This window comes from Dasypus novemcinctus, chromosome 21 (genome assembly GCF_030445035.2).
Source record: "Dasypus novemcinctus isolate mDasNov1 chromosome 21, mDasNov1.1.hap2, whole genome shotgun sequence".
Classification (NCBI taxonomy): Eukaryota; Metazoa; Chordata; class Mammalia; order Cingulata; family Dasypodidae; genus Dasypus; species Dasypus novemcinctus.
In genome coordinates this window covers 2,168,422-2,312,600 of record NC_080693.1, presented here as the reverse complement: position 1 = coordinate 2,312,600, position 144,179 = coordinate 2,168,422, and the positions used below count along the sequence as shown (strand labels likewise).

General features: G+C 39.8%; 1 long non-coding RNA gene across 1 annotated transcript; it reads right to left on the bottom strand.

The window, feature by feature from the left end:
* Window positions 1-71,913: 71,913 nt before the first annotated feature.
* On the bottom strand, window positions 71,914-125,138 carry LOC139437254 (uncharacterized). Its single transcript, XR_011646989.1, has 4 exons — window positions 125,060-125,138; window positions 124,858-124,968; window positions 124,398-124,536; window positions 71,914-72,276 (listed from the first exon to the last, which is right to left on the bottom strand). It is a non-coding gene; the product is annotated as an uncharacterized lncRNA (long non-coding RNA).
* Between the last annotated feature and the right edge of the window lie 19,041 nt (window positions 125,139-144,179).

Genomic DNA, 144,179 nt, shown 5'->3' with positions numbered 1-144,179 from the left:
TGTCCTAAGAAAAATGATCATTAAGAAAGAGTAAAATGTGTGACAAAACCTGAATGAATACTGAAAGTGTAGAAGGTTCACGGAAAATAAATTTTTATGATTAAAGTTAAGCAAGATTTGATGGGTCTGTCTATAAAGTTTTAAAATTTTAGTATCAAGTAGTATACTAATGCAAAGTTAAAATTTTCTTCTTTCTCAAAGTCTCTCAAGTCATTAGCCTGTTTTGGTAAAAGTTGATGAAAAGTTTTCATCTTGAATAATCAGTATACAAAGAAAGTCTGTTTTATCAAAATAGCTTCTTGTGCTTTAACCTCATCATTTCCCCAGTGTTCAAAGGAAAAAAGGTCGCATCTCTTTTAAAGGAAATTAATTTTCAAACCTGCTTTCTCAAAATCAAATCCTGAAAAGTAGCTTTTTATTCCAAACTAATTACAAGAGATTTGTTCTTTTACCTTGAAAGAAAAATTAAAGTAATAGTCGAGTTCATTTAATATGTTATAAATTGAATGGAAGGTGTTTAAAAGTGTTATACAATTAACAGGATTTTAAAACAGTGTTAACTAAAGTATGAATAAAAGTTTCATATGAATGCTTAAGAGTGTATAAATTTACCAATATTTCAACATAATATTAAACAAAAGTACAATATGATTAATTATGGCTTTAATTAATATAAAATGTATGTGTCATAGAAACAACTTCTTATCATAAATTGAAGTAATACCATTGTAGTATGGAGCAGTACCAAATATTGCTAGTTTGTTGCAAAAAATTAATATCCATCTATGCCACTATCACTTTGTTTTAAAATGTGCTAAGACTTTCTTTAGTATTTCCTTAGGCAAGTCAAGCCGCCTGCATTCTCCTACCTATAGAAAAGCCAACAATAGACTTTTGCGGTGCCTCCTCAAGGCTGTGTGTATAACCCAACCATCTGCCCTGGCCTTGTGGTAAAAAATCTGGTTGTGCAGAAGAAATCTGTGACTAAAAAACCCCACTGATGACATTATGTTAATAAGTAATCCTTTTTTCAAAATTAAAAAAAACAGCAGAAACAATGGTATCTCATCTTGAGAGCCTGGGGTGGGCAGACAGTTGGGATGGTCTGTGAGGTCCCTGCTTCTCTAATAAATTCTTCAATGTTGTTTAGTTGGGTAAAACAAAACTATAACCTCTGCTGTAATTGATAAAGTGCAATGTTTTCTCATGTTAATGTAGTTTGTAATATGGTTGGAATACTAAAAATCTTTCATCCCTCACTTAGCTCAAATATTAAAACCATTGTATGTATTAATTAGGAAAAGTCCTTCATGGAAGTAGGAAAACCTCCAGCAACCTGCTTTAAATAATAATAAAAGGAAAGTAAATTGTGAACATTAATTTAGTCTATGAATTGGATGTGGCAAGCACCAATATTGGCTGTAGGTGGAGTTTGTGGCAAAGGCAAAACTCTAAACAAGTATCCCTTGGATTTTAATCACAATTCTAGAAAGAGGCCAAAAGTACAATATAAAAAAGCAATTGTGTGCAGCATAGGAGGTCCTGCTAAAAGTGAAAGATTTAACCAAATAGTGTCTGGTCACTCTAAAGACTGCCATCCTTATCCAGGGGTGGATTGCAAGTACTAAAATCAAGACAGAAATGATGGGCTGTTGTAAATCATCCTCAGATTATGAAAAAACATCTGGGATACCTGCTAGTATTAACAGGTAACTGTCATGTCCCTGCGCACTCCACTCTCACCCCTTATGGGACTGTTGACACAGATGCTTTTGTGAAGATCCAGGGCCCTATCACTGAAATCTGAGAAAAGGAGAAAGTGACTCCAATGTAAAGGTGAACATCAATGAAGAAACAATAGCGATGGCCAGAAGAAGAAAAGGCATCTGGATACCTGTGAGAATGATGTGAATTTGGCAGTCATTTCCTGAAAGTCAGTTACTGCTACATACGGCACAAGAATTCTTGAAATGGATGAGAAGCTTTATTGGACTGCTTATTATAAGCATTTGGGGATGACTGGTATCCTTACAGTTGCTGCTATTGCTGTGATAGCTTTACATGAATGTACAAACACAACAATATACATAATTGGCATAAAAATGCTGGTGATTAGTGCCATAGTCAAGAGCATATAGATTCTGGGCAGTTAAATAATTGAGTTAATGATTCGAAATCAGCTGTGTTACATCTTAGAAATCAATTGTATAATTTGAATTTGTTAAGGGGGTTGAGATGTGATTGGAATGAAAGTAATTTCTGTTTAACTCTGCTTGCATATAATTCATCAGATATAGTATGGAAAAATTAAGAATAATTTATTAGGCCATAAAAGTAATATCTCCCTGGAAATAATTGAATTACAAAGGAAAATATTAGAGATGTCTCAATCAAATTCATATAGCAAATGTTAAGGATATTTTCTCAGATATGATTTCACATAGTACAAAATTTAACCCAGTTAATTGGTGGAAATCACAGCATTTCCTGTCAGCTTTAGGAATAGGGCTAATCATATTTGTTCTGTTGCTCATGATTCTTGCCTGTGCTGGATAGTGCTTTCAAAGAAAATTGCAAAGTGTAACAGCCATGGGACATGCAAATAATCTGGTGCTAGCCAAAGCACTTCAATAATCTCCCCAAGTCCAAGAGCTTGGCTGGTAGTCAATGATGAGTAAACCCTTGAGAGGAGGGCTAAGACAGGCATGGTCACCTCAACTAAAACAAAAAGGGGGGGTGGGGGCTTGGTCCAGTGATTAGGGTGTCCATCTACCACATGGATAGGTCCACGGTTCAAGCTCTGGGCCTCCTTGATCCATGTGGAGCTGGCCCATGCATAGTGCTGATGTGCGCAAGGAGTGCCGTGCCATGCAGGGGTGTCTCCTGCATAGGGTAGCCCCACGTGCAAGGAGTGTGCCCCATAAGGAGAGATGCCCAGTGCAAAAGAAAGTACAGCCTGCCCAGGAATGGTGCCGCACACATGGAGAGCTGACACAACAGGATGATGCAACAAAAAGAAACACAGATTCCCGGTGCCGCTGACAACAACAGAAGCAGACAAAGAAGATGCAGCAAATAGACACAGAGAACAGAGAACAGACAACCGGGGTGGGGGGAAGGGGAGATAAATAAATGAATAAATAAATAAATAAATAAATAAATAAACAAATAAATAATAAAATAGGGAAATTTTGGAAACTGAGGCACAGTGGTCTCACAAGGAGAGACATGCTGTTTCCATAGCTATGCTTGCAACCTAAGGAATGCAGTAATAAAGAGTTCCAAGCAAACAGGAGGAAGCTGTTAAAGGCTGAAAGAAAAGATGAGCACATACCTTTTGTAGTTAATTGAACACTTAGACTTTGTACCTTGAGATAAGATTTTTTTAAATTCCTTAGACTATGAGTAATGCTATAGTTAACTGCATGTTGCTGCTTGTTCTCATGTAGGCTGGGGTATATATAGAGCACTTTGTAAACAATAAAGTTGTCTGATGAGTCTCTACTCACAGACCCCCTGATCCCAACTCTCTCTCTTTATTCCTCTTTCTTTCATTCTTCTTTTTCTCTTTCTTTCATTCCCGATACCCTTCGGGCCCAAATCTCCAACACTCCCCATGTCTCCAGTGAGGGCTTTTATAGTTATATTTTGATTTTCATAAACTTGAAATGATAAGTTTAATTGCAGTTGGGTATAAGGTTAAAGATGGAGGTGGTAGAGATTGTATAAAGTCCATTTAAAGATGTTTAAAGGGTCCTTTTTGCAAGGTATTTGATACCTCTTGAACTTTCAGTTTTACAAATGTTGTGAAGTGGACAGATGGAGCATAGTAAATATGCTAACCTTACTTCTCATTTAAAGTTTATTTATTTATTTATTTATTTATTTGCTGAAGATAAAAAGAGCACCAGAAGAATACAATGTAATTGACCAGGCAACTTGATTATTTTGTGGAATGGAGCATTTTATAAAGAATAACTTGAATGATTAAAAATAATCCTGCACTCTTGTCTAATACCTTACAAATCTGCACCAGTGCCTATCATGAGCAGTAAAGACCTTGACAGCTCTCTAAGAAATTCATATAATTTCTGAAATGTTTATATGAATAACTTTTTCACCCACTCAAATTTACCAACATAAAATTAGAAAATTCTTTTTAATTTGACAACATATCCCATGCAAGTCCCAACATCAACTAATCCTAACAACTTTTAAAATTTCTCTTCTTATAAGGTAAAAAATTAACTTTTTTTGTCAGAGTCACAGACTCTAAGGGTATCAGGAATGATAGACAAAGGGATCAGGGGATCTGAGAGCATTGAAGCCTCAAGTTCATCAGACAAATTTATTAATCTCAGGGGCCTCTTTATATACTCCAAGCAATCATGAGAGCCAGCAACTATCCTAATTATTCCCATTACCTCAACCTGTGTAACACAATGGATCAAATGCTATGATTATAATCCAAAGTACAAAGTACAAAGTACAAAGTACAAAAGTTCTATTATATTGTTGAGAAAATATACCCATAAATCTTGTTGCCCAGGTTGTCCCATTCTACCTAGTCCTTGTTCCACCTGAATGTGCACATCTCCTTGCTAGATTTATGACCTGCGTGTATAGCTATGGAGATAGCATGATTCAGTGGTCAAGGAAGTAACTTGCTTCCATGGAAACAACATGCCTTTGTTTCCCACAACTTTTTATTTTCTGAGACCCCTGCAGAAATCTTTGATTAAGGAGATATACTTAGGATTTGGTTGAGGGAATGCAAGATGTCAAAATTGCCAGGAGGTTTGTAATGTATATGAAATAAGGTCATAGGCCACCATGAACAAGACTCAGCTCCTTATTTCACCAAAGTGACAATTAAAGATTAAAGCAATATTCTGAAGGTAGTATGATCCTTTACAAAAATAGATATTTTAAAAGGGAGATGAGGGGAAGCAGACGTGTCTCAAGTCATAGGGCTTCCACCTACCATATAGGAGGACCTGGGTTTGATCCCTGGGACCTCCTGGTGAAAAAGAAGAAGAGGACACATGCTTCACATGATGAGCCAGTGCCCACATGGTGAGTCAATGTCTATAGAGTGAGCCAGTGCCCTTGCAAGTGAGTACCACAGCAAGATGATGATGCAACAAAAGAATGATGAAGGGGAGAGTTAAAGTGAAGCATAGTGGAGACCAGGAACTGAGGTGGCACAATTGACATCAAACCCCTCTCCACATCAGTGGTCCCCAGGATCAAATATTGTTGAGTCCTAGAGGAGAAAAAAATGAGAAGAGAAAAACAAAAGAGAAATAGATGCAGAAGATCACACAGTAAATGGACATACACAGCAAAAATAGCAGAGTGGGAGGAGAGGAAGAGGATTAAATAAATAAATAAATATTTTTTTAAAGAGGAAGATGACCTGATTCTCTTAAAAAAATGCATTCATGTTAAAGACTACATGCAGGGCAGTGAATTGTTGTGATAAGAAACATAATAAATGCCTTCTAGGTCAATTACTCATAAGGCAAATAAAACTTCTTCCAATCACCTACTAAAAGCGAGCAATGATCCCAGAAAATGCTGTCATTTTAACAGGAAAAACCAAATCTCAAATTTGCATGTATATGTTGTTTATAAAAATCTTATTGGAAAACCCATTATGTCTTATCCAGCAATAACCATGAAAAACAAAATTCTTTTTCTGCAAACCCTTTGCAACTTTCCTATTTTTTCAGATTTTATCCTGTATTTTTCTCTTTAAAAAATTTTTCATCTCTAGCTATCAGGGAAATGCAAATCAAAACTACAATGAGATACCATCTTACTCCCATAAGATTGGCAGCTATGAAAAAAACAGAAGAATACAAATGCTGGAGAGGATGTAAAGAAAGGGGAACACTCATCCACTGCTGGTGGGAATGCAGAAGGATCCAACCATTCTGGAGGACAGTTTGGCGGTTTCTCAAAAAACTAACCATAGATTTGCCATATGACCCAGCAATACCACTGCTGGGTATATACCCAGCAGAACTGAAAACAAGGACACAAACCGATATATGTACACCAATGTTCACAGCAGCATTGTTCACTATCGCCAAAAGTTGGAATCAATCCAAATGTCCATCAACAGACGAGTGGATCAATAAAATGTGGTATATACACACAATGGAATACTACTCGGCTGTAAGAACAAATACACTACAAACACACGTGATAACATGGATGAACCTTGAGAATCTTATGTTGAGTGAAGCAACCCAGGCATTGAAGGACAAATACTACACGACCTCAATGATATGAAATAAGCAAACTGCCTCAGAGAGCTAGAGTCTGGAAAAGAGGCTTACAGGAAATCGGGGGGTGGAGGAAGGATGTGAGTTAACGTCTGCAGGGGTGGAATTTGTGATGAGCTGGCGGTAAGTATGAGCACAAAGAAGGGACAAAATGGGGGCAAGGGGTTGCCTTTGGGTGGGGCTTTGTGGGTTTGAGGGGGGCTGGGGATGGGAAGAGGGGTAATATTGTCCAAAAATTGGGGGGAGGGAAGGGCAACATACGAACATGGGAGAGTGTCAAGTGTTCGTTGAGAACGAAATGTTGAGAAAATCGTATCAAAGTATAAGTAGGAGGGTTACCTGTTTAGGATGCTCAGGGGGTATGGTCTGATGCGGGACGGACTCCGGGGGAATAGCTGAAGGCTCATTTTGCCAAGGTGGGTTGTACCATTGGGAAGAGACCCAAGAAGTGAGAGTTGGGGTGGACCACATCCTGGGGAGGACTAATGCCGTCAAATAGAGAGAACTGTATCTCTCGTGAGAAAGGATGGCTCCCAGGGCATTAGGGCAGTTGAGAAAGTCAGGTCCTGAATACTGCTGCAAGTATCTCTGGACATGGCTTCTCGGGAAATGGAGATTGGCTGGCGTTGTGGGCCCCAAGGGGAGGGGAAAATGGATGTGGAATGGATGGAACCAAGGTAAATACGGGGGCAAGAGAGGAGTTCTGTGAGAGTACACGAGGATGAATATAAAACATGTAATATTACACCAAAAACATATAGGGGATGACAGACTAATAATGTAAACCATAAGGCAAAACATAGGATAACTAAAAAATTTAGAAAACTGTACAACCTAAAGTATGGACCACATAGTAAGCACAGATGTCACCTTGTTTGAAAGCTATTGTCTCGGAATCTGTACATCAGTTTCAGGAAATATGATATGAATAAGCTAAAAGATTATCGCTGTGGAAGGGAAAAGGTTTTATGGTGGATCTGGGGAAGTACTGTATATTGTATATATGAAGTTCGGTGATTTAAGACTCTTGTGAAGCTGACATTATGTTGGGATTCACTTTCAGGAAGTTTTGGATCACAGAGTGGTTCAACAATGGCAGCGGAGGAATACTGATATAGGATGTTATTGACAGGATATATATGGTTGACAGTGAGTTATACAGGGCATATGCCCAGGGTATATAGTAATGTGTAGATATACTCATAGTGGAAACAATTAAAAACAACAGCTGGGGGGGTACTGGGCCCCTGGCCGGGGGGTCACTGTCGTGGACACTGGGGGAGAAGCGGCAGTCCCCCAGGTGCAACGGCAAGAACCAGGAAGGAAGGAGGGCCCAACAGTGGGCTCCTGATACTAATGGCTATGCTTTTGAGCCTATACACCTGCAATAAGAACAAGGCCTAGAGTAGCACTGTACCTGGGAGTTTTCTCCTGACAGCCTTCATGTTACTCAAATGTGGCCACTCTCACAGCCAAACTCAGCATGTAGATGCAGTGCATTCCCCCCAGCATGGGACGTGACACCTGGGGATGAGCCTCCCTGGCACCGAGGGATCACTACCACATACCAGCTGAAGATGCAACTAGAAAATGACCTTGAATTAAAGGTTCAATACGGATCAGCAGAATGTCCCTGTCTACATATAATAACATGACTTCAAAATGCTGTTTGACCTAATGTAAGGGGGAAATGGAAAGGAGAAATGAGATTATAAGGCTATGAGTCTCTCAAAAAGAGTCTGGAGGTTGTCAGAAGGAATGCCCTTATGCACACCTGAGCAGAGTCTAAGAGACAGATAAAGTAGATACAACCCCAGGTATTGGTTCTTTTGAGGGATAAAGAGACCCACGGGTTCTGTGGTCATGGCAGATGGGGTTCACTGCCATGGCAGATGGCCCTTCTTTGGAGCTGGTGTTTCTGTATGATGGAATTGGACTCAGAGGGGATCTCTTCTCACAAGACTTGCATGCTACTTTATTGGAATTGTAGTTGGTGCTGGGGTTTAAGATATATTTAGGGGATTTGAATCTCTGGACTGATAATATGACACCCAGGCCCAGAGCCTCAACAAACTTCAGCTCCTACACTTTGATTTATTGGACTTACCCCACTCAGCTAACATCGAGTTGAAGAAGGTCAACCACCACACCATGGAGCCTAGAGTGTCTACAACTGAAAGCAGGAGGAGTGCATCCAGTATCCATGTGGAATCTAAGCCCCCACTTGACATACATGTGCAATGGACACAACCAATCCAATGTCCACAGAGAAAATTTGGAATGGGTGTGGGAAGGGTAGCCATGGTGGCTGCTGGGTTTGGGGAATGGGAGGAAGAGATGAAATGTGGAGGCATTTTCAGGATGTGGAGTTGTCCTGGGTGGTGCTTCATGGACAATTATGGGACATTGTAGATCCCCCCAGGGCCCACTGGATGGAACGTGGGAGAGTGTGGGCCATGATGTGGACCATTGACTACAGGGTGCAGTGATGTTCAGAGATGTACTTACCAGGTGCAATGGATGTGTCACGATGATGGGAGAGAGTGTTGCTGTGGGGGGATTGGGGGGTGGGGGCAGTGGGGTTGATTGGGACCTCATATTTTTTTAATGTAATTTTTAAAAATAAATAAATAATTTTAATAAAAAAAGAAAAAAATTCAAAATACAAAAACACAGAAAAAGCAATAAAAATTTCAATTTTTGAACTTGAAAAAAAAATTTTTTTTCAATGGCCAATGATTTTGCTTTAAGAAAGAACTATTCTCCTATTTTCTCTACAAAACCATATCCTGCATACCATGTGTATTATTCAGCCAAAGGGGTGCTGATGCAAAATAGCAGAAACTGGTTGGCTTTTATAAAAGGTATTTATTTGGGGTAGGAGCTTGCAGATACCAGGCCATAAGCATAAGTTACTTCCCTCACCAAAGTGCATTTGGAGCAAGATGGCTGCTTGATGGCTTAAGGGTTCAGGCTTCCTGGGCTCCTCCCTTTCAGGGTCTTGCTTCTCTCTGGGTTCAAGGTTCCTTTCTTCCAAGGGCTTGCTTCTTCCTGGGCTCCGCATTCCTCTCTTCCCTGTGCTGGCTTCTCTTTCCTCTGTGAGCTTACTTCCCAGGGCTCCAGCTTAAGGCTTCAGCATCAAACTCCAACATAAAAATGCTCATGAGGGAAACAAAGGCATGTTTCCATGGAAGCAAGTTACTTCCTTGACCACTGAGTCATACTGTCTCCATAGCTATACATTCAGGTCATAAATCTAGCAAGGAGATGTATACATTCAGGTGGAACGAGAACTAGGTAGAATGGAACAACCTGGGCAACAAGATTTATGGGTATGTCTTCTCAACAATATAATAGAACATTGAAATTTTGTACTTTGGATTATAATCACAGCATTTGATCCATTGTGTTACACAGGTTGATATAATGGGAATAGTTAGCATGAATAGTTGCTGGTCCTCATGATTGCTTAGGGTATATAAAGAAGCCCCTGAGATTAATAAATTTGTCTGATGAGCTTGAGGCTTCAATGCTCTCAGATCCCCTGATCCAACCTCTCTTTGTCTTTCATTCTGATACCCTTCGGGTCCATGACTCCAACATCTGGTGCCCAACGTGGGGCCTAAAGCAGTGACTGCAGCAGAGATTCTTCCATGGCAGTATTGGAAACACAGAAACTGAAAACCTTCCTGAAAGTTTGAGGCATCCATTGAAAGGTGACTGGAGTCTGACAATAGAGTGGTAAGAATCTTAATTAATTTTGTTTTCTGCTTGCATCAGGGTATGGGAAACCAACCAGGACATCTGGAAGAATATTCATAGGTACTAAAAACTCTTTTAAATACTGTTGGAGTCTCAGTGAAAACTGCTGATTTACTTGAACTTTTTGCTCTAGTACAAAAACACTGTTATTGGTTTCAGCCACAAGGAAAAAACCTTTTAAATCCTAAAAAGTGGAAACAGATAATGAAGGTGCTATGTAGAGCATACCAAAAAGGAGAGACTATACCACTGTTTGTGTGGGCTTTAGGGCAACAGATTGTAGCAGCCTTAGATCCGCTGCAGTCTGAAGCAGAGGAGGAAGAAATTGCCATCTTTTCCAGGGAGTCCCATGACACGGGCCATCAGAGTAAGGACAGGGAGGAAATAGAGGACAAGGACAAGGATGAGCCCCTCGATGAGAAAGAAACTAACCCCTTTCTGCCCAAGCAGATGTCTAAATTGAATATTTCTAAAGTCAGCATTTACCCTAATTTGTGTAATGTAGCCCCTACGGTCCCACCGGTTACAATGCATACAGCCCTGGGAATATTCACTGATGCCATTGACACCAGGCCATACACTAACAATGTATTTGTACCTAATCCAGTTCCAACTACTCCCTTAATGCATTGTTTGCTGCAAGGATCTTGACAGGAGGATCCTGAAGCAATGTAATCACTAACAGCTTTCCCAGTAAATATTCAACAGGTTTCCCCAGATGCAAATAACTCTCAAGGAGGATATAATTTTCATCATGAACCCCTGCCACTTAAAATTCTGAAAGAACTTAAACAAATTGTGCACAATTTGGAACTAAAAGTCCTTACACTTTTGGCTTAGTGCAGGGACTGGCTCAAGCAGACTGACTTATCCCCTGTGATTGGGACATGCTGGCTAGAACTGTTTTAAGCTCGGCTGAGTTTCTGCAATTTAAAACCTGGTGGACAGATGAAGCCAATATGATCGCATGCTGTAACGCAGTACAGAATCCTCCCGTTCTTATTTCTGCTGAACAATTATTGGGTATTGGTGACTGGCCTGGAATTCAAAGACAGCTCCAATACAATGATCAGGCCATAACACAAGTGTGCAATTCATGTTTGGCAGCTTGGAAATGGGTTTCTGTACCTGGAAAACCTTTTCAATCTTTTGCCAAAGTGATCCAGGGAGTTAATGAACTGTATGTGGAATTTGTAGCCAGATTAACTGACATTTTGATGAAAACAATTGAGATACCAGAAACAAGAGAGTTATTATGTTAACACTTGCTTTTGATCAGGCTAACAGTGAATGTAAAAAGGCGGTCTTGGCGGTAGCCTTTAAAGGTAGCTCGAAGGAGGAGAGAAAGAAAGGAAATTGTTTGGAATGTGGGAAACCTAGTCACTATCAGAAAGAATGCAGATCTTTATAGCCCTAGAACTTTGTCTGTAGAGGCTGAAAAAGAACTGGCATTGATAGAGGATCAAATCTCTCAAGGGCAATTAACACAAATAGAACCTGACAAATCTGTTGATTTGATTATTTTCTCAACCCCTCAATCTCCTACAGATTTATTTTGGCAAGAAGGTATACTGGAATGGTTTTTTTTTGTTTGTTTGTTTGTTTGTTTGTTTGTTTTACCTAATAATAAACAAAAGAGATTGCAGACATATCTCCAAAAAATTATTTCCATCCTAGCAAAAGGCCATGTTACAATTAAAGGGGTCTGATCCATACAGGATTATTTCTGATCTTTGTCATGAGGAAATTCAACACTTATATATAACTAATCCTCAATGGCAAATTGCTATTAGTAATTTTCAAGGCGTTATTGATAATCATTATCCTACTTCCAAATTGTTAACGTTCTTATGAAGAACCACTTGGATTGTACCAAAAATTGTGAAAACTGTTCCTATTGAAAATGCACGTGCAGTATTTACTGATGGTAGTAGTAATGGAAAAGCAGCATACGTTACCTCTCAAAAGGAACAGCTTTGGCAAACTTCTTATTCACCTGCTCAATGCACAGAGCTTTCAGCCATCATTAAGGTTTTACAAAAGTTTCAGGAGCCCTTGAATATTGTCTTATTCTGACTATGTGCATTTAACTGTAGCTCATATTGAAACAGCTCATATTTTTATTACTGATGAATTGTCTCAACTTTTTGCTGACCTTCAAGCCCTCATTCGGCAAAGTCAGCCCATATATATTACTCATATCCAGTTTCATTCTTCCCTTCCTGATCCTCTAGCTACCCAAAGTGACCAAGCTGATCTGTTAGTGGGGTGTTTGCAGGATGCAACTAAATATCATGCATTGACTCATATTAATACTAAGGGACTTAGACATAAATTTTCTCAATTGACAAAACATCAATCTCAAGAGATTATTCAAACCCATCCCACCTGTGGGCCCTTGGCCACAGTGCATTTTCAGGCTGGAACTAATGCCAGATCCTAATCAACTGTGGCAGATGGATGTTATTCACGTATCATCATTTGGTAAGTTGCAATATGTCCATGTCTATATTGACACTTACTCTCATTTTTTCTGGGCTACTGCACAAAGTGGTGAGTGTTTTCATCATGTTCCTTCCCATTTGTGGTCTGCTTTTGCTGTGATGGGATGCTCCTTGAAAATTAAAACTGATAATGGCCCTTCTTACACCAGTAAGCCTTTTGCTTCCTTTTGTTCTATGTATGCTGTTGAGCATGTTACTAGTATTCCTTACAATCCTACAGGTCAAGCCATAGTTGAATACAGCCATCATACCCTAAAAATTATGCTTTTAAAACAAAAAGGGAGAGATGATGGTATTATAACACCAAAAGATCAGTTGGCAAAAGCTTTATTTACTTTAAATTTTCTTAATGTTTATAATTCACTGACACCTGCAGAATGTCACTTTGGAAAATGTCAAACATCTACAGTGGACACTGGAAATGAAGATCAACCAATATTCTGGAAAGATATTTTAAGCAATGAATGGAAAAAAGGCAGGATTAAAGTATGTGGATGAGGCTGTGCTCTTGTATTTCAGAAAATGGAGAGCAAATTCGGCTACTGTGAAGAGGATTAAACCATGGAATGAAAACATGGGGTCTCCTACAACTTCTGATGATGGTGATTGTAAGTAATGAGGAAGCCATGGGTAATTACACCTATTGGGCCTATATACCTAAGCCCCCGTTACTCAGTGTTAACCTGGAAAGATCCATCCTTTCCTATTTATCTGAATAAGACCCATATATTCCCAGGACCAACTGATAATAGGTTACCAATTATGTCCCATGAGGAAGGATGAAGAATCTATAATCTCATATTACCATTTGATTCTCGACCCCTATGCATTGGTAACCATCCTCCATGTATATATGTTAAAAATTGGACTATGATAATCTTCAAAAATAATAATACTAAGTCTTTAGTGATGTTATTTCCTTATAATTATATGGTGACTAAAAAACCTACCTATAACTGTCCACAAAGAGATATTGGGGATAAAGAAGGATGGCAAGAATGCCATATAGGAATAGGATCTGTCATTAATGATTCCTGTGGAATAGTGTGGGAAAGTGCCCCTATGGGGAGTCCCACCAAATATAATGGCAGATCTATTTGGTATGGTTTAAATAGTAAAGGACAGCAAATTAGTAATATGCATTATCTCTTTCATGAATCCCTTGAATTGGGTGAAAAAATAATTTTTACCAAAAAATAATAGTGTTTGGAAATATAAAGGAAAAGGGATCCCTTCTCTATGATGTAATATTACATCTATGCATAGTCAAAAGAATCTGTGGAAAGTTTTTCTGGGAATAGCACCTACTATAGAATGGATTGGGAATAATAGTAAGAATGGTCAATATTTGCATTTAGATCAGACTCATCATTTTCAATCATGTGTAAGAGATCCTTCTGTGTTTGTGGTTGGAAAACTAACTATAACTAAGAATGCTCTATTTTATAAAAGTGGGGCATTGTATACCTGTTTGAGAATATTTTACAGAATGGAAATTTCATTACAATGGCTCGAAGGTGGTGGGGAGTGTGGATTCCAGTGCGACTGAACCGAATTTGGCAATCGTCACCTGAGAGTCAACTGCTGTTTCATATGACTCAAGAAACCCTGAAGTGCTCAAAGTGATTTGTGGGACTGTTAATAGCTGGCATATTGGGACTGATTGGTGTTATTGCAGCTGCTGCTACAGCTACTGTGGCCTTGCATGAGACTGTGTAGACTCAGCAATATGTGCATGATTGGCATAGAATGCTAGTGACTTATGGCATAGTCAAGAACATATAGATGAAGAATTAAACTATAGAGTTAATGATCTAGAATCAGCAGTTTTACATCTTGGAGATCAAGTATATAGCTTAAATTTACTTAGAGTTTTAAAATGTGATTGAAATGAGAGTAATTTTTGTATTACTCTGCTTGCTTATAATAATTCTATGTTTGACTCAGAAAAGATTAAAAATCACTTGATAGGTCATGAGGGTAATATGTCATTAGAAGAATTGCAGAAAAAGATATTGGAAATATCTCATAATCAGATTTATGTAGCTGATGATAAGGATATCTTTAATGATTTGATTTCTCATTTCAATAAATTCAATCCAGTAAATTGGTGGAAGTCTCAACATTTTTTATCAGCATTAGGGATAGGACTTTGTATGTTAATCTTGTTGCTCATTGTTGTAGCCTGCCTGGGACGAGGTGTTTGCTGAACACTGCACCATGTGAATGCTATGGGACAAGCCAATAATTTGGTACTTGCAAGAACCTTGCAATGAGTTCCCCATGGTCATTGTGCTTGGCTGGTAGTCAATGATGGGTAAGACTCTCAGAGGAGGGCAACCTAAGACAAGCACAGCCATCCTGACTAAAACAAAAAGGGGGAAATGTGGGAAACAAAGGCATGTCATTTCCATGGAATCAAGTTACTTCCTTGACCACTGAGTCATGCTGTCTCCACAGCTATACATGCAGGTCATAAATCTAGCAAGGAGATGTGTACATTCAGGTGGAACAAGGATTAGGTAGAATGGAACAACCTGGGCAACAAGATTTATGGATATGTTTTCTCAACAATATAATAGAACATTGAAATTTTGTACTTTGGATTATAATCATAGCATTGAGGTAATGGGAATGGGAATAGTTAGCAAGAATAGTTGCTGTTTCTCATGATTGTTTGGGGTATATAAAGAAGCCCCTGAGATTAATAAGCTTGTCTGATAAGCTTGAGGCATCAATGCTCTCAGATACCCTGATCCCAATCTCTCTTTGTCTTTCATTCCCAATACCCTTCGGGTCCTTGACTCTGACACCCTCATATCAAAATCTCCAACTCTGTCTTTTGCCATGCCATTTCTCTATGAATCCCCACCCACCAAGGGGTGGGGACCCAATGCCCTAATGATGTGGCCCAATCAAAGCCCTAATCATAACTCAATCATGCCCAGGTACAGATCAGATTACAAGCTTAATCTAATATTTCTTTTTTGAGTTCATCAATTAAATGAAACTGCTACACCATGCAAGCTCAATTTAGCATAAGCCTAAGGTTTTAAGGTATCAACAGATCTTAAGCTCTATCTTAAAGTTGACAATTTATACAAAACTCAAGTACTGTTGAAATCAAAATTTGATTCCTTTTCATTAGGTTAAAACTTATTTTTTTCTACCATAAACATCTAGGAGCACACTATAAGGAATCTTTTAAAGATGCTATTTTTGAATCATTAAGCATTTTAGAGCTTCTGAATATCAATCGAATGATGCACTCCCTAATTTGTTGAAGACCAGGAGTTTCTTTTTCAAGTGCACACCTCAAATGGTTGTCCTTGGTTAATTCAAACAGTCCCCAAGTAGCCACTGCAAACTCAAGTCATCCTTGGTGAGATTCACCCATGTATTCAGAAACAAATATGAACTGGTACTACAGTGAGAAAAGAGATATTTTTCAGGAAAGAATTTTTCAGGAAAGAAGAAAAGAGATTTAGATTATGAAGTCCCCATGTTCAAGTAAAGGTTCCAAAAATGAAAATTGTATAGAGGCCTGTATTAGTCAGATTCTCTAGGGAAACAAAACCAACAGAGGATATCTGTAAATAGTTTGAGGTTTTATAAAATTGCCTCATGCAACCATGGCAATGCATAAGTCCAAATTCTTCAGGGCGGGCAGCAAACCAGGGGTTCCAGTGAAGGTCTTTGATAAGTTCCCAGGAGATGTTAAAATAGAGCTAGGACATGCCTTAAACCAGTAACACTTCCTTATATTTTCTAAAGAGTTTTTTCAACGTTATAGTTTCAACCACATACCCTACAATCCCTGTGTTCACCTGCTACACCTTAATCCTTCCCCCAGTTCCATGGACCATCTGACCTATCCTCCCAACCCTAGCCCCCCTGAAGCCTGCAAAGCCCAACCCAATAGTATCCCTATGCCCCTGTCTTATTCCTTCATTGCACAACTACTTACCTCCACTTTATCATAGATTTTGCCTGTGTGGACATTGGCTCACAACATTTCTCTCCCCCCCCATATTTTCTGTAAGCCTATCTTCTAGTCTCTAACTATCCGAGACAGCTTGATTTGCTTAATTCTTATCAGGAAGGTCATGTAGTATTTGTCCTTCAGTGCCTGGCTTTCTTCACTTAACATAAGGTCCTCAGGATTCATCCATGTTATACCATGTGTTAGTACTGTATTCCTCCTTACAGCTGAGTAGTATTACATTGTATGTATATACCACATTTTGTTTATCCATTCATCTGTAGATGGGCATTTGGGTTGATTCCAACTTTTGGTAATAGTGAATAATGCCACTATGAACACTGGTGTGCATGCATCAGTTTGTGCCTTTGTTTTCAATTCTAGGTATATCCACAAGTGGAATTACTGTGTCACATGGCAAATCTATAACTAGTTTTTTGAGTAACTACTAAACTGTCCTCCAGAATGGTTGGATCCTTCTACATTCCTACCAGTAGTGGATGAAGGTTTCCATTCCTCCACATCCTCTCCAGCACTTATAGTCTTCTGTTTTTTTAATAGCTGCCAGTCTAATGAGTGCAAGATGGTATCTCATTGTACTTTTGATTTGCATTTCCCTAACAGCTAGTGATGTTGAGCATCTTTTCATGTGCTTTTTAGCCATTTGTATTTCTTCTTTGGAGAACTGTCTGTTCAAAACTCTTGCCCATTTTTAAAATGGGTTGTCTTTTTATTTTCAAGATACAGGATTTCTTTATATATGCTTGATAGGGACAACTGGCACAGGGTTCACCTGGGGCAGGCTTCTAGGGAGTATGTGAGTGGTTATTTTGCCATACTGTGTTATATCAGTGGGTGGAGACCAGTACAATGAGTGGGAAGGTGTTATACCCCCATTCTGGGTAGGCCTGATATTCTCAGAGGGGAGGGTGTCTCTTGAGAGCACGGGTGGCTCCCAATGGTGGAGGACAGACTAGTTTATCAAGCCCTCAGCATTGGTGCAAGTATATATGAATCTTGTCTTTCAAGCAGTGAAGGTTGGTTGTCACTGTGGGCCCCAATGGAAAGGGAGAGAGGAATAGAATGGATGGAAGAGGGGGTAACTGGTGGCAATGGAAGTATTCTGCATGATCCTGTAATGATGGATACAGGCCATGTTAAATTTCACCAAAAATTTATAAAAGTGTATAATCTAAAACATAAACCATAATGAAACCATGGTTAGTAGCTATGTATCAATATTTGTACATCAGTTGCAGCAAATGTGACATCCATGTGTAAAAAGATCATGGGTGGGGAAGGGGGAAAAGGATTTGATGTTGTGTATATGGGAGTCCTGTATATTCTAAATGTGACTTTACTGTGATCTAAAACTTTTTTGAAAACATAATTTTAAAAAAGGATGCAGACACAGGAATAAATGGAAAAGATTGCCTTGCCACTGTACACAGAGGGCAACACCTAATACAGTGATGAAAGGCAAAAAGTAAAAAAAAAGTTTTGAATCACAGAAGGGTTCAACTATGGCAGAGGAGGAGCACTGATGTAGGATGTCATTTAAGGAGGATGCATGGGTGGGAGGGAGTTTTCCAGGGCATGCATATGTTGTAAACATATGTTTGGATGTTTGTTGGGTATTGACATAGTGAGTAGAGTTTCACATGATAACAGAGGGAGAGCTGCCCATTTTAATTGTTCTAAAGTGACCCTGCTGCTACATACTACTGGTATACAAGATATCAAGAAGTACAAGAATGAAATGAAACTACTGTCTATGATCTGAGCTTCCTGCCACTCTGAAGTAGGTCCATATAGTTTTTTTGTTTATTTCTATTGGTTAAAATAATATATTTTGCATAATTTCAATCACTTATAATTTTTGAAATTTGTCTTATGACTCAGAATATACTCTCTTTTCAAATTTTTCACACACACATGCAAATATTTTATTCTGCAGTTCTTTGGTAGAGTGTTTTATAAATATCTTTGGTTATGCTGTTGATTAGATAGGTCCGGTCTTCCCTATATTTTTAATGACTTTCTGCTTACATTCTATTATTTTTTAGGGTGGGTTTTGAAATAGCCAATAAAATTGTTGATTTTTCTGTTTTTCCATTCAGTAGTAGCAACATTTTTTCATGTAGTTTGAATTAAACAATAAATAGTCGTGATGAATTGAACTCTTTATTATATTGAAATGTTGCTCTTTATCCCTTGCAATTTTCTTTGCTCCAAAATATGATTTTTCTAATGTTAACACAATCATTCCAAATTTCTGTTTATAGATCTTTACATGATAACCTGTGTTTATAAATGTAAAGTGGGTTTCTTATGGAAATAATATAATTGGTTCTGCTCTTTAAAATAAATTCATCCTCTTCCTTTTACCTGAATTGTTTAGACAATTTTTGTTTAATACAAAAATTGGTATGGTTGGGTTTAAATCTATTCTTTTGGTGTTCTATTTTTCCTACCTCTTCTTTGTTCTTTTTTCCTATCATTTTATTTGTAGAATGATCTTTTTTTTTCTTTATTAGAGAAGTTATGGGTACACAGAACAATCCTGCATAAAATGCAGGATTCTCATTTACCACCCCAACATCACCTTGAAATGGCATGCAACATCAGTTACAATTAATGATAGCACACTTTTACAATTGTACTATTAATTAAAGACCATGGTTTAACTTAGGGTTCACTGTATAGTGTAGTTCCTTATGTATTTTTTAAGATTTTTTAAAAAATTTATTTCTCTCCCCTTCCCCCCACCTCAGTTGTCTGTTCTCTGTGTCTATTTGTTGCATTTCCTTCTTTGTCTGCTTCTGTTGTTGTCAGCAGCATGGGAATCTGTGTTTCTTTTTGTTGCATCATCTTGTGCATCAGCTCTCCATGTGTGCAGCACCATTCCTGGGCAGGCTGAACTTTCTTTCACACTGGGTGGCTCTCCTTTACAGGGCGCACTCCTTGTGCATGGGGTTCCCCTACATGGGGACACTCCTGTATGGCAGGGCACTCCTTGCGTGCATCAGCACTGAGTGTGGGCCAGCTCCACATGGGTCAAGGAGGCCTGGGGTTTGATCCTTGGACCTCTCATGTGGTAGATAGATGCCCTATCCACTGGGCCAAATCTGCTTCCCTCAGATTTTTAAAATAAATTTTCTTCTGTTGCCATAGATACAATCTAAAATTTTCCCTTTTAATCATATTCATATACATGTATCAGTGCTGTTAATAGCATTCACATCATTGTGCTACCATCTTCACTATCCATTACCAAAACATTTCCATTATTCCAAATAGGAACCCTGTACAGTTTAAGCCTTAACTTCCCATTCCCTATTACATTCCATCCCCTGGTAAACTATATTCCGGATTCTGACTCTAGGAGCTTTCTTATTCTAGTGATTTCAAATCAGATAGCTCATACAATATTTTGGCCTTTAAGTCTGACTTAATTCATTTAATGTGAGGTCTTCAAGGCTAACCCATGTAGACACATGTATCAAGACTTCATTCTTTTTAGCAGCTGAATTATATTCCATTGTATGTATATACCACATTTTATTTATCCATTCATCAGTTAATGGTAACTTGGGTAGCTTCAGTCTTTTGGCAATTGTGAATAATACCTCTAAGAACATATGTTTGCACATATCTGTTCAAATCCCAGTTTTTTTTTTTTAATTTTTTTATTTTTTATTGACTTTGTAATAATATTACATTAAAAATATATATGTGAGGTCCCATTCAACCCCCCCCCACCCCCCCTCTCCCCCCCCCAACAACACTCGTTCCCATCATCATGACACATCCATTGGATTTGGTAAGTACATCTTTGGGCACCTCTGCACCTCATATACATTGGTTCACATCATGGCCCATACTCTCCTCTATTCCATCAAGTGGGCCCTGTGAGGATTTACAATGTCCGGTGATTACCTCTGAAGCACCATCCAGGGCAGCTCCATGTCCCGAAGACGCCTCCACCTCTCATCTCTTCCTGCCTTTCCCCATACCCTTTGTCCATTATGTCCACTTTTCCCAATCCAATGCCACCTCTTCTATGTGAACATTGGATTGGTTGTGTCCATTGCACCTCTATGTCAAGAGGAGGCTCAGATTCCACATGGATGCTGGATGCAATCCTCCCATTTTCAGTTGTAATCACTCTAGGCTCCATGGTGTGGTGGTTGTCCTTCTTCAACTCCATCTTAGCTGAGTGTGGTAAGTCCAATAAATCAGATTGTAGGTGCTGGAGTCTGTTGAGGCTCAGGATCTGGCTATCACATTGTCAGTCCAGAGATTCAAATCCCCTAAATATATCTTAAACCCCAACATTAACTGCACCTCCAGCACATTAGCATGAAAGTCTTATGAAGGGAGATCCCATCTGAGTCCAGATTCATCACACATAAACACCATTTCCAAAGAGGGGCCATCTGCCCTGGTAGTTAACCCCATCGGCCATGACCATAACTCCCATGGGTCTCTTTAGCCCTCAAAGGAACCAATATCTGGGGGTTGTATCTGCTTTATCTGTCTCTCTGACTCTGCTCAGTTGTGCATGAGGGCAAACCTTCTGCCAGCCTCCAGACTCTTTTTTAGAAACTCGTAGCCATATAATCTCATTTCTCCTTTCCATTTCCCCCTTACTTTAGGTCAAACAGCATTTTAAAGTCATGGTATTTTATGTAGACATGGATATTCTGCTGATCCGCATTGAACCTTCCGTATAAGGTCATTTTCCAGTTGCATCATCAGTTGGTAGTTGATAGTGGTCCCTCGTTGCCAGGGAGGCTCATCCCCGGGTGTCATGTCCTGCGCTGGGGGGAAGGCATTGCATTTACATGCTGAGTTTGGCTTCGAGACTGGCCACATTTGAGTAACATGAAGGCTGACAGAAGGAAATTCCCAGGCACAAAGTTGCTCTAGGCCTTGTTCTTATTTTCAAATCCCAGTTTTTAATTCTTTCAGAAATATATCTAGTAGTGAGATTGCCAGTTCCTGTGGTAGTTCTATATTTAATTTTATGAGGAACTGCCAAATTGCATTCCACAGCGGCTGCACCGTTTTACATTGCTACCAATCATGAATGCCTGTTCCTGTTCCTCCGCATCCTCTTCAATACTTACTCCCATTTTTTTTTTAAAGTAGTCATTCCCATGTTGCTGAAATAGTATCTTATGGGTTTGATTTGCATTTCTCTGAGGGTTAATGATTTTAGCATCTTATATGCTTTCTGATCATTTTTACATCTTCTTTAGAGAGTGTTTAGCCCATTTTTAAATTGTGTTGTTAGTCTTTTTGTTATTAAGTTGAAAGATTTCTTTATACATACTATATATGAATCCTTTATCAAATGTGTGGTTTCAAATATTTTCTACCATTGTGTAGCTTGTCTTCTTTGATGATAAAATTCTTTGAGGACAAAAGGTTTTTATTTTAATGAGTCCCATATATCAATTTGTTTTTCTTTTTGTTGCTTGTGTGTGCTTTGGGTACAAAGTCTAAGAAAACGTTGCCTAACACAAGATCCTAAAGATGCTACCTTACCTTTTCTTGTAGTAGTTTCATAGCTGTAGCTTTTATATTTAGTTCTTTGATCTATTTTAAGTTGATTTTTGTATATGGCATGAGGTAGGGTTTCTCCTCCTCCTTTTAAATTTTTTTTCATCTTTGAAGAGAGTGTTCTTTTCCAATTGAGTGGTTTTCCCCTATCTCAAAAATAAGTTAGCCATAAATATGAGGGTTGATTTCTGAACTCTCAATTCTATTCGATTGGTTTATATGCCTATCCTTATGCCAGTACCAGGATATTTTAATTACTGTGGCTTTGTGATATATTTTAGGTCAGGAAATGGGACTCCTCCAAGTTCATTCTTCTTTTTCAAGATGGCATTATCTATTTAGGACACTTATCCTTCCATATAAATTTGATGATTGGTTTTTCCATTTCTGCAAATAAAGTTATAGGAAGTTTATTGGGATTTCATGGAATCCATAAGTTGCTATGGGTAGTCTTGGCAACATAACTTATTCAGTCTTCAAATCCATGAACAGGAAATACACTTCCATTTATTTAGGTTTTCTTTCATTTCTTTTGGCCTTTATAGTTTTCTGCATGCAAGTCTTTTATATGTTTGTTAAGATTAAATTCCTAGATATTTAATTCTTTTAGTTGCTATTAGGAATGGGGTTTTTTCTTGATTTCTTCTGATTTTTCATTGCTAGTGTATAGAAACACTACTGATTTTGAGTGTTGATGTTGTACCCCACCACTTTGTTGAATTCATTTATTAGCACTAGGAGCTTTACTGTGGATGTTTTCAGGAATTTCTGTATATAGGATCACAGCATTTGCATATAGGAAAAGATTTACTCCTTCCTTTCCAGTTTGGATGAACTTTGTTGCTTTTTCTTGCCTAATTGCTCTGACAAGAACTTCCAGTACAATGTTAAGTAACAACAGTAACAGTGATCATCTTTGTTTTGTTCCTTATCTTAGAGGGAAAGCTATCAGTCTTTTAAACCATTAAGCAGGATGTTGGTTGTCAGCTTTTCATATATGCCCTGTATCATGCTGGGAAGTTTCCTTCTATTCTTATTGTCTTAAATAGTTTTATCAAGAAAAGGGACTGGATTTTTGTCAAATGCCTTTTCTGCATCAATTGAGATAATCATGTGTTTTTCCCTTCATTTTTTAATGTGGTATATTACATTATTTTAATTTCTCATGTTACGCCAACCTTGCATATCAGGCATAAATCCTACTTGATCATGGTGTATAATTCTTTTTAATATGCTGTTGGACTCAGTTTGCTAGTATATTCTTGAGGATTTTTGCATCTATATTCATAAGACACAGTCTTTAGTTTTCTTTTGTGATATCTTTATCTGGCTTCAGTATGAGGGTGAGGTTTGCCTTATAGAATGAGTTAAGAACTGTTCTCTCTTCAATTTCTTGAAAGAATTTGTGCATAATGAGTATCAAATCTTCTCTGAATCTTTGGTAGAATTCCCCCGTGAAGCCATCTGGTTCTGGGCTTCTCTTTGTTGGGAGGTTTACTGTTTCAGTCACTTTACTAATTACTGATTTGTTGAGATCTTCTATTTCTTCTTAAGTCAATGTAGGTAATTTACATATTTCTAAGAATTTTCCATTTCATCTATTGTATTTAATTTATTGGCATACAGTTATTTATAGTATCCACTTATAGTCCTTTTTTTATTTCAATGGGGTTGGAAGTGCTGTTCCCCTTTTCATTTCTGACTTCCATTATTTGTATCCTCTCCCTTTTTTCTTTGTCTACCTAAATGTTTATTATTTTATTGATATTTTCAAATAACCAACTTTTTTTGTTAGTAAAAAGAATTTATTGGGAAATGGGAGAAAAGAACAGAGCTTGCTGAGAAATGGAAAAAAAGGATGAAATACTCATCAAGATTTGATGCAGGGTCTTCTAGGCAGAGAGTGGGCTTTGACATGTGTGGTCACCTTTTAAGCTATTAATTATTCCTCCCTTGCTAATGCTAAGGGGAGGGGCCTCAGATGTTATTGACTACCTCACCAATGGTAGGGGTCAATGGTGTGGCCTGTTTGGAATATCCAGGACCCCTCTCAATTCTCGGACCATAAGGTCAAGGTCAAGGTCTTGGCAGCTTATCACTGTCATGTTGTCTGTCAGCCATGTTGTCTGCTGGGCCTGCTGCCTTTGCCCTTTCACTATACTAACTTGCCTCAACTCCTTCCTCAGAGAGTTCATGCCCTTATTCCTAAGGGAACTCTGAGGAGCATTGGTTATTCTTCTGTAGCTACTTCCTGTTGAAGAACCAGCTTTTGATTTTGTTGACTCTATCTCTTATTGTTTTCTGTTTCACTTATCTCTGTTCTCATATTTACTTCCTTTCTTCTGCTTCCTTTGGGTTTAGTTTGCTTTTTTCCCCCTACTTCTTCTATTTTGAGGTTAGGTCACGGATTTGAAGTATTTTTTTCTTTTTCAATGTAAGCATTTAGATTTAGAGTGTGAGGTTTATGTCACTAAAATTTCTTGAGGCTGATAACTGCACTTAAGGTGATTAAATAAATGAATATCCTTCCTAAGAGATATAAAAGGAAGATTTGTGTTTTAGGATTACATGTACAACCTGCTTTCAAATGGTCAGATGACAGAGAGACAGATAGATAGATAGATAGATAGATGATAGATAGATAATATAATGATATGGCCAAAATGGAAAAAATGTTAAAATTTTTGGATCTGGTTATCTGGGCACTTTGAGTGTGGGATTATGTTGGGGTTCTCTGTATGGGGTTTGCATATTATTATTAATGAGGTTTGTATTATTTCTGCAACTGTCCTGTAGATTTGAAATTATTTCAAAATAAAAAGTTAAAAAAATAGTATGTTGCTAAAGAGTCAGATGACAGCTAGCAATCCTTGTGATCAAAGCATCCCTTGTGTGAACAGTCAAGAGAAAAATGAGATTGAATCCAAAGATGACACAGACAGAATGTACATCCTTGAAATCTAATGACTTTAATATTCCAATATTTCTCAGTTAGTTTTTAAAGATGAAATTAGTAAAGTGAGTTGAATCTCTGTGCAGGGCCTGTCATAACCCCTGTCATACTCATAACACACACATTCAAGGCCAGGCAGACACAAATTAAGGAGGGCACTGACAGTTGGAGTCTCATCTGATCACCATGGGCTGGCTTAGGTGTCCTAGGCCACAAAATGAAAAGTTTATGTGGCCAGCATTGGAGGTCTGCAAGTCCTCTACCATGAGACCTCCCAACAAATAATTCAGATGGTTACAGGTATGGGAAGACACTTACCTCTTTCTTTCCTAAGGCAGTTGGGAAAAATCTAGGGTGGCCATCCCTGCCAGCCTACAGAGCTTAGTCCATATCCCCTGCGTCATGAGATGTTATCACTGATTTGTGGGTCAAGGTGTGGGAAAGATGGAGGAATTGCTTTTCTATACCCCTCCCCCACCTCCACTGAGGTCTGCCTTGGTTGCCAGGCAGTTGGAGGTTCTGGGCAGGATGCTCACCATGGGGTTCTATCTTTTGTTGTGGAAACAGGTTCCTGGTAACCTGAGGTGACTCAGCAGAGGCCTTGGGAGCCTTGTATGGTCTGCTGATAGTCATGATGCTCTGTGCAAGCCTGATCTTGGTGACCTTGTACCTGGTGTTGGCAGCTCTGCTAGAGGATTTTATACAAAGCCTACATGTCCAGGGAATGCTGTGGAAATTGGTGGCTTGGATAGTTATAGTGGGTATTTTTATTATTAAATCTTATTATGATGGGAGGAGAGACAAAAAACTGGCCACTGCCATTTCTGTTCTTCTAGAGGGAACACAACAAATTGTTGATAAGTTTCACCACATTGAAAAGTAATTTGGAGACCTTAACTCAACTATAACAGAAGACAAACTCAAGAATGAAGTATCAGTAATTGTATATGTGAAACCCATGAATAAAGAACTGGAAACCTACAACTCTTTACTTGGACTTAAAGTAGACGAGTCTAGAAAATCATGGAAAGGAGAGAAATCTAAATGTTTACAAGAAGTTCACCTGATGGTTGACATTACAAGCAAAACTCTGACCTTAGAAGACTCAACAAGGCAAATCCAACATCAAGTAGTTCCAACCAAATCATCCTTCAGAATCTCTCAGGCAAATATAGAACAGCTTCCCACATCCATGACAGGAGATTTGGAGGAAAATTCCAGGTTTGAAAGAAGCATAAAATTCTCTTCACAGGACTCTCAAAAACTGAAGGTAAGCTGGGCACATTTACTAAAGAGAGAAAAATCTCAGGAAACTCTAAACTACCTATGAAACCAGTTCTTAGTAATGAAGTGGGTCAAATCAAACCTCCAGATGAGCACTTGCTTAAGATTAGTGATTCAGCTGCTGTTCTTGAGGAAAATAATATAGATCTTGGGAACATGGAATTGGATATCAGAAAATGGAGACCTCATAGTGGGAGAATCCAAAGGAGTGTTGGTTGATGCTGTGGAGTTAAATACTTACTTACAAAGTCTTAAGGAAAAAGAAAAGAAAGGCATACAAAATTAGAAGAAGAAATTATAATAATCAGTGAACTTGAAAATCATGTAGAAAGACTCCAAACTGAAAAAGCTTTGCTCCAGTTAGAACTCTCTTAACTGGAAAGGGAGAGGCAAAAGCTCCAGCAGAAACTTCAAGTCCACCCGCATCAAGAAAAGGAGACAGGTTTTAATCGAATTGTCAAGTTAAAGAGAATTTACCCCATAAAGATGGAGGAATATTTTTCCAAAGCAAATAAAGACATCAGCAATGGATGTGAAAAGCTGAAAACTTATGAAATTCAAGCATAAATCATTGCAGAAAAAAGTTGATAGAATCACTGAGTATTATGAAAGCCTTATTTCCGAGAGGCATAAAGCTCATGATATGGAAATGAGAGCTGTGATACCTGGGAGAAACCTATTTCAACTGAGAAAATAAAACACATCCATGGCACAAAACTAATAACTAATCAAGGAAGAACATAAAGTTTCTGAAAATTATCATTCCACCTCTCATGTTTCAAATGGAGCATTTGGCAGAGTCCTGGAACCATAACCAGGAACCCTCTGGATCAACAGTTCCCCAAGGAAGGAGAAACATCAGGCTGAAATGGTAAAGCCATGCCCTGTGTCAACCAGTTACCACACGCTGGGGTCCCTGAAGTTGGGTCAACCCCATCCAGAGTCAGCAGGTGCCACAGGACATCAAGACAGATCTTGTCTTGTAGCTCCTCTCACAAGCAGAAGCAGCTCAATAGAACCTTCTTCAACCCTCTCACCTGATAGGGGAGCAGCCACCCAGGCTCTGTTCTTCCACATTGCCCTCCTGTCAAATGTCAGAGGTTAAGAAGGAGTCCCAGGAGGAATGTTCTGAGAAGACGATATGCTGTGCTTCCCCCTATTCTGGAAAGTGAGGAGGAAACTCCCCAAGAGTCCATTTACTAAGGGAATTCCTTGGCTCAACACTAATCTCTGCTGGTAACAACAATGTATCAACACCAACCTCTTGACTCCAGCTTCTGTTTATATAACCTGGAAAGAAATGTAGCACCTGCTCTGTGGATCCTGATTCCAATGAGTCATTGTGTTGAAGACCCACAGCAGCAAGACCTTTTGTCTCAACTGATACATTTTATTTTTCTCATTTAGTCTTATTCTATTAAGAGATTATAAAAATGGCTTAATTGGATATTTGATAAGTTATAGCTGTTAGTATATTTCATAACTGTATTATATAATATGAATCTATAAATTTATTTTATTCTATTTAAATATTGTTTATACTATTTATTTATTCTATTTAATTTTAATTATATTTCTAGGTAGGTTTACTTGTCATTTGTAACATCAACTGTAGTAGAGTTTCATATGAGAATGTTTATTTCTGTATATCAGGGGGTCAATACCCTCTGGTTATAACATTAAGTAAATTTACCATTATTAAATTTGTATAATTAATAAAACAAAGTTCATATAGCTTCTGTGTGCTGTTTTGATTAAACATCAGAATGTGGGATGTGTTTATCAATAATATACAACTTAATCCATTTTACTTACAAGAAGACTTATGTTTCCTGAACAGTAGTTTATCATGTGGTGACCTTTATTTGTCATATTTCTGTATGTCTGCATTACTTAAAAGGTATTCTGGAAGAAGTCTATCAGGCACATAAAAAATGTTTCCACATGGACCACATATTTGTCCTGTATTTAGGTCCCATGATTTCAGGGAACCACCTGCCCTATTTATCCCTGTTTACCCAGCATCAAGAGTAGTTCCTGATAGGAGCAAGGACCCATAAATAATTGTTAAGTAAATGACAGGAATCAGTTTTTTAAGTGTGCAATACATTCACTCATCTTTCTGAACCCATTCATTTCCTTTCTCTAAAATATGTATAGCAGCTTTATTGAGGTATGATTCACATATTGTTGTAGATTGAATTATCTACCCCAGAAAAACAGAACCACATTCATAATACCAGTCCTGTTGGCATGAACCTATTGTAAACAGCACCTTTTGAAGATTTTTTTAAAATTAAGGTGTGGCCAACTGAATCAGGATGGGTTTTAATCCTATTTTTGAAGACCGTATAAAGACAAAGTCATGGGGAGAAGCAGGAAGTCAGCGGGAACACCCAGATATGAAAAGACAGGATATACCCTTGGGCTTGGAAAGCCAAGGAACCCAAGAATTTTCAGATTGCCAGCCAGCCAGAATGCTACAAATTCTCAGAGGAGGCAAGCCTTCTAGCCTCTGAAATGTTCAGCCAGTAAATTCCTGTTGTTAAGCCAACCTATTGTGTGGTATTTGTCATAGCAGCTGTGAAAACTAAGACACATATCATACAATTAATTTAAATTGTAAAATTCATTCTTTTTAATACAGTCACAGAGGTGTGATAATGGTATCACTGTCAATTTTAGAACATTCTCATCACTAAAAGAAACTCTATAAATTAGCAGACCCTCCCTATTTCTCTCCAAGTCCCCTAGTCGTATGTAAACTTTATTGCTTTGTATCACCATAACTATACCTCTTTTGGACAATTCATATGAATAAAATATACAACATGAGGTATTTGGTAGAAAATATTGTAGAATTATAGGGCATGCGTTGAATGATTTTAAGACAGCTCTTACAAGGCAGAGGAGTGTGTGGATGTGGGCTGAAATTATTTAGATTGGGGAATGTAGCAAGAACACTTTCTTGAAGAGAGTCTTGAGGGGCAAACTCTTTGTCTTGATTCTTAAGCCATTTAGATCTTTCACAGTTTTAATTTCCAAGAGCAAGTATTCATGGAGCATCCATTTACACTACTTTGGCTTGGTCTCAGTACTGTTTAACATAAGAGAATTATCTTGGCTTTAGTTATTAAGCCCTTTAATTTTTTTCCAGTAAGATATCATTTTTATTTGTGTTATCTATATTAATTAGTGCCTCCTCATAATATATGACAAGGATGTGTTGTTTCTGATTTTAAAACAAATGCTTCCAGTAATTCCCTAATATACTCTTGGATTTATTTAAGGGTGTTATAATTAGTGAGTTTTCTATTATACTTTTTACCTTTATTTTTATTGCATATTTATTTTTATTACTACATGCATATTGTGTTATTTGGAATATTCAATTAAATATTCATTATGGATTGCATCCTTTGCTATTATAAAGTATACGTCATCATTTCTTGGCTTTTTTTTGTTGTTCTTTGGTTTTTCCTTTTTCTATTGCCCTGTATTCATCTTTTGGGAGCACCCCCTCCAACTCTAAGTTGACATGGTTTAAGTCAGTTTATTCCACATGTGGCTCCAGGGTGGTGATACCTTCCAAGGGTGACTGGTCAAAATATGAGTGACTGCAGCAGGGATACAAATAGAAACAAAACCATAAAAGTGAGCAAGAGCACAGGGGAATTTGATCAAAGAGAAATAGACTCTCCAATTTTCTTTTTGCTAAACTGGAAATTGATACTCCTAGAACCGATGATGTTGGGTACATCCTGCCTTAGAAAGAAACCAATATAGATGTAAGCTTCAGAGAGAAGTAGATAGATCCTTACAACATTTCTGAGGAACTAGATCAAGTCACAACTTCAGTTATCAGTACCTTTTGACATTTAATCAATGTGATCCAATAATTACACTGCTTTGGGGTTGATTTGTGTTATTTATCACTAAAATTACCCATTCCAATACAAGAAGCAGTTTTTCTAGGGTCTTATTTTCCCCCTCAGTGTCAAAGATGTCTTCCACAGAACACATATCATTTTAAAATTCATTGAAAGTCTTTGGTTAACTTTCAGAATTCTAAAAATGTTGACTCTGACAACTTTTGCCGGTTTTCTTTTTTTTTTTTTTTTTGGCTGTTATGGTGGGGTAAATTTTCAGAGGCTCTTAATCCACCATTTTGCTGATATCCTATACAAGATTGTTTATCATAGCATTGTTTATAATACAAAAAAGAAGAAACATACAAATGCTAGTCAACTCATTTAACAACATATGAAGCCTTTAAAAATAATCATATATGGAAATATTTGTGATATTTTTATCATGACTCAAGATTTAAGAAAATAACTTAAGCAACATTTATTGCTCACTTTCACATGTCAAACATGTGATACATGCTTTGCATGCATAATTCCATTTTATTTTCACAACAATGCCATGAGGAAGATATTAAGATATCCATTTCACTGGTGATGAGACTGAAGCTTAAGGTTAAGTAGCTTTTCCAAGGTCAGAAAGGGAGCTAATGTCGGATCAAGTATCCAAACTGAGGTATGTATGACTCTAACAATGTCTCAATGACTAAAACCCTAATCCTCTAGATTTCCCCACTCCTTTCTTCCATGCAGCCCTAGAGGCTCTTGCATTTCCTTCAGAAGGTAGATATATCTATTTATCATAACTACTTAACTGTTAGACTTCCCATTAAAATATGGGCTTCCTAAAGAGATGAGCTACTTTGATCATTACAGTGTCTCTCAGATCAAGCACTCAACATGAATATAATTATTTTTGAGTTATCAACATCAAATAAGTAAATGAGTTAATGGGCATATAAAATTTTTATTAGTTTTGTGGTTGGTAGCATCGTCAAAATTGTATTCAATGATAAAATGTACTACTGGCAGATGAGAGGAAAAAGCATTTGAATTGTCTGCATGATATTATTAGCATGAAACATTCTTCAGGATTCCTAATAAAATAGGAGATAGTAGGTGCTGCTCTAGCTAAGGAAGTCTTAAGAAAGACTATTTGAGAGACACATATACATTGTAATAAGTGAGTTGTAACAAACTAGGAGGTGAGTTAATATCTAAGAGACAGAAAATGCCTCTCTGGTGAAAAGATGATGTTTAAATTGTGACCTAAATATAAATCGCCAGGGCAGCAAAAGAGAAAATTACCAACTGAGACAATAGCACATGCGGTGCTACTGGGGTATGAAAAAATGTAATAAACTTGAGGTACAAAAAAGAGAGGGATATAAGAGGTGGAAAAGAAAACTGAAGTCTGAGGAGTAAGAAATGGCTCCCAAGGTTACATGGGGTCTTTATATGTTATTTTAAGTATTTTGGATTTGCTTATAAAGACAGTGGAGGTCACTGAATGGGTTTAAACAGATAATTAACATTCCTAGAATTACATTTTTAAAAGAGCAACCTGGCTGAACTGATCCTGTAGAGATCACAAGAGGATACTATGAATAACTGTACACCAAAAAACTAGATAATGTAGATGAGATGGAAAAATTCCTAGAAACACACAACCTACAATGACCCTAGAAGAAATAGAGTACCTCAATAAACCAGAAGTGAAGAGATTGAAACAGGCATCAAAAACCTCCCAAAATTGGGACCAGATGGCTTCATAGGAGAATTCTACCAATCATTCAATCTAAAACCAATCTTTCACAAGCTCTTCCAAAAAAATTGAACAGGAAAGAATACTACCAAAGTAGTTCTATGAAGCCAACATCACTCTAATACCAAAGCCAGATAAAGATACTACAAGAAAAGAAATTTACAGACCAATATCTTTAATGAATATAGATGGAAAATACTTACAAACAGAATTCAAAGGCACATTAAAATAATTATACACCATGATCAAGAAGGTTTTATCCCAGGTATACAAGAATGGTTCAATACAAGAAAATCAATTAATGTAATAAACCACAATGATAAATTGAAGAAGAAAAATCACATGGCAATCTGAATTGATACATAAAATGCATTAGACAAAATACCACATCCTTTCTTGATAAAAATATTCCACAAGATAGGAATAGGAGGAAGCATTCTCAATATGGTAAAGTACATATATAGAAAAGCTACAGCTAGCATTGTACTCAATGATGGAAGACTGAGGGCTTTCTCACTGATCAGGAGCAAGACAAGGATGCCCAGTGTCACAACTGTTAGTCAATGTCGTGCTAGAAGCTCTAGCTAAAGCAATTAGGCTAGATAAAGAAATTAAAGAATCCCAAATAGAAAAATAAGTTAAACTCTCCCTATTCACTGATGATATGATCCTATATTTAGAAAACCCTTAAAAGTCCACAACAAAGTGACTAGAACTAATAGATGAGTTCAGCAAAGTTGTGGGATACAATATTACTATGCAAAACTTAATAGACTTTCTATGCAATACTGATGAGCAAACTGAGAAGAAAATCAGAAAAAAATTTCTGTTACAACACCAACTAAGAGAACAAATATTGAAGAGTAAACTTAACTGAGGACATAAAGGACCTATATTCAGAAAGTTACAAAACATTGCTTAAAGGTACTGAAGAAAACTTAAATGGAGATTTCCATGTTCATGGACTGGAAGACTAAATATAAAGATGTCAATTCTTCCCAAACATATTTACAGATTCAATACAATCCCAATAAAAATCCTAACAGACTTGTTTGCAGAAATAGAAAAACCAACTATCAAATTTATTTGGAAGGATAAGGGGCCCTGAATAGCCAGAAATGTTTTTTAAAAAAAGAATAATGAAGTTGGAAGATTCTCATTTTCCAACTTTAAAACATTTTACTTACCTACAATAGTAAAAACAGCATGAAACTGGCATAAAGACAGACAGATTGACCAATGGAAACAAACTGAGAACTCAGAGATCACCCTCACATCTACAGTCAAGTGATTTTTGAGTAGGAAGTAAGATGGTGGCTGACTGAGCTTGCCTTTCGGTCTCTCCTGGGAAGAGGCAGCTGGGCGCCACTGGAGGTTCTCCGAGAACAGGCTTTTTTGGGATTTTTGCAGGGCAGGAAGTGTCTGGACATCAATTTGGAGGGAAGGTAACGGAGAGGATTGGTCTATGAGATATAATTTAGGTTCTATTGCCGGGAGGGGAGACCTGCACATGAGCTGCCCCCTCCTTGGGGGTGGGGGGAGCCGCGGCATCACCGCTGCCGCCGTGTTTTTTGGTGGCTCTGCGGTGCTGGGGAATTCGCGAGTCCTGGGTGGGCTGTTGGGCGGATGGGACTGGATGCCTTTGCGGATAGATTTGGGGAGATAGACAGTGTTTTGTGGTGAAGCAGGGGAATTTTTGATTGCGGACACAAGTAATAGTGCTTCCGCCTGGAGCCCCACCCCCACAAGCCCGGCTCCCGATCTGCAACGGAATTAGATTGTAGACAATAAAGGGACATAATTGGGAGCTTGTTATAGGGTGCGGTGAGGGAGGGGGACACATCTGGTAGCCGATTGGGGAATATTTTGTGAAGGTTGGGAACGCAGGTTTTGTCTGAGTTTCCAACTGGAGCCCCACCCACTGGCCGGACTTCTGATCTGCGCCATTAAATTGGCCACGGTGTAGAGGCGCCCTCAGGCGGCTGTTGTGTAGAATCACAGGGTGGGAGCTGTCCAAAAGCTGAACTGACGATATATCCTAATATAATAAACTGAGTAAGTGAAATGCAGGGTTCAGACATAATATAGAATTTGTGGATCTGACTTCCCCCATAGGGCTGGCACCCAGCTGCGGGGATCCCTGAGGGCTGTCTTCCACTGCGGGGCTCCTAGGCTTCCTGTTGACGAGATTTGAGGTGGCCAGGTCTGAATCCCCTAAACCCTGGTGGCCCACACCCCAGAGACTCACACCTCTTGAGTCTTCAATATCTCAGACTTTCCACGCCTGAATCCAACACGCCCTGAGGTTGATCTGAGGTCCCTTCAATGTTTGCATTTTTCCTTATTGTTTCATTTTGTTTTGTTTTTATTTTCAATCTTATTTTTTACTTTTTTTAATGTCCTGATTGCTAATATTGCATTATCCCCTAGTCTTTTCTCCCAGCATATCCCCCAAACTCCTTTTTATTTTAATTCAGTTATTTAGGGTTTTTTTGTTGGTGTAGTTCCTGTTGTAATTGTGGTTTGTGTATATCAATTTTTGTCTTTCCCCTACTTATTCCCGACCCTTTGCTGACCCCCTTTTTTCTTTCTTCCTTTCTTCTCTTCTTTCTTTTTTTTTTCTCTTTCTCTGTTTTCTCTCTCCCTCTTGTCCCTCATTTTCTACTTATTTTATTTTAACTCAATTATATAATAGGTGCAACAGGGAACACCTCACAGTTGCTGGGTTTTCTCATCCTCCACTCCCTCATTTCTGTGTGAACCAATTTAGACTACCTACACTCTCCCCTTTCCCCTACATCTTGATATCCACCATCATCTACTGTCTCTCCTATATTCCACCTCCCACCTCCCTTTCTTTGATCCAAAAAGTGTCTAACTCTTAATTTCTAATACCTTTGTTTTGTCTTCTGTCTGTTATCCACTCTTGAAACTATTAGCTTTCTTTTCTCTTTCCCTCTCTCACAAAAACAATAGCTTTCTAGCTCATACCATATTCCTCCCATATTCACTCATCTACCTCATATTCACTCATCAACCTCATATAGCACTCTACCTACTGCTATAACTCTACACAATTTACATGAATTTAACCTCCATCCTCCCAGATCTCATATTCTTGCTTTGTTAACATATATCACCAATACTACTTTACACTTTTCCCTTGCTTACACAATCCCTTTCCCGGGCACTAATACTTTCCTTTAAAGTGAACTTAACCAGCAACAAGAAATTAGAATAAGAAGAACAAAGGGACAAAGAGAAGATATAACACTTATGCAAAAACAACAGCTAATTAATCTCCAAGACTAGACAAAGAAGCTAAGGCTGATTAAACCCGTCAAGATAAAATGATGATGAGACTGCAACAAAAATCTACAAACCAAACCAGTATTCAGGAAAACATGGCTGAATCCAATCAACAAACTAAAAATCAGGAAGGGGAGCAGAACTTCGCACAAGCAATGAAAGATCTCAGAATATTTATCACCGACAAATTTGATGAAGTAATGAAAGAGGTTAACAACATGAAGACAACACTTGGAAGGGAAATTGCAGACATATGCAAAAACATAATAGATATGATGGGAATGAACTCCACAGGTCAGGAAATAAAAAATACACTTGCAGCAAATATCAGCAGACTAGAAGAGGCAGAGCAGAGAATTAGTGATGTGGAAGACAGTACATCAGAAATCAAACAGATAGTAGAAGGGGTCGATAAAAAGATAGAAAAAAAACAGCTAGGACTTAGGGACCTGAATGACAATGCAAAATGCTCAAACATACGTATTATAGGCATTCCAGAAGGAGAAGAGAAGGGAAAGGGGTCAGAAGGAGTGTTGCAGGAAATAATGGCTGAAAACTTCTCAAATCTACTGAAAGAGACAGATGTACATATCCAAGAAGCACAGCGCACTCCACTAGTCATAAACCCCAACAGGCCCACCCCAAGACATATACTTGTCAAATTATCCAATTCTCAAGACAAAGAGAAAATCTTAAAAGCAGCAAGAGAAAAGAAAACCATCACATACAAGGGAAGCTCCATAAGATTAAGTGCTGATTTCTCATCTGAATCCATGGAGGCAAGAAGGCAGTGGTATGATATAGTCAAGGTACTAAAGGGAAAACATTTCCAACCAAGAATACTCTATCCAGCTAAACTAGCATTCAAACATGATGGAGAGTTCAAAATATTCACAGATAAACAGAAACTGAAAGAGTATGCCAACAAGAAACCTCCCCTTCAAGAAATTCTAAAGGGAGTTCTGCAGGAAGGAAGGAAAAAACTGAACAGGCAAAGTAGGAGGAGAGTATAAGAGCATAAAAAAAGACAAAAATAGAAGGGAAAAAATACAAACAAAATATCACAAACACAAATCCAATCAAAATATGGCTAACACAAATAATTCCTTGAAAGTAATAAAACTGAATGTCAATGGATTAAACTCACCTATCAAAAGATTCAGACTGGGACATTGGATAAGGAAATATGTCCCATCCGTACACTGTCTACAAGAGACACTCTTAGACCCAGAGATGCATGGAGATTGAAAGTGAATGGCTGCAAAACAATCATACAAGCAAACAATAACAAAAAAAAAGGCAGGAATAGCTATATTAATATCAGACAAAATAGACTTTAAATGTGAAACAATTGTGAGAGACAAAGAAGGATACTACATTTTAGTGAAAGGGAAAATCTGTCAAGAAGATCAAACAATCATAAATATTTATGCTTCTAACAAGGGTGCCCCTAAATACGTGAGGCAAATGCTTGAAAAACTAAGTGAAACAATAGATACATCTACAATTATAGTGGGGGATTTTAATACAACACTATCAACTCTGGACAGAAGAGATCTCAAAAGAGAATCACTAAAGAAACAAAACATTTGAACAGTATATTAGAGGAGCTGGATCTAATAGACACATATACATCATTACACCCAAACACAGCAGGATATACATTTTTCTCAAGCGCACATGGATCATTCTCCAAGATAGACCATATGCTAGGCTACAAAGAAAGGCTAAATGAATTCAGAAAGATTGAAATCATACAAAACAATATCTCTGACCACAGTGGAATCAAGCTGGAAATTTGCAAGGGACAGAGGACCAGATTTCACACCACAATTTGGAAATTAAATAGCATACTCTTAGAAAAACAGTGGGTCAAAGAGGAAATCTCAAAAGAAATCAATGACTACCTTGAAACAAATGATAATGATAACACAACATACCAAAATTTATGGGAAGCAGCAAAAGCAGTACTGAGAGGGAAATTTATAGCCATAAATTCATATATCAAAAAAGAAGAAAGAGCAAAAATTGAAGAGCTAACTGCACATTTGAAGGAATTAGAAAAACAACAAAAAAGTAACACAACAGGAAGAAGAAGGAAGGAAACAACAAAGATAAGATCAGAACTAAATGAAATAGAAAATAAGAAAGCACTTGAAAAGATAAACAAGACCAAGAGCTGGTTCTTCGAGAAGATCAACAAAATTGACAAACCTTTAGTGAGACTAACAAAGAAAAAAAGAGAGAAGATGCAAATACACAAAATAAGAAATGAGAAAGGCGATATCACCACTGACCCCACAGAAATAAAGACTATCATAAGAGGATACTTTGAAAAACTATATTCCAACAAAAATGACAATTTAGAGGAAATGGACAAATTCATAGAAACACATAAGCAACCCATATTGACAAAAGAAGAAATTGATTATCTTAACAAACCAATCACAAGCAGAGAGATAGAATCAGTCATTAAAAATCTCCCAACTAAGAAGAGCCCAGGGCCAGACGACTTCACAGGTAAATTCTACAAAACATTCTGGAAAGAACTAACACCAATCCTGCTGAAACTATTGCAAAAAATCGAAACAGAAGGAACATTGCCGAACTCCTTCTATGATGCCAACATTACCCTAGTACCAAAGCCAAACAAAGACACCACAAGAAAGGAAAATTACAGACCAATTCCTCTAATGAACCTAGATGCAAAAATACTTAATAAAATACTTGTTAATCGTATTCAACAACACATTAAACACATTATACACCACGACCAAGTGGGATTTATTCCAGGTATGCAAGGATGGTTCAACATAAGAAAATCAATCAGAGTAATACACTATATAAACAGATTGAAGGGAAAAAATCACATGATAATATCTATAGATGCAGAAAAAGCATTTCACAAAATACAGCACCCTTTCTTGATAAAAACACTCCAAAAGATTGGAATACAAGGAAACTTTTTGAACATGATAAAGAGTATATATGAAAAACCTACAGCCAACATTGTTTACAATGGAGAAATCCTAAAATCCTTCCCTCTAAACTCAGGAACAAGACAAGGAGGCCCATTGTCTCCTCTCCTACTTAACATTGCCTTAGAAGTACTTGCTCGAGCACTGAGGCAAGAACCAGATATAAAAGGCATTCAAATAGGAAAGGAAGAAGTCAAAAATTTCATTATTTGCAGAAAACATGATCCTATACATAGAAAACCCTGAGAGATCTACAACAAAGCTTCTAGAACTCATAAATGTGTTTAGTAAAGTCGCAGGTTATAAGATCAATGCGCAAAAATCAGTAGCATTTCTGTACACCAATAATGAGAAGATCAGGAGGAAATCAAGAAACAAATACCATTCACAATAGTAAATAAAAAAATCAAATAGTTAGGAATAAATTTAACTAAAGAGGTAAAAAACTTACACACCGAGAACTATACAAGACTGTTCAAGGAAATCAAAGAAGACCTAAATAAATGAAAGAATATTCCTTGTTCATGGATAGGAAGACTGAATATTATTAAAATGTCTATCCTACCAAAACTGATCTATACATTCAATGCAATCCCAATAAAAATCAACACAGCCTTCTTTAAGGAACTAGAAAAACTAACTATGAAATTTATTTGGAAAGGAAAGAGGCCCTGAATAGCCAAAGACATATTGAAAAAGAAAAACGAAATTGGAGGAATCACACTACCGGACTTCAAAACATACTGCAAAGCTACAGTAGTGGAAACAGCATGGTATTGGCATAAGGAGAGACACATAGACCAATGGAGTCGAATTGAAAGCTCTGATATAGAACCTCACATATATAGCCATATAATATTCGATAAAGCCACCAAACCCTCTCAACTGGGAGAGAATGGCCTATTCAACAAATGGTGCCTGGAGAACTGGATAGCCATATGTAGAAGAATGAAAGAGGATTACCATCTCACACCTTATACAAAGATCAACTCAAGATGGATCAAAGACCTAAATATAAGAGTCAAGACCATAAAAACCTTGGAAAGAAGTGTAGGGAAACATCTAAAGGACCTTGTAATAGGAAATGGCTTCATGAATATCACACCAAAAGCATGAGCAGCAAAAGAACTGATAGATAAATGGGACTTCCTCAAAATTAAAGCCTTCTGCACCTCAAAGGAGTTTGTCAAGAAAGTAAAAAGGGAGCCCACACAGTGGGAAAAAATATTTGGCAACCATATATCTGATAAGAAACTTATAACTTGCATATAAAAATAACTCCTATTTCTTGAAAATAAAAAGATAAACAACCCATTTAAAAAATGGGAAAAAGATTTAAATAGACACTTCTCTAAAGAAGAAATACAAATGGCTAAAAAGCACATGAAAAAATGCTCCAAATTTCTAGCTATCAGGGAAATGCAAATCAAAAGTACAATGAGATACCATCTTACTCTCATAAGATTGGCAGCTATGAGAAAAACAGAAGAATACAAATGCTGGAGAGGTTGTGAAGAAAGGGGAAGACTCATCCACTGCTGGTGGGAATGCAGAAAGATTCAACCATTCTGGAGGACAGTTTGGCGGTTTCTCAAAAAACTAACCATAGATTTGCCATATGACCCAGTAATATCACTGCTGGGTATATACCCAGCAGAACTGAAAACAAGGACACAAACCGATATATGTACACCAATGTTCATAGCAGCATTGTTCACTATCGCCAAAAGTTGGAATCAACCCAAATGCCCATCAACAGATGAGTGGATCAATAAAATGTGGTATATACACACAATGGAATACTACTCGGCTGTAAGAACAAATACACTACAAACACACGTGATAACATGGATGAGTCTTGAGAATCTTATGCTGAGTGAAGCAACCCAGGCATTGAAGGACAAATACTACATGACCTCAATGATATGAAATAAGAAAGCTGCCTCAGAGAGCTAGAGATCCGGGGGTGGAGGAAGGATGTGAGCCGACGTCTGCAGGGGTGGAATTTATGATGAGCTGGCGGTAAGTATGAACACAAAGAAGAGATAAAATGGGGGCAAGGGCTTGCCTTTGGGTGGGGCTATGTGGGTTTGAGGGGGGCTGGAGATGGGTGGATGGGTAATATTGCCTAAAAAGTGGCGGGAGGGAGGGGTAGCATACGAACATAGGAGAGTGTCAGGTGTTGGTTGAGAGTTAAATGCTGAGAAAATCGTATCAAAATATAATTAAGAGGGTTACTTGTTTAGGATGCTCGGAGGGGATGGTCTGATGTGGGACGGGCTCCTGGGAAATGTCTGAATGCTCTATTTGCCAGAGTGGGTGGTGCCATTGGGTAGAGACCCAAGTAGTGAGAGTGGGGGTGGACCCACATCCTGGGGAGGACTAATGCCATCAAATAGTGGGAACCGTATCTCTCGAGAGAAAGGGTGGCTCCCAGGGCATTGGGTGGGGCAGTTGAGCAATTTAGGACCTGAACACTGTTGCAAGTGTCTCTGGACGTGGCTCCTTGGGAAATGGAGGTTGGCTGTCACTGTGGGCACCAAGGGGATGGGAAAATGGATGTTAAATGTGTGAAAGCAAAGTAAATGTGGGGTAAGAGAGGAACTTCATGATAGTGCACAGGGATGGATATAAAACATGTAATATTACACCATAAACATATAGGGGATGACAGACTAATAATGTAAACCATAATGTAAAACATAGGATAACTAAAAATTTAGAAAACTGTATATCCTAAAGTATGGACCACAATGTAAGCACGGATGTCACCTTGTTTGAAAGCTATTGTCTCAGAGTCTGTACATCACTTTAAGTAAATATGATACGAATAAGTTATAAGAATATCACTGTGGAAGGAAAAGGTTCTATGGTGGATGTGGGAGTACTGTATATTGTATATATGAATTGCTGTGGTCTAGGGCTCTTGTGAAGAGAAGTTCAATAATTAGGAAAAAAAAGAAAAAGAAAAAGATAGGATGTAGAAATTTTTCCAAGTCAACACGTATTCTGTACCTGACCTTTAAACCCATCACCTTATCCCATTTTGCTAGTAAGGGATCCTGACATTATATTGGGCTTCAATTTTCGGGAGGTTTTGGATCACAGAATGGTTTGGCAGTGGTGGTGGAGGAATACTGGTATAGGACACTATTGACAGGTGATATAGGGCTGACAGGGAGCTATACAGGGCATATGTCCAGGGTGCATGGTAATGTTTGGATATACTCATAGTGGCAACAATTAAAACTAAAGCTGGGGGTTACTGGGTTCCTGGCTGGGGGTGCTCTGTCATGGCACCTAGGGGAGCAGTGGCAGTCCCCCAGGTGCAACAGTAAGGACCAGGAAGGAATGAGGGTCCAACATTGACAGCATGATACTAATGACTATGCTTGTGAGCCTATATGCCTGAAATAAGAACAAGGCCTAGAGCAGCACTGTGCCTGGGAATTTCCTCCTGACAGCCTTCATGTTACTCAAATGTGGCCAGTCTCGAAGCCAAACTCAGTATGTAAATGCAATGCCTTCCCCCCAGTGTGGGACATGACACCCGGGGATGAGCCTCCCTGGCACCGAGGGATCACTACCAAGTACCAACTGATGATGCAACTGGAAAATGACCTTGAATTGAAGGTTCAATGTGGATCAGCAGAATATCACTGTCTACATATAATAACATGACTTTAAATTGCTGTTTGACCTAATGTAAGGGGGAAATGGAAAGGAGAAGTAAGTTTATATGGCTACAAGTCTCTAAAAAAGAGTCTGGAGGCTTTCAGAAGGATTGCCCTTAAGCACAACTGAGCAGAGTCTAAGAGACAGATAAAGTAAATATAACCCCATGTATTCTTCCTTTGAGGGCTAAAGAGACCCATGGGTTCTATGGTCATGGCAGATGGGGTTTACTGCCATGGCAGATGGCCCTTCTTTGGAGCCAGTGTTTCTGCATGATGGAGCTGGACTCAGATGGGATCTCTTTGCACAAGACTTTCATGCTACTTTACTGGAATTGTAGTTGGTGTTGGGGTTTAAGATATATTTAGGGGATTTGAATCTCTGGACTGACAATATGATAGCCAGGCCCTGAGCTCCAACAGACTTCAGCTCCTACAATCTGATTTATTGGACTCACCTCACTCAGCTAAGATGGAGTTGAAGAAGGACAACCACCACACCATGGAGTCTAGAGGGCCTACAACTGAAAGCAAGAGGATTGCATCCAGTATCCATGTGGAATCTGAGCCTCCTCTTGACATAGAGGTGCAACAGACACAACCAATCCAAGGTCCACAGAGAAAAGGTGGCATTGGAGTGGGAAAAGTGCACATGGTGGCTGATAGGTATGGGGAATGGCAGGAAGAGATGAGAGGTGGAGGCGCCTTTGGGACTTGGAGTTGCCCTGGATGGTGCTTCAGGGGCAATCACTGGACATTGTAAATCCTCCCAGGGCCCACTGGATGGAATGTGGGAGAGTATGGGCCATGATGTAGACCATTGACCATGGGGTGCAGAGATGCCCAGAGATGTACTTACCAGGTGCAATGGATGAGTCATGATGATGGGAGTGAGGGTTGCTGGGGGTGGGGTGGGAGTGGTGGGGTGGGGGTGGTAGGGTTGAATGGGACCTCATATTTTTCAATGTAATATTTTTACAAAATCAATAAAGAAATAAATAAATAAAGTGATTTTTGAAAAGGCTGTCAAGCCCTCCCAGCTGAGTCAGAACAGTCTATTCAATAAACGGTTCTGGGAGAACTGGCTATCTGTAATCAAAAGAAAGAAAGAAGACCCCTATCACACAGCTTATACAAAAATTAACTCAAAATGGATCATGGACCTAAATATAAAATTGATAACCATAAACTCCTTGATGAAAATGAAGGAAAACATCTTCAAGATTTTGTGGTAGCAACAGTTTCTTAAACCTTACAACCAAAGCATGAGCAACAAAAGAAAAAAAAATAGGTAAATGGGTCCTCTTCAAAATTAAGCAATTTTGCATCTCAAAGAACTTTGCCAAAAGGTTGAAAAAGCAATCTACTTAATGGGAGAAAATATTTGGAAATCACATATCCAATAAGCGTTTAATATCCATGATATACAAAGAGATGCTAAAATTCAGTATTAGAAAGGCAAACTACCCAATTAAAAAAAGACAGAAGACCTGAATAGACAATTATTCAAAGAAGAAACACAAATGGTGAAAAAACACATGAAAAAATGTTCAACTTCAGTAGCTGTAACAGTTTGATACAGTTATGAATTCCACAAATAGATATTGGATTATGTTTGTAAACTGGTCTGTACCTAGGCATGATAAAATTATGATTAGGGCTTTGATTGGGCCATGTCAGTAGGGCATTGGCATGGCAAAGGACAGAGTTGGAGCATTTTGATGTTGAGGTTTTTAATGCTGGAGTTTTGATGTTGGAGTTTGATGCTGAAGTCTTTTCTTTATTTATTAATTTTTACATTTTTTAAATTAAAGTTAATAGATCACAAAGACCATTACATTAAAAAACATAAAAAACACAAAAAACATAAGAGCTTCCCATATACCTCACTCTGCACCCTTCAAACCATTATTTCTGTAAATTGTATTTTTTGAAAATAAATACATCACAAAAAAGTTACATTAAAAAATATGAGGTTCCCATTACCCCAAACCCCCACAACATTTCTCCCACACCAACAACCTCCTTCATCATTGTGGCACACTCATCACACTCAGTAAACACATTTTGGAGCATGGTTGCATCACATAGATAATAATTTACCCTGTAGTTCACACTCTACCCCAGTATATTCAGTGGGTTATGTCAGGATATAAAAAGTCCAGCATCTGACCCTGCAATATCATTTAGGACAACTCCAAGTCCCAAAAATGACCCCACATTACATCTCTTCTACCCTTTCCCTGCCCTCAGCAACTACTGTGGCCACTTTCTCCATCTGAATACTACAATTTCTTCTATTAGTAATCACTATAGTTTTATACTAGAATATTATTAAGTCCACTCTAATCCATATTTTATTCCTCCATCCTGTGGCCCCTGGGATGGTGATGTCCCACTCCATCTCTAGATCAAGAGGGGGCTTAGATTCCACATGGATGATGGATGCAATTCCTCTGCTTGCAGTTGTTGGCATTCTTAATTCCCTGGTGTGGTGGTTCACCATCTTCACCTCCCTGATAGCTGACCTGGGTAAGTCCAATGATCCAGAGAGTAGGAGTTGCAACTCTGCTGAGGCTCAGGGCCCAGATAGCACATGGGCAGTCCAGAGATTCACATCCTCAGAGTATGCCCCATCCCTAGCACTAACCACAGGTTCAGTAAAAGTGGCAGAAGAGGCATGTGTAGGAAGATCACATCTGAGTCCAGCTCCATCACACTCAGGAGCACAAATTCCAAAGTAGGGCCCTCTGACATGGCATAGAACTCCAAATCCATCTGCCATGACCATGTACCCTGTGGATCTCCATAGCCTTCAGGAGAACCAGAACCTAGGGTTGTATTCACTTTGGCTTTCTCTGGGGTTCTGCTGATGTGTTCATAAGCATGACACCTCTGACGACCTCCCGGCTCTTTTTGTCTTTGCCATTTCCCACTTTTATTCTAGGTCAAAAAGCAGTTTTTAACACTTGATCCAACAAGTAGGCTGAGATATTCTGCTGGTCAGTGTTGACCCTTTTTTCAAGGTCATTTCTAGTTGCAATACCAGTTAGTGATTGGTAGTAATCCCTCGGCACTAGGGAGGCTCATCCCTGGGAGTCATGCCCATGCTGGGAGAAAGGTAATGCATTTACATGCTGAGTTTGGATTAGAGAGTGGCCACATTTAAGCAACATGGAGGCTTTGAGGAGATAACTCTTAGGCACCCAGCAGCTCTAGGCCTAGTTCATATTTCAGGCACACAGGCTCATAAACATAATCATCAGTATCAAGGGCTCCTTATTGGGCAATCCTTCCTTGTTGGTATTAGCCATTCCACTTGGGAGATTATTGTTGTTCCATTGGGGAATGTGACAGAGCTCCCCCAGGTAGGAACTCAGCACACCCTCAATTGGAGTTTGTAACTGTAACTACTATAAAAACCCCAGAATATATCAGAACATTTTTATGTCCCCTATATACATGCCCTGGAGAACTCCCCCAACTAATGTGATCCCCATCAATAATACCCCACACCAGTGCTCCTCTCCTGCCATACTTGAACCTCTCTGTCATCCAAACCTTCTTCAATAATGAAGTCTAATATATTGCCAAATTCAATTAGTAGGAAATTTAAACATAGTGATGGGTTTAAAAGTTTAGAAATAGAATACATAATAATTTAGAAATACTAAAATAAAGTAAAAATAAATTGGTGTATTAATAAAATGAAAATTATAAAGCTTTGTTTCAAACATTTTGCCTTTCATCATTGTAATAGGTATTGCCCTTTATGTACAGTGGCAAGGCACTTTCTTTCATTTTTTCCTCAGTATCTACAACCTTTCTTTTTTCCTCTAATGTTTAATTTTGTCTTCAAAAAATTTTTAAATCACAGTAATTCACATACACAATACAGGGAACTCCCATATATCCAACATCAAACCCTTTACCCCTTTCCCCAGCAATGATCTTTTTACATGTTCATGTTTTATTTGCTGCAGCTGAGGTACAGATTTTGAAACATAGCTATCAAACATGGTTTCATTTTGGTTTACATTATGGTTTTTATTTTAGACTGTACAAATTTCTAAATTTTTAGCTTCCTTATATTTTACATTATAGTTTACATTTTAGCTTATAGGCTTTTATACACGTTTGGTGTAAGTTAACATGTCCTATATCCATCATTGCATGATCTTGTGGAGCACTTCCATTGCCCCCAGTTGCTGTGCTTCCATCTATTCTATAGCTCTCTCTCCCTCCCCTCAGGGACAATAGTGACAATCAATTTTCACTACTTGAGGGACCAGATTTACAGATACTACAACAATGCTGAGGGCTTGGCATACTAGATTGTCCTAACTAATTGGGAGCCACTGATTCTCTTGAGAGACACAATTCCCTCTATTTTGGAACATCAGATCTCCCCAGGTTGTGGGTACACTTTCACACTCATTGTATGGGTCTCCACCCAATGATATAACACACTATGACAAAATGAGCACTCACTCCCTAGAAGCTTGTCCCTGTATGAGATGCCCCCCTTAAGCACCTTAAACACATAATCCTCCCTTATTATATTTTCTAAAGAGTTTTCTCAACATTATAGCTTCAAATATATACCTGACATTCTCCCATATTCAACTGTTCCCCTCAGACCTCCCCCAAATTCCTTGGGCCATCTGACCCTTCCACCCAACCCTAGCCCCCCTCAAGCCCCACCCAAATACCATGGGGTATTCCCATGCCCCATCTTGTCCTTTCCCTGTTACAAATAATTACGTCCAACTTATCATAGACTTCACCCATGTAAGCATCAGCTTGCAACCTTCCTCTCCCCCACAAATTCCTTTAAGTCTATCTTCCAGTCTCTAGCTCTCTGAGGCAGCTTAGTTTGCTGGTTTCATATCAAAGAGTTCATATAGTATTTGACCTTCAATGTCTGGCTTGCTTCATTCAACATAAGGTCCTCAAGATTAGTCCATGTTATCACATGTGCTTGTACTGTATTCCTTCTTATAGTTGAGTAGTATTCCATTGTATGTATATTCCACATTTTATTTATCCATTCATCTGCTGATGGGCTTTTGGGTTGATTCCATGTTTTGGCAACAGTGAATAATGCTGCTATGAACATTGATATGCATATATTGGTTTGTATCCTTATCTTCAGTTCTCCTGGGTATATACTCAGCAGTGGAATTGCTGGGTCATAAGGAAAATCTACAGCTAACTTTTTGAGAACCACCAATCTGTCCTCCAGAATGGCTGAATCCGTCTGCATTCCCACCAGCAGTGGATGAGTGCTCCCATTCCTCCACATCCTCTCCAGCACTTGTAATCTTCTGTTTTTTTGATAGCTGCCAGTCATATATGAGTAAGATTGTATCTCATTGTAGCTTTGATTTAGTCCCTAAGTCCCTGCTGGATTTTTTCTTTTTATTGATCAATTCTACTATATGTTTGATTTCGGAATTACTGTGTTCCACATGATTAATTCTTTCCTCTGCCTCTTCAAATCTACTATTATTTGCTGAGAGTGTATTTTTTTATTTCTTGGATTGTGCTGTTCATCCCCATCATTCTGTTATCTTTTTGTGCATGATTACAATTTCTTCAGTGTGCTCTGCAAGTGTTTCCTTAATATACTGAATCTCTTCCTTCACTTCATTGAATTGGTCCATGATACATGTTTTGAGAGCTTTAATTATTTGTTTGGTTTTCCACTTTTCTTTCTTATTTTTTAATTTGTTCATTGGACTGGGCGATGTTTTCCTGATTAATGGTATGGTCTGTAGTTTTTTGTTGCTGTCTGCTCATCATTTTATCTTGTTGAGTTTATTCATTTATTCAGTTGACTAGCTTCTTCACTTTGGAATTTAATTGATGTAACTAGAAAATGACCTTGAATAAAAGGGTCAACTTAGACCAGCAGAATATCTCAGTCTACATATAATACCAGGAGTTAAAAATGCTTTTTGACCTGAATAAAAGGGGGAAATGGAAAGGACAAATGAGTTTATATGGCTATGAGTCTCCAAAAAGAGCTGGGAGGTTATCAGAGGGGTTGTCCTTATGCACATCTGAGCAGAGTCCAAGAGACAGATAAAGTAGATACAACCCCAGGTATTGGTTCTTCTGAGGGCTACAGAGACCCACAGGTTCTATGGTCATGGCAGATGGAGTTCAGTGCCATCTCAGTTGGCCCTACTTTGGAGTTTGTGTTTCTGTGTGATGGAGCTGGACTCAGATGTGATCTTTGTCCACAAGCCTTTCCTGTTACTTTTACAAGAACTGCAGTTGTGCTGGGGTTTAATGCATACCCAGGGACCTGAATCTCTGGACTGACCATGTGATAGTCAAGCCCTGAGCCTTAACAGACTTGCAGGTCATACACTCTGGTTTATTGGACTTACCTCACTCAGCTAACATGGAGGTGAAGAAGGTCAACCACCACACCAAGGAGCCAAGAGTGCCTACAACTGAAAGCAGGAGAATTGCATCCAGCATCCATGTGCAATCTAAAGCCCCTCTTGATAGAGATGTGGAGTGGACACAACCATTCTAAGGCCCACAGGATGGAGGAATAGAGTATGGATTAGAGTGGTCTTACTGATATTCTATTCATGAACTATTGTGATTAGTAATCAAAGAAAATGTGACATTGGTGTGGAGAACGTGCCCATGGTGCCTGCTGGGGGTAGGGAGTGGGAGGAAGAGATGTGATGTGGGGGCATTTTTGGGGGCTGGAGTTGTCCTGGGTGGTGCTGCAGGGACAGTTACTGGTCATTGTATGTCCTCCCATGGCCCACTGGGTGGACCATGGGAGAGTGTGGGCTATGGTGTGGACCATTGACCATGAGGTGCAGTGGTGGTAAGAGATATATTCACCAAATGCAATGAATGTCTCATGATGATTGAGGAGGTTGTTGTTATGGGGGGAGAGGTGGGATGAGGAAGGTGGGGGTTATATGGGGACGTCATATTTTTTGAATATAACATTAAAAAAACAAATAAAGACAAAAAATAGTTGTTTTTGTATGTGTGCTAAGTCTTCTCTTTGTCCTTTGTTCTTCTTATTCTATTTCCTTGCTGTTGGCTAAGTTCCCTTGAAGGAAAATATTAGGGCCTGAGAAAGTAAGTGAGGTAAGAAAATAAAATGTAATAGCTGTATTGCTAGTGAGTGTTAGCAGAAGAACCATGTGGGATCTGGGAGAATGGATATTGAACTCACATAAGCTGTGTATAGTTATGACCTAAAAAAATGGAATACCTATAATGAGATAGTAAATTGAATATGGGGAGAAATATAGTATGAATTAAAAGGCGAGTATGGCGAGGAGAGGGGGAAAGAGAAAAGAAATGATAGTTAAGGGTGAATAAATAGAAAACAGATTAGAGATATTAGAGATAAAATGTCAGAAATATTGGGGGCGAAACAAAGAGAGGTGGAATGTAACAAAAACAATTAAGGATAGAGGATAGAATGATGTAAAGGAAAGGGGATAGCATTAGTAGCCAAAATCAGTACACAGAGGATAGAGGAAACTGAAGATGAAGAAGCACAGCAAATAAGAAATGTTGCCTGCAGCACCTAATATAAAAAAAAGAAAAAAGAAGAAAAGAAATTTTCAAAAAAGCAAGCAAAAAAAAAAAAAAAAAAAAGGGAAAGGGAAAAAAGGGCCATGGGGAGATAAAGAGGAAAGAAAAATAAGAAAGCAAACCAACAAAAAAGACCGGATGAGGCCTCAGGCAAGGATTTCTCTTTGCAATTGAATAAATTGCTAGGAGTCTGACCTTCCCCCTTTCTCCCTTCCTCACTTCCCTCTCTCATAGGGCCACAGAAAGGCTGCATGAGGGCTCCTGTAGGAAATCCAAATGGGTCCCTGGTGAACCAACTCATCTCAGAAAATAATGTCTCTTAATTTCTTGAGAGAGAGCACCCACCCCTTGCCAGGAACCCTAAATATGCTATTGGAAGCCTGCATAGCACATCCTACTGTCCCTCTCCCTTAGGTGTGCTACAGGGGGCCTAGTTAATTTTTTGACTCCACTTTCTTCTGGACCAAGTTTCCTATCCCAGGGCAGTTAGGTAAATCAGGGTCTCTCAGCAGATTCACCTCTTCTCTTTTCTTAGGCTCTCCCCAAGTCAGCTGATATGCTCCTCCAAACTCAATAAAATTAACCTGCACTCTTTGGGCCCCTTTGAACCTCCTGCCTACACCCTCCCACTCCTAGAGTTAGTCCAGGACCAGAGAAGTAGGGCAATGCCAGATTTCTGGGAGTGTTGGGCTTGGGAAACAAAGGCCTGGGAGAATGTGGACTTGGGGTATGTAGGTCTGTGAAATGTGGCTTGAGGGGTTTGGGCACCATGGGCTTGGGGTTCATGTATTTGGGGAACATGGGGCTTGGGAATGCTGCCACATGATCAGAAAGCTTTCCTGGAGTGCTATGCCCTCAACCCTAGGGGGAAGGGATTTACCTTCCCATGGCTTCCAAGTTGAGTGTTAGAAACTCACAGTTCTACCTTGAGCAAGCACTAATTCTGCTTCAGCCTCTCCAGATCGATGTCCAGATACCCCCTGCCATGTACATTCCTGAAACAGCCTGCTCCAACAGAATTCTGTCACCATACAGCCTGTCCTTCGTAGGAGAGATGATGACAGTGTACTTACTTGGATGCCATCTTGCCCTGCCTCCTGATGCTAAAGTCTCAAGCTGGAGCCCCAGGAAGTAAGCACACAGAGGAAAGAGAAACAAGCCCCAAGCAGAGAGGAACACTGAGTCTAGAAAGAAGCATGCCCTGGGAAGAGAGGAACCCAGGAAGGCTGAGCCCTGGCAGACATCAGCAGCCATATTGCTCCAACACATGGAAATAGACTTTGGTGAGGGAAGTAAATTATGCTTTGTGGCTTGGTATCTGTAAGTTCCTACACAAAATAAATACCCTTTATAAAATTCAGCAGATTTCTTGTATTTTGCATCAGCACCCCTTTGGCTGACTAATACACTAGTGATTAGGAAAATGGACATCAAAACCTCAATGAGATATCATTTCACCCCTATTAGAATGGCCACTATTAAAAAGTTGGAAAACTAAAAGTATTGGAAAGAATGAGGTTAGATAGGAAAACTTATTCTTTGTTAGTGGGCATGTAGAATGGTACAGCCACTCTGGAGGACTGTTTGGCATATTCCAAGGAAGTTGAATATAGACTTGCCACGTGACCCAACAATATCACTACTAGGCATAGACACAGAAGAATTGAGAGAAGTGACATGAACAGAAATCTACACACAGATGATCATAGTGTTATTATTCACAGTTGTCAAAAGATGGAAACATCCCAGGTGTCCATCAACCAATAAATGGTTAAATTGTGTATACACACATTGGACTATTATGCAGCTGTAAGAAGAAACGAAGTCATGAAGTGTACTCACGACATGAATGAACCTGGAGGACATTACGTTGAGTGAGGTAAGCCAGACAAAAAAGGACAAATACTATATGACTGCTATTATGAGCTAAATATATTGTGTAATCTCATGGAGTTAATAATTAGAATATAGGTCACCAGAAACTAGAATAAGGGTAGAGAATGGAAAGCTGGAGGTTAATCTGGGCAGAATTGGTAAAAAGGTAGTTTGTAAATCTTTAGAAATGAATAGAAGTGTTGAAAGCACATCATAGTGTTTTTAACTAGCATAGATAAGGGTATGACAGTGATTGAAAGGGAAAGTCTAAGGACAAGTATATTAGTAGCAGGAAAGCTAAAAACTTAACATGGAACTGTATAACAGTGAAACCTCATGGTAAGTACAATGATGAATAATAATGCATATATAAGACTTTTTAAAAAATGCAAATACTAATAAACTAAAGAGAAAGAAACAAAATAGCAACTATGTACAGCAGAAGCACAGAGATTGAGAGGTTATTATTTTGTTTGCTTATTATTTATTTAATGAAAATACTTTCATACTGATTGAAGTAATTAATGCAATGCACAACTATGTGATTGGATCAAATAACATTGTCCACTTTGGATGGGTTTATGCTTTATTAAAATGTATCAATAAAATTGATTTGTTAAAAAATGTATCAAAGACATAAATATAAGAATCAAAACTGTAAATCTTGTAGAAGAAATATTAGGGAAGTATCTTCAGGACCTTGTTTTAAGCAATGGCTTCTTAGATGTAACACCAAAAGCATGAGTAAAAAAAGGAAAATTAGATGAATGGGATGTCATCAAAATTTAAAGCTTTAAGCATCAAAGAACATCATGAAAAGGAAAGGACAGCCTACAGAATGGGAGAAAATATTGGGAAATGATATATCTGATAATATTTAGAATATATATATAGATATCCTACAATTCAATAACAAAAGATAAACAACCTTATTAAAAGATTGACAAGACTTGAATAGTCTTTACTCCAAAGAAGATATACAAATGACCAAAAGTACATGAAAAGATGTTAAAAATCATTGGCCATTAGGGAAAACAAACCATAACCACAATGAAATACCATTTCACACACATATAGAATGACTAATATTATTTTTAAAATGGAAAATAACAAATATTGGAAAGGATTCAGAGAACTAGAACCACTTTTATTGTGGGTGGGACTGTAAAGTGGTGCAGCTGCTGTGGAAAATGGCTTTTTAGTTCTGCAGAAAATGGTTTGCCAGTTTCTCAGAAAGTTATATACAGATTTACCATAAGACTTGACAAGCCCACTTCTAGGTATAAACCCCAAATAACTAATAGCTGGGACTCAATTGTTTATTTGCACACCAATGTTTAGAGCAGCGTTAATCATAATTCCTAAAAGATGAAAGCAACCTGTGTCCATCAATAAATGAGTGAATAAACAAAATGTGGTATACCCATACAATGGCATATTATCTAAGAATGAAGTTCTGATACATGATACACTATGGATGAACCTTGAAGACATCATTTAGAGTGAATTAGGCCAGACCAGAAGGAAAAATATTGTATGCTCTATGGATACAAATATGGATATGAAATAATTAGAATAAGCAAATTAGTAGACTCTGAAACAGGAATATGTTTTACCAGGTACCTAAAATCTGTTTAACTAGAGTCTCTTTTGGGTGATATACAGCTTTAGCAAAAAACGGTGTTGATAACACAACATTTTGAATTAATTAACACCACTAAAATATATAGATGAATGTGGTTGAAATATTTTTAAATATTTTAAAAACCCTAAGACTGTACAACACAGTGACCCCTAAAGTAAACTATGGACTCCAGTTAATAGTACAATTATAATAATATTCTTTCATCAGTTGTAACAAAGGAACCACACTACTAATGCAAAGTGTTAATAAGGAAAACTGTATATGGAGGGTAATTTATGGAAACTGTATTTCATGTATGAATGCATATATGTTTCTACACGTAAAAGAAAGAAAGAAAGGAAGAGAAAGAGGGAGGGAAGAAAATGAATGAGATGACAATTAAATGCAATACATGATACTGGATGGGATCTAAGAAAGAAGAAGCTCAAAAGGACATTATTGAGACATAAATAATATTAGAGCATAATCTGTTTTCACTGGGTGCAATGTTCTATATATGTCTGTTAGGTCTAGTTGGTTTAGTGTATTATTCAAGCCCACTACATTCTCATTGATCTACTGCCTAGACGTTTTGTCCATTATTGTGAGTGGTATGTTAAATTCTCATACTATTTCTGTAGAACCATTAATTTATCCTTTCAAATGTGTCAGTGTTTGCTTCAAATTTTGTGGCTCTGCTGGTAGGTGCATATATATTTAAAATATTACATCCTTTTTATTGAATTGTCTGCTTTATCAGTATATAATGACCATATGTATCCCTTGTGACTGTTTTGTCTTAAGGTCTATTTAATATGATATTAGTATAGCCACCACAGCTCTCTTTTAGTTATTCCTGGTGTGGTATATTTTTTCCCATCATTTCAACCTCAACCTACTTGTATTTTTTAATTTAAGGTGAGTCTCTTGCAGACTGCATATAGTTGGGTCATGATTTATTATCTATTCTGCAAATCTCTGCGTTTTGGCTAGAGGGTTTTATCCATTGACATTTAAGTCACTACTGATAAAACAGGACATTCTTCTGCCATGTTTCTATTTAGCCTCTGAAGGTCTTACATAACAGTCTCTTCAACAAATGGTGCTGGGACAACTCCATATCCATAACAAAAAGAATGAAAGATGAGCCTTATATCACCCCCTTACAAGAACCAACTCAAAATTTATTAAAGACCTAAATATAATAGCCAAGACTATAAAACTCCTAGAAGATAATGTAGGGAAATATCTACAATCCCTTGCAGTAGGTGGCAGTCTTGAAAACCTTATACCCAAAGCTTAAGCGACTAAGGAGAACATAGATAAATGAGACCTCCTGAAAAACAAACACTTCTTCAGCAAAAAGGACAGTGTGAAGAAGGTAAAAAGGCAGCCTACTCAATGGAAGAAAATATTTGGTAATCACACATCTGACAAGGGTCTAATATTCATTATATATAAAGAGATCCTGCAACTCAACAATAAAAACTCAAATGACCTGATTAAAAATTGGCTGAAAAACTTGAATAGGCTTTTTTCTAAAAAAAGAAATACAAATGTTGAAGAAACACATGAAAAAAATGTTCAACATCACTGGCTATTAGGGAAATGCAAATCAAAGACACAATGTGATTTAATTTCACACCTACTAGAATGGCCATAATTAACAAAACAGAAAACTAAAGGTGTTGGAGAGGATGTGGAGGGGCAGGAATGCTTATTCACGTTGGTGGGAATGTAGAATCCCCACTGTGAGTCTGTTTAGTGGTTCCTAAGGAAGTTAGATATAGATCTACCATGTGAACCTGCAAGACCACTACTAGGTATATAACCCAGAAGAACTTAGAGCAGTGATATGGACAGACATCTGCACACCTATGTTCATAGTGACATTAATCACAATTGCCAAAAGATGGAATCAACTCAGGATTCCATCACATGGAATATTATTCAGCAGTAAGAAGTAATGAAGTCATGGAGCATATGACAACACAGATGAACCTATAGGACATTATGTTGAATGAAGCAAGCCAGGCACAAAGGGACAAATATTGTATGATTTCACTATTATGAACTTTTCATAAATATAATGAGCAAAATCATGGAGTTAATAATAGCAAGAATATGTCACCAGAAAATAGAACGTTGTTGCAGAATGAAAAGCTGAAATTTAATCTTTGCAGAATTGCTAAAAATGTGTTTTTAAATGTTTAGAAATGAATGAAAATGATCAAAGAACATTTTAGGATTTATAATTCATTGCACTAGCATTGAGCATTATAGTGGTTTGTTTTTTGTTGATTTTTTTCTTTTTTCAGGTAATGAAAATGCTCTAATATTGATTAAAATGATGACTGCACAACTCTGTGATTATATCAAATGTCATTGTACACTTTAGTAAATTGTATGGTTTATGAACAAAACATAACAATATGGTGAGTTTGGGGGGAAATACACCAAATGTAAGATATATACTATAATTAGTAGTAATCTACTATGATGCTTTTTTTTTCCTTTTTTTCATTTTTTAAAAATATTTATTATTATTATTATTTTTTAATTACATTAAAAAAAATATATGAGGTCCCATTCAACCCCACCGCCCCCGCCCCCCACTCCCCCCACAGCAACACTCTCTCCCATCATCGTGATACATCCATTGCACCTGGTAAGTTCATCTCTGAACATCACTGCACCCCATAGTCAATGGTCCACATCATAGCCCAGACTCTCTCACGTTCCATCCAGTGGGCCCTGGGGGGATCTACAGTGTCCCGTAATTGTCCGTGAAGCACTATCCAGGACAACTCCACGTCCCGAAAACGCCTCCACATCTCATCTCTTCCTCCCGTTCCCCACACCCAGCAGCCCCCATGGCTACCGTTCCCACACCCATTCCACATTTTCTCTGTGGACATTGGATTGGTTGTGTCCATTGCACACCTATGTCAAGTGAGGGCTTAGATTCCACATGGGTACTGGATGCACTCTTCCCGCTTCTAGTTGTAGACACTCTAGGCTCCATGTTGTGGTGGTTGACCTTCTTCAAGTCCATGTTAGCTGAGTGGAGTAAGTCCAATAAGTCAAAGTGTAGGAGCTGAAGTCTGTTGAGGCTCTGGGCCTGGGTGTCATATTATCAGTCCAGAGATTCAAATCCCCTACATATATCTTAAACCCAGCACCAACTACAATTCCAATAAAGTAGCATGCAAGTCTTGTGAAAAGAGATCCCCTCTGAGTCCATTTCCATCACGCAGAAACACCAGCTCCAAAGAAGGGCCATCTGTCATGGCAGTGAACCCCTTCTGCCATGACCATAGAACCCGTGGGTCTCTTTATCCCTCAAAAGAACCAATACCTGGGGTTGTATCTACCTTATCTGTCTCTTAGACTCTGTTCAGTTGTACATAGGGGTATTCCTTCTGACAACCTCCAGACTCTTTTTTAGAGACTCACAGCCTTATAATCTCATTTCTCTTTTCCATTTCCCCCTTACATTAGGTCAAACCGCTTCCCGAAGTCATGTTATTATATGTAGATAGGTATATTCTGCTGTTCCGCATTGAATCTTTAATTCAAGGTCATTTTCTAGTTGCTTCTTCAGCTGGTATGTGGTAGTGATCCCTCGGTGCCAGGGAGGCTCATCCCCGGGTGTCGTGTCCCACGCTGGGGGGAATGCATCACATCTACACGCTGAGTTTGGCTGTGAGAGTGGCCACATTTGAGTAACATGAAGGCTGTCAGGAGGAAACCCCCAGGCACAATGCTACTCTAGGCCTTGTTCTTATTGCAGGTGCATAGGCTCAAAAGTGTAGCCATTAGTATCAAGAGCCCACTGTTGGGCCCTCCTTCCTTCCTGGTTCTTGCCATTGCACCTGGAGGATTGCCGCTCTATGATGCTTTTTAATAACTTGTTGCAAATGTTTCACAACAATGCAAGGTATTGGTGGTAGGTGATGTATGGGAACTCTGTATGATGTTATGCATGTTTATTTTCTAAGTTCAGAACTTTTACTTTACACTTACTGTTTATAATTGTTCATGTAAGTGTAACATACTTCAATAAAATTTTTCATGGAATATAACAGCCTATTAGAGAGAAATGCACAATTTAACATGAGGTTTTGAAGATTAGAGGTCTGGGCTTAAAGAGAAAGCCAGGAGTCATTGTAAAGCCATATGCAAAGGTTTTATTTTAAATTGTGCTTAAATCATAATGTACGTGCTGTTCTCAAAAACCTAGCGAGGGGGGAAGTGGCTATGCCTCAATCAGTTGAGCTCCCATCTACCATATGGGAGGCCCTGGGTTTGCATCCCAGAGCCTCCTTGTGAAGGCAGGCTCACCCACATGCTGCGGAGAGCTGCCGGCCCATGAGTGCCATGGAAAGCCAACTCAGCAAGGTGATGCAACAACAAAAAAAGGGACACAAGCAAAAAAAGAAAAGGCAGAAGAGTGTGCAGCAAATGGACACAGGGAGCAGACAGCAAGCAAGACACAAGGGGGGGATAAATAAAAAATAAAAAAATACAGACACAAAAGAATGCACAGAGAATGGACACAGAGAGCAGGCAGCAAGCAAGCCACAAGGGGAGGATAAAAAAAACCAGTGAGGGAAGAAATACAAAAATCAGAAACTTATAATACAGTACTGGGTGTGGGGTGCAGCTCTAAAGGTGAACTCAGAGAGTAATAGCTTACAAATGGGACTTAAGGGGCTTAGAAATCCATAGTTAGAGTTGATAAAAGAATATCACTGAAGTTTAGTGTTTTCTCTTTCTGTTCTGAGCAACTGGCCAAAATATTTTGATTTTTGTGAAAGAAAAATAATAAAAACTTTATAATAATTCAATAATAATTTATAAGCCATCTAAAAATATAGCTGTGACTATTAAATAGAATAAACTTTATAAAAACAAGCTTTAAAAACAAAAAAATCCTTTGAACAGTGATCTGTTTTAATTGGGTCTATTCCATTTTAGGTCCTAGTATACAGTCTAGTTTAGAAATAATGTAATGGCAGTGATGCAAATTGGCCAAATCCAACAGTTCCTCTGTGGTGAAATGGGCACTTAAACTCAGATTGTTCAGACTCTGAAATTCAAACTCTAATTTATTCTCTTCTACTGAATCCCTTTGACAGGGTCATGAACATAACCAAATTAGTTATTTAGTCACACTTCATTAAATGATTCACCCTCAGTAAGTCTCTCCTAAATGTTTCTTGATAATCATGTCCCATTCAGTCATAGAGTTTCCCCCAATTTTTTTCCAGTGCTGCCTTTACTTCCTTGTTCCTCAGGGTATAAATGAGTGGGTAAAGCATGGGGATCACCACGATGTAGAAGAAGGAAACAAACTTGTCCTGGTCCTTGGATCTACTCTTGGCTGGCTGCAGATACATGAAAATGATGGTTCCATAGAAGATGATGACCACCATCAGGTGGGAAGAGTAGGTCCCAAATGCTTTATGTCTGCTGATGACTGACTTGATCTTCAAAACTGCTTAAGCAATGTACCCATAGGAGATTAGGATGTGTGACAAAGGCACCACCAGGAATAATACACTAGCCATAAAGAGCTCAGCCTGGTTGAATGTGTCCACACATGTCAACCTGATGAGCACAGGGACTTCACAGAAGAAATGATCCACCTGGCAATGACCACAGAAAGGCAGGTGAAGGGTGAGTGTGGACTGAATCAATGTGGTGGCCACCCACTGAGCCATGCCATAGAGGCCGAGACATGGCAGAGCCAAGGATGCATGAAAAAGTATAATGTAAAGGATGATAAACAGCAACATAGCAGTCATAGAACATCACAACCAGGATTCCCTCAGTGTAGACCAGTACAAGGGAGACATAGAGTTGAATCACACAGTCTACACATGTGATGGACTTATCTGAACCCTAGGGGTTGATTAGAAGCTGGAGAATGATACTGCTTGTGAAGCAGAGGCCCAGGAAGTAGAAATGGGAGAGGAAAAAGTACATAGGAGTGTGGAGTTTAGAGTCCAAGATGGACACCAAGATGATAGCAGTGTTGCCTAGAAAGGGCATGAGGTAAGGAACAAGATGATTCCAAAGAGAATCAGCTCTAACTGAGGCTTGCCTGAAAAATCTATCAGAAAGAATCCAGAGGAGGCACTATCATTGGTCCACTGCATTACTCTTGCTTTTATCTTTCACTTCTGAAAGATGAAATCATATCATGTATTAACCTCAGGGATTTTATGACAAATCCATGACAATTAAGCTTTAGTGCTGGCTTAAAATATGAGTGGTTATTATCAAATTTCAGTAAGTAAAGGAAAATTCCTTGAAAGGTATGGAAAGATCTTTCCTAAGTTATAATTAAAATAAATTAAGGTTTTGTAATATATTACAAAACCTAGCATTCAGTATGCTTTTAAGATTATTCACAGTTTTAGAATTTTATGAAAGAAAAGAATTTTTAAACCTCCTATAAAAGAAAGAAAAAGAACATTCCTGGAATAAAATATAGTGGTTTCAAATTTATTTAACTTAAATGTAGTCTCCCTACATTTATAGAATACCAATTAAATACATTATTACTATATTTATTAAATCTTTAAGATGATGAAAGTTCCAAATTCATGTTTAATGGAATAAGGTTAAAAAAGGAAATGTAGATCTACCCCTCTCTTCAATGAATAAAGTAAACTTAATAGGTAAAGAAAGATTTAGTGCTGGGAAATCAAACCTTGGAAATAAATGAAGAAAAAGTTCAAACTAGAAAATACTGGGGTGTGATTTCTTTGATTATCCCATGAACACAGTCTATTTGCCATAGGTTTTCCAACTACCTTGAGACAAAACAAAAGGTCATAGTTATTATAAAGTTAAAATGTACAAAGTTTAAGGGTTCCTATTTGGAATGATGGAAAGGTTTTGGTAATAGATGGTGCTGATGGTAGCACAACATTGTGAATGCAACTAACACCACTGAAATACATATGTGATGGTGATTAAAAGGGGAAATGCTAGAATGTATATCTGGTAACAGAAAAATTTTTTAAAAATCCATGGACCTATACTACACAGTAACTGCTCTGTTAAGCAATGGGCTCTAGTTAATGGTAAAATTTAAAAATTATCCTGTTATCAATTGTAAAAAAATTCCACACCAATGCAAGGCATTGGTTGCAGAGTGGTGTATAGGAACCCTGTATTTTGTGCAAGGTTATTCTGTAAACTCACAAATTCTCTAATAAACAAGATTTAAAACACAAATAAATAAATTTGGGGGGACATTATTGTATGTGTCAACTAAATCAAATAACAAGATATGGTAATTAATGGTAAGTTTGAGTCAATCTTTCAAAGACCTTAAATGTCAGTAAACCTTACTTGTGTATTATTCATTAAGTAAAAGAGAAGTAAAGTCTTTATAAGAGGGATGTGGTTTTGTTTGAATTTTCTTTTTAAATATGTGTCTAAACAGTGTAGTAAAATTTAAAACAGAAACCACTTCAATCCAGAAAAGATGTTGAAAAAATAAATGGATAGACAACCAGCAAGATGACAGGAGAGTAAGGAGCCTAGAGTCAGCTCATGCAGCAGGACAGTTAGTAATCACCCAGAGCTTTCTGAAGCTCTGGTTTGGGAGCTTCAGGAGACCAGAAGAGCATCCTCCAATATCCTTGAAAGAATGGAAGGAGGAGACTACCCACCTGCAGAGAAGATTCGTGAGCAGAGTACTCCATGTCCTGGAGGTGACAATCCTCCACTGACAGTACAAGCCACCTTAGGAGCTAATCTGTGGCTAAAATTGGAAGCTCCACTTCCCAAAAACAGGGGAGGAAGAGACAGTTGGGTACCAACTTCAGTTACTGATTAGTAAATTTGGCAGGCTAAAGTATAATCCTAAGAGCAGGAAAAGTTGGAATATGTCCAAGTCAGAAAGAGGCCAGACTCCATCCCTGCCATGAGGGGAAGCAGGGTGCACTGAAAATCATAGTGCTGGCAAGAAAAGCCTTCATTCCATCCAGATCAGATTGCAGCTCTAGCCTAAGCCCCAGCCCCACCTCCAGCAGGGAGGAAGCCGGGGGGGACCTATTCCAAGCCTTCCTGTTAACTGCAGGTATATTTGGCTCGACAGAGTTGGAAATCTACCTTCTACCTGGGTAACTGTGGTGATTTTAGACCCACACAGCATAGATTGCTGTCCACACCTAAAGCTCCATCCACACCTCAGGCAGGGGAGAAAGGGGCATGAAGCTTCATCAGTCTCTTATGCAACTATAGTCTAGGCCTGCATGACTTGGATTACAACACACACCTGTGGATCTGTTGTTACCCCTGGCAAAGGAGAAAGTTGGGAGAAGCTTCATTGGTCCCTGGGGCAATGAGGGAAGCATGACCTTCTACAGCTTAACAGCACCACCTATATTCTTGGCATCTACTACACAACCAGCAAGGGAGAAAGGGCAAGAAGCCCTAAACTAAAGAGAGAAACTGCACCCAGAGTAAATGCATTTATTAAGCCAGATTCAAAGACACCAACAAAAAATTACAATTCACACCAAAAAAACAGGAAAATATGGCTCAGTTAAAGGATCAAGATAAGCTTCCAGATGACATAAAGTAGTTCAGACAACTAATCATGAGATGTTCAAACAAATCTCCTTAATAAATTCAATGGGCTGGCTAAAGAGATTAAGAATATTAAGAAGATATTGAATGAGCACAAAAAAAAATTTGAAAGCTTACATAGAAAAATAGCAGATCTTACAGGAATAAATTAAATTAAAATACACTAGAGACCTGCCCAGCATGAAAAGAAAGAGCAGCCTGCCCAGGAATGGCACCGCCCACACTTCCCGTGCCGCTGATGACAACAGAAGTGGACAAAGAAACAAGACGCAGCAAATAGACACCAAGAACAGACAACCAGGGGATGGGGGGGGAAATTAAATAAATAAATAAATCTTTAAAAAAAAAAGCTATAAAAAAATAAAATAAAATACACTAGAATCATACAATAGCAGATTTGATGAGGCAGAATAAAAGATTGTTGAGTTTGAAGAAATGGCCTCTGAAAGTGATCATACAAAAGAATAGGTAAAGAAAAGAAAGGAAAAAATAGAACAAGTTATCAGGAAACTAAAAACAATGAGACATGAAAACTTCCATATCATGGGTGTCCCATAAGGAGAAGAGAAGGGAAAAGGGGGAGAAGGATATTTGAAGAAATAATGGTAGAAAATGTCCCAAACCTATTGAAGGACATAGGTATCCATGTCCAAGAAGCACAATGTACTTCCATCTGAATAAATCTGAATAGACCAATTCTGAGATACATACTAATCAGAATTTTAAATACCAAAGACAAAGAAGGGCTTCTCAGAACAGCAAAAGAAAAAGCAATGTATAACATAAGGGATACTCAATAAGTTTAAGTGCTGATTTCTCAACAGAAACCATGGAGGTCAGAAGACACTGGTCTGATATATTAAAGATAAAGCAAGAGAAAAACTTCCAGCCAAGAATCTAATATCCAGCATTACTGTTTTTAAAAAATGAGGACTAGTTTAGAATATTCACAAATAAACAGAAACTGAAGAGTTTGTAAACAAGAGACAAGCTTTGCAAGAAATACTACAGGGTGTGCTATAGCCTGAAAAGAAAAGGCAGGACAGAGAGACTTGGAAGAGAGTCTAGAAATGAAGATTATATCAGTAAATGTAATTAAAAGTGTCAAGAGAGTGATAAAAATAATATATGACAGAAAAAACCCCAAATATTTAGGAATAAACTTAACCAATGATGTAAAGCAACTCATTGGTTAAAAAAATAAAAACAAAACAAAATAATTAGAAGAAGATTCCAGTGTCACAGATTAGAAGACTTAATATCATTAAGATGTCAATTTTTTTTTTTAAGATTTATTTTTATTTTTTATTTAATTCCCATCCCCTCCCCCGGTTGTCTGTTTTCTGTGTCTTTTTGCTGCGTCTTGTTTCTTTGTCCTCTTCTGTTGTCGTCAGCTGCACGGGAAGTGTGGGTGGTGCCATTCCTCGGCAGGCTGCTCCCTCCTTCGCACTGGGCGGCTCTCCTTATGGGTGCACTCCTTGCGCGTGGGGCTCCCCTACACGGGGGACACCCCTGTGTAGCACCGCACTCCTTGCGCGCATCAGCACTGAGCATGGGTCCACTCCACACGGGTCAAGGAGGCTCGGGGCTTGAACCACGGACCTCCCATGTGGTAGACGGATGCCCTAACCACTGGGCCAAAGTCCGTTTCCCAAGATGTCAATTTTTTAAAATAAAAAACATGTTCTACTCAAATTGATATACAGATTCAATGGAATCATGACAAAAATTGCACCAGCACTTTTTAAATAAATGGAAAACATAATTATCAAATTTATTTGGAAGGTTAAGTCATCCTGAATAGCCAGAGACATCTTAAAAAGGAAAAACAAAGTTGGAGGACTCCCACTTCTGGACTTTAAATCACATTACCTAGCTACAGTGGTAAAAACAGCATGGTACTGGCATAAAGACAGACACACAGACCAAAGGAACAGAATTGATGATTCAGAAACAGATGTTCACATCCAGGGTCAAATGATTTTTAACTAGCCTGTTAAACCCACCCATCTTGAGCAGAACAGTCCAGTCAACAAATAGTGCTGGGAGAATGGGATATCCATAACCAAAAGAAGGAAAGAGGACCCCTATCTCATATGTTATATAAACATTAGCTCAAAATGGATTAAAGGGGGCTCTGTCATGGTCCCTAGGGGAGCAGTGGCAGTCCCCCAGGTGCAACAGCAAGGACCAGGAAGGAATGAGGGTCCAACAGTGACCCCCTTATACTAATGACTATGCTTGTGAGCCTATACACCTGAAATAAGAACAAGGCCTAGAGCAGCAGTGTGCCTAAGAGTTCCCTCCTGACAGCCTCTGTGTTACTCAAATGTGGCCAGTCTCAAAGCCAAACTCAGCATGTAAATGCAGTGCCTTCCCCCCAGCATGGGACATGACACCAGGGATAAGCCTCTCTGGCACCAAGGGATCACTACCAAGTACCAGCTGGTGACATAACTAGAAAATGACCTTGAATTAAAGGTTCAATGTGGACCAGCAGAATATCCCTGTCTACATATAATAACAGGAGTTTAAAATGCTGTTTGACCTAAAGTAAGGGGGAAATGGAAAGGACAAATGAGTTCATATGGCTATGAGTGTCTAAAAAAGAGTCTGGAGGTTGTCAGAAGGATTGCCCTTATGCACACCTGAGCAGAGTCTCAGAGACAGATAAAGTAGATACAACCCCAGGTATTGGTTCTTTTGAGGGATAAAGAGACCCACGGGTTCTATGGTCATGGCAGATGGGGTTCACTGCCATGTCAGTTGGCCCTTCTTTGGAACCAGTGTTTCTGCATGATGGAACTGGACTCAGATGGGATCTCTTTTCACAAGCCTTTCATGCTAGTTTACTGGAATTGTAGTTGGTGCTGGGGTTTAAGATATATCTAGGGGATTTGAATCTCTGGACTGACAATATGATAGCCAGGCCCTGAGGCTCAACAGACTTCAGCTCCTACACTCTGATTTATTGGACTTACCCCACTCAGCTAACATGGAGTTGAAGAATGTCAACCACCACACCATAGAGCCTAGAGTGCCTACAACTGAAAGCAGGATGATTGCATGCAGTATCCACGTGGAATCTAAGCCCCCTCTTGACATAGATGTGGAATGGCCAAGCCAAGGTCTACAGGAAGGAGGAATACAGTAAGGAGTAGAGTGGACTTAATGATATTCTATTCATGAACTATTGTGGTTAATAATCGAGAAAATATGGCATTGTTGTGGAAAAAGTGGCCATGGTGGCTGCTGGGTGAGGGGAATGGGAGGAGGAGATGAGATGTGGAGGCATTTTCAGGACTTAGAGTTGTCCTGGGTGGTGCTGTAGGGACAATTACCGGATATTGTATGTCCTCCCATGGCCCACTGGATGGAACGTGGGAGAGTGTGGGCTATGGTGTGGACCACAGGCCATGGAGTGCAGCGATGCCCAGAGATGTACTCACCAGATGCAATGGATGTGTCATGATGATGGGGGAGAGTGTTACTGTAGGGGCCTGGTGGGGTGGGGGCGGTGGGGGTGAATGGGGACCTCATATTTTTTGAATGTAATATTTTTTAAAAAATGAATAAATAAAATAAAATTAAGAAAATAATAGGGAAAACTTTATGTATGAGGTGGGTATTTGGGAATCCTGTACTTTTGGCATGATTTGTCTGTAAACCTACAACTTCTCTAATAAAAATGTAATTAATTTTAAAAGTTAAATAGCTTGCCCAGGATTGGGCAGCTAACAAATGACAGATCCAGAAAAAAAAAAAAAAAAAAAGGTTTAAAAACCTAAATATAAAAACAAGAACAATAAAGCTTCTAGAAGAAAATGTGGGAAAATATCTTTAAGACCTGGTGGTAGGTGGTGGATTCTTAAAGGCGATAAGAGGAGGGCTGATATGGACTACTGATGTTTAATATATGTGAAAGTTTTAATTAACTGTACTGTAAAAGTGTGGGCATGTATAGAGTTGATGGTAACACATTATAGTGGGTAACAGCTGGTGTATAAATAGGAATGTGGCTGAAAAGGGTAATCTAGGGATGTAAATGCCAATTGAAAGAAAGCTAGAGAATAATTTAGGGATTGAATACTACAGTAAACCCAGAGATGAATGAGAATTGTAGGTGATGGCACAGATTCAAGACTGTCTTTTGTGAGCTAGAGCAGATGTACATTACTATTCCTGGGTGGTAGAAATGTGGAGAAACATGGGAAAAATACAACTGGAGTGACCTATGTAATGTGCTTAACAGTAATAATGTAATATTCATGCATCTATGCCAAAGATATACTGTGTTGGTAATGGGGGAGTATGGAAAAAGTGCCCTAAATATACACTATGGGCCTGGTAATAATCTGATGATATTATCTCATCTATAAAAAATGTTCCACCACAGTGTGGTGTGTTGATAGAGGGGTGTTACATATGGGAATTCTGCACATGTGCATGATTGTTTTGTAAATTTATAACTTCTGTCATAAAAATGTATTTAAAAAATAATAATAGGATGGGTTAGGGGAAAATATACCAAATGTAAGATAAGGACTATAAGTTAGTAATAAGATTTTGACAATATTCTTTAATAATTTGTAACAAATGTCTCACTACAAAGCAAAGTGTTAGTTGGTTGGTAGATGGGACCCCTGTATGATGTTATGTATGTTTGCTTTGTAAGCTCAAACCTTTACTATACATTAATTATGTATGGTCATGTATAAATGATATATAATAATAATAATAGGGTGTGTTGGGGGAAAGATACACCAAATGTAAAATACTTTAGCTAGTAGTAATATTTTGAGGATGTGCTTTAATCATTTGTTAAAAATCTTTTACAACAATGTGAGGTATCTATGGTAGTATGAAGTATGAGAGCCCTGTATAATGTTGTACATGTTTGTTTTATAAGTTCACAACTATTACTATACTCTTAATGTTTATATATGTATGTTTATGTATGAGTATATATCCTTCAATAAAACTTTTAAAAATGGACATATTTATACATATGAATGAATACATGAAGAGCTTATCATTAATTTTTGAGGTTATATTTTATACTCTACTTAATTTTCACATTCAGCTCCATTCATTTATGAACAACTTTTTAAGAGCACATTATACCTCTTAGAGAAATAATATTACTTAATTACTTGTCTTTGGACATGAGATCAGTTAATGTATCCATCCTTATTTATTTAGTGAATATTGTGTTTGAGGTCCTACACTTCATATCAGGAATATAAAATAAAAAATACATTGCAATCAAGAACTTTTTTGGCTACTAGGAAGAAACAAGCAAGCCCCCAAATAAGTAGAAGTTGTTTAAGGGTTAACCATATATTCTCCCATCCACACCTAATCATGGCACTGAGGATTGATGGGTGTGAAGTGGTTTCAGGCCATCTCTGTGAATCCTCTCTTTATAGTAATCATGTGCAGGTAAGTACCTAGACATGTGAAGAAAGGTGAAGAAAGTGAGGAAAAACCAATAAAGGTACAGCAAACAATAGAAATCTAACAAGCATTTAATCAGTATCATTAGATAGCAGTGTAGGGAAGAGAGTCATGATGAATTTAGCAGAGATTTAAAGAGTAATTAACATGGGTTTGAAAGTGAGCATAACTCCTTAATTTCAGAGAAAACTTTCATAAAGCCCATCAGGTCCTTTAAGAATGGCTATGCATAATGTTGAGGTTGCCAGTTACAATAGCTGGGTAACCAATGTTTCATTGCACTCTATCTCAAGCGACCTGGTACATTTTCCTCCTTGCAGGCAGCCAGTAGGAATCCTTCAAACTGGGCATCATTGAATATGCTTGGAAGAGCAGCCACTAAGCACTGAGTCACTTGGGGGTGGAGTGAAACCCTACTCTGTATCTGCAGGGGACTGTCCACCAACATAATCCTCTGAAAGAAGCCCCAGGTCCATGGGAAGCTATACCAAATGTAAGCAATAGACCATAGTTACTGGTCATATTTTGATGATGTTCTTTATAATCTGTAACAAATATTCCAAAACAATGCCAGGTGCTGGTGGAGGGAGATGTGTGGGAATTCTGCACATTATGCATGAATTTTTGTAAACTTGCAACTTCTCTAAAAAGTATATATTTTTAAAAATGTTCAGTTCTGGTCCAGGCACTCTGGAAATAAATCCAGTGGTACCTATCACATTGTCAAGCTTGTGAGCTGCTTCTCTCTGCACAACAGAATTCACTGTCTGGTCTGGATGTTGGGCTCAGAAAGTTTCGGTCTACTCTGACCTATTTTGGAAAAGAGAAGTTTGCCCTGCCTTTTTATGCTGCATTTTTCCTGAGAGACTGCCAGGTTTGGAATAACGGCTACTTATAGAGGTTCAAGAGTGGGGTGATGGGAAACGGACTTTGGCCCAGTGGTTAGGGCCTCCGTCTACCACATGGGAGGTCCGCGGTTCAAGCCCCGGGTCTCCTTGACCCGTGTGGAGCTGGCCCATGCGCAGTGCTGATGCACGCAAGGAGTGCCGTGCTACACAGGGGTGTCCCCAGCGTAGGGGAGCCCCACGTGCAAGGAGTGCACCCATAGGGAGAGCCGCCCAGCGAGAAGGAGGGAGCAGCCTGCCGAGGAATGGCACCGCCCACACTTCCCATGCCGCTGACGACAACAGAAGCGGACAAAGAAACAAGACGCAGCAAAAAAGACACAGAAAACAGACAACCGGGGGAGGGGAGGGGAATTAAATAAATAAAAATAAATCTTTAAAAAAAAAAAAGAGTGGGGTGATAAATCTGGATACTGTGCTCAGTATGATCACTGACTCACTCACCTTGGAAAATGATTCCTTTCCTCAGAAATAAGTTTCTCCATAGGTCAATTGAGGGTGTTAATACCTGTTTCTTGGCAATTTATCATTAAACATAGAATTTAGGGAAAAACAGAGAACTTTGGGGGGTGAGCTCCTGTGATCAGATTCTGTCTCTCCTCTAAAGTCCCCTTGGGTGGGTTACTGCACTAAATAGTCTCTTAGTGGTCAAGATCTCAGAACAGAGCTTGCACCTGGTGGGCCCAATGTAAATATCTCTTATTATCATCATGGCCACCAGGAACTCAAAGCCATCTTCTGGACTCACAGTTCATAAGTCCTGTTAAATTATCATATTTTACAGCAAATGTGGTTTCAATTCCTTATCTTGTCATGAGGAATTGAAACCACATAGCTGAACTTTGCTCTGGTAAGGGAATACAACATCATTAGTATAACAGTCATATAAAGTGATCTCTGTAATCATGTACCTTTTTTTCTGTTGAGTAGTTCTCACATTCTCCTAAAGTGAAATAAGAACATAGAGAAGAAAATTGAACAAAAATGTAAATCTTATCAGAGCCACAATTTAGGCATTCACATGGGAAAGGGTGGAGTTGCTAACATTGTGTTTGAGTATTGTGCGCATCAAAATTAAGGAGCTATAATTAAAAACATACTGTTATGAGCTCACAATACTGAAGAAGATCTCATATTTTCAAATTCACACAAAGGCAACGCCATGATGTGCAGTCACTCAGCAGTCATCTTTCATGTACCCACAGACCCTTTTTCTCTGGAAGCACATGACCCAGTTACCAGTTACTCTGCTCCATGTTGACACTGATCCACAATGGTTGGCTACCAGCTCATTGCAGGTTCTTGAACTTTCATCTTTACATGTTTGTGATTTCTTCCCTGGAAAATGAAAATTAAAAATAAAATGCTTTCTGGACATGCTCTATGGAAAAAGTAAAATAATTTTTAAAGTCAACAGATAGTACATTATTAATAAAGCAAAAACAGGGCTCAGAAATAAAGCTGCTATAGTCACCTTAGAAATGTGTCTCTGAAGAAACTAATTATGATCACAACTAGAAAGCAATCAAATGAACTCCCTCATTATATCCAACTCTAAAATCATTGGAATTTCCCTTACGCTAGTATGTTAGTTCAACCACAAGATTCCTTGGAAATGTATTATCCTTCCAGATTTTGGAATACTCCAAATTTCTAAAAAATGGTGGCAATAAAAAATGCCATATTTTTAACAAGCCACATTTAGAGAAGTGCAACTTGGTAGTAGATAAAGATGTTCTGCTTCCCCTGATCTCTAAGAATAAACATGTTTTATTGGGAAACAGACTTGGTCCAGTGGTTAGGGCGTCCGTCTACCACATGGGAGGTCCGCGGTCAAACCCCGGGCCTCCTTGACCCGTGTGGAGCTGGCCCATGTGCAGCGCTGATGTGCGCAAGGAGTGCCGCCCCACGCAGGGGTGTCCCCCGTATAGGGGAACCCCACGCGCAAGGAGTGCACCCGTAAGGAGAGCCGCCCAGCACGAAAGAAAGTGCAGTCTGCCCAGGAATGGTGCCACCCACACTTCCCGTGCCACTGACGACAACAGAAGTGGACAAAGAAACAAGACGCAGCAAATAGACACAGAACAGACAACCGGGGGAGGTGGGAAATTAAATAAATAAATAAATCTTTTTTTTAAAAAAACATGTTTTATTATGAAGTTGTCAGTTTCCCTGAAGCATGGATGCTTGCATTCTCTATTGACTGCTCATGGGTTGTTCCCTTGGAATATCAGGCTCCACTAGGAAATTTTTTTTTTTAAGAAATTTATTTACATACATTTGAATGTACTTTTAAGGGGAAATTAATTTGGAAATAATATAATTGATAAGGGTTTAAAATCCAGATTAGACATAAAACTCATAGAACTGAACAAAAGACCAAATGATACAATTTAAAAATGGGCAACATACTCGAATAAATATTTCTCCAATGAAGATAGACAAATGGCCAATACGCACATAAAAAGATGCTCAACGTCAGTAGTAGGAAATTCTTATTTAATACAAGATGGCCAAAGAAGAGCATCCTAGGAGAACAATGTATTGTAATCCCTAAAGTCATAAATTTCATCACTTGATACTTTATTTTTTAGACTATGAAATTTCAATAGCTCTCAAGACTTAATTGAACACATGTGCACAGTCCTTTATCCGTCCATCAACCTACTCATCCATCCACCATCCATCCATGTATCCATCCACACAACTTTCCATCAGTGATCTTCATTTAAATCCCAGGAATGGTTTCCTGTTATTTTTAACAAAGTTCCTACTACAGACTACAATGCCCAGTGGTAATAATTTCCCTTTGCCTATTTCTTTGGTTGTAGTTACTGCAGTCTTGCTTAGTATTTTATTTATGTTCCTCACATTTCAATTTCTCCCCCATAATAAGACACTTTAGCCTACTCTACTCACACTGGAATATTCTTCTCACAGTGTGTCTTGTCTTACACAAATTGCCAGGAGGAAACAAATCCATTTTTATTTATGCTACTTATTTTACTTCCTACCATGTAAAAACAATTGAAAAAAAATTACATATCAATTTTTTTGTCTGTTTTTTTTATTGACTTTGTAATAATATTACATTAAAAATATATATGTGAGGTCCCATTCAACCCCACCCCCCCTCTCCCCCCCCAACAACACTCGTTCCCATCATCATGACACATCCATTGGATTTGGTAAGTACATCTTTGGGCACCTCTGCACCTCATAGACAATGGTCCACATCATGGCCCATACTCTCCCCCATTCCATCCAGTGGGCCCTGTGAGGATCCACGATGTCCGGTTTTAAAGCCTGGCTTCCACTCTAGATTCTGAATTTTGTGCTGGCAGGAAATGAGAATATTTGGATAACCTTATTTCTAGTGCTGAGCATAGGGTCTGACATAACAATTGCTTAATAAATATTAGCTGAAGGAATTATTTGAATCCCTCTGCCCATATTGCTATTAAATCAACCAACATTTACTTCAAATTTGAAATACTTTATTATGCAGTTATATAAAACTAATAATATGACATAACTTTGTGTAAATATGGTACTTTGTAATAAGAGCCCATAAAATCTGAGTCATGTCTCCTAACGACTTTATGCCTCAAGAACCAAAATTACATGTTGGATTAAATCAAATAATGAGTGATTGAAATGTATTTAGCCATTATTATGCAAAATGTCATTCCACAGTCATTTTTAAAAATTGTATTCATTTGAAAATACATAGATCACAAAAAATGTTACATTAAAAAATATGAAAGTTTCCCCCATACCCCACACCTCCCACACCTCCCATATCAACAACCTCTTTCATCATTGCCACACATTCATTGTATTTGGTGAATACATTTTAGAGCACTGCTGCACTGCATGTACTATAGTTTACATTGTACTTTACACGCTCCCCTGGTACATTCAGTGGGTTTTGCAGGATATATAATGTCCAGCATTAGGACAACTCCAAGTCCCAAAAATGCCCCCACATCACATCTGTTCTTCCCTCTCCCTGCCCTCAGCAACTACCGTGGCCACTTCCTGCAAATCAATGCTACAGTTTCTTCTATTACTAGTCACAATTGTTCTATAGAATACCCATTAGTTCACTCTAATCCATATTTTATTCCTCCATCCTGTGGCCCCTGGGATGGTAGTGTCCATTCCACCTCTATATCGAGAGGGGGCTTAGACCCACATGGTCTTTTCTTGAGTGCTTATCTTCTTCTGGTCACTAAATGGAGATGTGATGGTGAACTTGTCTTCAGGTAGATCACACACTAGCAAAAGAAAGAAAAAAGTTTTGTAACCAATGCAGTGCCACATATTATGTTACCATTTAAGAAAAAAGTAGGCATTATTTAAGAGCCAAAGACATATCTGAAGAAGAGAATATATTTTGAGAGTTTTGAGAGAGAAGTAAAAATTAGCCAGTACTGTGAGGAAAGGTAGAAAAGAAACATTTCATGGAAAAGAATGATAATGGACAAAAATACCAGGAAGGGAAAAGCATATTATATGTTTTCAAGTAGATTTACAAGGCTGGAGCTTAAAGAAGGCATGTGAGTATTCAGAAAGTCACAAGTATATAGTCAGAGTATGAGAGTCTTATGATGTTATTTGACATCATCCTATATTAAATAAGCTCATCAACTTGAAGTAAAATGGAAATATTGTAGGTTTTGCTTATTTTAATAGAAAATTTATACTTCATTTCTGAGGAAAGAAAGAGAGATCCTATTGCACTTAGGAGGCTCAAAGCTATTGGTGATACTCTATCTTAAGTCGGGTAGTAGTGACATTGATATTTAATCATCATTATAATATATATATATATGGCTAATATGGATAAATAAATTAGAACTGTGGATAAATAAGTCATATTGAGTGCATGGAATGATCTCCTCCACCTCCCAATGTCACCATTATGGAAAATAAAGTTTTTAACCAAAGAGAATTAAAATGAGAGAAAATTTTTTTTGGAAATGAATTATGGATACAAGGTTATAACAAAATCAAATAAAAGTAGGCCTCAACAAGTCTAAATTTTAAATGGAAATGGGATGGAAAAAGTAAAAACCCTTCTGAAAAAGAAGAAAAAAGTGGAGGAACCACTTGTACAATAATATGGAGACATCTTATAATTACAACTGAACGTGTGTGATATCAGGGCACAAATAGGAAAATAAGCCAATGGAAAGAAGGAAGAGCCCTGAAACAGGAACACCCATCCATGAGTTATGACCAGATTGGCACTGCAGATCAATGGAGGAAGGAAACGTTTTTTAAATACTTAATCCTGGGGCAATTAGGTATGTATATAAAATTTAATAGTTTCACCTGTCTCAATATTACACAATAAAATGCAAGGTCAATTACATGCAAAAAGTTGAAGGAAAGAATATAAAGATATTACAAAATAATATTGGTATTTATCATCATATGTTGTTTCTTCTTAAACAAGACACAGAAGTTAATAACAACCATGAATAAGACTGAGAAATTTATGGCAGAAAAATTAATAAGATCCAGTTAATGAAAGACAATATAAAGAAAGTTACAAAGACACTAACTGGTTAGAGAAGACTTTACAACATATATAAATGACAAAAGACTTGTGTCCAGCATATATTAATACGTTCTATAAATCAGTACAAACATACAATCCTATAGGAAAAGTGGACAAAATAATTGAACAAATACTTCAAAACAGAAAAAATTTAGTAAAAGAAAGGTACTCAGAGGGAAATCTAAATTAAAACTAAAAGATGATACAATTGCATACCTACATATGAGATTTACCAAAATTTAAAAAGCTGACATGATGTGCAAAAATGATGTGAAGCAACAAATACTGTCATACACTGACATTAAGACAACATAATAGACTGTTCAGGAGTCATTTTGACATTTTGTAACAAAATTGAATATCTACATTCAATATAGTCAACAATTATGCCAACAACTTCCCTAGAAAAACCTGGGGATGTGTACACAATGATACATGCAAGAATACATGCATACAGGAGAATTGTGGGAAGATGGTGGAGTAGAATACTACAGGAATCAATCCCTTAACCAGAACAACTAACTATTAAATAGTGAGGAACTGTCTGAATCAACTATTTCAAAACTCCAGAGTCCAGCAGAACACTGCAGCAACCAGGCAAGGGCTGGAGGAAGATGTGTCTGCTGGTATCTCCTTTCTATTTTGGGTGTCCTTGTTTCCAGCTTCTTGCTTCTCTCTATCTGAATTTCATTCTCTTCTCAAGGATCCAGGAAGAGGATTAGGACCTATCCTGGATGAGGTGAGTTGCATCCTTTTTTTTTTTTTAAGTTTTATTTATTTATTTATTTATTTATTTCCCTCCCCTTACCCCCACCCCGGTTGTCTGTTCTCTGTTCTCTGTATCTATTTGCTGCATCTTCTTATTTGTCCGCTTCTGTTGTTGTCAGCGGCACAGGAATCTTCATTTCTTTTTGTTGCATCATCATGTTGTGCCAGCTCTCCATATGGGAAGCACCATTCCTGGGCAGGCTGCACTTTGTTTTGCACTGGGTGGCTCTCCTTATGGGGCATGCTCCTTGTGCGTGGGGCTCCCCTATGCAGGGACACACCTGTGTGGCAGGGTGCTCCTTGTGCGCATCAGCACTGTGCATGGGTCAGCTCCACATGGGTCAAGGAGGCCTGGGGTTTGAACCGCGGACCTCCCATGTGGTAGACAGATGCCCTAACCACTGGGCCAAGTCCGCTTCCCTAGTCACATCTTAATTTAAGATTCTTCTCACCAAGTTTCTACTTATACTAGGTCCACACCCACAAGAATGAGTTAACATGAAGAACACACTTTTCTCAGGTACATACAACTACAAACCATTAGACTGCTCTTCCAATTTTTGGAAAATATTAGGATTGGTCTTAATATTTTTTGGAATATTTGATAAAATTCCCAATGAAGTAATATGGTTTCATTGTTGGGAAGGTTTTGATAACTCATTTCTTTACTAGTTATTATTTGACATCTGTATCTTGAGTCAGTCTGGTACTTTGTGTGTTGCTAGGAATTTTTCCATTTCATCTAGCTTATCTAATTTGCTGTTGTACAGTTTTTCACATTATCCTCTTAAAGTCCTTTTTATTTTGGTGGGGTAATAAAAAGAGACAGTAATAATGTTCCTCTTTTCATTTCTGATTTTAGTTAGTTTTGCCTATCTCATTTTTCTTTGTGTTTAGCTAAAGGTTTGTCAAATTTATTGATTTTTTTGTTGATGACATATATTATTTTTTTGATTCTCCATTTAATTCATCTCCATTTCAAGCTTTGTTATTTCCTCCTTCTGCTCCCTTTGGTTTTAATTTCCCCTTCTTTTACTAGTTCTTCCAGTTTTTAAAAATAAATTTATTTATTTATTTATTTATTTATTTATTTATTTATTTATTTATCTCCCTCACCCCCACCCTGGTTGTCTGTTCTCTGTGTGTATTTGCTGCATGTTCTTCTTTGTCCACTTCTGTTGTTGTCAGTGGCACGGGAATCTGTGGGTTTTTTTTTTGTTGCATCATCTTGTTGTGTCAGCTCTCCATGTGTGTGGCACCATTCCTGGGCAGGCTGCACTTTCTTTCACACTGGGTGGCTCTCCTTATGGGGTGTGCTCCTTGTGCATGGGGCTCCCCTATGCGGGGGACACCCCTGCATGGCATGGCACTCCTTGTGTGCATCAGCACTGCACCTGGGCCAGCTCCACATGGGTCAAGGAGGCCTGGGGTTTGAACCATGGACCTCCCATATGGTAGATGAATGCCCTAACCACTGGGCCAAGTCTGCCACCTAGTTCTTCCAGTTTTGAGGACAGTTTTTTATTCAGAAATCATTCTTTTTTCTCATCTTCTTTAAAAAAAATTTTTTATTAGAGAAGTTGTGAGCTTACAAAACAATCATGCATAATGTGCAGAATTCACATACATCACCCATCCACCAACAACTTACACTGTTGTGAGATATTTGTTACAGATTTTAAAAGAACATGATTAGACTATTATCACTATGGTACATAGTGTACCTTTGGTATATTTTTCCATACATTCACTGTTATTGACAGTATGTATTAGTATTGTACATTTGTTATAGTTCACAAGAGAACACTCTCATATTTGTACTGTTAACCACAATCCATCTTTCACCACATGGTTCACTGTGTTATACAGTCCCATGCTTGTACATTCTATCCAAAATTTATACTCAGGGGTTCTTGCTTTCATCACAGAGTTGTGCAATAATTACTCCAGTTAACCTTTGAACTTCTCCCTTATTCCAAAAGAAAGAATCTCATACACCCCAATATTGCCCCTTAGCACTAATATAACACCTTCTTTAACAATGATGTAAGAATATCACAATATTGCTGTTAACCATAGTACATATTTCACATAATTGTATTTTTACTTTGCATCACTATATTCTTACCATCTTATAATAGTGATGTACATTTGTTCTAGTTCATAGAAGAACATTCTTACATTTGTATTATTAACCATAATCCCCATCCACCTCCAGGTTCACTATGTCATTCAGTCCCAAGATTATTCTCTAGCTTTATTTCAGTTCACATTTACATCCCTAGACTACCCCTTTCAGTCACAAACCCTCTTTCTTCTTTTTTAATGTTAATATTCAGAGCTATAAATTTCTCAGCACAATCTTTGATGAATCCCTCAAGTCTTGGTACATTGTATTTTCATTTTCTTTCACCTCAAGTTATTTCTTAATTTCCCTTGTTATTTCCTCTTTCACCTGTTGGCTGTTGAATAATATATTGTTTAATTTCTGCAAATATGTAAATTTTCCATTTCTATCTCTGTCATTGATTTCTAGCTTCATTTCGTTGTGATCAGAGAAGATAACTGCTATACTTTCAGTATTTTTGATTCATTGGGACCTTTTTGTGACTTAATACATGGTCTATCCTTGAAAATGATCCATGTGCACTTGAGAATAATGTATATTCTATCAAGTGAAATGTTCTATACATGCCTAGTAGATCTAGCTGATTTAGAGGATCATTCAGGTTTTCTATTTCTTTATTGGTCTTTGTCAAAATATCCTATCCATTGTGGAAAGTGGTGTGTTAAAGTCTCCAACTCTTAGTGTAGAACCATTTCTCCCTTCAAATCTGTATTTCTTTTTTTTATATTTTGGTACCTTCCTCTTAGGTGCATATATATTTATTATCATTGTATCTTCCTGCTGAGTAGTCTCTTCTAACAGTTTTAGACTTAAAATCTATTTATCACATTATTATAGCTACTCCAGCTCTCTTTTGTTTTATACTTGTATGGCATGTTTTTCTGATCCTTTCACTTCCAATGCACTTATACCTTTTAATTATAATTATTTGGTAAACAGCATATAGTTGGGACATACTATTTTATCCATTATGCCAGTCTGTGCCTACTGACTAGAAAGTTTAATCCATTTACATTTAAAGTAACTATTGATAATTCAGGACTTACATCTGCCATTTTGCTATTTAGTCAGGCTATTTTGCCTGTTTTGTCACTCTCTTCTTCCATTAATGCCCAATTTATATATGAATTTCATATTCATTTGATTTTTTTGTATTATACCATATTAAGTACCTTCTCATTTCTTTCTCAGTTTATTTTTCATATGTTTTCCTATGGTTACCATGGGCTAAAATTTAACACTCTAAATATGTAGCAATCATATTTGATTTGATACCAATTTGACTTTTATAGCTTACAGATAGAGTGTTCCTATACCCCACCATTCCCCTACCTTTTTTTTTACTTGTTACAACTTATATTATTGTACATTGTTTTTAAAATAAAATCCATAGATATATCATTAGTTTCATTGCATTTGCATTTTAACACCTTTAGTATATGAAAAGAGGAGTTACATACTAAAAAACACAATACAATAATACTCTTGTTTATAATTATTCTCATGGTTTCCTTTATCTGATGACTTTATTGCTTTATGCCACTTTGAATTACTCTCTAGTCTCCTTTCCTTTCAGACTGTATAACAACCTTTAGCAGTTCTAGTGTTGATAAAGTTCCTCAACTTTTGTTAATCTGTGAATGTCATAATCTTTCCCTCATTTTTAGAAGAAAATCTTTCCAGATATAAAATTCTTTTTTGGCTATTATTTCCTCTCAATATTTTAATTATTTCAACCCACTGCCTTCTTGACTCCATGTTTCTTATGAGAAATCAGCAACTCAAAATAACTGAATCTCCCTTTTTCATAATGTGTTATTTTTCTCTTGCAGCTTTCTGAGTGCCCTACTTTCTTTGGCATTCAATAGTTTGAATAGAATGTGACAGGACATATTTCTCTTCAGGTTTATATTGTTTGCTTTTCCCTTGGCTTCTTGGATATACATATTCATGTCTTTTGCTAAATTTGGGAAGTTTCTGTATTATATTTTTGAATATTCATTCTGCCTCTTTGTCTCTTCTATTCCTGGGAATTTCATAATGTATGTATTGGTACACTTGATATCTCACAGGACTCCTAAGCTATTTTCCCTTTTTATAATTCATCTTTCTCTCTGCTTATCAGCCTTACTCATTAATTTTCTTGTCTTCAAATTCATGAATTTTTTCTTCTGCCAGTTCCAATCTGCTTTGAGATGCTCCTGAAAGTTTGCATTTTAATTATTGTGATCTTCAACTCCAGTAGTTCTGTTTGGTTCTTTATAAACATTTTTATTCTTTAGTTTTTTCTCTGTATTTTCCTTCATCTCCTTGAACATATTGAATGACATTTTTATAAAGAATTTGTCTGGTATGTCCAGAGAAGCCTGGTCTTCATTGCTGTTTCTAGAATTTTTTTCTCTTTCCTTTTGAGTTCCTCTGCTTACAAGCATTTGAATGTCCCTCTGGACTTTCACAGAAGCAGACCTTCTTCCTTCTCCAGGTGTTCCACTGTAGGATTTAAAGCAGGTAACTCTTTGCCCCAGACTGTCTGCCTAAATTGTTTTTTACACTGCTTTAGTTGTCTCAAGCTGCTTTTGCCTGTAGGACAAATTCTGGGAGAAGGGACAAGCTGGATAGTTTCCCAAGAAAGTGTTTTCCAGTTTGATCAAGACCAGGAACCACAAAACCAGCACCACCCAGAGTAGCTTTCCACCCAGAGTAGCTTTCAGGGTAGAGGATCAGATAGGGACCAGCCAGAGTAGCTTTCAGGATAGAGGATCAGATAGGGACCAGAAAGTATGTCAGGGACTTCTTTCATAGCTCCACACAGCTGTACTTTCTTTTTTTTTTTTTTAAAGATTTATTTATTTAATTCCCCCCTCCCCCGGTTGTCTGTTCTCTGTGTCTATTTGCTGTGTCTTGTTTCTTTGTCCGCTTCTGTTGTCATCAGTGGCACAGGAAGTGTGGGTGGTGCCATTCCTGGGCAGGCTGCACTTTCTTTCATGCTGGGCGGCTCTCCTTATAGGTGCACTCCTTGCATGTGGGGCTCCCCTACGCGGGGGACACCCCTGCGTGGTGCGGCACTCCTTGCGTGCATCAGCACTGCGCATGGGCCAGCTCCACACGGGTCAAGGAAGCCCGGGGTTTGAACCACGGACCTCCCATGTGGTAGACGGATGCCCTAACCACTGGGCCAAGTCCGTTTCCCAGCTGTACTTTCTTGACTTGGTACCTTTCTACAAAATATAGTCCAACTAACTTCTGCAGGTCTGAGGAAGCATTCTTTCTTTAAGTCTCCTCTGTCACTTTTGTTGAGGCTGGGGAGGCATGGAACAGTAATTGCCCTTAAGGTCATGCCCCCAGAGACCCAAAGTAGCTAATCAAAAGCAGTGGGGAGCTTTGGGCCTGTGCTGCACCCCCTTCAATCTTGGCAACCAGGTTTTATATGTCTCTGTCTGGCACCAGCAACCTATGGCAGTGGCTGGATCCCACTGCTGCCTAATGTGAGAGTGGGGGATGGGTGTCAGTAACCAGTGAATAAAGAGAGCAATTTCCTGATATTTACAAGGAATAAGTTTAAGAACATGTGTTTCTGGGGTACATATAGCTCCAAACCACCACACCATTTCAAAAATGGGCAAAAGACTTGAATAGACATTTCTCTGAAGAGAATATACAAATGACCAGAAAGCACATGAAAAGACAGTCAAGTCATTAAAGATGCTTAGCCATTAGGGAAATGCAAATGAAAAACACAATGAGATACCATTTCATGCCCACTAGACTGGTTACTATTTCAAAAACTGAAAATTACAAGTCTTGGAGAGGATGTGGAGAAATAGGAATATTCATTCATTGTTGGAGGGAATGTAAAATGGTGCCACTGTGGAAAACACAGAATCAACATTTGGTCTGACAATCACACTCATGGGTGTATAGCCAAAACAATTGAAAGCAGATATCTGCACACCCATGTTCTTAGTGGCAGGACGCCAAATGATGGAAGGACCCCAAGTGTGCATTAACTGATGAATGGATAAACAATATATGGTATGTACAGAAAATTGAATATTATTCAGCCACAAATGGGAGTGAAATTCTGATACTGGCAACAACAGGGTGTACCTTGAAGACATCATATTGAGTGAAATAAACTGAACCCAAAAGAGCAAATATACTATGATCTCATTGAATGAAATACATAAAGTAAGCAAACTCATAGATTCAGAATTTAGGATGTAGGTTAACAGGGAGGAGGTAGAAAATAAGGAGTCAATGATTAAAATGTACAGAGATTCCTTTTGGAATGGTGGATACGTTTTGGTAATGGATGGTGATGATTTTAACACATTGTGAACATAATTAACTTCACTAAGATATACTTGAATATGGTTAAATGGAAATGTTAGATTGTATATATGGTAATAGAACAAAAGAGCAAAATGTAAGGCACAAATAAATATATAAGGCACTCCTTATAGAAAGTCCAAAAAACAGGAAAAACTTTGCAATATTGTACAGGTGCTTTAAAAGGTGGTTAAAAAGTAAAAACAAGAATTCAATTCCTATAATGTCAGTTGTGTGGTAATTCCTGGGAAAAGTAAAGTATTGATCATTGGGATGGATTTGAGATATTGGCAATTGCTTTATAATTACTGTTTAAATTGACCATTTTGTCCTATGCATTTTTATGTTTACAAAAGAAAAAAATGGTTAATAATATGACTCTGGAAGGGTAAAAATGTGCAAGCTCTGTGGAAAACATTTTGGTAACTTCTTAAAAATTTAAACAGAATTACCTATGACCAGCAGCCATTCTCCTAGGTATACACTCAAAAGAAATGAAAACAGAGTTCCTAACATACTCTTTTTTTTTTTTTAAAGATTTATTTATTTATTTAATTTCCCCCCCTCCCCTGGTTGTCTGTTCTTGGTGTCTATTTGCTGCGTCTTGTTTCTTTGTCCACTTCTGTTGTCGTCAGCGGCACAGGAAGTGTGGGCAGCGCCATTCCTGGGCAGGCTGCTCTTTCTTTTCATGCTGGGCGGCTCTCCTCAGGGGCGCACTCCTTGCGCGTGGGGCTCCCCCACGCGGGGGACACCCTTGCGTGGCACGGCACTCCTTGCGCGCATCAGCACTGTGCATGGCCAGTTCCACACGGGTCAAGGAGGCCCGGGGTTTGAACCGCGGACCTCCCATATGGTAGACGGACGCCCTAACCACTGGGCCAAAGTCCGTTTCCCCCTAACATACTCTTATACATGAATGTTCATATCAGCATTATATAAAATAACCCAAAGGTGGAAACAACTTAAGTGTCCATCAAAGGATAAAAGGCTAAATGGAACATGGTGTGTGTGTGTGTATTTATAAAAAACATATTTAATAGAATACTAATAATGGAATAATAGTCAAAAAAAGGAATGAAACTCTGATACATGCCACAACATGGATGAATGAAACTATTATGCTGACATAATCAGATACAAAGGACAAATATTCTATGATTCCACTTACATGAATAAACTAATACATACAGGCAGAAAGTTCATTAGAGATTATCAGGGGTAGGGTGGTGGACTTGGACCAGTGTTTAGGGTGTCCATCTACCACATGAGAGGTCCATGGTTCAAACCCCATGCCTCCCTGACCTGTGTGGAGCTGGCCCATGCGCAGTGCTGATGCATGCAAGGAGTGCTGTGCCACACAGGGGTGTCCCCCGCATAGGGGAGCCCCATACGCAAGGAGTGCACCCCATAAGGAGAGCCACCCAGCATGACAGAAAGTCCAGCCTGCCCAAGAATGGTGCCACACACATGGAGAGCTGACACAACAAAAAGGAACACAGATCCCTGTGCCACTGAAAACAGAAGCAGACAAAGAAGATGCAGCAAATAGAGAACAGATGACCAGGGTCGGGGGGGGGGGGGGAGAGAAATAAATAAATAAATCTTTAAAAAAAGAGATTATCAGGGCCTGTGTTGGGGAGAATGGAGAGGTATTGCTTAATGGGTATAGAGTTTGTATTTGATATGAGGAAAAATTTAGGTAATGGTTGGTAGTGATGGTAGCATAACATTATGAATTTAATTAATATTTCTGAATTGTACACTTAAAGTTTTTATTGTATCCATTCCTTTTTCCTTTTTTTACCCTATTCCCTTCACCAAGTTTTCAACCTCCTTGGGGATTCCAATATAACTCTTCAAAATATGGAGAAATATTCCAGGAAAACCACAGACTGAGTCATTTAGATGCTGCCTTATCCTCTCACTTGTGCATAAAGTATTTTGGCTTCATTCAAACATAGAGAGCAGTTTCTATGTGTTTTACATCATATTTTCTAAGAAGAAGCTATTATGCCATGCAAATAATGAATATATCTTTGCCTAAAACTCTAATGTCAAGTTATACTTATTACATATATTTAATATGTTTCAGGGTAGTAAAATGCCATTATATCAAAAAGAACTTGTCTGAAAAGTGATATAAATTTTCAAGAGACATTGTGGTATTATATGGAGCAAGTTTAAGTCTCTTACATCTCCATGGCATGGTGCTTTTCCTGACCACCATCATCTCTACTGGATTCCTGCATGAGATTCAGTCTGTTCCCCTGCTTCCAACACCAATCCATGTATTTCATTCACAATGTAGCAAAGACATTTTTAAGGTAAGTCATACAATAACTCTCCATTGGCTTTCCATATCATTCAGAATAAAATCCAAAATCCTTTAAAAAGCCAGTAGGTATTTTGGGGATATTAAAGTCTTAAATGGGAAGTTAAGGCTTAAACTGTACAAAGTTCCTATTTGGAACAATGGAAATGTTTTGGCAATGGATCGTGATGGTGGTAGCACAAGACCATGAATTTAATTAAGAGCCCTGAAATATATATCTGAATGTGGTTAAAAGGGGAAATGTTAGCTTGTATACATGGCAATAGAATATATTTTTTAAAATTAATGAATCTATACTACACAAACTGTGAACCCTAAGTTAAATCACAGACTTTAACTAATAGTACAATTTTTTTATATGTTCTTTCATCAATTGTGACAAATGTACCACACCAGTGCAGGGTGTTGATAGTGGCATGGTATATGGATATCCTGTATTTTTTTTTTTTTTAATTTTTTTATTTTTTATTGACTTTGTAATAATATTACATTAAAAATATATATGTGAGGTCCCATTCAACCCCACCCCCCCACCCCCCCCTCTCCCCCCCCCCCCAACAACACTCGTTCCCATCATCATGACACATCCATTGGATTTGGTAAGTACATCTTTGGGCACCTCTGCACCTCATATACATTGGTTCACATCATGGCCCATACTCTCCTCTATTCCATCATGTAGGCCCTGTGAGGATTTACAATGTCCGGTGATTACCTCTGAAGCACCATCCAGGGCAGCTCCATGTCCCGAAGACGCCTCCACCTCTCATCTCTTCCTGCCTTTCCCCATACCCTTTGTCCATTATGTCCACTTTTCCCAATCCAATGCCACCTCTTCTATGTGGACACTGGATTGGTTGTGTCCATTGCACCTTTATGTCAAGAGGAGGCTCAGATTCCACCTGGATGCTGGATGCAATCCTCCCATTTTCAGTTGTAATCACTCTAGGCTCCATGGTGTGGTGGTTGTCCTTCACCTCCATCTTAGCTGAGTGTGGTAAGTCCAATAAATCAGATTGTAGGTGCTGGAGTCTGTTGAGGCTCAGGATCTGGCTATCACATTGTCAGTCCAGAGATTCAAATCCCCTAAATATATCTTAAACCCCAACATTAACTGCACCTCCAGCACATTAGCATGAAAGTCTTATGAAGGGAGATCCCATCTGAGTCCAGATTCATCACACATAAACACCATTTCCAAAGAGGGGCCATCTGCCCTGGTAGTTAACCCCATCGGCCATGACCATAACTCCCATGGGTCTCTTTAGCCCTCAAAGGAACCAATATCTGGGGGTTGTATCTGCTTTATCTGTCTCTCTGACTCTGCTCAGTTGTGCATGAGGGCAAACCTTCTGCCAGACTCCAGACTCTTTTTTAGAAACTCGTAGCCATATAAACTCATTTCTCCTTTCCATTTCCCCCTTACTTTAGGTCAAACAGCATTTTAAAGTCATGGTATTTTATGTAGACATGGATATTCTGCTGATCCGCATTGAACCTTCCGTATAAGGTCATTTTCCAGTTGCATCATCAGTTGGTAGTTGATAGTGGTCCCTCGTTGCCAGGGAGGCTCATCCCCGGGTGTCATGTCCCACGCTGGGGGGAAGGCATTGCATTTACATGCTGAGTTTGGCTTCGAGACTGGCCACATTTGAGTAACATGAAGGCTGACAGAAGGAAATTCCCAGGCACAAAGTTGCTCTAGGCCTTGTTATTATTTTGGGTTTATCAGCTCACAAGCATAGTCATTAGTATCGGGGGCTCACTGTTGAACCCTCACTCCCTCCCGGTCCCCACCACTGTACCTGGGAGACTGTCGCTGCTCCCCTAGGGACCACGACAGAGCACCACTGGCCGGGAACCCAGTACCCCCCCCTACTGTGGTTTTTAATTGTTGCCACTATGAGTATATCCAAACATTACCATGCACCCTGGACATATGTTCTGTACAGCTCCCTGTCAGTCATATATCATCTGTCATTGGTATCCCATACCAGTATCCCTCCATTGCCATTGTTGAAACACTCTGTGATCCAGAACTCCCCGAAATTTGAAGCCCAATATAATGTCATGGTCCCTTACTAGGGAATGGCATATAGCGATGAGTTTAAAGGATAGATAAAGAACTTGGATAAAGTTAGATAAAGAACTTAGATAAAGAATGTTGACTTGAAAAAATTCCACATCCTATTTTTTTCCCCCCCCCCCCTAATTATTCAGCTTTTCTTCACAGGAGTCCTAGACCACAGCAATGTATATATATAATATACAGCACTCCCACACATCCACCAGAAAACCTTTTCCCTTCCACAGTGATACTCTTACGCCCTATTCATATCATATTTACTTAAAGTGATGTACAGAGTCTGAGACATTAGCTTTCTAACAAGGTGACATCTGTATTTACATTATGGTGCATACTTTAGGATACACAGTTCTTTACATTTTTAGTTATCCTATGTTTTACATTATGGTTTACATTATCAGTCTGTCATCTCCTATATGTTATGGTGTAATATTACATGTTTTATATCCATCCTTGTGTACTCTCAAGAAACTCCTCTCTTACCCCCCATTTACTTTGGTTCCACACATTTAACGTCCATTTTCCCTTCCACCTTAGTGCCCTCAGTGATAGCCAACCTCCGTTTCCTGAGGAGCCACTTCCAGAGATAGATGGAATAGTGTTCAGGGCCTAACTTGCTCAACTGCCCCAATGCCCTGGGAGCCACCCTTTCTCTCGAGGGATACAGTTCCCTCTATTGGATGGCATTAGTCCTCCCCAGGATGTGGGTCCACCCCCACTCTCACTACTTGGGTTTCTACCCCATGGTGTCACCCACTCTGGCAGAATGAGCATTTAGACATTCCCCAGGAGCCCGTCCTGCATCAGACCCTCCCCTCCGAGCATTCTAAACAGGTAACCCTCTTTATTATATTTTGATATGATTTTCTCGGCATTTTACTCTCCACCAACACCTGACCCTCTCCTGATTCGTATGCTACCCCTCCCTCCCCCCACTTTTGGGCAACGTTACCCACCCGTCCCTCCCCAGCCACCCTCAAACCCGCAAAGCCCCAAGCAAAGGCAACCCCTTGCCCCCCTTTTATCTCTTCTTTGTGTTCATACTTACCACCATCTCGTCTTAAATTCCACCCCTGCAGACATCGGCTCATATCCTTCCTCCACCCTCCGATTTCCTGCAAGCCTATCGTTCAGTCTCTTGCTATCTAGGGCAGCTTGTTTATTTCATATCATTGAGGTCATGTAGTATTTGTCCTTCAATGTCTGGGTTGCTTCACTCAACATAAGGTTCTCAAGATTCATCCATGTTATCACATGTGTTTGTAGTGTGTTTGTTCTTACAGCCGAGTAGTATTCCATTGTGTGTATATACCACATTTTATTGATCCACTCGTCTGTTGATGGGCATTTGGGTTGATTCCAACTTTTGGCAATAGTGAACAATGCTGCTATGAACATTGGTGTACATATATTGGTTTGTGTTCTTGTTTTCAGTTCTGCTGGGTATATTCCCAGCAGTGGTATTGCTGGGTCATATGGCAAATCTATGGCTAGTTTTTTGAGAAACCGCCATACTGTTCTCCAGAATGGTTGGATCCTTCTGCATTCCCACCAGCAGTGGATGAGTGTTCCCCTTCCTTCACATCCTCTCCAGCACTTGTATTCTTCTGTTTTTTTCATAGCTGCCAATCTTATGGGTGTAAGATGGTATCTCATTGTGGTTTTGATTTGCATTTCCCTGATAGCTAGAGATTTGGAACATTTTTTCATGTGCTTTCTTGCCATTTGTATTTCTTCTTCGGAGAAGTGTCTGTTTAAGTCTTTTTCCCATTTTTTAAATGGATTTTTATCTTTTTATTTTCAAGATGTAGGAGTTCTTTATATATGCAAGTTATAAGTTTCTTATCAGATATATGATTGCCAAATATTTTCTCCCACTGTGTGGGCTCCCTTTTTACTTTCTTGACAAACTCCTTTGAGGTGCAGAAGGCTTTAATTTTGAGGAAGTCCCATTTATCTATTAGTTCTTTTGCTGCTCGTGCTTTTGGTGAGATATTCATAAATCCATTACCTATTACAAGGTCCTGTAGATGTTTCCCTACACTGCTTTCTAAGGTTTTTATGGTCTTGGCTTTTATATTTAGGTCTTTGATCCATCTTGAGTTGATCTTTGTATAAGGTGTGAGATGGTAATCCTCTTTCATTCTTCTACATATGGCTATCCAGTTCTCCAGACACCATTTGTTGAATAGGCCACTCTCTCCCAGTTGAGAGGGTTTGGTGGCTTTATCGAATATTATGTGGTTGTATATGTGAGGTTCTATATCAGAGCTTTCAATTCGATTCCATTGGTCTATATGTCTCTCCTTATGCCAATACCATGCTGTTTTCACCACCGTAGCTTTATAGTATGTTTTGAAGTCAGGTAGTGTGATTCCTCCAATTTCGTTTTTCTTTTTCAGTATGTCTTTGGCTATTCGGGGTCTCTTTCCTTTCCAAATAAATTTCATAGTTAGTTTTTCTAATTCCTTAAAGAAGGCTGCATTGATTTTTATTGGGATTGCATTGAATGTGTAGATCAATTTTGGTAGGATAGACATCTTAATAATGTTCAGTCTTCCTATCCATGAACAAGGAATAGTCTTCCATTTATTTAGGTCTTCTTTGATTTCCTTGAACAATCTTGTATAGTTCTCAGTGTATAAGTTCTTTACCTCTTTAGTTAAATTTATTCCTAAGTATTTGATTTTTTTATTTACTATTGTGAATGGTATTTGTTTCTTGATTTCCTCCTGATCTTGCTCATTATGTACAGAAATGCTACTGATTTTTGCGCATTGATCTTATAACCTGCGACTTTACTAAACTCATTTATGAGTTCTAGAATCTTCGTTGTAGATCTCTCAGGGTTTTCTATGTATAGGATCATGTCATCTGCAAATAATGAAATTTTGACTTCTTCCTTTCCAATTTGAATGCCTTTTATTTCTGGTTCTTGCCTCAGTGCTCGAGCAAGTACTTCTAAGACAATGTTAAATAGGAGCGGCGACAGTGGGCATCCTTGTCTTGTTCCTGAGTTTAGAGGGAAGGAGTCTAGGATTTCTCCATTGTAAACAATATTGGCTTTAGGTTTTTCATATATACTCTTTATCATGTTCAAAAAATTTCCTTGTATTCCAATCATTTGGAGTGTTTTTATCAAGAAAGGGTGCTGTATTTTGTCAAATGCTTTTTCTGCATCAATAGATATAATCATGTGATTTTTTTCCTTCAATCTGTTTATATGGTGTATTACGTTGATTGATTTTCTTATGTTGAACCATCCTTGCATACCTGGGATGAATCCCACTTGGTCGTGGTGTATAATTCGTTTAATGTGTTGTTGAATACGATTAGCAAGTATTTTGTTAAGTATTTTTGCGTCTAGGTTCATTAGAGAAATTGGTCTGTAATTTTCCTTTCTTGTGATGTCTTTGTTTGGCTTTGGTACTAGGGTAATGTTGGCATCATAGAAGGAGTTGGGTAATGTTCTTTCTGTTTCGATGGTTTGGAATAGTTTCAGCAGGATTGGTGTCAGTTCTTTCCGGAATGTTTTATAGAATTCACCTGTGAAGCCATCTGGCCCTGGGCTCTTCTTAGTTGGGAGATTTTTAATAACTGATTCTATCTCTCTGCTTGTGATTGGTTTGTTAAGATCATCAATTTCTTCTTTTGTCAATATGGGCTGTTTATGTGTTTCTAGGAATTTGTCCATTTCCTCTAGATTGTCATTTTTGTTGGAATATAGTTTTTCAAAATATCCTCTTATGATAGTCTTTATTTCTGTGGGGTCAGTGGTGATATCGCCTTTCTCATTTCTTATTTTGTGTATTTGCATCTTCTCTCTTTTTTTCTTTGTTAGTGTTGCTAAAGGTTTGTCAATTTTGTTAATCTTCTCAAAAAACCAGCTCTTGGTCTTGTTTATCTGTTCAAGTGCTTTCTTATTTTCTATTTCATTTAGTTCTGCTCTTATCTTTGTTATTTCCTTCCTTCTTCTTCCTGTTGGGTTACTTTGTTGTTGTTTTTCTAATTCCTTCAAATGTGCAGTTAGTTCTTCAATTTTTGCTCTTTCTTCTTTTTTGATATATGAATTTATGGCTATAAACTTCCCTCTCAGTACTGCTTTTGCTGCATCCCATAAATTTTGGTATGTTGTGTTATCATTATCATTTGTTTCAAGGTAGTCATTGATTTCTTTTGAGATTTCCTCTTTGACCCACTGTTTTTCTAAGAGTGTGTTGTTTAATTTCCAAATCGTGGTGTGAAATCTGGGCTTCTTTCCCTTGCAAATCTCCAGCTTGACTCCACTGTGGTCAGAGATAATGTTTTGTATGATTTCAATCTTTCTGAATTTGTTCAGCCTTTCTTTGTGGCCTAGCATATGATCTATCTTGGAGAATGATCCATGTGCACTTGAGAAAAATGTATATCCTGCTGTGTTTGGGTGTAGCGATCTATATATGTCTATTAGATCGAGCTCCTCTAATATACTATTCAGATGTTTTGTGTCTTTGGTGATTCTCTTTTGAGATGTTCTGTCCAGAATTGATAGTGGTGTATTAAAATCCCCCACTATAATTGTAGATGTATCTATTCTTTCACTTAGTTTTTCCAGCGTTTGCCTGACGTATTTAGAGGCACCCTTGTTAGGGGCATAGATATTTATGATTGTTCGATCTTCTTGACAGATTTTCCCTTTGACTAAAATGTAGTATCCTTCTTTGTCTCTCACAATTGTTTCACATTTAAAGTCTATTTTGTCTGATATTAATATAGCTACTCCTGCCTTTTTTTGGTTATTGTTAGCTTGTATGATTGTTTTCCAGCCTTTCACTTTCAATCTCCATGCGTCTCTGGGTCTAAGATGTGTCTCTTGTAGACAGCATATGGATGGGTCATATTTCCTTATCCAGTGTCCCAGTCTGAATCTTTTGATAGGTGAGTTTAATCCATTGACATTCAGTGTTATTACTATCAAGGAATTATTTGTGTTAGCCATATTTTGATTGGATTTGTGTTTGTCATATTTTGTTTGTATATTTTTTTTTTGTCTTTTTTGTTGTTGTTGTTGGTCTTATACTCTCCTCCAACTTTGCCTTTCCTGTTTTTTCCTTTCTTCCTGCAGAACTCCCTTTAGAATTTCTTGAAGGGGAGGTTTCTTGTTGGTATACTCTTTCAGTTTCTGTTTGTCTGCGAATATTTTGAACTCTCCATCATGTTTGAATGCTAGTTTAGCTGGGTAGAGTATTCTTGGTTGGAAATTTTTTTCCTTTAGTACCTTGACTATATCATACCACTGTCTTCATGCCTCCATGGTTTCAGAAGAGAAATCAGCACTTAATCTAATTGAGCTTCCCTTGTATGTGATGGTTTTCTTTTCTCTTGCTGCTTTTAGGATCTTCTCTTTGTCTTGAGCATTGGATAATTTGACAAGTATATTTCTTGGGGTGGGCCTGTTGGGGTTTATGACTTGTGGAGTGCGCTGTGCTTCTTGGATATGTACATCTGTCTCTTTCAGTAGATTTGGGAAGTTTTCAGTCATTATTTCCTGCAACACTCTTTCTGACCCCTTTCCCTTCTCTTCACCTTCTGGAATGCCTATAATACGTATGTTTGAGCGTTTTGCATTGTCATTCAGGTCCCTAAATCCTAATTGGATTTTTTCTATCTTCTTATTGACCCCTTCTACTATCTGTTTGATTTCTGATGTACTGTCTTCCACGTCACTAATTCTCTGCTCTGTCTCTTCTAGTCTGCTGATATTTGCTGCAAGTGTATTTTTGATTTCTTGAACTGTGGTGTTCATTCCCATCATATCTGTTATGTTTTTGCGTATGTCTGCAATTTCCCCTCCAAGTGATGTCTTCATGTTGTTAGCCTCTTTCATTACTGCATCAAATTTGTCAGTGATAAATGTTCTGAGATCTTTCATTGCTTGTGCCAAGTTTTGCTCCCCTTCGTGATTATTGGTTTGTTGATTGGATTCAGCCATGTTTTCCTGATTATTGGTTTGGTTCGTAGATTTTTGTTGCTTTCTGGTCATCTCTTTATTTTGACGAATTTAATCAGTTCCTTAGCTTCTTTGTCTGCTCTTGGAGGTTAATTAGTTGTTATTTTTGCACAGGTGTTATATCTTCTCTTTGTCACTTTTTTCTTCTTATTCTAGTTACTTGTTGTTGGTTAAGTTCACTTTAGAGGAAAGTATTAGTGTTGGGGAAAGGCAATTGTGTAAGCAAGGGAAAAGTGTAAAGTTGTATTGGTGATGTATGTTAATAAAGCAGGAATATGAGATCTGGAAGGATGGAGGTTAGATTCATGTAGATTGTATAGAGTTATAGCTGTAGGTAGAGTACCTTTTATGAAGTTGATGACTGAATTTGGGAGGAATATGGTATGAACTACACAGCTATTGTTTTCATGAGAGAGGGAAAAAGAAAAGAAAGGTAATAGTTTCAAGAGTGGATAATAGACAGAAAACAGAACAAAGGTATTAGAAATTAAGAGTTAGACACTTTGTGGATCAAAGAACGGGAGGTGGGGGGTGGAATATAGGAGAGACAGTAGATGATAGTGGATATCAAGATGCAGGGGAAGGGGGATAGTGTAGGTAGCCTAAATCAGTTCACACAGAAATGAGGCAGTGGAGGATGGGAAAACCCAGCAAATGTGAGGTGTTCCCTGTAGCACCTATTGTATACTTGAATTAAAGTAAAAATAAGTGGAAGATGAGGGACAAGAGGGAAAGAGAAAACCGAAAAAAAAACAAAAACAAAAAAAAAACAAACTAATTATAATAGAGAAAAAAGAAAGGCAAGAAGAAAGGAAGAAAAAAAAAGAGGATGGGCAAACGGTGGGGAACGGATAGGGAGAAGAGAGATACAGGTACACACGTGTCACAATTGCAACACTATCTAAAACAACAACTTCCCCCCGCTTTGCCCTAAAACCCCCCCGTCTGTCTGCCCAAATGGGTCTGCAAGCACCTCCCTTCCCACAAACCCCCAATAGGCCGCCCAGGGCCCACGAACTCCCCAGTACTGCAGATGCTCAAAAAAAAAAAAAAAAAAAAAAAATTTAAGTAAAATTAAAACAAACAAACAAACAAACAAACAAACAAAAAAAAAAAAAACAAAAAAAACCAGAAACCCCTCCGCACGCCCGGCTCCGCCCGCCGCGGAGGCTTGGACCGGCTCTGCCCGGCTCCTCACGCCGCCTTGGCCTGGCCTGGCTCCGCCCAGCTCCGCTCGCTACAGTGGCCCAGCCGGCTCCGGCATCCACCTCCCGCCACCGCGGCCTGGACCGGCCCTGCCCGGCTCCGTACCCGCCGCGGCCTGACCCGGGCCCGCCCGGCTCCAAACGCTACCGCGGCCCGCAGCCGGGGCCTGCACCGGCCCCGCCCGGCTCCAAGCGCTACCGCGGCCCGCAGCGGGGGCCTGCACCGGCCCCGCCCGGCTCCAAGCGCTACCGCGGCCCGCAGCCGGGGCCTGCACCGGCCCCGCCCGGCTCCAAGCGCTACCGCGGCCCGCAGCGGGGGCCTGCACCGGCCCCGCCCGGCTCCAAGCGCTACCGCGGCCCGCAGCCGGGGCCTGCACCGGCCCCGCCCGGCTCCAAGCGCTACCGCGGCCCGCAGCCGGGGCCTGCACCGGCCCCGCCCGGCTCCAAGCGCTACCGCGGCCCGCAGCGGGGGCCTGCACCGGCCCCGCCCGGCTCCAAGCGCTACCGCGGCCCACAGCCGGGGCCTGCACCGGCCCCGCCCGGCTCCAAGCGCTACCGCGGCCCGCAGCGGGGGCCTGCACCGGCCCCGCCCGGCTCCAAGCGCTACCGCGGCCCGCAGCCGGGGCCTGCACCGGCCCCGCCCGGCTCCAAATGCTACCGCGGCCCGGCCCGGCCTGGCTCAGCCCCACCGAGCGGGGCTAGATGCCTCGTCTCCGCCTACCCAAGAAGGGAATCCTCTGCAGGTAGCTGGGATCTCCGTGTATATTTCACAGACGAATCCTCTCTGTTACCTTCCCTCCAAATCGATGTCCAGACACCTCCGGACCAGCAAAAATCCCGAAACAATCCGGTCCCAAAGAGTCTCCAACGCCGCCCAGCCGATTCCCTGCAGAAGACTCTAACAGGGATGTTCACTCAGCCGCCATCTTGCCCCCTCTCCGATATCCTGTATTTTATGCATCATTGTTTATAATCCCACAACTTCTCTAATAACAGAAAAATTGGCCAGTAGGTTTCTACCCAAACTGACTTCACTTTTCCTCTGCACCCCATCTCATCCTGAGCTGTCACTTGCTAATTGGGATCCCGCCACAATGTTTTGCATCTTTTCCATGTACATGCCAGGAATGCTCCTGCCTCAGGCCTGTATGATTGGAATACTTGTTCTCATATATTTGCAGGATGAATTCCTTCACCTCCTTCAAGTGTTTTCTCTTTCATGTCTGTCTTGGTTTGGCAAAGGGATACAGATGCAAAGTAACAGAAATCTGTTGACTTTTCTAATGTGGATTTATTTGGGGTAAAATCTTACAGTTCTAAGAATAAAAAGCCCAACTCAAGGCACCATAAGAGATGCTTCCCCAACAAAGTCAGCTGTCCCATGTTGCAGCAAGGAGGTGAGTGACCTCTACCTGGATCTCAGGCCCAGCTGCTCTGCTCTCTTAACAAGTTCAGCTGTAAGCTCTCAGGCAAATGTCTCTTCTTTCCCCAGGGTCTCAGCTGTGTTAGCATCTCCTTTCTGTCACATGGCAGGATAAGAAATGAGAGCTCTCTCTTCCTGTGTCTTAGCAAATGTCTATTTATATCAGACATAGCAAAGGTGTGAGGACTCAGATGAGTCACACCTACTGATGTAGTCCAATCAAAAGCCCTAAAGCAGGTGTTTTTTTACAAGGGGTCAATGAGCTTGAATTTAAATTTAAAAAACATTATTCTTGTGGGGATGTGTTGGTATATTTATGATATATTTATGAAAATATATGTATGGTATATGTGTGATATATTTATTAAATAATACACCTTATAGTGTGGACTTATAGGAGTCTGTGGTTTTCACCTGAATGGCAAACGGGTCCACAGAACAAAAAGGTTAAGAACCCCTGCCCTAAAGCAAGCTTTCAAAATAATTTAATAATTATTTAATGCAATCAAAGGGTATCACATCCAGAGGAATAGATTAATTTACAAACATAGTCCTTCTCTTTTTAGGGTGCAAAAAATAATCTCAAACTGCCACAATCCCTTCTTAATGAGGTCCTCACTGGAATCCCATTTAAAATTACAGCACCTTCCCAAATCCTACTCTCCTAATTCTTAATTAATTCTTAATTAATCCCTGTTTTTCATAACATTGATAATACATTCATACTATGTAATGGTTATTTAATGAATTTATTATAATACCATAAAGAAAAATACTATAGCATACGTTATGATGTTTGTTGCTTATTTAATACCTTTACCTGCTAGAATGAAAACTCCACATGGTAAGGGATTTATGTTTCTATTTAAACTTGATACATCATAGGTCCCAATAAGGATTTGTGGAATAAAGAAATGGAGAGAGGGAAGCAGACTTGGCCCAGAGGTTAGGGTGTCCATCTACCACATGGGAGGTCCATGGTTCAAACCCTGGGCCTCCTTGACCAGTGTGAAGCTGGCCCACACACAGTGCTGATGCACGCAAGGAGTGCCATGCCATGCTGGGGTGTCCTCTGCATAGGGGAGCCCCATGTGCAAGGAGTGCACCCTGTAAGGAGAGCTGCCCAGTGTGAAAGAAAGTTCAGCTTGCCCAGGAATGGTGCCACACACATGGAGAGCTGACACAACAGATGATGCAACAAAAAGAAACAGATTCCCATGCTGCTGACTGTTGGGGGCAGTAAAAATGAGCACACACCGAATTTAGCAGAGCCAGTAGCATGGCCGCTGGAGCGGAGCCAACTTTCCTATTTGAGTAACCTGTAATTAGTTCACCACAACATGGCGGGTCCCAAATCATGGCAGAACTCAAATCTGCCCTGTTACTTCCTCATTCTTCTTCCCCCTCAGTTCTTTGTTCTCTGTCTTCCTGCCACTGCCCAGGCTGATAAGATAGTGCGCAGGCGCAAGGCACGAAACTAAGGTCTGCCTCCCACCCCTGCGACAGCAACAACCAATCCTTATCCTCTACTACCTCACTCCCCACTCCTCCCCCACCTGAGGGTATATATACTTTGCCCCCTTTAATAAAGTTGCAGTTTGATCAGAACCCTGTCTTGCTGTCATTCTTTGTGTCTCTTGTCCCACCATTCTTTCTCGGCAGGTTTCGGGTCTCCGTTGCCATCCCGCGGGCTGGGGCAGCTGACAACAACAGAAGTGGACAAAGAAGAACATGCAGCAAATAGACATAGAGAACAGACAACTGGGGGGAGGGGATTGAAATAAATAAATAAATCTTTAAAAAAACAGAAATGGAGAATTTGAATGAGAGAATTTCAAGACTTGAGAACACTTGTAACAGAGGAATGCAAAGGTTTAACAAATGCTAGGCACAGGAACATTAATTAAAAGTCTATTTAATGAAGTTGGAGGTCCTTAGTCCTTCTCCTTCATACTATACCCAGGAGACTAATTGCCAAATAACCACCCTTCAGTGGATACTGGAGGATTCTCTTTTGGAGAAACATCTATAGGGAAATGGTTCCCCAAAATGAGTGTTCTATAACAAAATGACCAGTCCACCTTTTGATCAGATAAAAGTGAACCTTTAAAAATTTTCAACATTTGTTAAATATAAATGGATACATTGGTAAGCCAAAAGGGTACTGATGCAAAGTACCAGAAATCTGTTGGCTTTTATAAAGGATATTTATTTGGGGTAGAAGCTCACAGTCACAATGCCTTAAAGAGTCCAACTCAAGATATAATAAAAGGTCCTTTTTTACCCAAAGTCATTTGCCAGATGTTGACGCAAGATGGCAGGTGATGTTCATGGGGTTGAGCCTTTCTTTTTCCTCAAAAGACTCTGAGGTCCCTCAGCTGTAGGCTGGCATAAGGCTTGTCTCTCAGGGTTTCACAGCTGCTCTCTTCTCCTCAGCTGCAAATTGTCAGGCTCATCTCTCCTCCCAGGGCCTCTTCCATATCTATTTGCTGTCTCTCTCCTCTTCCTTCTTCTCTGTGTCTCTACTGCTCTGGTCTTGATTGAGCATCATCTAATAGCCCATCAAGGGGGTGGGGACTCAGCCCTGCACACCCAGATGACATGGCTGAATCAAAGCCTTCATCTTGACTTAATAAAGTAAAAGTAAAACTTCCGAAGTTAATACAAAGTGGTCTCATACCCAGGGGAACAGACCATTTAACAGACATATTCAATACCTCTTTTTGGAATTCATAAATAATATCAAACTGCCACATCCTGCCCTCTGAATTCCAAAAAGACTTCACCATATTAAAAATAAACCCAAAACCTTAAAACAGCAATAATGCTAAGTACAAAATCAAATCATAATCAGTTTATAGAAATACAGTTTGTCTTGGGGCAAAGTTCTGCCTGGCTGTTGGCCTTTGAAATTTACAAAACAATTTATCTGACTCCAATATACAAAGGAACAGGCAAAGGTAAACATTTTCATTACCATATAGAGGATTTGGGTGGGAAACATGCATCACTGGTACTCTACAGTTCCAAAAGCCTGTAGGGTATACTTCATTATATTTCAAAGTCTGGAGTCATTTTTTGTGTGTGTGTATTTTTAACATATATTTCTTATTTTTAAAAAACATAATAATGTTGCATAAAAAGTAAAGGGGATTTCCATAAATCCTGCTGACTACACCCCCACATTTTTCCACATTAACAACATCCTTCAATTGATTAGCACATTTCGGAGCATTGCCACTAAGCATGGATTATAGTTTACATTGTAATTTTCACTCTCTCCCACCAATTTTGTAGGTTTTGGCAATATATATACTGGCCTGTATCTGTCATTGCAATGTCATTTAGGACAATAATATGTTGTTTCTTTTCCCTGGGGTCTCATGGGTCCCACCCTTTCCACAGGCTTGCCAAATGGCCATTTTCCTGGTTGCACACTCGTCAAGCATCTGGCTGGTGACGGGGCTCCAGAACTCACCATCCAAGAATGTTAGGGTGATGGCCACACTTTACCCAATCTCTTGAGTAGAGTAGTTTCAACTCTTAGTACAGTGAAGGAGTGGCAACAGTCTCCCTAAACTCTGGAGTACAGGCCCAACACTCTCAGAGAAATAGGTTGGCAACGTCACCTTCCCTCATCTATGGGGGACATGCCCACACTTCTCAGACATATGGGGTGTTGAACTGCAGAATGTTCTCCATCCTTTCTGTAGCCTGGGGTGGCAAAACTCTCCCTAAACAGGATGGAACATCGACCTTCTTCAGCTGCTGGGGAAAACTCACCCTTTCTGTACACATATGTGGGTTTCCTCTCGGCCCAAGGAGATGTCTTAATTCCAGACCTCAGCTTCCATGGTTTTCCTCTTAACACTGTTTTCCATTTTATCTTTCCCCTCCATGTCCCTTTTAGTCCAGGCTGACTGTGCTTTTCTTCATATAGCTCTCTCAAGAAGCTTGTCAGTTTAGTATGTAGGAAGCAGGGGGCCAAGCCATCAGACAATAAAACTTTCCACAAGTCTTTCCTAGATAGCTGCATTTTCAATCCTGACTTAAAAGTTCCATGTTTAGTTAATTCCTCAAATAGGACACTATCTTCAGGGGGCTTCATTGTCATAGGCTTGAAATTTCTGGAATCAGTTCCTGTTTTCTTTGTGTCCAACAAGTCAGCTATCATCTTATCTCTTTCCTCTAACATTTTGTTATAAGCTGCAGGGATAAGCCAGGCTATATTTTCCACATTTAATTTGGAAATATCCTTGTGTAAATGTCCAAGTGTGTAGATTTCAAATTCTTTCTTCAATACACCATCAGAAGTCAATCTTGCTAAGTTCTCTTTGACTTTAAAACATGGATTGCCTTTTATCCAGTTTCCAATAGTTTCATCATTTACTTCTAAGGCCTCATAAAAAGTCTCTTTAGCATCCATATTCCTACAAAAAGTCTCTTCAAAGAAATCTAATCTTTTTGCATCAAGCATCTCACAATTCCTCCCCCCAAAATACCCCTTTTCCATTTATAAAACCTTTCCAGCATTTTGGTAATTGCAAAATCACCACCACACTCCTGTTATCAAATTCTATATTTGCCAAAGGGGTGCCATGCAAAGTACCAGAGATTCATTGTCTTTTATAAAGGGTATGTACTGGGGGTGGAAGCCTACAGTCACAAGGCCCTAAAGAGTCCAATTTAAGGTACCATAAGTGGTAATTTCTCATCCAAAGTCATTTGCCACATCCTGAAGAAAGATGGTGGGTGATGTCTGCAAAGGTTCAGCCTTCTTTCTTCCTCTTAAGGCTCCATGGTTTCAACTTCTTCTGATCTCAGCTAAGGGCTGGCATATGGCTTGTTTCTCAGGCTTTCTCAGCTGCTGTGTTCTCTTCTGCTTCAAACTATCGGGTTCATCTCTCTTCCCAGGGCCTCTGCCATATCTATGGAGCTATCTCTCTTCCTCTGTGTTCTTCTTCCTCTGTGTTCTATTTCTTTGTTCTTGATTGAGCATCCATTTACATAGCCCATCAAGGGGGCAGGGACTCAAACCTTCACACCCTAATGGCATGGTTGAATCAAAACCCTAATTTTGATTTCATAAAGTAAAAGTGAAACCTCTGAATTTAATACAAAGGATTATCACTCCCAGAGGAACAGACCAGGTTACAAACATAACATATATCTCTTTTTGGAATTCATAAATAGTATAAAACTGTCATGGTGGACCAGCAAGTATTTGAGGAAATTCTATAATATGGGAGATGGACTGCAAAATCAAATACACAGGTATTTAAAAGGAACTCACAGGAAACAGACAATTCATGTGCAGTAGAAGACAGTCCACCTAAAATAAAGATTTAATATCCTTAGAGGGAGAATGATACTGCATTCATAAAACAAGACCAAAATTCTATAAAAGAGAAACAATCTTAGAGGAAAAATAGTTACTAAAGTTTAAATAATGAGAGCTGAAAAAGTATTTAGTATAAGTTTCTAAAGATAAGCAGAAGGATGATTCGAAGTAAAATAAAATTAATAAAAGGGGAAAAGAGATATGAAAACTAGGAAATCAGTTAAAATAGCTAAAGCTCTATTAATATGATTTCAAAATGCCATATATTTATGGTTTATATTATGGCACAGGCCACTTCCAATTCACATTTCTCTTTTAGTTATGGTGAACTAGGTAGGCTTCAGCAACAAATTGACCCAAAGTTATAATGAATTAAATGTAATAAAAGGGTATGTCTTATTCAAATAACAGTGTAGTTTGTTTCCAGATCAGCAGGAGTGGGGAGAGGCTTCAATTCATGCATAAATTCAGTCCTCAGGTTGACCAAAGTTCTGCAATGCAATAAACATAAGTCATCCAGAAATAGGTCTTAATATTAAGTGAAACCCTGGGAATCTTCTATGAGATACACTTGGAAATTTCAGGCATCATTCCACTTATGTTCAATTGACCATCACTTAATTATGGACCTAACTATCATAACCATCCTAGGGTCCACAGGATAGAAGAATAGAGTATGGATTAGAGTGCATTTACTGATATTCTACTATGGAACTATTGTGATTAGTAATGGAAGAAAATGTAGCACTGATGTGGAGAAAGTGGTCATGGTAGCTGCTGAGGGTAGGGAGAGGGAAGAAGAGATATGATGTGGGGGCATTCTCAGGACTTGGAGTTGTCCTGGGTGGTACTGCAGGGACAGATGCTGGACATTGTATGCCCTGCCATGGCCCACTGGGTGGACTGGGGGAGAATGTAAACTACAATGTTAACCATTATTCATGTGGTGCAACAGTGCTCCAAAATGTATTCACCAATGCAATGAATGTCCCACAATGATGAAGGAGGGTGTTGATGTGGGGGGAGTGGGGTGAGGGAGATGGGGGGTATATGGGGGACCTCATCTTTTTTTAATGTAACATTAAAAAAAGAAAGAGAGAAAAAACAAAGAAGGCTGGGAAATATATATTCAGAAAAAAAGAAAACCGATTTTTATTGCAGTTGCTTGCACATTTCTATTCCATGCCCTATTCTATTCTTTGGAGACCCTACTAAGCCTTTGCTCTTGCTTTGCTGTCTCCTTCATCTCAGTCTCAGGAATAATTCAGCTTCATAGATCCTGGTGGTAGGGAGGAAGTTGAAGACTCCACTATGTTCTCTGCAATAGCTGTTACCAGAGCACCCTAAATAATGATGTTAAATTCACCCATTCTGACCCACTTGGGGGAAATCACCAAAATGCTAAAAGGAATAAGAGCAAGCACAACCAAGAACTTAGGTGTCTTACTCTCTATTTGCAAAACCATAATTTGAGCATCTGATAAATTCTGTTAACTCAAGTTCTTCAATATATCCCCGACCTGCCAATTTGCCCCACCCCATCATTATCAACATAGTTTAAACCACCATAATTTTTTATGGAACAATTGTCTGATAACAGCTCTACCTATTTCTATTTTAGCCTCCAGTGCAATCCATACTCAGAAAACAGAATAAACACGTTTTTTAAAAGTCTCAATTAACCAATAATAAACTTAAATAAATGTATAGAGATTAGTTGATTTTATGTCACAACAAAGTTTTGTCACACTTTAAGTGTTAATAGTGAACCATAAGGTAATGGTATATCAATTGTAACAAATGTACAATGCAAATGCAAGGTTTTAATAATAGGGTAGTATATGGAAACACTGTATTTTATACATGAGTTTCCTGTAAACCTAAAACTTCTCTAGTAAAAAAGTATATATGTAAATGAGTATTTTAAATTCATATATTTACCTTTAAATTTATATATTTTGAATTTGAAGATAGCTTTATATGTATTTCTATATATTTATATCTTTTTTCTCTCTATCTCTACTTCTCTCCCCTCTCTATTCTTAAGTACTACTCCAAATAGAACAGTGAATTTGGATAAGACCTTTTTCTGATGGCTAATTACATGTGTCACCTTGGCTAGTTTATGGTGTACAGTTTTTTGGTCAGGCAAGCACTGATCTGATTGTTACTGTGATGGTATGTCATAGATGGGTTAGTATCTATATCATTTGATTGCATCTATGGCTGGTTGCATCTACAAACAACAAAAGAGATTGCCCTTAGAAATGATAGTGGTTTCCTCCTCCAATCAGTTTTCTGATTAGTAAGGCAGATTAGGATTTCAGCAGTTAAAAAGTATGTCTATGTCTATATCAGTCAGCCTATTTCTCCTGCAGAATACAGCTTCAACTTCACTGAAATTTCTAGCTTGTGGCCTGTCCTATGGAATTTGGACTTGTTCATCCCTGGTCACAAGAGCCAATTCCTTTAATAATTATATATGTATACATATATTGGTTATCTTTCTCTAGAGAACCCCAATACTATCTTTATAACATCAGAGAAGGGAAATAAATCTCAGACAAAAAACCAAAAAACAAAAAGAACAAATCATAACAACAGCAATAAATTTACTAAAGTAAAACCTGTCCCCAAAAGATACCAAAATTAAAATGCAAGCTATGTCCTGTTTTTATATTCTCAGCTCATACTTGAGACACTTAAAACTCATTTGTGTGCAGAATACATGAAGATTACACTCAAATCAGTAAGAAAATGAAAACAACCAATAGAAATATATGCAATGGCAATGGCAATTCACAGAAGAGGAAAACTGAACTTCTAATAGCTATATGAAAAGGTGCTCAACATAACCTAATCAGTGAAATGCAAATTAAAGCAATAATGAGATGCTTTTTCACAAATATCTGATTGGTGAAAATTTAAAAAGGGAGGAATGGGAATTATCTTCCACTGGTGATGGGAGTATAAATTGATCTCCTTTGAAAATCATTTGGTGGGTAGTGGACTTCGCCCAGTGGTTAAGGCATCAGTCTACCACATGGGAGGTCTGTGGTTCAAACCCTGAGCCCCCTTGACCCATGTGGAGCTGGCCCACACACAGTGCTGATGTGAGCAAGGAGTGGCATGCCATGTATTTGTGTCCCCATGCAGGGGAGCCCCATGCATAAGGAGTGCACCCCATAAGGAGAGCCATCCAGCATGAAAGAAAGTGCAGCCTGTCCAAGAATGGCACCACACACATGGAGAGCTGACACAAGATGACACTACAAAAAGAAACACAGATTCCCATGCCACTGAAAACAACAGAAGCGGACAAAGGACACACAGCAAATAGACACAGAGAACAGACAACTGGGATGGGGGGAAGGGGAGAGAAATAAATAAATCTTTTTTAAAAAAAGAAAATCAGTTGGCTACAGCAAATAAGTTGAACAAACACATTTCTCACAACTCAGTAATTCCACTCCAAGAATTATACTTTGTTGGAATATGTATAGATATATACAAGGAAATGTGCATCATTAATTACCACAGCATTGTTGGAAATAAGAAAACATTTGAAACCACTTTGTTTTAATTTTCTAAAAGCTACTAGGAACAAAATACCAGAAAAATGTTGGCCTTTATAATGGTAATGTATTAAGTTAAAAGCTTACAGTTCTGAGGCTTTAAAAATGTCCCAATCAGGGCATCTTCAGAGATGCTCTCTCATCTAGGGTTGGCTGCTGGTGATCCTGGACTCCTGCCATGTGACAAGGCACAATGGTGGCCAGTCTCTGCTGAGTTCTCTGCCTTTCCCTCCAAGTTCACTTTTCCCTGAGCTCCACTGTGGGTGCTCAGGCATATGGTTTGTCTCTCCCCTCTCCTCTGGGCCTCATCTCTCTCAGCCTCTCAGGGGCCTCTTTCCATGCCTTTATGCTCCACTGATTCCAGCCTCTTGGGGTCTCTGTTTCTGCTGCTTTTCCCTGCATGTCTCCTCTGTCAGTCCCTCATTTATAAAGTACTCCAGTTAGAGGGTCAGGACCCACCCTGGGACACATCTCACAGGAGCAATCTGACCAAAGTGCCCCACACCCACAGGAATGGATGAGCCCCAAGAACATGATCCTTCCTGGGATCCAGAAATAGCTCCAAAATGTCATACTCACATCAATGGAAAAAAGCTATTTATTCATACATTTTAGTTAAAATCTATGAATTAGTGATCATTCATGATCACTTTCTTCTCCTCTCAAACTCTCCATTTTTTCTCTCCTTTTACCTCTTTGTGCTCAGTTCAGATCTATCTTCCATTTTATGAATTCTCCCTTCAGTTGTGTCTAATCTGCTATTTAATCCATGAAGTTTTTATCTTCTATGACTATTTCCATTAGATTTTGATTTGGACTAATTTGATAGCCTCATATATTTTCTCACACTTTCCATTCCTTATTTTATACATCTAATCACCTAAAAGAATGTTTTTTTCATGGCCTCTCTTGGCTAGCTCTATTCTGAGAGATTCTTAGGGATCTAAGCCTGTTATTTGTTTTTTTCTACTAATTCTTACTAGAGTTATTTGCCCTTTCATTTCTTAATTTCATATTGTGAGCTCAATTTAGTCATAGATTGATCTACAGGAATTATTTCAAAATATAACTGCAGTACCATTTTCCCTAAGAGCACCACTAGTTCAGATTCTTCTTATTTATGATTTATTTATTTATTTTTAAGAGATTTCTTTCTTTCTCTCCCCTTCTCTCCCCCCCCCCCACCCCGGTTGTCTGTTCTCTATTTGCTGCATCTTATGATTTCTTTTTATTTATTTCTACCCCCCTTGTTGTTTGCACTCACTGTCTTCACTGTCCACTCCCTGTGTTTGTTTTTTAGGAGGCACCCAGAGAGAAACCCAGGCCTCACATCTGGTAGGCAAGTGCTGAACTGCTTCCCTCTTTTATTTTCTAGTTTTCTGTAATCTGCATGTAACATGTGTCCATTCGCTGTGTTCTTCTGTGACCGCTTCTATCCTTATCAGTGGCACCAGGAATCTGTGTTTCTTTTTGTTACATCATCTTGTTGTGTCAGCTCTCCGTGTGTGTGGTGCCATTCTTGGGCAGGCTGCACTTTCTTTCACACTGGGCGGCTTGCCTTTTGGGGTGCATTCTTTATGTGTAGGGCTCCCCTATATGGGGGACAAAAATGCATGGCATGGTACTCCATGCGTGTATCAGCACTGCACATGGGCCAGCCCCACACAGGTCAAGGAGGCCCAGGGTTTGAACCATGGACCTCCCATGTGGTAGGCGGATGCCCTACCCATTGGGCCAAGTCTGCTTCCCTGCATGTAACAATTTTTAATTGGAGTAAAAATGTTTGGTCATTTTGTGGCTGTTTTTTCTCTTCAGCAGCCTCATTGCTTGGCTCAGATTCACAAGCCCTACCCAGCTTGGGGAAGGAGGCAAATAAAAACAAGAAGGGCAAGTGCCTGTCACCTCCTCTGCAGCAGGCTGAGGGTCAGGGAGCAGGGGGAGGTGCAAACAAGCTGATGACCCTTGGTCTCAAAGTCAGAAGCCCAGATTCCTCAGGTTCCTGAAAAAGGAGAGAGCCACACCTGCAGCCCAAATGGGCTCACCTGCTCCAGGCACCCCAAACAGAAGGAGGCCAGAGCTCACAGTTCATAAGCACAGGGCTAGGAACTGAAAGAGCCACTGCACTGCTCAAAGGGTCATACTTCCTCCCCACAGAACTAGGCAGATGCCCAAGAGGCGGTTAGTGTGCAGGGCCCCAGGGAGCCCAGGGAGCCCCAGGAAACCATCCCCCAGGTGGCATAGCAGTCTCAATGTCCTGGCAGGGGTATAGCCATAATTCCACCTGCTGGGCACTAAGCAAGGCTCTTCCAGCCCTTTGTGACAATAAGTCAAGACAGTGATGCTGTGGGGGTGGAGCCCACCCAGGCCAGAATCCAGGCTGAGCCCCTGATGCCCACTCAGGCCCCGCAGCAGCCCTATGAAGCTGCCCACTACCTCCTCCCATCACTTCCCATGGCCCCACAAAGCCTGTCATCTCCATTTCACAGATGAGGACACCGAGGGGCTGAAGGGTGCAGTGCTCAGCCAGGGCCCACGTCCTTTCTCCAGCAGCCAGCACAGCCCCATGTTCACCTCCAGACCACTTCGCTTCTCCCCAGCTGCACTGGGCCAAACCATGAAGGGCTGGGTCACAGGTGCCACTGTTCAGACAGAGGACAGGCTCGCAGGAGGGCAGTTGCCCTCCACTCCTTCTGGCCCATTGCAGAGCCCCCTCTGGGGTGGCTATTTGCATCCAACTGCCCTCAGCTGGAATCCAAGCTCTGCTGCCTCCAGGCTGTGTGACTCTGGTCAAGTCACTTTCCTCTCTGAAGCTCTGTTTCCTCCCCTGTAAAATGGGGCAGTAACAGAACCTACCTCCAGGAAGGTGGAATTAGGTGACCTGTGCATGTACAGGGGCTGCCAGCTAATCCCTTTCCAAGGCAGACCCCTCAACAGCCCCAACCTCTGCCAAGCTGCCAGGCACCTGGCCAGGGAAGCCTGGGGTCTAGGGGCCACAGCTCCACACCCCCTCCAGCCTCGACTCTCCTCCACCTCCAGCCAGGCCTGCCCAGCCTCAGGTCCCTGCTCAGAGTTCACACCCACCATGGCACTCCCCACCAGCTCCTGTGGTGTCCTTCTCAGCAGCCACCCTCCTGAGCACTCACAATCCACCAGGCCCCCTGTCTTGTAATTGTGTGTGTGTGTGACCTGCAGGCTGTGGAAGCAGGTCAGGCTTGTTCTAACACATCTGCTGCTTACCAGGTGTGCGACTGGGGCAGGTTACCTGGAACCTCCAGTTTTCTTGGTTCAATGAGGCCCAAAAGAAGAGCAGAACAACACCTACCATAGGGCTTATTTCAAGGACAAAGGAACGAGGGGATTTAAACACTCCTTTGTCCCGACAGGATGGGAATTCCTTGGGCCTCCTATCAGTCAGGGAGCCCAGGCCTGGATGGCTCTTGACAACGTGCACTGAGGCAGGCCCAGAGTACAAGCATGCTGGGACCTGGGCCAGGTCACAGCCGAACAGTCAGACACAATGCCAGATGTGTGCTGCCTCTGTGAAGGGGGCCAGCCCCCCCACACACACTTGGGCAAATGCCCAGGGCCCACAAGACAGCTCAGCCCACCTTTGCCCCAGAGGTCTCCACCCCAGAGCAGCTGGGCACTGGACTCTGGAACCCACAGAAGCTTGGTTGGGTTCATAGGTCACCTGGAATCCCAGTCATTTCCTGTGGGCAAAACACCCAAATCCCACCTGGGGTGGACACAGTCCCACAGCCCCAGCAGTCCAAGGCTCAACTGTGCCCACTGCTCACCCCCTAACAAGGCAGGTAATGAGCCCACACCTGGCACACAGCAAGCACTCATAACAGGCTTCCACAGCAGAGGCTGCAGCAGATGCCACTCAGAGGGCCTGCGAGGTCCCTTTCTTCCCTCATCCTGAGAGTCCAGCATCCCACTGACAGATGCTGACTCAGGTGACAAAAGCGTGCCCAAAGCCAAGCTCCTCTACCAGAGGCTCCCTCCACAGGTCCAGAACTGCCTGCGAGGAGGGGGCATGGTTCTGAAACACCTAAGCTTAACTATAGGGCACCACCAACCACCTGAGTTAAATTACCTCATTAACCCACAGGTGTGCAAGCCTCAGGGGTCACAGCTGCCACAAAACACTCCTGGAGGTACAAGTGCCCAGGGCTGGTGGCCTGTCCTGGCTGTGCTGCCACACTTCTGACTCTAATCTACTCAGGCTCTAAACTGGGCCCTCTCTGAACATCAAATTTCAAGTCCTTCTGAGAATTTAGGATTCCAATATCCTTGGCCTCCAAGGCCTTTCAGAGCCATAAGTTCATGATTTTATTCAATGCTGACTGGGCACCTGCTGTGTACCTTTCCAGGTGAGAGGACTCAGCTTGGACAGTCCCTCACAGGGAGATGGAGACAGCCTCACTGACAGTGATGATGCCACAATCACCATAAGAACAGAGAGAGCACAAGGGGAGCAAGGAGCACAGGCCACGGAGTAGGGAATTCTGCCTGGAGGAGTCAGAGGAAGCTGCCCAGGGAGGCAGCACTTGAGCTGTGACCCCATATGTGACTGAAGGGGTACTGGTGGAATGGCGAAGGCTGGCATTCTGCACTCAGCAAGGCAGTTGCTCCCCTCTGAAATCCCAGCCAGACTGGAGGGGCTGAATGCTGAGAAAGCCTAGGAAGCCATTCCCACAAAGAGAAGGGAGGGTCTTTGCAGGAGCAAATGACAACCCTGAGACCGCAGAGGAGGCGGCTGTCCCTGCTTTCATCTGGGAAGGATCCATCAGTGAGGGACTACCTCACACCCAGGGGCGCAGAGATCCCATCCACACCTGCAGCCAAGCCCCTTCAAACAATCCCAGGCACCCCACCCTGCCCAGCCCACAGAGCTCCGACTGGGGTTCCCCGGAGAGGCAGTGGCCCGCCTCCTTCTTCCCAGCGGGTGGGTTCAGGGGCCACCACCGAATCGGTTCCCTGTGGTGTGGAAGACACGGGGGCGGGGGCGGGGGCGAGGGCGGGGGTAGGAGGGGCAGGAGACAAAGCCCTCAGGAGCTCCCTTTCCAGGGGAGCCGCACCCAGGCAGGAAGGTCCCCGTAGCCAGGGGGATGGGCCTGCGGTGCCAGCCCGGGTCTCCCCACACCCGGCGCCCACGCTTCCTGCGACGGCCTGAGGCCCCGGGGCAGACTTCCAGGAGAAGGACGGAGACTAACAGGCCACGGAGAGGAAGGCCACGGAGAAGAGAGGAAGACCGGACAGAAAACAGACAGCCGGACAGAGGGAGGGAGACACGGAACGCCGCCAGTACGCAAGCGTGTGGCGCAGCTCCAGGGGCCAAAACCAGAGATGGAGACACTGGGGCGCAGAAAAGACCTAGAGGCGGGAGCTCGGTGCCGGGGATGGTGAGAGGGGAACAGAGGCTCAAGGGACAGTGGGTACATGACAGACATGCACCCAGAGGTGGACTCAGAGCTGGACAGGGGCGGACGCACAGTGATGGCCACAGATACACACGGGGACAGACATGCACCCAGAAGTGGACGCAGAGGAGGACAGGGACAGATGTGCAGAGACAGGGCCGGACACACGCACAGGACCCGCGGAGGCGCTTGTCCCGCCGCCGCCCTCCCGAGGCCCAGGCTGAGGCGCTGCCTCCTGGCCGGGGGCAGCCGGTGGGGAGAACTGCTCTCGGGGCCCACAGGCTGGGGAGAGGAGTGGCGGCGAGGCGCGGACGCAGAGGCACCGTGGACACCAGTGAAGCCGCTCAGATTCATTTTTTAAGTTAAGTTCTCAGTTTGAGGTCTTAGGATATTTTAAATAGGATAAAATCATAGTCCTAAACTACAGAAATCATAGCCCATGGATATATTGCTTGGGTGGAACATTTAACTACTTCTCATACAGAGATCAGGATAAAATGGAATTTGTGGGAGCTGAAGGAAAGAAAAAGAAAAGTAAGATTGTGAATTACAAACATGAACTTCGATTGTCATCGGCCTTAGAGAGCTTAGGGAAAAAAACGTTTCTGCTTATTGTTTTTTAATTTTTTCTCTGGTTCAAAATTTATTTTTTTAAATTTGATGTTTATTTTAGGGAGAGGCAGGTAAGCAAATTTAAAAAATCTGAATTATCAATATTGTCACTAAACTTACACATATGTACTTACCCAAGAACTCATTTTACATTAAAAAACATTTTAAAATTTTTGTATAAATAGTATCTAACTATGCATAATATTTTATAATCTATTTTCTCCATTAAACAATATACTGTGTACGTTTGCCCATTGCAGCATGTATTTACCTACCTACCTACCAACTATCATCTATCTGCCACTATCTAACTATCCATGTTTATGTATGTGTATTATTAATACTTGGAAAGTATTCTATTATAAAAATATGATATATAATGATTTGTCAAACAAATATTCTACTGTAGGACACTGACAATTTTTCTTTTTTTACAATTACATATAGCACTTCAACAAACTCTCATATGAACAATGTTGCATTGATGTGGGCTATGGGTGGGAGGCTCTTTTCTCTTTGGAGATAACCTCAACCTAAGCTGTCTGTCCTGACTTGTGGGTGTGGGATGATGGGGGGCTGCAGCCCTGCCCTTGGTAACCATGGCAATGACTCCAGTCCCAGGAAACAGTTTATCAATGCAAACTCCATAAACTTTAAATATTCAGGGAAAGTGCAAACCAAATGTGCTAAAAGCTCATCTAGAATGTATGAAGTCCATGCTAAAAGCTTACCTAGGATGGTGGAAGATATATATGCTAATTGAAACCTATTAAGCACTGAAACAAAGAACGATTTAGCCCTTCCTCTGCATAAAAGGAACTCAAAATTCTTGTCCAGGGCTCAGGTTTGAAACAGAAAGCTCCTGAGTCCATCCAGCCATCAATAAACCATTTTTCCTTCTCAAAATCATTCCTGAGTCCTGGTCTTTCTATACACAAATAATTGAACCTCTCTCAAATTCTACAACATTTTTGGGGGCTCATCCCAGATTGCAAATGAAGGCCAGAGATGGTAGCATTTTGCTGTGCCCTTCCATATCCCAGAGGAAGCTGGGAGGACTTGGGTGAACCCCAAATCTGGGTGCCCCTGGATTAAATTTAATCCAGAAAAGATGTGGGCTCCACTGGAATCTTCCTGACAAAAATTGAGGGCAATGGAAGGTCTGAAGAGAAACATTCTGGGAATGAAAAAGAACTCTGAACATGGAAGAAGGTGAGCACAGTCTGGAGAACCCTAGCTTTAATTGCTAGGGAGGGAGGTTGATCACCTCCCAAGAGAACCCTAGTAGCACCAGAAAATTGGAGGGAAGCTGTTCTCTCTAGGTCTGGAAAAAGGAGAAAAACTGGGAAAAAGCCTGGTATTTTGGGTTTGCCTAACTGCATGTTAGAATCTGGTACTGGTCTTATATCCACCGAAGGAGTGGAGGCTTGATTTTAATAGGAAGGGCTGTTTATAAGGTCAAGTCCTAATGTCCTGGAAGTTGGTCTGGATTTTTAAAAAAACTTGGTTACAGGAAAATGGATCAGCTTTTCTAGTGAAGCTTGGTTTGGGTGTAAAGTTAAACAGTGAAAAAGGTCTGGCTAGAATCTTTTGCTGTGGTGCTGAATTGCAAATGAACTGTCTTTATATCAGATGTCCATGTTAAGTGTTCTCTCTAAGGTTTGTGATGGCTGCAGGGGCAGCCATGCTGAAAAATATATATATAAAGAACTTCTGGGTCAGATTAGTGACCTTTGTGTTTCTGTCTGTGTCAGGTCAATGCTGGTGTTAGAGTTATGTGGTTATGTAAAGTGGTGGAATTTAGTTGAGCTGGAACCCTCCCTTGCCATTGGCAAGGGGGTGAATTGATTATGGGGCAAAACTGAGGAGTCTGGATGTTTGCAGAGTCAGGATGTTTGTGCATGCTCTGCTGCCTCATCTCTGGTCTGCCTCTTTGCTGGAGCTTGAAGGCCATCTGTGTACATGCCATGCACCTGGGTTTGTTGGGGCTGCCCCAGTCAGGGTGACTGGGTCCCCAGAGGAGTGCTGAATTTGAGTAGGTTCTGTCTGCCCATCTTGGCAGAAAGCTGGAAAGGGGGCAGTGGCTTGTCCCTTTCCAGTGAGTCCACACCTTCTATTCATAAGCCACATTCCTATTTAATTGTTGTGCACTGACTGCCTGGAAGGGGGAAGGTGAAGGGGATGAAAAGCAGAATCAAAATAAATGTAGTAATGTTCCCTCTCTAGGGTGTCAAGACCAAAATACATTTGCATTCTGCCCAGGTTCTTTACTTTTCCAAGTCTCTCTCTCTGTAAGACTGTAGAAATACTTTGAAATGTTTTAGAACTGTAAACTTGTCTAAAGAAAGGAGGCTACCACTTGAAACAATAGACCTATAATCCCTTGATAGCCTTTTCAATGGTCTGGTTAGAAACTTCAGGGTTGTAAGACTTCAGAGGGGAAGGAAAAAAAAGGAATGAAATGCCACTTTGAAATCTGTGTTTGGCTTTTGTGAGTTGCTGGTGCCTAAGAATTCATGGTAAAAAGGTAAAAACATAGTTTAAAATGAGTCTTTAAATGCCAGTACTCTCTTGCTGGTGAATTAAATGCATAACTTGCAGATGAAAATTTGTTCCATTACTAAGAAAAGGCAGGACTTCACAGAATTGTTACTAATAAAATTCTTGTAGCTTAATTAATAAAGGTATCCAATTCACTTTAAGGTTAAAAATTAATAAAAACTAAGAGTTAAGGTCATTTATGATGCATTTATATTATAAAACAGCAGAAAGATAATAACTGAAATTAAAACTGGGTGAATTTAGCTTAAAACTATTACAGTAAGTGTAAATTCTAAACTAACCTTACCTTCATTTATGGTTACTTCAAGCCTAGCCTCACCCATTCCCTTGTCTTTGCCTATGGTTATTTCATGACAGCTTCTGCCCCTATAGACCAGGGAAAAGCAGACTTGGGGACATCCCTGTCTCCTGTACTACTGGTGTTAGTAACCCTGCTTTGTCTCATGAATCCAAGTGTAAACTAAATTCTTGTGGAATTCTTAGCCCTTGGGTTTAAGTGACCACTGAAGTTTTCTCTCCCAAGGACTGGGGGTAAAAAAAGGAAGTCTCCTGCCTTGACTGTCAGTGTTCCTAAAAGAGACAATTCATGAGAGAAACCAGTCTCCCTGAGGCTACGAATAGCCTCAGTAAATATACATAGAATTAATCTTGTTGCTTATCCAAAATTCTGCCAAATTCAAGATAAAATATAAAGTCTTGAAACAAAAGAAAATGGTGCTAAAGCATTGGGAACATTTTGGTTACAAGCCATTAGTTAAGAAATAAAATTCTTGTACAAAACTGCAGAGTCATAGTGCAAATTAAAAAAAAAAAGTTTCAAGAGTCTTTGAAATGTTTTACAGTCACACTTATTTTGTAAAAAAAAAATGGAAGTTTTAAGTAACTAACATGTTTTTGTGTCAAACTATTCATGTCTGCCTATTTGCTCAAATTACTGAGTTTAAATATGCAGCTATATAAGTAATATATATTTCTGGAACCCAAATTAAGCTAAACAGTATATAAAATAATGCAAATTATAGGTAACCTCAATGAGTTGTGTTTCTGTGTCTAACTCTATTTGTGTCTGCCCATTTGCTCAGTGTATGTCTTCATACATCAGAATGATAATATCAAATTAGCAAACAAAAATTCTTAAAAGAGCTCTATTCAAATTGTTAAAAATTAAATATGCAGTTATATATGTGAATAAATATTCCTGGAACCCAAATTAAACTAAGCAGGATGGAAAGGTCATATAGAAATCTGATTATAAAATGTATTGGGAAAGGCCCTCTTTGCAAGAGCTTTGAGGGCAGGACTACGTATGGCAGGTTAAACCTATCTACTAGGCTGGGGAATTAAGAATCAGTTTGCCCTGAAAATAAATAACTGTTCTCACCAGCTTTTGAAAGGAGGTGCCATCTTTATAGGCACCTACCCTTGTCTACCTTTGTAATCCAAAGTCCTCTTTTAAAACAGGTATTCCAGAATTTTGATTAAGTTTGTTTCTTTCAGAATGAACATCTCATTAACCATATGAAAACTTTACCCAGCTTCGTACAGAATGCCAGATCCATCTTCCTCTAGTTAAGATGAAAGTTTTACACCTTGTTGGACAATGACTACAGCCCATGGCCAGCAGGAAGCAGTTACAGAAAAGAAATCATCCCCCTTCAGCACCCCTTTAGATTAAAGGTGTAAACTCTTTAAGGGTAAAATAAAATTGGAAATCCATGTGAGCACCAATGACCCCAGGATGACTGCAGGGGGTTCATTCTGCTGTCCAGAATGAAAACTTCTACACTCAAACCAAGATCCTGGATGCTACACTGAAAATTGAAAATAAAGTAATGAATCAAAACAACCAACAGCCACCCACCTCATAGCTCCAACAATAATTATGCCAAAGCTTAGCAAGTTAAGCTTCAGCATAAGGGGAGAAAATGATGTGGGCTATGGGTGGGAGGCTGTTCATCCCTTTGTAGATAACCTAAGCAGTCTGTGTCCTGACTTGTGGGTGTGGGATGGTAAGAGGCGGCAGGCCTGCCCTTGGTGACCATGGCAATGAATCCAGTCCTGGAGAAAGAGTTTAGCAATGAAAATTCTATAAACTTTAAATATTCAGGGAAAATGCAAGCCAAATGTGCTAAAAACTTATCTAGAATGTATGAAGTCCATGCTAAAAGCTTACCTAAGATGTGGAAGATATATGCTAATTCAAACCTATTGAGCACTGAAACAAAGAAGGATTTAGCCCTTACCCTGTGTAAAAGGAACTTGGAAATCTTGTTTGAGGCTTGGGTTTGAAACAGAAAGCTCCAGAATCTGGCCAGCTGTCAGTAAATCATTTTTCTTTCTCAAAATCATTCCTGAGTCCTGGCCTTTCTCTACGCAAATAATTGAACATCTGTCAAGTTCTACAACACTATCATTTCCCCACCTTAGAAAGTTCTGTATAAATTCAAGTCCCCTCCTTCCAGAAGTGGGCTGAAGTCTCTCTTCAGACCCCCTCCACTGGGAGAGCTTCTCAATAAATAAACTCTTTGCTCATGGTCAATCAGTGTCTGTGTCGCAGTAAGAGCCGTATTTTCTCCAACATATGGTGCCAAAACCCAGGACTGGGATCATGTTGAGACTGATTGACTAGTGAGGAATCTCCCCCCTCTGCCATGGCTGAATGCCCACCCAACACCGGACATCAAATCTCAGCTGGGTGAGTTAAGGATTTCTCCGCTGGAGGATCCTGCTCATGCTCGCGCTCACTCTCTCTCTCTCTCTCCTTTTCTGTTGTCCAGGACAACCCACTAGGAAAACCTAGTGCTAGGTCAGGATCCTCGCCATTCCCCAAGGGTCACAGTGGGTGGTATGCCTGCATCCTTGTGGGAAGAAACTCCTTGGTCTCATAAATGTCTGGCTCCAAGAGCTGTTTCCCATTTCCTTGGAGATATCTGACTGATTTGGGGACACCTATCTCATTCAGAATCTCCCTCATTCTAGAGGTCCTTAGTCTCACCCAAGCTACCTAAAATGGGGAATTCAAGTTCAGCCCCCCCAAAAATCCACACTTCTGTGTTTTCTCCTTCATAACCTTAAAACTCTGTATCCAGAAGGGAGACATCAGACCTAAAAAACTCATTTTTTATTCGACCTCTGTGGGCTGCAATACCAAATGGACAATGAAAATCAATGTACTTTTAGTTACCAAGTTCTACAAAACTTAAAAAACTTTATCCAGAGCAGTGGTAGACATGTGAGATTCCTTACACTCAGGCCTTCTCTCATCTTTGTATCCTGTTCATCTTTTACACCAAAACCTCTTTGAATGCTTTCTTCTTCCTCCTTTCTGCCCCTCAAATCCCCCCAAAAACCTCAACTTTGATCCAGCTGATCAGACTCCCCCTGCACTTCCTCTATATATTCCTCAGACATCATGTCCACTAATGCCTCCTCTTCCCCCTCTGGTCCTCACGGCCTTCCACCCCAACTCTCTCCCCTCCTCATATAAGAACTGGAGCTGGAGCTCGATTTCTCCCCCCACCCCTCCTTGCCATCCATACAGAGAAAACCCTTCTTCCAACTCAGATCTCTCCAATCAGGTCCCTCCTCTACTGCCATTTGCCTCATCAGCACCCCAACTTACTCCATCCTTCTCCAGTGCCCCCACTTCTCCCTATCAACCTGCCCCTTTCTTCCCACCCACCACTACTCTCAAGCCTAACTCCCCACTCTCCAGGCTCATTCCCCAGCTCCTGTCTACCCTCTCCAGGAAGTGGCTGAGGCAGAAAGCACATCCCCTTCTCAATTTGATCTCTCCCAAATCAAACACCTTCTCAGATCCTTTTCCTCTGTACCAATACCCAGCTACCCCTAATAATCTTCCTTAACCTATGATTGCTCACCTCTTACAAGTAAGTTTTCCACTGACTCTGAAGTCTAAGTATATTCCTAAAAAACAATAATCTAAAATATATGTGCTAAAGTTCTGTCTATCTTAACTGTTAAAGTTTAACTGCACTTATCGTGCTCAAATATTCCTAACTGTTGCTGATTACTAGTAAATGTGTTTCCAAAAACAAAGTTACATATTACAAGCAACACCGATTCCAAAAAATCTTAAGGCAGTAAAATAACCATTCTGAAGGAGTAAAAATTATGACTCAAATTAATGAACTTTATGTTTCTGTCCATGTGCTATAACTCTTTTTGTATTTGTCTGTTTTCTGCCAGCATATATTTTAATACCTCTGGATGGTAGTATTAATTCCTACAAGAGCACTATTCAAATGGCCAAAAATTAAACAAGTGCTTATATTAATAAGTAGGTATAACTGATAAAAATTCTAAGTCTTGACTGATTAAATTGCTACAAATCTCTTCCTAAAAAATGGTTTTTGCCTACATTAAAATGAAGTTTATTTTTCTTCACAGAATGAACTGTAAGGTATTGAAAGAAGTGAAAAGTTTGTAAGAATGCTGACTGAAATTTAATAAGTTTGGTCAAGAAACTGTGTTTTGTCCTAAGATAAATTGGCTTGTTTTCATAAAATCAGAATGAAAGTATGTAAGATAAAACTTGAAAGCACATGTCAAGTTGTAGAAGGTATTGTGATAGCACTGAATAAGGAAATGTGTTCTGTGAAGGCAGAGTTTGAAATGAAATGAATAACTATACTCTATGCAATTATGAATAATTACAAAAAGTTCATAAAGCATTGCTTAAAATGAAATATTCAAATAGCTAATTACAAAAAGTCATCCTCAAACAGAAACTGAATTGATAATTAAAAGTCACCTCAATCTGCATGTTACAGTTGTAATAGGAAAAAACATTTTAATTTCATTGGGAATCTTAAGTTATCATAAAATAAGGAGAAAAGTAGTTTTTCTGCATTGCTAAAATAAAATACCTGCTGGCTAATTTAATCATGATTGTTGCATGTTGTAAAAATTTGCTTTAAAACTGTTTCCAAAATCATTTTAATAACTTATGTATGTAAAGTATATACAATGTGTATTGTTAAGGGAAAAGATAATAATTTTGTCCTGAAATAAAACAACTGGTTTATCTTAAGAGCCTGATATAGGTAAACAATTAGGACAAGCTACAAAGTCCTGACTATCACATTCTTAAAGGGTGTTTAGTTAAGCAAAACGAAAAACTGTACCCTCTGTTGTAACTGATAAAGTATAATGTTTTCTTGTATTATTGGGATACTGAAAATCCTTCATCCCTCATTTAACTCAGATATTAAAACCATTATACATGCTAATCAGAAAAAGTTGTGCATGGAAATGACAGCCCGCCCAGCAGTGCTTTTAAAACAATAACACAGGCTGAAGCAGTAAGGGAGTGGATCTTAACTTACCCTGTAAACTGGATGTAGCCAGTACCAATATTGCTTTGGGTGGGGTTTGTGGCAAAGGCAACTTTCTAAGCAAATACAACTTAAGTTTTAGTCACAATTGCAAGAAAAAACCAAAGTGCAAAACAAGAACAATGAACTGTCTTAAGCTGCCCTCTATAAAAAAGAGAAATCTGTGGAAGAACATCTGGAACACCTGCCAGTAGTGACAGGTAACTGTCTATCATGTCCCTGTCCCCTCCTCTAATGTCTCTCTTGGAACTGTTAAGGCAGATGCTCTCAAGAAGATCCAGGAGCGGGAAGCAGACTTGGCCCAGTGGTTAGGGCATGCATCTACCACATGGGAGGTCCGTGGTTCAAACCCGGGCCTCCTTGACCCATGTGCAGCTGGCCCATGTGCAGTGCTGATGTGTGCAAGGAGTGCTGTGCCACACAGGGGTGTCTGCCATGTAGGGGAGCCCCACACACAAGGAGTGCACCCCGTAAGGACAGCCACCCAGCACAAAAGAAAAGTGCAGCCTGCCCAGGAATGGTGCCACACACATGGAGAACTGACACAACAAGATGACACAACAAAAAGAGACACAGATTCCCATACTGCTGGCAACAACAGAAGAGGGCAAAGAAGAACACACAGCAAATAGACACAGAGAAGAGACAACTAGGGTGGGGGGGGAAGGGGAGAGAAATAAATAAATCTTTTTTTTTTTTTAAAGATCCAGACCATATTACTGAAACCCAAAAAGCAGCAGAATGGCTCCACCAAAAAGGCAAACATCGAGGATTCCAGACCTTGTGGTGCCTAGTCCAGCAGTTCCAACTGCCTGTCACTTACCAGCAGCTCACGAACATCACCCACGAGTGTCCATCGTGCTCACTCCAATGACTGTGGCAATTACCTCACTGGATGAAACACACGGGCCAAGCACAGACTCCAGTAGCACGATGGCAAGTGGATTACATTGGTCCTCCGTCTCTCTCAGAAGGGGCAAGGTATGCTTTCCATGCTGCAGGCACTGCAACGGAACTCATGTAACCTTGTAGCTAATTCTTACAGCAATGGACTAAGTCTAAATTACAAATTAAAGTACCAGCTGCCCCAAGCCCAAAAACGGAAGTAGTAATAATTAGTTGTTGCCTAGCTTCAAACTATATAAACTGAGAAAAATGTGGCCATTGTGATTACCATACTGGTCTATGCAGCTCTGCTGGTTGAAAATCTTAAATCCAATAAAAAATCACTCAAAAACACTGTTATAAAACCATGGTTAATAATCTAAAGTCTCCTATTCCAGCTAAAACTCTTAAGTATATAAGCCCATCAAGTCATGTAATTTCCTATCAACCATTAATGCCATTGTTTAATGCTGAATGTATAATCTTATTCCTTTTCCTCAGACTCCTGGAGGTGATAACTTCACAACCAACCCTAAATTTCCTGATTAATTCCTTTTCTTACCACAATTATAACTCATTCTCCTCCTATCAGTGGGTCCACACATCTTCCATGCAATAACTCAGTTTATCCAGACAGTTTATCCAAGATGTCATGCATGATCATGTACATGATCTTCTCTTGCTGCAAAAATATAGTGCCAGCAGCTGAGCCAGAAGCCAAAACACCTCAGCACCAAAAAACAAAAAACAAAAAAACTAAATTCCACCACACTTTCCTGCTCTTCCTCTCCACCCAACCATATCAAAAAGAGTTGGGAATTTCAGGCCTCCCCTGCCCTAAAAACAGATAACAAATAACCCCAAACTACCACCCCTGTCCCTAATCCAACAGGATGTACTACGCACCTGTGCAATCATAAATGAAACTTATTTTTACATTAACATAATTGGTCAGATAAAAAAATCTTAAAAGTCTTAAAAAATATTTATTATTTTTTTTATTGATTTTGTAAAAATATTACATTAAAAAAATATGAGGTCCCATTCAACCCCACCACCCCCACTGCACCCCTCCCCCCAGCAACACTCACTCCCATCATCATGACACATCCATTGCATTTGGTAAGTACATCTCTGGGTATCTCTGCACCTCATGGTCATTGGTCCACATCATGGCCCACACTCTCCCCCATTCCATCCAGTGAGCCCTGGGAGGATTTACAATGTCCAGTGATTGCCCCTGAAGCACCATCCAGGGCAACTCCAAGTCCCAAAGGCGCCTTCACATCTCATCTCTTCCTGCCATTCCCCATACCCATCAGCCACCATGTCCACTTTTCCCACTCCAATGCCACCTTTTCTCTGTGGTCCTTGGATTGGTTGTGTCTGTTGCACCTCTATGTCAAGAGGAGGCTCAGATTCCACATGGTTACTGGATGCAATCCTCCTGCTTTCAGTTGTAGGCACTCTAGGCTCCATGGTGTGGTGGTTGTCCTTCTTCAACTCCATCTTAGCTGAGTGAGGTGAGTCCAATAAATCAGATTGTAGGAGCTGGAGTCTGTTGAGGCTCAGGGCCTGGCTATCATATTGTCAGTAAAAAGATTCAATCCCCTAAATATATCTTAAACCCCAATACCAACTACAATTCTAGTAAAGTAGCATGATAGTCTTATGAAAAGAGATCCCCTCTGGGTCCAGTTTCATCACGCAGAAATACCAGCTCCAAAGAAGGGCCATCTGACATGGCAGTGAACCCTATCTGCCATGACCATAGAACCTGTGGGTCCCTTTAGCCCTCAAAGGAACCAATACCTGGGGATTGTATCTACTTTATCTGTCTCTTAGACTCTGCTCAGTTGTGCATAAGGACAATCCTTCTGATAGCCTCCAGACTCTTTTTTTTTTAGAGACTCATAGCCATATAAACTCATTTCTCCTTTCTATTTCCCCCTTACATTAGATCAAACAGCATTTTAAAGTCATATTATGCTATGTAGACAGGGATATTCTACTGATCCGCATTGAACCTTCAATTCAAGGTCATTTTCCAGTTGCATTATCAGTTGTTAGTTGATAGTGATCCCTTGGTGCCAGGGAGGCTCATCCCCGGGTGTCATGTCCCACGCTGGGGGGAAGGCATTGCATTTAGATGCTGAGTTAGGCTTCGAGACAGGCCACATTTAAAAAATATTTAGAGATCACTCAGAATACCCAAAATAACAAGTATGGAAATCAGTCATGGCTATCCTCATTCCTGTCCTATTTTTCTTCACCCATAAAATCAATCCTTTTACCCATTATACCATCATTATTAACAGTATTGGTGCTGCTTCTTTTTGGTCCTTGTCTTGTACAGCTTCTTGTCCAATTCATACACCAAATCATACAGTCAATAACCTAGGAATATTTAAATGGCATCTTTCTGCTGTGTGAACTACAACATCAACCCCTGTGGGACCTGAAATCACAGCCCACTGTACAGGGTGGAAAAAGCTTCTTTTCTCCACCCCTTGACAGCAGGAAGTAGCCACACAGAGCTGAGGCCCCAAATTGCCTTACCCTCCCATCTACCTTATACCCCAATACCCAGGCCCCCCCCTCAGTATATATATATATATATATATATATATATATATATATATATATATATATATATATATATATATAAATAAACAAAGAGTTAGGAATGTTAGAGATTTGCAATAATTAACAAGCTGTACCTCAGTTTCCCCTGATATGCATTGGGAAAAAGATAAAACCCCTCCCCCATGTGGCACTTTCCCACAGGTTAAACAAAGGAACCCCATAGAGACAGGAGTAAAGGGAGATAGAAATCATCACCATATCAGGGGGAGATGGAGATCTTTACTACCTCTACCTGCATATCAGAGGGAGATGGAGACAGAAAACTTCACTATTTACAAACCCTTTAACATCTTACAGATCAAAAGAAACATCTGCTCCTTCAGCATTCCAAGAAGCCATGGACTCCCTCAACCCCCTCCCACTACCTCACTTGCACCCTCACTCCCTGTCCCATTATCATTTCCCCACCTAGGAAAGTTCTGTATAAATTCAAGTCCCCTCCTTCCAGGTGTTGGCTGAAGTCTCTCTTCAGACCCCACCATGCTGGTGTTGGGGTTGAAGTCTTTTCTTCAGACCCACTCCATTGGGAGAGCTTCCCAATAAGTAAATTCTTTGTTTATGGTCAATCAGTCTCCATGTCCCAGTAAGAGCCTTATTTTCTCCAACAGGAGTGAATAACAGTGAACCCAGAGATGGATGAGAATTGTGTTTAATAGTACAAATGCAAGAATGTGCTTCTCTTGAACTGAAATGAATATCTGTCACTATTGCAGGGTGGTGAGAATTTGGAGAAGCCTAGGAAAAATACAATTGGTGTGACTTATGGACAGTGCTTAACAACAATACTGTAGTATTCTTGCATCAGTGCCAAAGATGTACTGTGTTGATACTGGGGGGTGGCAGGTAATGGATAAAGTATGTCAAATGTGTGCTACGGACCATGGTGGTAATAGTCTGATTATATTATCTCACAATCTGTAACAAATGTTCCACCACAGTGTGGTGTGCTGATGAAGGGGTGTTATATGGGAATTCTACACATATGCATGATTGCTTTATAAGTTCAGAACTTCTATAATAAAGTTACATATTTTAAAAAAGATATTCAACTCAACATTTTGTTTTCTATGGTTGAGAAGCAAAATAAATCAGGGACAGTAACACCCTAGAGAGAAAGCAAGGCTTATGAATTTATTTCCAGCTACCCAGTCAATGCTCCAGCAAATGTTCTCTGTGGAGGCTACAAGGTAATGTGGACCATGTGAAGTTGGAAGGTACAGAGGGGCTAAAGGGGCTCACAGGGTCATGCCTGTAAGGTACCAGTGAGGACAGAGCAATCCCTGCTGGGGCTCGGGAAGGGATGGCACTGCCTAAGTCTTGAGGGGAGATCAGGGAGAGGTGGCTTCAGGCCATGGATTGATGGATCTGAAGCCCCTGCTCTGCCCCTCCCAGAACAAGAATCGTGAAATGTGAAGTATGCGAGTGAGTGCACCATATAGCTAAGAAGGCAGTAAAGAATCATGAAGCCATGATCATGAAACCCAGGAATAAGGTCAGCTGACCCTTGGAGCCCTGTCCCCTAGGCTCACTGGTGAATTCAAGAAGATGCAATCAAGTTCAGCGGTTTCCATGTGTGCATGTGCCATGGGGAAGAAGGGTGGAGGGCAGGGTCTGCCACTGAGGTGAGGTCACACCTAATAAAACCCCTGGCTGGGGTCTGAAAGCTACACGTGGAGTCATGGCCAGCAGGAAGTCCATTGGCTGTTGCAGGGATTACACCCTTGTGAATGATCTCAATTGACTCGATCAAGAGGCTCTAGGACTGCTAGTGTCCCCCGTCAGCTATAAGAAATCAACCCCACTCTTTTCTTGAGTAAGGTAATACCTTCCTAGGCTTCAGCTTCACTGAATTTTTAGCTCAGTGTCTGGAACGCCGTTAAAAATGACCAGACAATGGTCAGGATGAGGGACAGTGATGTGACAAAAACTGAAATACAATAGAAGCCTGCCTTCTCAGAGGGATCCAGACAGCAAAGTCATCACACAAACTTTAACTGTCTCTATGTTCAAGAAAGCACAAATCAAGACTATGAATTCTGTCAGAGAATGAAAAATGAAGTAACTGGAATTAAGAACTCAATGGAGGGTTTTACCAGCAGAATTGACCACACTGGAGGCAGATATAGAACCCTGGAAGGTTGGTCCTGTGCTTGGTGTCTGATTTGAACCACACATATTCAGAGGTTACTTTAGATATAAAAGTATGAGTTGCCAGACTCTTATCTACCTATTTCTGCACCACCTTTCTCCAAAAAGGACTTGAGAAGAAAGACCCGAGTGAGTAGGAGGTTGTAGGGTACAAAGAATATAAGCAAACATTTTTGCTGTAGAGGAAACAGCAGATGCAAAGGCACAAAAGCTTCTGGTGACCCGAGGAAGTGGGGCAGATTGGCTGCAGCTCAGTGCTTCTGGGAGGGAGCTTCAGGAGAAGTGCTGGGGTGGCACATGGGACCAGCTGAGGGGGTGCAACCTGTGCCCTGTTGAGGAACCAGGACTGACCGTGCAGTACAAGGAGCATCCTCCATAGACTATATCAGGGAATGACACACTTAGGGGTGGTCAGAAAGTTCCCTCTGGCAGCTGTGGAGAGGATGGATCGATGTTTGGAAGAAGTGAGAAGGACAGGAAATTGGACATAAAGCACTTAGGAGAGTGGGGCAAGAAAGATGATGAGGTAAGGACGCAGCATTGGAGGAGAGAGTAGGGCAGACACAACACAGCAGATGAAATGGAATGGATGCTGGAGGAGCTGAATCCATTCCCTGAAGGAAAACAAGTGTCCTTTAGGCAATTATTGGTGGCAGAGATTAGTTCCTAAAAACAAATACTGCAATGAGAATCAAGAAGGCCAGACATTAAGCATGAACCAAAAAAAATTTTTGGATAGGAAAAAAAGCAATTCCTTGGTGAGCAGAGAAAAGGGGCAAAGTGAGTTGTCTGATTTTGGTGTTCAGTGGCATCATGCAGTAGGTACCTGAGCAGTGAATAAATGCTAAACCACTCAGAGATGGCCATATGCCCAGAAGATACAAAGGACGTGAGTAGATACAAACAGCAATGGAAACAGAAAGTCCATTTGCAAGGAAATTATTTTGTGGGTTGAGAAGTAAAAATACACTATAAGGTTGTATATTTTTAAAGTTACCTAACTCCACAAATGCCACATATATTTCCACAGCCTAATGAATTAACCAAGCATACTCTGCAAAGATGTCTTTGTATGTTTATAACTTCTACGGCTTGCTTCTGACATTATGTAATGTTTGTTCTGTATATTTGCCATCTACTATATCTGAAACACATGCTCCATTGATAGCTAAAAAGATTATCTACAGGGTTTTGAAGACTTTATGCTACTACAACCATTTCACACCTATCACTCATGATTGTGGAGAGCCAGGACAGAAGGGGAAGAAAAATCCCGCTTAGGTAACTTGGACAAAGAGAAAGCAAGGTGAATTAGCTTGGTGGAGCACAGAAAGAGTAAAATGGCAGAGGCAGGGAAGCAGACTTGGCCCAGTGGTTAGGGCACCCATCTACCACATGGGCAGTCCACAGTTCAAATCCCAGGCCTCCTTGACCCGTGTGCACCAGGCCCATGTGCAGTGCTGATGTGTGCAAGGAGTGCCGTGCCATGCAGGGGTGTCCCCCACATAGGGGAGCCCCATGTGCAAGGAGTGCATCCCATAAGGAGAGACGCCCAGTGCAAAAGAAAGTGCAGCCTGCCCAGGAATGGTGCTACACACACGGAGAGTTGAGACAACAAGATGATGCAACAAAAAGAAACACAGATTCCGTGCCACTGACAACAAAGAAGTGGACAAAGAACACCCAGCAAATAGACAAACAGAACAGACACCTGAGGTGGGGGAAGCGGAGAGAAATAAATAAATCTTTTAAAAAAACCCAAAATGGCAGAGGCAGCTGAGCAGCAGAAACTCATGGTACCTGAACATCCTTCCTCAAAACAAATTAGAGATGAGAATCCTGGTAACAGTTAGAATGGAAAGAACAGTATTGATTATGGAATCAAGGGAGAAAGATAATTTTGTAGTGTAAATATGGCAAATATATGGCATTGCTTTTCCTCAAAAATGACAGTTATCTACTCTACCACACATTCTTTCATAGAGCACTATTTGAAGCAGTGAAATCGGGAGTATCTTACATTTGCGTGTCCATCTTTCTCTGGTCATACAGTTCCTGGAGCTCTTCTATTTTCATTCTCAGCACTTTGTTCTACTTGTCCAATGCATCTTTCTCAGACTGCAATGAATCACAGTCATCTTCCAGTTCTTTTATAGAATCTGTAAAGGATAGAACATTTGTGCACTCTTTGTGTGGAAATGGACTTGTGAACTTGGTTGGGGGCCTGAGGAGAGGGGCCTGAATCCAGAAAACCAGAATCCATTCTTTACCTTCCAATGTCAGAGCATTTCTACAGTGAGAATTTCTTTTCAAAAACTAACCTAGCTTCCAGGGCACAATTATTGGGCATTGGGCACTCAGTTCACATTGTAATGTTGATAATTCAGCATTTGCCTAAAAATTGAAAAAGAGCTACATGGCACCCAATGTACAAAAAAGTCAAAACCCAAATCATGGCAAATTAGAAACAAAACTTTTACCAAGGCTTGATCCTTGCTATTCTGACCTCCCTCAACTTCTGATGGAACTTGTATGCTTCGAATTACATCAATCAGGATTTTGTTCATTCCACTGAGTGTTTTATTGTTATCCTACACAAAGCATATTGAGGTCAGTAATGATTACTCATTAGTTTTACTTCTATTTTTAAAATGTAATCCAAGATAGAGGTGACATTTTTACCTTAAATTTTATTTGCTTTATTTGAGAGTTTTATTTCATTTATTGACTTCTTCAACATAATTCTTTACTTCAGTGATCTACACAAAAATGTGATAAGGGATTCAGAGTTAAAAATATAAATTACAGTGGTATTCAAACCTAGCCCCAAGTGGGTAAGCCCCAACAAAACTAAAGAGCATATACACATATGACACTGGCTTCAGATTTAGGCTGTTTATAGAAAACTGTGATCTAGGACACTCTAATGAAAGAAATTATCCAATAATAATGGAATCAGAAGATACATGGAAAGAATTCAAGATGAAACCTGGAAAAATTAAAAATTCTTTATACCTTCTCTTTATAATCTGATACTTTTTTATGATTATTTTGTTTTCCTCCATGCAGTACTTCAAAGTCTCAGATATTTTGTCTTCTTGACATAGACCTGCCCATAAGAAAATTAGGAGAAATGAATAAAATGGGAATACCCTAATTATTAGGAGCAAAGGCACATGTCTGGTATCTAGGACAGGACTTTGGATTTCAGACTTCCCTTACTGGCACTGAATTCTCTCATCTGATCCCAATACATAATGTCCTGAGGCCATGAATTTCAAGAAACACTATTTCTTGAAGAAACATCAAGCATCAAGAAATACATACGATGCATGTATGGAACTCATCCCCATTTTGCATCATGCTTATTTCTACTCATTCTCCTCTGGAATTAATGGCTCCTTCACCTTAACCTTCACAACATCTGGCTTAAATGCCTATTAGAGACTTAATTTGCCCAGCAGTATTTGGAGTCTTCTCTGAGCCTTACATTTCTTGATACACACCTACAGGGTCTCATTTTCACATTGTCTGTAAAGCCTGGTTGTGCCAGAAATCACTGACCCCAAACCTCAGATGATCATCAATGCTCCATAGGAATTTCCACACTAAATCAAACTCCTCTTCTCCCAAATCCCACAGTCTGTTGCTCTTCTCAGTCTCCTTTCTCTGTTGATGGTATTGCTATCTCCTCCTTCATTCAGGCCAACAAGCCATTAATTCTAAATTTTTCCAAATTATCAAGACACCAGGCATCAGAAATCACTGAATCTTCTAACAGAATTAGAACCCACATCAAGTACCAATATAGAGAAAACACTGCATAGACAACATAAGATAAAACCTTACCTGGATAAAATCTATATTCTACCTAAAAGAAAGTAAACAAAATTAAATTTAATGTCAAAACATTTTATTGATAAAAATCTTCTAAATCCTGATAAGACTTCAAAATCATAGCCAAGAGAAATTTTAATACTGGATTGTTTAGAATAATGAATCCTTTATTACTCAGGGTTCTCTAAGGAAACAGAACTGACAGGAGGAAGCAGACTTGGCCCAGTGGTTAGCACATCTGTCTACCACATGGGAGCTCCATGATTCAAACCCTGGGCCTCCTTGACCCACGTGGAGCTGGCCCATGTGCAGTGCTGATGCATGCAAGGAGTGCCACGCCACGCAGGGGTGTCCCCCATGTAGAGGAGGCCTACATGCAAGGAGTGCACCCCATAAGGAGAGCCGCCTAGTGCAAGAAAGTGCAGCCTGTCCAGGAATGGTGCTGCACACATGGACAGCTGACACGATAAGATGACACAACAAAAAGAAACACAGATTTCCATGCTGCTGACAACAGAAGTGGACAGAGAAGGAGACACAGAGAACAGACAACAGGGGTGGGTAGGGGGAAGGGAGATAAATAAATAAATAAATAAATAAATAAATAAATAAATAAATAAGTCTTTTTAAAAAAAGAACTGACAGGAGGTATCTGTGAAAAAATAGAAAAGCTTTCTTAAAAACAACTCATTTAAGTGATAAGTAATACTTCAAAATCAGTTTCTGATACAAGCACTAAGGCAAATACCTTATTTTGGAATTAAAGTCTGTCTACACCTTTCTTAAATATGTACAAATCTATTTGTTTTTAATAACAGGAATGACAGACATTTTTAGAATAAATATGATACAGTATCATTAGCCTCAAATCACTTATTTGTCAACTCCTAAATGGAAACACAAGTTTCAGAATCAGGAAATGTTTTTAAAGTCCATGAGCAAACAAAAGTAGAGGCAAAATCTTTGGACTGAGAAACACCTCTTTCAGTTACCAGAAATCATCTTAGATAACTTACTAAGAGTTGGTTGGATATTTGTTTGAATTGACGATTTCAATAAGCCAGATCATATGATTTTTTCAGACAAATTCAGAAATGGTCAAATCAGGAGAAGAGTGGGGACTGCTGGACAAAATGCACAAGTAACAACAGAAATGCCAGCTGATGCCTGCTATAGAGGGCAGAATGTTCTTTCAAAAAGCCCCACCATTTCCAAACAACATCACTGAAATTACATTATAATAAAATCTAGGCAGGAACCCATTGAAACACCAGGTGAAGTAGCAGCCCTTTTCCACCTAGAACATATTTCCCCATCCAAATATTAGAAGTGATAATTAGCTGCTAAGGACAGCCTGAAAAACTTGTGAAATAATGGAATCGTATTGTAGCATGGAAACACTAGAATGTTAGTGAAAAATGCATCCAGAAAGGTCCAACTTGGAAAATCACGGAATTCTTCATCTGAAGGAAATACCCAGGGGAAGCAAGGGGGAAATTAGAGGATTTACAAAAAGCACCTGTAAAGAAGATACTTCTTTGGCTTAAAGTCAGAAATCACTTTAGTACCTAAGAGTGAACTATGACTATCAATTAAATGTGCCTTAGGGCTGATCTCAGATGAAGCAGGACTTCAGGTTTCATCCTGTTGTATTCGTAAAATAATGCTACAAATGTTTTGGCATGTAAAATGAATTCTTCTTCTATGGATCAAATAACAGATCCTTTTATATGACTAGAGGGATACAGTTATGAATATCTCTCTCAGGATTTATAAGAACTCTCAAAACTGCAATTAAAACAAAGAAAAAAAGTAAATTTCATACTGAATAAAAAGATACAAATTTTTTAAAGGCATTCCATTATATAATATGAAATTTCTTTCTAGGATGGTTATGAGAATTCAGAGTTCTATTAACTGTAAATTAAAGTGCCTCCCTACTACTTAATATTTCACTTTAAATAGAAAGTTTTTTTAATTGAAATGTTCACTTTGAGATTATACAGTTGTCTTGTTCACTGAGTTGTTTACCTCAAAATTTAAACTATATAACCAGGCTAGCTTCAAATTCAAGCATTAGTTTGCATTCATATTAGTAATCTAAAATGAAACAAAAGTCCTGTGACTAAAAAAGTCTAGGTTTTTCATGACTCACAGGATACCTACAAGTTAATATACTCACATGTAGAATATTCACCCATAAGAATATAGCAATGAAAATAATTCCCAAGACTGCAATGTTGACAGGCTTCCATGGAAATCCATAAAAACCACGTCCAGATAGAAAATTGCCTGGTAGGATATCAACTAGCTGAAATAGCAATACTTGACATAATGAGAACCTCAAAGACTGTACAATGAAAGAGGCACAGAATGTTTATTCATTAGAATTTCAATCAGCATCTAAGTGATAACCATATCCCTCAAAAACCTCCAGTGGATTCCACTGTTTCAGGGAAGATGGGAAATTGGTTGCTTCATGTTTTCTGCTCAGCTGCTTTTCTTGTTGGAAATTGTGAATTTGGCACCATTAAGTAGAACACTCTCTTTCCATGCCTTTTACAAGTGAATGCATTAACAGATTGTGTTATATCCATAAATGGAATAAAACTCAGCAATAAAAGTAACAAACTATCAGTACACACAACATCATGGATAGACTTAAAAATGATTGTGCGTATAAGAGCCCAGACAAACAAAACAAAACAAAATAGTATCTACTCCACATTCCATTTATATGAAATTCTACAAAATGAATTTTAATCTGTAATGGCAGATTGCAGATTGAAGGTGGTCCAGGACCTGGCAGGGAAGGTGTGGTGGATGGCAGGATGGACTATTAAGGGTCTGAAGGAAAAACGGGGGGATGTTTGGTAAGGTTACTATTTTGGTTGTAGAAATGTTTTTATGGATTTAGTAACATAAAACCAAACAAATCACACAGGTGCCTTTTAATATACATCACTTGTACATCAATAAAATAATAGAAAAACAATTATAAAAATGTAAGAGCTTTTGATTTCTTAACAAAAAAATTCAAAGGTTTTCAAAAAATTGAATTAGACTTATTAACCTATGAATCCATTTATAATTGGAAATATAAAAAGAAATCAAGAATGTACATTAGTCAAGAAGTCTAATTTTTCATTGATAAATTCATAAACTGCTTGAAGTAAATTTATTGGAAAAGCTCTAAAAATATACATGATCTGTTTAAAGGAATGGGCAAAAATGGGCAATTAAAATTGTGTACAGGGAAGTGGATGTGACTCAAGTGATTGGGCTCCCATCTACCATATGGGAGGCCCTGAGTTCGTTTCCTGGGGGCTCTTTGTGAAGGCAGGCTCACCCATACCTGCAGAGAGCTGATGGCCTGTGCCCACAGAGAGCTGATGGCCCACATGATGGCCCATACCCATGGAGAGCTGGCTCAGCAAGATGATGCAACAAAGGGAGACAAGCAGATGCAGAATAATGCACAGTGAATGGATACAGAAAGCAGACAGCAAGCATGAAGCAAGAAGGGATAAATACATTTTAAAAATAAATCTTTAAAAAAATTCATACAACAGAAAAATGAGAAAATTTTTAGTGGTGAGGAAATGCATATATAAATATGTTGCATCATTGTGATATGATATACCAATTACATCAATAAATGTACAGATACAGCTGATAACCACCTGATAAATATATTAATATAAGTAAATGATGTGGGCTATGGGTGGGAGGCTCTTTGTCTCTTAAGAGATAATCTAAACTATCTGTGACTTGTGGGTGTGGGATGATAAAAGGTTGCAATCCTGCCCTTGGTGACCATGGCAAAGACTCCAGTCCCAGGAAACAGTTTAACAATGCAAGGTCTATAAACTTTAAGTATTCAGGGGAAATGCAAACAAAATATGCTAAAAGCTTATCTAGAATGCCTGAAGTCCACGACAAAAGCTTACCTAAGATGTGGAAGATATATATACTAATTCAAGACTATTGATTACTGAAACAAAGGACCATTTAACTTTTCCTCTCTGTATAAAAGAAACTCAAAAGTCTTGTTTGGGGCTCGGGTTTGCAACAGGAAACTCCTGAGTCCAGCTGGCCATCAATAAACCATTTTTTCCTTCTCAAAATCATTCCTGAGTCCTGGCCTCTCTCTATGCAAATAATTGAACTTCTCTCAAATTCTACAACATAAGTAGGATGATTATAATTGTTATCCCAATGAAAATTAAATGCAGACTGTTGTTAGGCCAACATTTCTTTAAAAGCTGATGTTTTGTTTCAGAATTCAGCTTCATTCTGAACACAAGACACAAAATGTCTGAATTTTTAAGTAGATAGAATATCTGAAAAACAGTGAATTATTGTATAGTAGATTATGGTACACTATAAAATTTGAGGTTAGGAGAATCAAAGCTGGTTAGAAACCCAATTCCAAATAACCAAAGAATTTGCCTTCCTGTTTCACTGTAATAGTGTTGTAGAATTTGAGAGAGGTTCAGTTATTTGCGTATAGAGAGGCCAGAACTCAGGAATGATTTTGAGAAGGAAAAATGGTTTATTGACAGCCAGCCAGACTCGGGAGCTTCCCTGTTGCAAGCCTGAGCCCCAAACAAGACTTTCGAGTTTCTTTTATACAGAGAGTAAAGGTTAAATGGTCCTTTCATTTCAGTTCTCAATAGGCTTGAATTAGCATATATATCTTCCACATCTTAGGTAAGCTATTGTCATGGACTTCAGGCATTCTAGATAAGCTTTTAGCATATTTGGTTTGCATTTCCCCTGAGTACTTAAAGTTTATAGACCTTGCATTGTTAAACTGTTTCCTGGGACTAGAGTCATTGCCATGGTCACCAAGGGCAGGACTGCAGCCTCTTACTGTCTCCCACCTACAAGTCACAGACTGCTTAGGTTATCTCTGAAGAGACAAAGAGCCTCCCACCCATAGTCAACATCAATATAAGCCTGCACTTACAAGATACTCTTAAGCCAATAAAGCAACTATGAACATAGATAAAATAATAGGAAATTTCTGGAATGTGTAGGTACCACAACAAATGGCAAACATATTGATTTTTCAAAAAGGGAATAGTATAAGAATCTTAGGAGAAAACACATCTATGGTGTAATTCACACTCACACACCAAGTCTGTTTCATGCAAATTAAAACCTCTGCTGAAAATGAATAGAAACTGTGAAAGCACATCATAGTGTTTGTAACTAGCAGTGCTAATAGATGGGTATAAGAGTGGTTAAAGGGGAAAGTTTAAGAACATGTATATTACTAGAGGGAAAACTTAAAAATGTAACATGGGACTATGTAACAGTGAAACCTCATGTGAAATATGAACATAGGTAATATTGCATATATAAGACTTTTTACAAAATACACATAGAAATAAACTAGAGAGACAGAAACAATAATAGCTGTGTACAGCAGGGGAAGAACAGAAAGATTGAAAGGTAAGATTTTTGTTCTGCTGTTTTTGTTTATTATTATTACTGGAATAATGGAAATGCTCTAATAATTGAAGGATTGAAATGATGAATGCACAACTACATGACTACCAAATACCACTGACTGTACACTTTGGATGGATTGTACTCTTTATAAATATGTATCAATAAAATTGATTTGGGGAAACGGACTTTGGCCCAGTGGTTAGGGCGTCCGTCTACCATATGGGAGGTCCGCGGTTCAAACCCCAGGCCTCCTTGACCCGTGTGGAGCTGGCCATGCGCAGTGCTGATGCGCGCAAGGAGTGCCGTGCCACGCAAGGGTGTCCCCCGCGTGGGGGAGCCCCCACGCGCAAGGAGTGGGCCCGTGAGGAAAGCTGCCCAGCGTGAAAAGAAAGTGCAGCCTGCCCAGGAATGGCGCCACCCACACTTCCTGTGCCGCTGATGACAACAGAAGCGGACAAAGAAACAAAAGCAGACAAAGAAACAAGACGCAGCAAATAGACACCAAGAACAGACAACCAGGGGAGGGGGGGAAATTAAATAAATAAATAAATCTTTAAAAAAAAAAATTGATTTGTGTTAAACATTGCAAAAAACTTTCCTCATGAGAGAAAAAAAAAAACCCTCTGAAATCTATTACTTTCATCAGGGGTCCTCTCAGCTGGGATGTATAAAGTGTGCTGTCTGAGTTGTCACTGTCACAGATGTTCCTGTGGCAACTGACAGCTCTCTGGGCTCCAGAATCAGCCTCCCCAAAAGGGACCTCTGAAGCTGTGCTTCTGGGAATGCCTCAGCCTCCAATAAGAAAATACTATACAGTGAAAGCATAAACACAGAAAGAAGAACCATTTTAAAAGCTAAGGAAGGTGATTTTGATTTATTAAAGTGTGTGGTAACATAAGAGGGGCCACAGGAAAATTTTAATGAATCTGGAAAGAGGGGAAAAAATCAGAGCAATATGAAGACAGAAGAGATATACATCTTTTTTTCATCTTTGCCAATGAGACCATGGGTCATAGTCAACTTCACATTTATGAACAGGGTGGCATCACAATTCTTAAGATCTCACACATAATCTCATAGAACTCGAGGCCAACAGTGATGGTTATTATCTTTGTGACCAGCCACCATGGGATGCTTGGGTTTACCTCTGCAGACCATCCTTGCCAAGGAATTATTCATTTAAATTGAAAAATCAAGTAAAACATTGTTTCAAAAGGACAAATTCTGCATAAATGATTCTCAGGATACCTGTAAATAAGTGTATTTGCCCTGTAAGGAATACCCCAGAGGCAGGACATTGGATAAGTACCTTCCCTTACAGAGTCTGTGACCTTTTCCAGGAGGGTAGCTGGGTAATCAAGTTCCCTGCAGTAGAGCAACAAAATCAAATGCCTCTTGGCAACACACACATACACACACCAAGGAAGGTTTTGCAGACAGCTGAAGATGCCTTCTGGATGGTCCTGAAGGCCATGCTTCCCCAAGTGGTTAGGATGGCTGTGAGGATCTGTGCAGGTGAACATGGTTGTCAGCAAGGGTGGAGGTGGGAAATGCACAAGATGCTCAAGGATGAGGGAGAGAGCACCTGCTCTATGAAAAGTGCAGCCTATGGGCAAGGAAGCCTCTACCTTCATCGATTTGGTTGACTGCGGAAACAGAGTAAGTTCTTTGAGTGGGGTGGCTTGGGCCATTCTGCCCAACTGCACTGCTGTCCCTGACCAGTGGGACTATCCAGATCCCTCCCTTGGAGTCTGGGGCATGAAGATCCAAAGGGCCCTGCTTCTCCATATGGGGGTTTCTCCAGTGTCCCTATTTGCTTGACAGTTTTGTTTTGGTTGGGGAGGGTGGAGGATGCTGGCTTTTAGTAAGAGTGAAGACTTGCAGAGCTGGGACTGGGTATCTCTATGTTTGGGCAATCCTGAGGACTTTCTGCTTTGGGTAAATCAACAGTCTGTCCATGATGCTTTTGACAGAGGGAAGGACAGTAACCTTCTGGTCAGGACTCATCTGAGCAGGCTGTTGATGTGCTTCATGAGCTCCTATCAAGCCAACCACACATGGACCCCCCAGGTGCATCTCTAGGAGAGTTGTTTTCCAAACTAGATGTTCTAGAAGCCAGTAAATAAACCAGACAGTAGAGTTCACAAGGCCCCTGGATCTTTTAACAGCGTTGAAGTAACAGCACTTATTAGACACCCTGGCCCCACAGCCGCCAAGCTTTCAGAGCTTTGAACAACCCACTCATGGAAACATGAAGCACATGCCGGGCCAACTCTAAGCTGGCAGAGCCTGATGCCCAACTGGCACAGAGCTCACAGCAGCAAGCCCCGCTCCTACCAGGCTAGACTTTCTTGCTTCTTGATGCCATCAAGTGACCTTACCTACGTGTGGAACCTGAGGGTTTAGCACCCAGCACTCAGCCTGATAGCAGTGGCCATGATGTCAGTCATTTCAAACCCTTGACAGCCCGTGGCAAGGAAGAAGGCGTGGGGGAGTGGTGTTAACTCACACTCATGTTTGGCTGACCCAGCACTGACCAGGACTGGAGGAGGAGCCCAAGGCACCCAGGGAGGAAGAAGAAGTGGTGAGGAAGGGGGAGGGGAAGGAGGGGAGTGGAGAGGGGTGGGCAGGGGTTTGGGGAAGACTGGCATTTGGGAAGGGGGCAAAGAGGTGGCTGGGAGGGGCTGGGGAGGTTTTGGATGAGACACACAGAGCAGAGGTGGAGGGCTCCCAGTGCTGGTGACCAGGTCAGCAGGTTGGTGGGGCAGCAGCAGGTGAGCAGGCCTTGCAGGGGCAGGCACACGGGGTCCAGCGCCCTCGCAGCCCGCTCCCGTTTGGGGCTGCCTTGGAGACCCCGCGTCTTATAAGGCCCCCCTCGCCCAATCAGCAGCTCCCCTCCAGGTTCATCACAGAGACCCCGCGCGCCCCCGCGTCTTATAAGGCCCCCCTCGCCCAATCAGCAGCTCCCCTCCAGGTTCATCACAGAGACCCCGCGCGCCCCCGGGGTTCTTAGAGCGCCCCTCCCGTCCTGATGGCAGTTACCCTCTGGAACCCTAATGGCCCTTCTGGTTTCTTGTTCCTGTCCCCAGCCCTCTAGAGCTCATGAAAATTCTCATATGCAGAATATTTAAAGAAAAGGCTCAACAGTCCAATAGAAAGATAGACAAAATAATAGGGGAAACACAAATGCTCAAGTTCATAAAAAGCCATTCAACCTCCTGAGTGATGGTGGAATCAGGAATTAAAACCATCGGGACATATCTCCACATGCCTAACTGGCTAAAATTGACAATGCCAAGTGTTGGGAAAGATGGGATCAAAGGGTAGCCCCTGCACTCTGGGTAAGAGTATAAATGGGTGGGACCACATTAAAACAGCTTGTCGTCTTGTAAACTTGAACTTAGGAAGTTCAGTACTCAGGTTTATTAACTCCTTCAGAAATGGGTGCTTATGAGCTTGGAAGATATGGGTCAGAATGTTTATTGCAAACTTGTTGGCAGTGATCAAAAACAGAAAAGGCAAATGTCCATCAACAGAAGACTTGATACACAAAGTGTGGTGTATTTGTACAGCAGAAGAGTATATGAGAGAAAATAAAACACAGCAACTGGCAAAAACTCAGATAGAACTAAAGTTAAGTTCCAAAATAAGCAAAACTACATTGCACAGTGCTGTATATTTTAATTATTTTAAAAGTCAATATAGTGACTATTGATATGATGAGGGAGAGGGATTATTAGACCCAAGGGTCACTGGATGTGGGGGTGAGAGTTCTCCTTGGGAAGTCCCTGTTTCTTGATGTGTGATTTGGTTGTCATTGTCCCCTAATAATTAATTAGAGTGGGCATTTTTTTATGTGCTTTTCATAAAAGAGGAAAAGACTAAGTAGTGCTACAATAAATGATTTATCTTCAATAAGAAAGATAAAACATGAGAGCATATGTTTAAGAAAACTGAACTATATGCTTATTGAAAATGGTTTGATGTTTGGTTTGGAAGGACTCATTGTGAAAAAGGAACTTTCAAGTTTCCTTTTTATATGGTGTGCAGTGTTGAATTGAGTGTTCCATTAGGATTTTCCTCTTTTTTTATTCTTCTAAGTACTATTTCGCCAAGAGTTATTTTTTTTCTTTGAGCATAGCAAGTTGAGACTCATGGATCTATGAAAATGAAAAGATAAAGCATTTAGGAGGGAGCTGATGTGTTTCAAGCAGTTGAGTGCCTGCCTCCCATTTGTTCCCTGTGCCTCCTAAAGAAGATGAACAATGAATAGACATTGAGCAAAAATAAATGAGCAGGGAGTGACTGTGGCTCAAGCAGTTGAGTGCCCCCCTCCCATATGGGAGGTCCCAGGTTCAGTTCCTGGTGCCTCTTAAAGATAAAACAGACAATGAGCAGACAATAAGCAAAAAACAAAACAAGCAAACCATTAGGGAGTATCTGGGGTGCGGGACCAAGGAAAGCATATGGGAAATTGAAACACTTAGAAAACCCCAAACATATCACTATAAAAATTAAGTCCAACCACTGCCCCAGCAAGTCTAAGGATCAAGTCTCCCATTCACTACAACAAACAAACCCAAAACATTGATTTCTAGTTCTATCTTTACATTTGGAGTTGATAAATTTCTAGAGTAATTATACAGAAGTTGTTTTGAAAAGGGACTGATATGAGAATCTGATAATAACTATGAACCTATTTACAGAAAAATTCAGGGATACAAATGCATCCATTTTATCAAATTTTAGTACTGTTTCTGAAGGTTCTAAAACTCCTCCCATAGACTACCTTTTCAGAAATGCTGTTCTAGAGGGGCTGTCAAAGGTCTTACCTTATGTGTGTATTGAGTAATCTTCCCTTTCCAATGAAGGTCTCTAATACTGAAAGGTACCTATGCCTCCAGTCTGTCTATCCCTTATATTTTTAAAGACTAAAATAAAAATTAAAACACATTTTTTGTGTGATTTTATTTATATGCATATCAACTAGGTGTCCACAGAGGTATTGTGCTATGCAATATTTTAAGGGTGTTGGGCCATCCTCAATTGACACTAAGGGAATCTGGGGGAATGATAATTGATTTATGTGTTTCTGATACATCATTAATAAAATTAGCATGGCACATTGTAGCATAGAAAAGTGAAGAATGTCAACTAAAGTCCTTTGTAAATATTTATGTGCTGTACTTTGAGGTACACACATGGTAAGAATGGAACAAATTATTTAATTCAGGCACATCTTCCCTCTTAAGATGATTTGAAACAAAGGACCAAATGTATACTCAGTGGATTTCTTCTTTACATCCCTGGCACTGGTACCCATTGCTAATATAAAGGTTAATTTCTCATTTAGAAGGGACAAAAGAGAGCAGTATATTACCTCTCAGGTAAAGTAAACCCCTGTACCTTGCTGAGTTGAAAGCGTCAGACTTTGCATTCTACACAATTTGTTGTGCACATTGGGTCTCTGTATGGCTTCCTTCCACCACCACAGTTTGCTGACCTCTGGCCTGGATTTTGACTTGTCCTCTTCTCATTTTTAATCTGCTAAAAAAATGTTTCTGAACTCGCAATGTTGTGCTACTATTGCTATCATCAGTTTTCAAAGCTTTACAATGAGCCAAAACAGAAATTTCATACAAATTAAGCATTAACTCCTCCATTCCCTACTCCCAACCCAGCCCCTGGTAACTTACATTCTAGATGCTAACTCTTTGAGTTTAATTATTCTCATTAGTTCTTAACAGTGAGACCATAGAATATCTGTCTTATCTATTCATAGAATATCTGGCTTATTTCACACAATATAATGTCTTCAAGTTCATCCATGTCATATGAATGAGAAAATCATTCCTCTTTAATGCTGAACAATATTCTACTGTATATCTATAGCATATTTATGCATTCATCAGTTGATGAGCACATGGGTTGTTCCCATCTTGTGGCTATTGTGGATAATGTTGCTATGAACATCAGTGTTCAAATACCTTGTTCAAGTCCTTGCTTTGAATTATTTTGGGTATATAACTTGTAGCAGGATTGCCAGGTTATATGGCAATTCTATACTTAGCTTCCTGAGGAACAGCCAAACTGGCTTCCACACTGGCTGCAGTATTTTACATTCCCACCAACAGTGAGTGAGTTTCCTCTTTCTCCACATCCTCTTCAATGCTTGTAGTTTTCTGACTTTTTAATAGTGGCCATTCTATTAATAGTAAGTGTGAAAGACCTCATTGTGATTTTGATTTGCATTTCCCTAATCTTTTCATGTGCTTTTTAAGTCATTTATATATCCTCTTTGGAGAAGTGTCTATTCAAGTCTTTGGCACATTTTTAAATTGGTTTGTCTCTTTGTTGTTGAATTTAGGAGATTTTATATATTCTGGATAGTAAGTTCTAATCAGATATCTGGTTTCCAAATATTACCTCTACCTGATATTTACCTTTTTCTTTGTTTCAATGTTGATGGAATCCTTCTCCTGTCTCTGTCATCCTCCAGAGAACTCATCCAGTGGTATTTGGCCTTTTATTTGTTGACTCTGAGGGGGAGACTTTTCCAGGAGAAGTTTTACATGGGCATGTAGATATCAACTCTTAAATAAGTTTTTAAATTACAAAAACTTTGAACTTGTTGTCTGTCTGACTAAAGGTTTGTCAGTATTATTGACATTGTCAATGAGCCAACTTTTGGTTACCTTGATTCTATTTCTTGTTATTGTTGTTCTCTATTTTATTTATTTCTCTGCTCTACTTGTTTTTGTTCCTTCTGCTTACTTTGAGTTTATTATGCTTTTTATTTAGTTTTTTCAGGAGTGAGGTTAGGGCTCTGATTTGAAATCTGCCTTATTTTTAAAAATTTATTTACTTAATTTTAGAACACAAAATGTTGCCACTACAACAGGGAGCCAAGAGATGCAGGAGAATTGCATCCAGCATCCATGTGGAATCTAAGCCCCCTCTCAATATAGATGTGGAGTGGACACAACCGTTCCAGGGTCCACAGGATGGAGGAATAGAGTATGGACAGAGTGGGCTTACTGATATTCTATTCTGGAACTATTGTGATTAGTAATGGAAGAAAATGTAGCATTGATGTGGAGAAAGTGGCCATGGTAGCTGCTGAGGGTAGGGAGTGGGAAGAAGTGATGTGATGTGGGGGCATTTTTGGGACTTGGAGTTGTCCTGGATGGTACTGCAGGGACAGTTACTGGACATTGTATGCCCTCCCATGGCCCACTGGGTAGACTGGGGGAGAGCGTAAATTATAATGTGGACCATTGACCATGTGGTGCAGTGGTGCTTGGAGATGTATTCACCAGGTGCAATGAATGTCCCATGATGATGGAGGAGGTTGTAGTTATGGGAGGAGTGGGGTCAAGGGGGTGGGGGATATATGGGGACCTCATATTTTTTAAATGTAACATTAAAAAATAAAGACAAAAAATATTGCATTAAAAATGTAAGAGGTTCCCTTTTACCATCCCCCACCACCCCACCCATGGCCACTTCTCCCACATCAACAACCTCTTTCATCATTGCAGCACATTCATTGCATTTGGTGAATATATTTTGTTTTTGTTTTTGTTTTTTTAATTTTTTAATTCATTTTTTAAAAAATATTACATTCAAAAAATATGAAGTCCCATTCAACCCCACTGCCACCCTCACCCCACTCCCCCCACAGCAACACTCTCTCCCATCATCGTGACACATCCATTTCATTTGGCAAGTATATCTCTGGGCATCGCTGCATCTCATGGTCAATGGTCTACATCATAGCATATACTCTCCCACGTTTCATCCAGTGGGCCCTGGGGGGATCTACAATGTCTGGTAATTGTCCATGAAGCACCACCCAGGACAACTCCAAGTCCCGAAAACACCTCCATATCTCATCTCTTCCTCCTATTCCCCACACCCAGCATCCACCATGGCCACTTTTCCCACACCAATGCCACATTTTCTCTGTGGACATTGGATTGGTTGTGTCCATTGCACTTCTATGTCAAGAGGGGGCTTAGATTCCACATGGATACTGGATGAAATCCTCCTGCTTTCAGCTGTAGGCACTCTAGGCTCCATGGTGTGGTGGTTGACATTCTTCAACTCCATGTTAGCTGAGTGGGGTAAGTCTAATAAATCAGAGTGTAGGAATTGAAGTCTGTTGAGGTTCAGGGTGTGGCTATCATATTGTCAGTCCAGAGATTCAAATCCCCTAGATATATCTTAAACCCCAGCACCAACTACAATTCCAGTAAAGTAGCATGAAAGTCTTGTGAAAAGAGATCCCATCTGAGTCCAGTTCCATCACGCAGAAACACCAGCTCTAAAGAAGGGCCAACTGACATGGCAGTGAACCCCATCTGCCATGACCATAGAACCCGTGGGTCTCTTTATCCCTCAAAAGAACCAATACCTGGGGTTGTATCTACTTTATCTGTCTCTGAGACTCTGCTCAGGTGTGCATAAGGGCAATCCTTCTGACAACCTCCAGACTCTTTTTTAGAGACTCATAGCCATATAAACTCATTTGCCCTTTCCATTTCCCCCTTACTTTAGGTCAAACAGCATTTTAAACTCCTGTTATTATATGTAGACAGGGATATTCTCCTGGTCCACATTGAACCTTTAATTCAAGGTCATTTTCTAGTTGCATCATCAGCTGGTATTTGGTAGTGATCCCTTGGTGCCAGGGAGGCTCATCCCCGGGTGTCATGTCCCATGCTGGGGGGAATGCACTGCATCTACATGCTGAGTTTGGCTTTGAGACTGCCACATTTGAGTAACAAGAAGGCTGTCAGGAGGAAACTTCCAGGCACAGTGCTGCTCTAGGCTTTGTTCTTATTTCAGGCATATAGGCTCACAAGCATAGTCATTAGTATCAGGGGCTCACTGTTGGACCCTCATTCCTTCCTGGTTCTTACCGTTTCACCTGGGGGACTGCTGCTGCTCCCCTCGGGACCACGACAGACCACCCCTGGCCAGGAACCCAGTACCCCCCCCAGCTGTTGTTTTTCATTGTTTCCACTATGAGTATATCCAAACATTACCATGCACCCTGGACATATGCCCTGTATAACTCCCTGTCAACCATATATTGCCTGTCAATAACATCTCATACCAGTATTCCTCTGCCGCTATTGTTGAATCACTCTGTGATCCAAAACTTCTTGAGAAGTGAAGCCCAATATAATGTCAGGTTCCCTTACTAGTAAAGTGGAATATAGCGATGAGTTTAAAGGTTAGATCTAGAATATGTATTGATTTGGAAAAATTCTACATCCTATCTTTTTCTTTTCTTTTTTCCTAATTATTGAGCTTCTCTTCACAAAAGCCTTAGATCACAGTTATTCATATATACAATATACAGTACTCCCACACATCCACCATAAAACCTTTTCCCTTCCACAGTGATAATCTGGTGAATGTATTTTGGAGCACAGCTGCACCACATGGATTAGAGTTTACATTGTAGTTGACACTCTCCCCCAGTACATTCAGTGGGTTATGGCAGGATATATAATGTCCAGCATCTATGCCTGCAATTTCATTGAGGACAACTCCAAGTCTCCCAAAAATGCCCCCACATCACATCCCTTTTATCTTCTCCCTGCCCACAGCAACTACTTTGGCCACTGTCTCCATATCAATGATACAAATTCTTCCATTGCTAGTCACAATAGCTCTATAGTAGAATACCAGTAAGTCCACTCTAATCCATATTTTACTCTTCCACCCTGTGAACCCAGGGATGGTGATGTCCACTTCACCTCTAAATTAGGAGGGGCCTTAGATCTCACATGGTTGAGAGGTGCAATTCTCCTGCTCACAGTTGTAGGCACTCCTGGTTCCCTAGCATGGTGTTTGACCATCTTCAACTCTGTGTTAGCTGACCTGCATAAGGCCAACAAACCAGAGAATAGGACTGCAACTATGCTGAGGCTCAGGGCTCAGCTAGCACATGTGCAGTTCAGAGATTCAAGTCTCCTGAGTATATACCAAGACCAGCATCAACCATAGGTTCAGTAAAAGTGACAGAAGAGGCATGTGTGGAAAGGTCATATCTGAGTCCAAATCCATCACACATAGGAGCATAAATTACAAAGTAGGGCCCACTGACAAGGCACCAATCTGCAGAGCTGTCTGCCATGACCACAGAACCTGTGTGTCTCCATAGCCTCAGGAACACCAGTACCTGAAGTTGTATCTAATTTGACTGTTCCTGGGATGCTGCTGACATGTGCATGTGACCCCTCTGATGATCTCCCAATGCTTTTTGAAGTTTCTTAGCCATATAAACTCATTTGTGTTTGCCATTTCCCCTTTTTATTCATGGTCTTTTTCTAGTTGTATCACCAGCTGGTGATTGGTAGTAATACCTCAGTGCCCAGGAAACATCCCTGGGAGTTCTGTCCCATGCTGGGGAAAAGGTGGTGCATTTACATGCTGAGTTTGACTTAGAGAGTGGCCACATTTGAGCAACTTAGAGGCTCTTAGGAGTTTCCTCTTAGGCAAACCTAATTGAAATTTCAGGCACACAGGCTCATAAGCATAGTCATCAGTATCAAGGGCTCATCATTGGACCATCCTTCTTCACTGGTCTTTACCCTTGCACTTGGGAAACTTTTGCTATTCCATTGGGGAATGTGACAGAGTGCACCTGTCTAGGAACTCAGCACTCCCTCAGTTGTTGTTTGTAACTGTAACTGCTATAAAATACATAACAAATATCCAAACATTTTCATATACCATATATACATGCCCTGGAGAACTCCCTCCCAACCATGTGTCCTCCATCAATAACATCCCACAACAGTGTTCCTCCCATGCCATAGTTGAACCACTCTATGGTCAAAACTTCTTAAAAAAATGAAGCCTAATATATTGCCAAATTTAAATAGTAGGGAAATGAAATAGAATAGTAATGATAGGTTTAAAGAGTAGAAATAGAATACATATTAATTTAGAAAACTAAAATAAAGTAAAAAATAAATTGGGAAATTAAAAAATGAAATATATCATAATACTTTGTTTTTAACATTTTGCCTTTCATCACTGTAATAGGTGTTGCCCTGTATGTACAATGAGAAGGCAATTTCTTCCTTTCTCAGTGTCTACATCCTTTTTATAAATTTTTAATTTTGCCTTCAAAAAAGTTTTAGATCTCAGTAAAGTCATATATACAATATAGGGGGCTCCCTTATACCCAACATCAAACCCTTTTCCCACTTCCCCAGCAATGTTATTTTTACATGTTCATGCTATATTTGCTGCAGCTGATGTACAGATATTGAAATATAGCTACCAAACATGGTTCTATTTTGGTTTACATTATGGTTTATATTTTAGACTATACACTTTCATAACTTCTTGGTAAAATTTAACATGTCCTATATCCATCATTGAACCATCTTGTGGAACACTTCTATTGCCCCCCCCCCCCCAATTACCCTGCTTCCATCTATTCTATTCCACTCTCATCCTCTCCTCAGGGCCCACAGTGACAATCGATCTTCTCTGCCTGAAGGAGCAGGTTCATAGATACTTGCAACAGTGCTGTGAGCTTGACATTCTAGACTGTCCTCCTCCATTGGGAGCCACCGATTCTCTCAAGAGAAACCCTTCCCTGTGTTTGAGAACATCAGGTCTCCCAAGGATGGAGGTACAACTTCCCACTCATTGCATGTGTCTCTACCCAGTATTTTAACACACTATGACAAGATAAGCACTCACACACTCCCTAAAAGCCTGCCCCTGTGTCAGACCCCCCCATTAAGCACCTTAGTTAACCCTTCCTTATATTTTCTAAAGAGTTTTCTCAACATTATAGTTTCAAGCACATACCTGACAATCTCCCATGTTCATCTGCTTCCCTTAACTATCCCCCCAATTCCTTGAACCACCTGACCCACCGTCCCAATCCTAGAGCCCTCAAGCCTGCGAAGCCCCACCTAACAGTATGCCTATGCCCCCATCTTATCCCTTCCCTGTACAATTACTTACCTCTAATTTCTCATACATTTCACCCATGTAGGCATGGAAGGAGGAGACTGCCCATCTGCAGAGAAGACTCATGAGTAGAGCACTCCACACCCTGGAGGCCATTGCCCATCCTCCCCTGGAGGCACAAGCTGCCTTGGGAGCTGTTCTGTGACTGGAATTGGCAATTCCACTTCCCAAAAACAGGGAAGAGACAGCTGGGCACCAACTTCAGCTACTGAGGAGTAAATTCAGCAGGTTAAACTATAATCCTAAGAACAGCTAAAGTTTGAGCCTGTCCAAGTCAGAAAGAGGCCAGGAGCAACCATCTAACTCTGCACCTGGCATGAGGAGAAGTGGGGTGGGCTGAACATCACAGTGCTGGTAGGGACTGGCTTCTTTCCATACAGATCACACTGCAGCTCTAGCTTAGGCCTCAGCCCCACATCTGGTAGGGAGGAAGCTAGAGGGACCTGTGCCAGCCTCTCTGGGAAAATAGAAGCCATGCCACAGAGGCTGGTGATTA